Below are 121,896 nucleotides of genomic sequence, written 5' to 3'. Positions count from 1 at the left end.
CTGGTCACCTGAAACAATCTGTGCAGACCTCTCCCCTTTCACCAATTCCCTACCTCCTTCTAAATTCGCATCTTAAAACCTGACTTTGTAGCCTGCCTTCAACCTCTCAGTTTCTGTCTCTCCTGGTTATTGGTCTTATGACTGAATGCTTTAATATTTTCACCATGCAAGGTCTTTATGTCACTATTTCATGTAATTTATACCTGTGAGCTAGAGCCTTTCCCATCTCGCTTTCAAGCACAGGTCATACACAGACTGCATGGAGTCCAAAATGATCCCCACCCCCTTACTGCTTTGGGGGTTTGGCTTTATTAACAATGATATAAGCAATAAGAAAATAAAGCTCAGCTATTTCCAAGGCTTCTCCCTCATGACTGCTCAGCCAGCATCTTAGATGGCCTCTCCCCAGCAAACCATTTTTATCTCCCTTTTACACAAGTGAACTAATAAGCCACCTACCTCAGTGAGTCAGCAGAACCCACTTAACCCTTTCCCAGAAGGGTCAAAACTCACTATCAGGATGGTTTGGCTCAGGCTTGTTACAGAACCATATTCTGCCCCTTGGTCTTCAGTAATTTATTTGTGCAACAGACCTAGATCAGTGTTTAAATCAAAATGCTACCCAAACTGTAGACTGTGCTCTACAGTGCAAAATGAAACCAATTACTGTATCATATAATACTAATCTTTTACAGTGTAAGATGCCCCCTACAGTACTGCAGAAAACAGCAGCCAGGCATAGTAGGAAGACGGAGATTTTTCCAAGGGAACCAGCCTTTGATAAAAAGTAAACTCAGTGTCAGAAGGTATTGCACACTTCCACTTTGATCCATTGAAACTTAAGACCTTGAAGTGAATTAGAAGCCTTATAGAATCTCTGGATGCCTGAAACACAAACAAGACCATGTTTACTTATGTCTTCAAAAATGTAATCTGAGTTTACTCAAAAAAACACAAAAAAACCCAACCCCTCAGCAAAAAAAGAACCCTCACAAGTAAAATACGTTCTTTCTCCTACCCTTGTTATTGTTCAATCACCTGATTTTGAGACTCCATTCACCTGACAATAAGTAGCTATCATTTACCCTCATCCTGGCTATCAGAAAGAGTCATCTTTATCTTCAGAGAAGCAGGGATAATATCTAATCAGTGAGTTATAGTTGAGAGTTTTAGGAAAATTGGCAGCTGCATTTTGTTATCAGTAACCATTATTTAGATAGCATTGCTGATGAGCGTGGTATCATACAGACAAGGACAAAGACCAGGCCCTCACCCTGTGGAGCTTACTGTCTATATTACACAATTAAAACAGAGAATGGTACTAGCATAATAGTAATAGTGGGCTTTAAGCATCGCAGTGGAAGGGAGAAGAGATGCAAGAAAGGCAAAACTTTCTGTGAGAGAGCAATACCACATCATCCCTCCATTGTTGTTTTATACTCAGCTCTGCCAGAGGGTTTTGTTGTTTCAAAATACAGCCTGTACAGAGGAGGGAACAGATAATTCCAGAGTAGAAATCAGGAGAAACTGGCCAAGGTGTTTATGAGAGAGGTGAAGGACGTGGACTGGTGACAGAATTGGGTGTGTCAAAGATGAAGGGTCACACAACCCACACAAGTGATGTTGTGTCAGGCCTGGCAGGTCATGTCACATAAGCTCACAAGGTTCTGCAGGGCATGGAAAGACCTAAGGCTCTTAACTTGATGTACTCAACGTGGAAACTATGCTCCTTCTACCCACTCTGTAAAGTGAGCTCTGTACCTCATGATACAAGCAACATGTTTAATGTAACAAACCAGCTAAACCTACCATCTCCTAAAAATGAGCTTCCAAGTACCACATTTGACAAATGCAACAATTTGTCCTTAGGTGCATGGTGCATTCTGCCAGTGCTTTAGTTCTATGTCATTTTATTATGGGGTCAGTTTGTGTATCATTCTTTTAAGGCAATCATGTTGAAAATTTATACAGGACAATCTGACTATAGACATAAAACCCCAGACTTAGCTGAGCTGCATACATAAATCAAACTGAAGTCAGTACTTCAGAAACCCAGGCTAACCTGACACTAATCCTAGCCCTAACTCCATCTCTTTAACTACATCAGAACATAATTTTTAAACAGCATTTATATTACTGCATTTTTCTTTTGTTGACCCAAAAATAGCAGGAACCAGCCATACTGGAGCAGAGAAGAGTCCATCTAATAGAAAACAATGGTACCACAGGAATACATTCATTACCTCATTGAACTTCCGAAAAAAAAAAAAAAAAGTGGCGTCTTCTTTTTTCTAACATTCAACTTTGCTTCTCCTACTTAGTGAAGCAAAACAGTACATGTATTCCCCTGAACTGTCTCATTTCTGTAGACATCCACGAGATTGGTGCAGAAAATGGAGCCTACCTGGCAGTATCTTCTCAGTGGTATAAAGTAAAACTGATTAAGAGAGAAACATTCTTCAAGTTCCTCGAAAAGGCTGTTGGCTTCTTCCATTTATGATCAAAAAGATCCTAGAAAAAATATGTCCACTCTTTAACAAGACGAGGAAATTGAAATGACCAAAATGGGATGTGATTGGTCTTTTTACTTGAGGTGCTTTTGCTACTGAAACATCATCTGTCTCCTAACGGCTTCTAACATTGTGCTCCTACCTACATTGATCATTTCACACTAGCATCTTCTTTCTGACAAACCACAAACACTTTCAAAACTTGACCCCTTACCTTTATCGCTTTTGATTAAGAATAGAACTATCTGCAGGAAATGCCCTACAACCCACAAAAGATTATCAGAAATATAATGATGAGTGATTCAGAGACTCTGTGGCTCTGCTTGTGTTTCTGTAATCTCATCTTGGTCACTCTTCCCTTCGCCGCCGAAGCTTTGCTGTAGTTTCTTCTAGTCGGCTTCTCCAAGCAGCAATAATGGCATCATCATCCATCTCTTCTTCCTCTTCTTTACGCATGGTTCGCCTGTACTGTGAGAACTGTCTAGATGCAAATCTTTCTTCACTTTGTTCCACTTTTGCCTCCTTCTTTCCATTCTCTTCAGACTTTGAAAAGCTCTGCCTGAACTTTCTCTTAGCTCCAAATTCTGACATGTCTGACCTGGCTTCTTCTTCACATGCCTCCACATGATATCTAACTCGACTCTGTGTAGATGGTTCAGGGGATTCAGAGTCAAAGGATGGTTCAAGTGTTTGTCTGAAAACATGCAGCTCTGGGCAATTTTCTCTGGAACTTGTTGTCTCACTGACCGTTGACCTGGAGAACTTATACATATTCTTGTCCTCTTTTGCAGAAGCAGAGGAAAATCTTGACATGGTTCTCAGTGAATCTCCTTTTGACTCGTAGGAAGAAGAGCTGTCCAGCTCTTCTCTTTGGGATCTGGAGATTCTGTAACTGGATGTTTCAGAATCCATCTCTCTAACTGTGGATGATCTGCTATATTTCTCTCTAGCCTTCTTGCTTTGATCATAAAATGATGATGGTTCTCCTTCTGCTTTCAGGCCGCTGAGCCACTTGGTAATATCAGTCTCTATCTCTGACTTCTGACCTGTGTTTGCAGGTTGACTGAACAGATCAAAGATTCTCTCAGTTCCTTCAAGATGTGCTTGCAAGGGGCGCCTGTGGCTGTTTGTTGCAGTCTCTCTGTCATCTTCTATTTCCTTGTCCTCTCCTTTGGTTGTCTTTTTTTTAAATGAAGTGCTCCGTTTATTGTCTCTGATCACCTTTTCAGTTTGGTAATCTGTCAATTTCTCTCTCATTTCCATTTGCATCTCCTTCTCCTTCCTCCTGATTTTCTTTAAGTCAACCTCATCAGCAAAGAGGCTGTACAGTGGCTTGCTTGTCTGTGTTATCTTCATGTTTGAATCAGTCCCTTCTGTCCTTGCATTTGCTGAGGTATTGCAAGACAGAACAGACTGAGACTCAGCCTTGTGCATGTCCTGCTGGCGAAGCTGAGAGGTAGCAAGAGATGAACTACTTCGAGCACAAAGAGGATAAACTTTGTCACCATCTACATGCCTGCCAAGGTCTCCTGACATTATGGAGGCCATTGCAGATGATGGACGGGACAGCATCATGATCTCATTTTGCTTCTGAGCAATGGTTTCACTGACCACGTTAGCGATCCAGTTCTGAATGCTTGCCATGGATACTGTGTCACCTGGGCTGACTGGGAGGTTGGGAAGGGGTATACTTGGCATCTGAGGCTGCATTGCCCCTGTATTGCTCCTGGTCTGTGATAAAGATGAATGATTCGTCTGCATGCTCAGTGCAGAAGCTGCATCCTCGGCACCGCCTGCAGAAGGTTCTGAGGCCCAGAAAGCTGACAGTGGGATACTCCCACTCATTGTACTGTCTGTCTCCCAACTACACATGGACTGGCTTTCTGCTAAAGTCTTCTTTGTACGTTCAAGGAGCTCTACACGCCTCTGCTTCTTTTTAGCTGATGCAGAATCCTCACTTTTGGCAAATTCCACAAATTCCTCCTTGCTTTCACTGCCCACCTTCTTCTGGAGCTTCATTTTCCAAGCTTGGTAGGCAGTCAGGTTAATATCTGTCAAACTCTTTCCTTCTGTCCCCTCCCCACGTGCCTGGCTGCCATCTTCTGCTGGAGATGGTGCACCAGATGGTGATGGTTCTAAGTCCTTCTTGTGAAAGCCAAACTGAATCCTCTTGATCTTCCACCTTTCCAGAGGAGTCAATTTGTCTTTCTTCTTTTGGCAGAAATTGTAAAAGGAGCTACTGTCTGAAAGCACACTCTCCTCATCCACATCCCTCTCCTCATCCACATCCCTCTCCTCTCCTGTTTCTGGGGGTTGTCTCTCGCCACAGTTTTTATTCTTAGAATGATACCTTCGAGCAGCTTCCTTCTCAATCTTCAGAAGCCTCTGGTTCCACATGTCCCAGGTGCTCTCTGAAGACACAGAGCCTGTGCGTCTCCTCCTCATCCTGCTTAAGCTACTGGCTTCCAGCTGTTGTCTTAGGGTTCGGATCTCGAAACTGCTCACACTCTCATTGTGGAATTCACCTGGTGGGTAAGGTCTTCCTCCCATGCAGGCATCTCCATACTCCTCTTTAGGTGGACCCTCAATTTGATATTTCTCATTTCTGCACTGCCAGTCATGGATCCTCTGTTCCACATCCTCTTCAGATTGTTCCCCTTCCTGATCCAGAAGCTTTGGTGATGTTCTTCTACCATGGTTAACTCCTGGTTCCTTTGTAGGCAGGCCTTGTTTCTTCTTCCATTCCTCATAAAAATGTTCCTCTTCCTCCTCACTGATGAGGGTGGAGTGTTTGGAAACCCAGCTAGTTTTTTCCACTGATGAAGAGCTCATCAAACTACCCAGCAGGCTGGTGGTGTCCTCTTCTTCTACTGTGATTGAGTGGGCTTTGGCTCCCATGATGCTTTCTGGGTCCACAGCTCCAGACGGCTGGGAAGAAGTCCCTGCATTGACAACAGGACTTTGGCTAGGAGTGACTTCTTCACTTCCAGTATGCTCCAGCTCTCGCTCCTCCAACAACTGCTCATTGAGATCCCTTAGCTGTTTCAGAAAGCCATCGTTGGGGTAAATGGCACGCTTCTTTCTCAGAGTCATCAGAGCCTCCAGAACAGTCATGTGGTGGTAAATCATCAGGTAAGCAGCCACCAGCACAGCTGAGCGACTGATCCCCATTTCACTGTTGACAAGGATTTTGCCTACAGATATTGAATAGAGAAGCAATTAGCTATTTCCAATAACATAGAGAAGTTGCCCTGATATATATCACAAAAGGATTCTCTGAATAGTGTTAAAAATTATGTGCTATATGTTTCAGTAACTGAAAGCAGTACTAAATATTTGTTAGCTTTATCTTAATAAAATCTAGATATGTACGAATAAAAAGCACATTAGTTTTAAAAGTTGTGGGCAGACACATTTTAAAACAAATAATATTTGTATTTTCACCTACACACTTCACTTCCCCAAATAATCAGAAAGCTGTTAATACATATTAGAAAGGCAAGTGACACACTATTCTTGACTTGCTGGCTGATATGGGGTCAGATGTTTAAGCCTTCCATGCTTCAGTTTCCCCATACATAAAAAAGGAGATACCAGCATTAGCCTCCAAGAAGGTACTAGGAGGATACTCATATAACTTAATTTTTTTTTACAGCACATTATAGGACTGAAATACAATTTAATATTATTTTTATTATATTTTTTCCAGAATCCACATCTGCTGTTTTGCAAGGTACATTCAAAGATTTGCATATAGACTGGCTGGAGGCCAGAGTCATAGTGTATCTCAGCACAGGAGAACCAAGCAACTAGCAGAAGAGAACAGATCTTGACTCTGACAAACTGGTTGATACAGCTGCTTCAAACTACTAGTAACCACTGTTCTGCAGACAGTGACTGCAAGGGATAGAGCCAAAGCTGAGGATATGCTTTATTTCACAGCATTTACACAAGAACCACCTCTTTCAGAAAACTAAGCTTTGGCACAGAATTATTTTTTAAAGTTACTTTTATAGCAAATTACAGCTAAAGAAAAGCTTGTAAATATGAAGAGAGGGTAAATGAGGATTTGCTATCTTGCAAATAACTGAAATTACTGTTTCTACATGTATGATAAAATCCAGTTTAATTAAACTGTTTGCACTGGAACTTAATGAAGCCAGCTTAAACACCACTTTTCTGCCTGCTGCTATGTTGATGCAAGTATTTACCTAGTGAATCTATTTCTACAATCCCAAAATGTCTTTTACACTTATCTTAGTATCAAGAGTCTCAGTTGCCTTCCGAGTGTTTTAAACAGCCAGTGAAGTCTATCTAAATGCTCACCAAAAGGCGGAGACCTCATTCCTCTGCTTTCTTTCAAAGCTTCTCTGTCTCCTTTCCTGTGTCAGCTCAGGTACTCACTGGCCCCTTAAATGAGGCAGTTCAGCAGACCAAGGGAAACCCATCTCTTCCCTGCTTGCTAGTTTAGTAAGTTGAAGGGTCAATGAATACCAGCAGCAGTAAGCACCTGTACTATGCCAAGTGTAGCAATGGGAGTTATGAGGAACATTGATGCTCCTCCATATGCCTCCTCATGGTGCTTGGTGAGCTATTAAAATTGGCTCAACTTTTCTTGTGTACTAACAAAACTTCTCACTTTTCTTCCTGTCACTTCTACTAGGAGGTAATCTGTTGTGTCTTTACAAAAATTACATGCAGTGAATATATATATGAAGAGTATCAGTGATATCACTGATTATGGTGTTCATTTTCATATTGAATTCCATAAATATATTTCTAACTGTCCACTGAAACTGCAAAAAAATTGATCAGTATGTACTGGAGGTCCACAGAATAACAACTGCCATGAAAGAGGAGTCCAGCAAATTATACAGTAGCCTGGGTGTACACCCAGGTGTTCAACCCAGCTGTTTGGATTGTTCTAGTAAATCAGCCTGTTCTTTTGCATCCTGGCAAAAGTGAAACTCGCAGTGTACAATATATATCAATATATAGTATTACATAATATTGATATCTTAAATATATATATTGGAGCAGGGCTTCACCACTTTGCAATAGATACTTTTAAAGCAGCTGAGGGAGGTGCCTTACAGCCAGTTTGAGTCTGAAGACATTGGGCTTGCAGCAAGAACAGTCAGGCTGCCTCCTCTCACTAGTTTTCCCCCTCCTGTTTGGATTGGGGCATGGCAGAAACAGGCAAGAAATGTTCACTGTAAATGGATACAGAGAATGAAGTATCTGCCTTCTACCCAACTACAAATGTAGCATCAGCTGTTCATTGTAATAACGCTTCCACCCATTAATTCCCAAGCACTATGGAACCACTGCAATCTCCTCTTACCCCTGTAAGTCAGCAGTGCTTCATCAAGGAACTCTGCAGCTGGGCGGAAGTGTTTGGAGATATCTATGTCTGGAAAATCATCCACTTCGATGCCCAGGTACTGGATATTCAGACCGTTGTAGAAAGCTGGGCCTGTGTATACACCTGTACCATGAGCTGCATTCAAGACATGTGTAATCCCCAGTCTCTTCAAACGGCTTTTGTTCACTGCAACACTTCTTCAGAAAGGAAAAAAAGATGTTAGATATCAGTGCTCCTATTTCAGGTAGGAGAGAAAGTGTCTGTTACAGGTCTACAGAGCTCCCTGTCTGTACATACACTGTATCTAACATGTGGCTCCACTCAGACCTTAATGTCCTTTGAGAGTTCTACAGGTATTTCGTTTCAATATTCACTGGGAAAAGAAAATGAGAAACCTGCACTCACCACTAGAGCTGCATGTGCAGTTTCCAGTCCAGCTTGATTTTAAACTCATCCTGCCATCCTAAATTCAGGCTGATTACTTATTTCTCAATTTTTATCACTCCATAATTGTTGCTTTACCCTATATTCACTAATTCTATCTGGTCACTTGCACAGGTATCTCAGACAGCTGAGCCACAGTACAGAAGACCTAACCATTTCCACTCAATATTTGATATGACGTTTCTTTTTTAACTCTTTTACATAATAAAGACATAATCAGAACAGTGTAATTTGTGCCCATTTGCCTTTTCCTCTCCAAAATTGTTGAAGCATCAAAACAGGGAAGTTGCTGACTCTAATCCAGAAGTACTTACTTTTCAGCACAGAGATCTTTGTGAGTATATTCTGAAAACCACTTTGGAGCTCTCTGGGGATGAAAGGTATTAGATGCATGTAATACATGTTACGCCTTCAATGGTTCAATCTAACCCTTCACTGGAATCTCATGCATCTTGATGACAAAAGCTGACACTCACTTTTCTGCTATGAAGACATTAGGCCAGACTTCATCCACAGCATCCCTGGGGGTCTCCAGCCGGTCCTTCACAAGTGCCCTCTGCAAATCCATCACACATGGTGTGTTAAACAAGCTGGTGTCATCAATCTTTTCCTTAACTCGGTTGTACAGATCTTCCACCATCAGCTGCCGTGCAGACTCTAACATCCTGGGAGACGCTGAGTCTACATTGGCATCTTTTGTCTTCAGTTCTGGAATAAACTGACATTGTAACTAAAAGCATGTAAAACCCATGCAAACATGTGACCTATCATTCTTTGTTCTTTCTTTGTCAATTCTTTGTGGATTGCTTTTTTTTCCCAGTAACATCACACCATCCTGTCTGCAGTGTCTGCATTATGTGCTCATCTAGAAGCCTTAAGGTAGTAATGGGAAGAGCATATTGCACTGTCGTCTCAGTACACAGACCCACACTAGCCAAAGGCCTGGGAATTGAGGGCTCACTCATTCTAGCTCCAGAAGAATGCAGTCTACAGCTTCCTGAGGAGGGGAAGTGGAGAAGGAGGTGCTGAGCTCTTCTACCTGCTATCCAGTGATAAGACATGTAGGAATGGTTCAAAGCTGTGCCAGGGGAGGTTCAGACTGGACATTAGGGAGCATTTCTTTACAGTGGTCGAACATTGGAACAGGCTTCCTAAAGAGGTGATCAATGGCCCATCCCCATCAGTGTTTAACAGGCCTTTGGACAATGCCCTTAGTAATATGCTTGAGCTTTTGGTCACCCTAAAATGGTCAGGCAGCTGGACTAGATGATCACTGTAGGTCCCTCCCAACTGAAATATTCTATTCTGTTCTATTCCATTTGTTACAGAGCAACTAGCAAACTGTATTCATCGCTGTGAAAGATGATTCTGCCACAGATTCAGTTCACTTCAAAGGAAGTCACCAAAGCTTTCTGTAAATTGTCATTTCTTTGTGGTTTCCATCTCTGTCTCAGGTGGGGCTTTTTTATCATTTAAGACCTCTGTTTGACAAAGGCAGAACAAGTGCAACTCAAGTTTCTACTACTTACATATTTCTTTTACTCTGTCTCCTCTTACCTTCATTGATTATCTGTTTGGCAGCCACAGCAGATGACAGATGGATTGGCTCCATGAAGATGCTCTCTGTATCAGCATCCGACATCACTGAATACCTGCCAACCAACCAAACTGCCTATTAGGCAAATGCCCTCCACTGGGATCCCATCTCCTGACTTCAGCCCTTTTCACCCATTCCAGAACAGAGCAGAAGGAACTGGTAGAAGGAAGCCCCAGCTTTTCTACCAACCCTCAACCCCTGCTCTCCAGTGTGGCACTACAGTCTTCAAATATGCTGTGGTATCCACTGTTTGCAGGATGCAGACAGGTCCCATGTGGAAAAGCTGCAGTGGGCTGGGAGTGGAAGAGAATAGACTGGTGGAGGAGTTTTTGGGTAGAGAAGATCAGTGTCTGCTTTGGGAGTGGGACAGGGAAGGATCACAAGGAATAGTCTCACAAGTAGCTCTCACTTAAGACAGACATAAACATTGTCCTAACTAGAATTTATTGAACAATTCAAAACAGATTATGCTAGAATACTCTTATTTTTTTTTCCTGTCAGTTAATTACTGGGAAGCATCCTTTGAGTTATCGCAAGCTGCAATACAAGTATTAAGATTGAAGCCTGGGAATCTCTCCCTCAGTACTCATTGAACACTTTGTAGCATGAATCTATGGACAGTCTTTCCACTCACACAGCATTGTCTAACTGCAGCTTAGTAAACAAATATGAAGCCCACAAACACCTTTGACAGCAGTTCTCTGACACAGTGTGATTTATATATGTTTTTGTTAAGCTAAAAAGGGCCACAAAACCAAATGTATTTCCAACTGGGTCCACCTGTACAGTCCAAGCAAATGTTTCCTTATTTAGACTACCTTAACAAAATGTTTTACAGAGCTTTTTCCCTGATGCACACCCTCTAGGTTTCCTTCCAAATAGCACAGATCATCAGGACAAGTTTGTAGCCACCACAGAAGCTAGTTGGCAATGCAGGCTTTCAGTACTTGCAACACACTGTGTGGTTTTGTTTAATTAAAGCAAGAGAGGGAGGAGGATTAACGTGCAGTCAGGGTGCAGGAAGTGTCTGGAGAGCTCAATTGCCTTCATTCTCCAGAATCAGAATGGAGGGCACAGGCATGGAAAACCACTTAATGGGCTCATCTAGGTCATTTAGTTGGGTTCCAACACTTGTCAGCTGTGACTGAAAGTAATCCTTTTCCAGCCCTTCAAAGGAGTTCTTGAGATGAGCAAAGGGAGTCTCAGTCTCATTTACAGGAGCTGACACAAATTTGCAGCTATTCCCTGCCTTCAATTCCTTTTCCTGGAAAGGTTGCCTCCAAGCTTAATAAAAAGATAGCAGTTGGTAATAATCTGCCACTACAGCCTCAACAGATTTTACCTGTAGCTTCCTCAAGCATCCATGAAACACACTGGTGCATAACTGCTCAAGCCTGGATGCAAGTGCCTCATTCTGGTTGGGAAGGACCTTACCATTTTCATCATTGCTCTTGACATTGACAGAAGACAAAAAGGAGAAAAAAAAAGAAGCGAAGGAAAAGGAAGGGAAGGCAAGGGAAGGCAAAGGAATACACAGGAGAGATGCTTCTGTTCACTTTGAGTGACCGATGAGCAGTAGGAGAGTGATTTACCAAGTTCAATACATGATTTTACTGTATGTGAGTTCAGTGAACAATTTTAAACCACATTTAGTTAAATTAAATAAGCATTCTGTCTTCATTTTTCTGCAGTGCAGGTAATGGGAAACATTTCATAACCTCCTACTTGTTGAGGGCCACTGGGATGGGTTCTTTTCAGTCCCCACTCCCTGCCTTCAGCTTAAAGCAGAAGTGTACAGAAAGCCCTGCAGAGCATTTTGCTTTAGGATAAAGAGTACAAATGGATGTAATTTTTCCCTATTTTAGGAGAAAACACACCTAATCATGCTTGTTTTGCTTGAGGTAACCCAATTTTTGCTTGCACTGTGACAGCCTTCTGTTTAGTCCCTGAAGCCTGTAGCTAAGGATGATTCTGAAGCATCCCAAATCCAAAGACCCTCAGTCTTTTAGGGGCTGGGAAAGGCTAATATCAACATAAAAAAAATCCACAGGTCCTTAAAATAGAAAGACAGAGCTGAATTTGGGAAGAGAAATTCCAGCATGGGGGTGGATGTAAGAGGATGAGACACGGAAGAACAACAATACCACCCCGTAGTAATGCTTTCTGCAATTTACCCACCCTCTGTGCGCATACACTTTTAGCAGAATGGATGAAGTAGTGCAGGAGTCCTGTCTCTGAATTCCCTCTCCCTGCTGGCATGCTAACCCACACCCCAGAAAAAGGGAAGCTCTGGGATCCATGCTTTATCCTAGTGTGGGTGCAGAGAAGAGGTGGTAGAAGAGGCGTGAAGGCAAGCTGATCTATTACTGTGCTACCAGGAGGCCATGGCAGTGCCTGTGGCAAAGCATACTCACCGGCTGGGTGAGGGGCTGCGGAGGTAGTGGGCCTGCACGGCTTTCACGTCTGGTCCCTCATCCTCCTCACTGGGCACCACTTGCTCGCTGTCTGAATCTCTGCTGCTGGCCATGGCAGCTGTGAAAGGATCTGCTGCAAGGGGAGCATGGCAGTAGGGAGCGCATTAGAGAGGAGGCCAATCTGGGTGGCTGTGGCGGGGGGGGTATGGCAGAAGGGGCTCCCACATCTTGCTTCTACAACCCTGTGAGGGGCCCTTGCCACAGGGCAGCCACACTGGCCTCTCTGCCAGGGTGCCTGCCATTCCTGAAGCCTTGTGCAGCTCCCTGGCTGCTGCCCAGCGAGCACCCATGTCCTTGCCTGTGAGTAAGTGTGCAGGAAGGCCAGGAAGGAAGGGGTGGCAGAGAAGAAACTCTATCCCCTCCCTGGCTGGCTCAGCCGTGCATGGTGGCTGGAAGGAGCTGTACACAGCCAGAGCTGGACTGGAAGGAGCATCAGGGGCAAGAAACATGAGACCTCACCTCCCCAAAATGAAACACTCCTGAAAACTCAAGGCCAAAGGTACTTGAAACCTTGAGACTTTGTCCTTGTAATCCTTTGTGTGCAATCTGCTGTGCCTGCCCTGGGCATGGGAGACCAAGGGGTCCACAGCTCGGTTAGGAGCTTGAAAACCCAGCAGCCAATGTTCCCTGAGTCTGAGCAGGGAACTACTGTCCTGCTGTGCCATGATTGCTGCTGGCGGCTCCAAAGGGCTGAGCAGCCGGCCTCAGGAGGGAGAACCGCAGCCATGTGCCACCAGTGGGTGAGGAGCAGCTGCTGGTCATGGGGCAGTGTGAGGAGGGGGAGCAAAGAAAGGGCACTTACCCCTGTGCCGGGGGTCCCTGCTGGAGGTACGGAGATGAAGTCCAGTGAAGAGGGCAGGAAACCTGGCAGGGGACAGTACTGGGGGGAGAGAAATCAGCCCTCCACTCTCGCTCTTTCTGTGGCTTCTTCATCAAGGGGCAGGACAAGTGTCAGCACCAAACCTTTATCAGCTTTCTAAATATAGTGCTATCCTAACACTGGCTGCTGGATTGCACAGGGAAAGAATTCAGTGCCTCATAGATGGCAGCTGGTCAAGCACTTAACTCCCTCCCTGCTGTGGGCTGGATCCTCTGACTTTTCCCAGTTGCAGGAGGAGAGCAGAGAAGAGCCCAGAGCCAGTGAGGCTGAACCTCTGCCTGCAGGGAGCATCCAGGCAAGCAGGATCCCACCACGCGCAAAGTGAAAAGCTGGTATGACCTCTGATGTCCTTGGGAAACACATTGAAGAATGAGTCATTCCAGGCTTACCAGAAGCAGACTACCTGGACTTCTGCAAGGGTTTTGATATCATTCCCCACAACATTCTTGCCTCTAATTCGGAGACAGTTGGATTTGATGGATGGACTATTCAATGGCTAATGAATTGGCTGGATGGCTGCATCCAGTTACAGTCAACAGCTCAGTATCCAAGTACTGTTCAGTACTTGGAGATCAGTAACAAGTGGTGTCCCTCAAGCTTCTGTACTTGGGCCAGTACTGTTCAATATATTTATTAATGACATAGACAGTGGGACTGTGTGCACCCTCGGAAATTTTGTGGATGACACCAAGCTTAGTGATGCAGTTGATTTGGTAGAGGGAAGGGATGCCATCCAGCCTAACATGGACAGGCTTGAGAAGTGGACCCATGTGAGCCTCATGAGGTTCAACACGGCCAAGTGCAAGGTCCTGCACCTGTGTCAGGGTAATCCCCAACAGCAGTGCAGTTTGGGGGATGAAGGGATTGAGAGCAGCCCTGCAGAGGACTGAGGATACTGTTGCATGAAAAACTGGATGTGAACCAGCAACATGCTTTGCAGCCCAGAAAGCCTGGGCAGCATCAAAACGAGTGTGACCAGCAGGTCGAGAGAGGTGATTCTCCCCCTCTACTCTGCTCCTGTGAGATCTCACCTGCAGCACTGCATCCAGCTCTGGAGCCCCCAGTACAAGACATCAACCTGTCAGAGAAGGCCCAGGGGAGGGACACGAAAATTGTGAGAGGGCTGGAGCACCTCTCCTATAGAGAAAGGCTGAGAGAGTTGGGGTTCCTCAGCCTGGAGAAGAGAAGGCTCTGGGGAGACCTTATTGCATCTCTTCAGTACTTAAATACTATAAAAAAGATGGAGAAACACTTTTTACCAGGGCCTGCAGTGACAGAGTAGATTTAGATTAGATGTAAAGAAGAAATCCTCTACTATGAGGATGGTGAGACACTGAACAGGTTGCCCACAGAAGGCTGCAGGTGCTCCATCACTGAGGTGTTCCAGGTCAGGCTGGAAGAGGTTTTGAGCAACCTGATCTAGTGAAAAATGTCCATGCTTGTGGCAGGGGGGTTAGACTGGGTGATCTTGAAAGGTCCCTTCTGACCCAAACCATTCTGTGGTTTTATGATTGTACGGTCAGCTGAATTTTGTTCTTGCAAGAGCTAGGACTGAGGTACACTGTGTCTTCTTCAATTTTCAAAGAAGAAACCTTCAGTTCCCATCTCTTGACTTTCTAGCAAAGCTCATGAGCCAGGCTGGTCTGAGGCAGACCAGATGAAAACCCAACTGCTATTTACCTGTACTGAGAGCTCCAGTTCTAAGTCATGCAATGACATCCCACTGTTGATTCCTTTTGCAAACAAACAAGCAAACAAGAAAGGAAGTGGAAAAGAAAACTGACCTGTACTACAGATACTCTTGATGCTGAATCATGCTGCGTAAGGCCTGCATACCTCCCTTCCATCAGACATGAGTTCTGCATCCCCACATGGGGATGGGGCTACAACTGTAGGGATGCCACATCATGGCAGGGAAGAGCTGTGAAACAGGCACTCAAGTCTTTGTGTTCTTATGTCCTAGACTGGTGCTAATACAGTTACTGGGGTGAGCAAGTAGGAACAAGAGAAAGAAGTATATTGAATCTCAGGTGTCATGTAAAGGGAAGAAATGGATTACTGATTACAGGTTTGAAGACATCCTAATAATTTTATGCACCAAGAGACCTGTCTCCCCTGGGCAATGCTTTTTATCTGCTTCTGCAATGCAGTGCCATGTATGTTCTTATCAATTACTGCTAATTGAGGCAGAAAGTGATCTAAAGATACTTGCGAATGGACTCCCTTATTATCAGAGAATAATCTGCATTGCTGGTATTTAAACAGGTTACTAAACTCAGACCTGCTTTAGGTATTTGAGGAATGCACTGTTTTCAGCTTAACTCTGCACGTTCTCTCTGTTGTGGGTTTTTACTGGCAAGTTAAGGAAACACGCTAAACACTGTGTATTTCCACAAGCAGTGGGATTAAAAAGCCTGGTTTCCAATGGACATATGTTCCACAGTCCAGACGCCCAAGTGTGATAAACACCCCTCATGGAGCCACAGCTCTGGCCCCTGTGCTTTCTCACTATATCGCATTTCCCTACCTGCCTGGCTGTGCAAAATATGAGACAGACCATGGTCAGGTGCACTGGCTGCACAACCACGGGTTCTTGGAATGGAAAACAATAACCAATGCCTAAGAGGTACCATTAATTTAGATTTCTATTTTATCCCAACTGATCGGGATTGCTGATTTTTATGAGTCTGAAAGGAACTTCCCATCTTTAAGACTATGATCTGTCTGTCAAATTTAGCTGAAATCGGTCAACTGGGTTTTGAAGTTATTGTGAAGAGAGGGAAGAGATATTGTATAAATGACAATGAAAGTCTTATTTCTGTGAAAAGGATAACAGCAAGCTTACCAAGTTGGTACAGAGTCTACCAGGGACTGTAAACCAAGCTTTTTTGGTGAACATTCAAAACTGTTATGTAGAGAATAACAGAGGGAAGCATGGGCAGATGGTGTACAGTGATGGCAATTCTGTCACTATCTCTGTTCATCAGATTCAGCTAAAATATTAAACAAGCAAAATTGAAAGACTGAAACTTAAAGATCCCACAGCCTCCCTAGGGAGAGGAGAGATACCTAGTCCAACCCTCTGCCAAGGTAGGGCCACCTAGAGCAGGTTTCACAGGAAAGCATCCAGGCAAGCTTTGAACGCCTCCAGAGAGGGAGACTCCACAACCCTCCTTGGCAGCCTGTTCCAGTTCTCTACCACCCTCAAAGTGAAGATGTTGAGATGAAACTTCTTGTGCTTTAGTTTATGGCCATTGCTCCTCATCCTGTCACTGGGCACCACTGAAAAGAGTCTGGCACCGTCCTCCTGGCACCTGCCTTTGAGATATTTATATGCATTGATGAGATCCCCTCTCAGTCTCCTCTTCTCCAGACTGACCAGGCCCAGCTCCCACAACCTCTCCTCATAAGGGAGATGCTCCAGACCTCTGATCATCCTTGTGGCCCTCCGCTGGACCCTCTCCAGTGTCTCCTTGTCTTTCTTGTACTGAGGAGCCCAGAAATGGACACAGTACTCCAGATGGTGTCTCACAAGGGTTGAGTAGATGGGGAGAATCACCTCCCTCGACCTGTTGGACACATTTCTCCCAGTGCACCCCAGGATACTATTTGCCCTCCTGGCCACAAGAGCATACTGCTAGCTCATAGTCAACTGATCATCCACCAATACTCCCAGGTCCTTCTCAGCTGAACTGCTCTCTAGTAGGTCAGCCCCCAGCCTGTACTGGTATTTGGGGGCTCCTCCTCCCCAAATGGAGGACCCTACACTTGCCTTGTAATGTAGTGTATCAAAGATGTACACATACAGCAGGAAGGATTCTTTTCCTTTGAAAGATTGCCAAGGAATACAGTTTCTGTACTCATACATGCTTTAATTTGCTTTGTGATAACAGTTTGTTTGAAGAGAACTGAGGTTATGTGTCGAACACAGGAGCATAGATAGTCCTTTCTATCACAGGGATTTGATTTCCAGTCACTTTTAAGTTTTATTGTCTTGGAGGTGTTTTGAACAACTGCCACACAGATGAAAAGGCAGTCTTTAGCATGGCTTCTGACAGGTTTACCGTGCCAAGTATGGGGTCAGCACAAGATCAAGATCTACATCCACTTTCTTGGACTACACACAGAAAACCACTGTAGCCACACACTTTTGAGGTAGCCTTGTTCTAATATCAATACCAAATTCATCAGTATTATCACTGCATTATGAGTATGGTTAAACCCATCCAAGATGCCTAAAATGATTGCTCACACCCTAAAAGTGACTTTGTCTCTCAAACGGCTAGAAATAGAGCATAGATGACTATCCCAGATGGAGACAGCCCTTGCTGCCTATTGGCAGTGAAGACTTTAAAAGACATGCTAGCCTGATGCACTAAATTAAATGTAATGTCAGATATTTGCCTGAGCTGCCATCAGTCCCCCTTTTACTCTTCAGTCAATTATACTAGTAGTTACTTGTGCTTTCCAAGTGTCCATCCAGAACACGTGAGCAGTGGCTAGACTTGCACTGCACATACCTCAGTGGGTATATAGTGGGTACACAGTGGGTATATGCATGCTATGAGCATCAGGTTTATCTATCTTCTTCACTGGAAAGGTAGACAGGACTTTTGGTACCTGTGGCTGTTCTGCAAGCCACATGGTAGACAAAGGAACCTGGCTGAGCTGCATCTCACTTATGTTTAGATAACCCATTAGTCAGCAAATTATCATAAATTATACATTCTTACCAGTATTACAGTAAGTGGAATTAGACACCTCAGTCCCTTAAAGCCTGGATGCGGGAAGCTGCCTGCACTGAGAAACAGTTCAATACCTTTGTAACTCTGGCCCTAGGCTCCCTTAATAATTTTTTAAGGTGAATGAGGCTTATCCTCTGGCAGTTACATATCATCACCGGCATGACTTCAGTTGTTGTATTGTACACTCCCAGTCACCCCACCCTTCAGTTTGCCTTTTCTCTTTATGCACCTGCATGTTAGGATAAACTGGGAAAGGCAGTTTAATTGGGGAAGAAAGTTCACAATCAGGGAAGGAGTTCACAAGTCTGCTCTCTGCCTCTAGACAGAGAGCAGCAACTGATGTCAAAGCCTACTGGTCATCTGGCTTGTCTTTCCGGTTGTGAGGGGGGGTGGCAGACCACAGAAGCAACACTTTATAAGAGACTGAGGAAAAGAACTTGTGAAGCAGCCATTCAGCTAAAGTCAATTACTTACTCCAGTCACCTAGAGCTTACAAGGAAGAACACCTTGAGGGGAAACAAAGGAAAGACAAGAACAGCAATGAAAACACTTTGGCTGTTTGTTTTCAGTGCAGGTGAGTACTAATTTGGTTGTGTCCTCAAGGGCTGGGTAGAAGGAAACAGCACTACAATGAAGTGTTCTAATGGACTTCATGTGCTTCTTTTTCTGTTTAGTAAAAGTTACTTCATGTTTATGATCAAACAGGGTTGTTTACTGTCTCTGAGCATCCAGACTCACAGGCATTTTCTAAAGCTGCAAGACAGTGTTAGGAACAGGAAAAGAATGCCACTCTTCATGAGGTGGGAAAGTATCTTATAAAAAACAGTTTTAATGTTTTTTGTTAAATATGGGAACTTCCTCAGCTGGGAGTAGAAAAGCCCTTGAGTTTTATTATTTTATAACTAAATCTGCATGTACCATACATTTCCATAGCCTAAACCCTGTTGTTTATATGTACTCTGATACAACTTGCAATCTCTGTATATTATTCATGTCAAGGGGATGCACAACAATCCCTACTTACACATATAAATCAGCCAGCTTGTCCTTGATCACATACTTGCCTTTTCTCATCCTGTGTTGCAGAGCCCGCGGACTCAGTTCCACTGCTTCTTAACCTGTTTTGTCTTCTCATACCTATGCTCCTATACCTTCTTCCAGGCTTCAAAGCTACATGTATGGAAATAGCTTGGGTTTTTTAACCAAAATCCTGAAAACCTCACTTCAGTAAGAGCCACAAGAAGGAAATTCACAAAGTTTAACACAATTAGAAAAAGTGGATGTGCTCCATAAGCAACAAATGTTACTTTGCTCATGATTTGATGATCAATATGTAAACTGTGTAACACCACTGGTGGTCATTCTCCTTTTTAATTATTCTCCCCTTTCATGCTATCCAAAATACAGATGGGAAACTTTTCAGAGCAGAAACGTGTATGTTGGGTGAAGCTCTTCTTGGCTGTTTGGGCAGGACTAAAATGGTAATAATTCAGTGTTAAAATACTAGCCTGTAAAAAATTTTGAAGGTAGATTCCTGCACTGCACTGGAGAAACAGCACAGGACATGGCAGCACAGGCTGAGAAGCCAGAGCTGCCCTGAATTGGCTGCATCAGGGTCTCTGCACAGGCTGACTTCTGCTGATCAGCCTTTGACTGCAGTTGTGAACTCCTTGCTCTTCATGGACATTGTTAATCAAACAAAATTTTACTGCAAATTTCGCATTTAAGATGTTTCCCCTCTCCCACTTCAGAATTGAATTTCAGCTAAATGCTGAGATTAAGTATTGAGGAATTAAAAGTCAAAGCATTTCCTTGTAAAAACATCTCCACGTTTCCTACTTTTCTCACTTGCTCAATCTACAAAGACAAATGAGCAATAATAATTTTGCTTGATCAGAATATCTTTCTTGTTAGTGAACAAAATATCCTTCTCATTGTTTCCAGTTTATTATTTGCCCTTTGCACTAATTACACTTCGTAAGAAAAGCATAAGGAGACAGGTCACTTTAATTTTCTTCTTCCTTTGTACAAGTATAAATGTTTGAGCAGAGGGAGATAAAAGCTTTCTCAATTTCTCACAATGTTATAAACGTACTAACTGATAATCTAAGGCTCAAATGTAGGTGATGCCATCCCTCTAGTACTACACAGGCTATTCGTCCTCTCTCCTCTCCTGAAATTTTTTCAGAATTGGCCTGCCCCTTCCTTCAGCCAATAGATTCTGTTTCCTGTCAGAAAACAAACCAAAACCTCCCATACAACCAACCCCTGCAGAATAAACCCCTATTTTTGGACAAGCTGACTTTGGAGGCTTTGTGAGGAAGTGAAATGTAGTGAGAAGGAGAAAGGAGGAAATTGGTGTGAGTAAATGGCATCCCAGACTGCAACCGTGCAGCTTCCCCAAAGCCAGAAGGAGCCTTAATGAGGGAGGAGTGTGAGCCATAAAGATTTTGTGGGTGAAAAACAGATCATCAGAAGTCAGGCACTGGGGTGACAGCAACAGATTAATAAGCGGTCTCACGTGTATGGGCTGCATCTGTTGTATGTGGTGTTCAGTTCAGCTGCTCCCTGACTCTCCACTGAAGACATGTTTGGAAAAAAACAAAGGCCTCATTTATGGTAGGATTTGACTCACCCAGCTGGAAGAAGGAAGAGCACTTGTGAGGTGGAAACCTTAGGGTTGGGCCATCTTTTCTCTGCCTCTGAGTTAGTAACTGGTCAGTAAACCCCAGCCTGGTGGAACCAGTTTCTGAGTGACAGAAAGGTCAGGGAATGGTTTTCGCTCCATCTCCTAGTACAGGCAGTAATGCTTTTCAGCTAAATGCAGGAAAATGTTTCTATCCAGTCCTGACAGGTTAGAAAGCTTTCTAATTCAAAGGCATGATGAGAACATCGACAGTTAGAAAGAGCCCTGGGGCTACGCAAACATGGGTGCTGCACTGGATGCTACAGAGCAGTGAAAGACCTGGGAGTGGCTGCAATAAAACCATATTAGCAATACTTTGCCCTGCTGGTTTCCTTCTCATAGCTGTCAGCAGCTGTAAACAAATTAATCCCAGAGAGAACAGAAACCACTACCACCATGGCATAGAGGAAGAGACTAAAACACATGTATAACTAATGAAACGTGCAAGACCACAGGATAACTCAGTTATGGCACAGGGAATACAGAAAAATGGGAACTTTGGCTAAAAGCAGATCCTCATGCCAATCCCACGTTACCCTTTGTAATTACCTGCGTTGCTACCAGCAGTGACAACAAGACCTTTTGGGTCCCTACACTGTTGTTTTCTAATGGACACTACTGTTCACTACTGATCCTGATTGCAGTCAAGGATCTGGTAATGCCCAACTTGCTTACTTGTCTAATGCATGTGGCTGTGGTATTTTCTTGTAAAAAAAAAAAAGTAATAAAAAAATGTATTCACAATCAGTTTGCAGCTCAAGGTGAAATCCAGACATTCTCTGCTCTCACCCTTACACACTACATTTCCTCATGGATCTAATCTGGAGACAGATGTGGCAGAATGAGGATGCAAAGCCTGCTAGATGGCAACTTTCCAGTCCAGTCCTCTCTGGGGAACACTGACTCAGCCTGGTTCTCTCAGAAGCATGCTTACTTGAGAGCATACAACTCTGCCCTCCTCCACTTTCTGCCTTACTGGAACATGTTTGTCTTTACCACAGCCGTGCCTCTGAGCAGCACTCTCTTTCCTTTGTCCCTGCACTCCCTTTACCTAGTTTCAGACTTATTTTTTTTCAAATGATTCAGTTTTGTGATGAAAAATGAAAACAAACCAAAGCACAACAACCAACCATACATACACACATAACAAAAACTGCGGGGAGAAAGCAGGTGGTTTTAAATGTAGGTTCCCACAGGCATGAACATCATCTAGGGCACAGGCAGAGGTAAACCTCCAGCTGAATTCTGAGAATACCTAAGGCCTGCCACTAGTTAATGTTTAGGTGTGATGAATTAATGCATCAAGTCAAACACAATACAGCATACAAGAAACACCTGCTCTGCCTGTGCACTGCATACTTCACCAGGGCACAAATGGATTTCTCTGTTATTCAAGTCTCAGCTGTTCCTGTGCTCTACAGTTCTGGAGAAAGGTGACTACTCCCCTACTCGTTTTTAAAAACTGGTGGCTGTTCTTCTGTTTCTTTCAAGCTCTCATTACTTTTCTAGGTTTTTCTCTTTTCAGGGCATTACATGAACAGGGCTTGATCCCTTAGCAGAAAACATCACTTGTCTATGGACTTGGACTGAGGCAAGTTCTTTGACAGTTTTCCTGATCCCTGAAATTCAACAATACAAATTTGTTAGTTTAGCCTGAATCCTTAAGACTGCCTGATACACTTGTATTATCTGTTTATCTGTCTCTGTACATTTAGAACTGTCAAAGGATATCAGACACACTGAAAGAGGACTCAGGAAAAAAAAAAAAAAACCAATCAAACAAAACATCTTTATAAACTCCATGGCAAAGTATGTCCAGGTAAAGAAGAGGAGAGAAAGGAATGCGAAGTAGTTTAGCTCTTACCCACTCTGTGGAGCAGCTTCCTACAGTCAATCAGCCCCAGCCAACATCACCTCAGTGGGAAATGTCATAGCTGACAGAGGGGATGTGGTGTTATTGTGGCATGTAACAAAAACAAAGAGACAAAATGTGGAATCCAGACACCATTAATTTTGCTGAGTGCAGCATTTATTTTCTTCCCAGTTCTGGTGACTGCACATGCCCTCACTGTGGAAGCACCTGCCAAGGAAACACAAGTGGCACGAGGGAACAATGTTACTCTCCGCTGCCAGTTTAAAACCGAGGCTTCCATTGACTCAGGAGACATTGTCGTCTGGAGAAAACTCAATAGTGTGGTAAACTATGATAGTGTGGTAAACTGCATAAAGAAACATGATAGGGCACAGAGGAGGGGTGGCTGGGAGGGGAGATGGAAGCAGGACTCAGGGTGGGCATGTGTGTTGGGAACAGAAAAAAAAGATTCCTTCAAGACTCTCCTTCATCTCAGAACTACGCAAACAGAAACTCTGATCCTAGAGGCAATATATCCATCCACCGAGTTAGATAGTAGACTCACACACAAGAAACTAAGACTGTTAATTTCCCCTCCTTCTCTCTCAGGATGATGTTGTCACTAGGTATTTTGATGGACTTGTCCAGTATGGCAAGGGCTACGAAAACCGCATACAGTTCAGTGGTGACGTAAATGCAGGGGACGTGAGTTATCACCATCAGCACAGTGACCATGGCAGACAATGGCACGTATGTGTGCAGCGTGCGGCTGAGGAATGACCCCCCCCGACAGATCACAACCTTGGCTCTTTTTGTCCTTGGTAAGCATGATGGAGGCAACACCACATCTGTTAGACAGAACTATCCTTCACTTTCCCAGAAGTCCTCATCCACAATTCTTTGGTCTTTTCCCACTACTATGGAAATAGGTTGGAAGGCTTGGAGCATCCAAATCCCTTAGATACCTGACTGCAGAAAATAGGCTTTAGAGTTGTACAGTTCACTTTTCTAGCAACCCTTGTCTCATTACAGGGCATTTCTTATTCCCTCTATGGCTTGTCACACTCCAGTTATCAAAGGATGAGTTACCCAACACTATTGGACATACCCCAACTAGCATCTTACAATACCTTCTTGGATGATTACTGCCAAGAAGAGAGAAACAAATTAGATACACGTTCACTCCAGTTCCTTTGAAAAGAAGGTGGCAGGTGCAATACCAAACTCTGCTTAGCAAGAAGAAAACACACAAGCGCAGGAGATGGGTTGAAACCAAAAAATACTTCTGATTAATAAAATTAATTCTTTTTTTCTTTCTTAAGTTGCACCATCCAAGCCAGAATGCAAGGTTTTGGGGACAGCAGAATATGGACAGACAATCAATCTGACCTGCAATTCTCGTGAGGGCTCCCCAAAGCCCAGATATACCTGGCAAAGCTTCAACGAACAAAAAGAGCCCCGTGAACTACAAACAACAGAAGGTATGAGAAATTCAAACACATCACCTGTCTGAGCTATTTGTAGATCAGGGCTGGAAAGATTTTGAAATGTAAATACAAAAACAAACTTAAGGATCTTTTTTTTGGAAGTTCTCTGACCAGGATTTTGAAAAGTTGTCCTTTTGATGTAAGACACACAAGTTACTTAGCAGGGAGAAAGGACTGTCACCTGAAGTAACGATGGTCAGTAAGGTTTTCACTTCAGCTCTCATCTGGTGAGAAAGCTGGCTCACGCTGGAAGCAGCCAGACATAATTCCTTCTCAGTTGCTGATTGTAAGAGCATAACATGAGGAATAACACTGAGGTTTCTAACTGGTGTCTTTGTATCTCAGCTTGCTTGACAATGACCAGGTTACTTTCTGAGATGAAGGCAAACAAAAGTTGGCTCTGGAAGAGAAAGTAGCTTTCAGAGATGACTCCTCACATAGAGGAAAGTGGTGTGAGAATCAGTTACACCATTCCTGCTTTGAGCATGAGAGAGATTTCTGGCTTAGGACTGTCACAAAGGCCCAAATATTTAATTTGCTTTCATTTTAAATCAGAATCTGGGGAAAAAAAAAAAGAAAAAAAGCCCAAAACTGACTTTCCATGACAGGACCTATGGTAGAACTATTCACACAGAAATAAGGGTTTAATTCTCTTTGAACTGTAGTAGTGATAGAGGACTAAGATTTATTCCTTTAAACAACTTTGTTTCTTCCTGGTATGTTCAGCACCAGAAAGACTAAGTACCTGAGCCTACCCTTCCAGGTATAACTTACTGTAACATCACTATGTAAACTAAACATGATCATATTCAACTGTCTGTTAAAGATTCTTGCTTAAATTATGCAAAAGACCAACCACCACCAGGGACACAAGCCTAATTCGACTGGCCACTAAGTGGTGCCAATGCATCATGCACAGCCCGGGACACACCAGGATTTGTGGTTTGTAGCAGCAGCTGCTTTCCTGCTTCTGCTGACATCCCGTTCTTTCCTGGGACAGGGGTTTCTTCCATTTCCACCTCATTTTGCTCACCAGAGCACCGATGTCCAATTAGTGTGCCAACTATCCCCTTCTGCCCCAAGCTGGCTGGACACCCTACTGTCACGACAAGCAATTGCTTGCTTGCTGTGCTAAGCAAGTCCCAGTGCTCCAGAGTGTGCAGAAGGCCCTGAGGAGCCACTCCAAAGCTGGTAGTATCCGACCCACATTTTTTCCCAATTTGACTCACAAGTCAATTACTTTTGATTTAATATGGGAGAATTTACAGTCCAGTTACAGGCTGCTGCTCTGAAAGCTATAAACCTCATACTGCACCCACAAAACAAAAGGCAAGCAAACACAGACCGTATTTAGAGACTAAAATAACTAATTCATCATGCAGTCCATTACTTGTTGCTTTGCATGCTCTTTAACTATCTGGTGCTAGGTGCCAGCAGTGACTACAGAGAATCCCAGTCCCACAAGCTGGCTGGAAAGAAGGGAGACTACAAGGAAAACAAAACAGGAAAGTCACCAAAAAGTATTCAGAGCCTTTTGCTTTTAGAGCTTTTATCAAGTTGATCACAACATAAAAGCATGTACTACACAGACAAATGTCAGCTGGAGATGTAACAAACACAAACTGACTGCTTGAGCAGACAGAGCTAAGCTTTAGCATGTGGTTCTGAGCTGTTAGGTTGGACAGAAAGCATCAGTATCACAGCAATCTCATGTCATTGGGTTTCTTTTCCTTCATTTACTTTTACAGCCTTCATGGACTCTCCCAGACCAGAAAACTATTTCACTGCTAAATAATTCAGATCTACAGTCCCAAGAGTTGGAGGACTGAAGAGCTTTTTATTCTTTTACAAGTTAATTCATCAGATAGCCAGCTCTCAAAGCCAGATGCTGGTTTGGGCCATCATATATTTCTCAGCAAACTCCAATGCAAAAGAGCTTCCACTTTCATACCTCTTCACCCTCCACCTACAACTTTCTTTCTAAAACGAATGTTTGAATGCCACACATTCCCTGTAATCAGCTCAAAACAGCACACTTCTGTTTGTCCTCCCACAAATCACACTAAAACCTAGCGATGAGCATGGCAGCCCTGAGCAAGAGAGAGCAATCCATCAGCTTTAATAACCTCTCATCACTCCAACTACCCTAGGCTGGAATTGAAGGGCTGCTGTCCCCTACTTCCTTCACTTAATTCTTCTCTTTTTTTGGACTGGATTTGTGTTTCACAACAGGGGAACAAGTAACTCTGAAGAACATCTCGGCGGATACCTCTGGCTTTTACATCTGCACTTCAACAAACAGTGTGGGAAAGGAGTTTTGCAACACGACAGTCAGTGTAATGCCACGTAAGAGACAGACTTGCTTACTGGAAGAGTGGTAGCAGAGAATGGATCCTAGCTAAATGCCTAAAGATTAATGGAGGCAATGCAATCAGAAGTATGAAATTCTCCTTTCTCTCTCTGAAAAAAAGCACACTTTTTTACTTTTAAGTCAGATTGTCTGCATTGTTTTACTAATAGAGCACTCACTAACTCTAGGGTTAGTTCACAAATGACAAAAAAATGTGGAGGGTGAGACAGGACTGAGCCCCAAGAATCTGAAACTAAACTGTACCAACTGTATCAAGTACAGCAGTTGTTCAGATCCAGGGGCTCCTCCATGTCACTATTTAATTAATTGCTTCTGCAGAATTAACCAGCTACCTAGTACAGAATGAATTCCAGTTGCTGTAGTCAAACAAACATGGCCTCTCTCAGTGTGAATCTGGTAGTGAGATCTGACCTCTGGTGGTGTGATTCGAAGTCCAACGATTATGCTGATTGCTTTGATATTGTTCTCAGTGCAAAGCACTAATCCTTTTCTTTCTGTCTAGCATCCATGAACATAGCTCTCTATGCTGGCATCATTGGTGGAGCTGTTGCTGCAGTTACAGTTATTAGTATTTTAGTCTACTGCTGCTGCTGTCAGACAGAGAAGGAAAAGGACTACGAGATGACGTAAGTACCTTTCTCTAGAAAAACGCATGTGAGCTATGAAGGATTCAGGTTCTCCCTCCACCCTCAACATATAGAGTAGAAAGCACAGGAGGAAGAAAGAAATCAAGGAAAGCATGCACTGCTTTCTCCTTTCAGTTTCTACCTTAGTAGCTCCCAGCTCTTCTCTTAGAATATGTCCACTGTTACCAGACATCTTTGTGGCCTCTGGGGTACAACCAAAACATTCAAACCTTGGAACTGAATTACCAAGCCAAATTCAGTCAAGCATGCACAGCTACTTGATAAGTAAAGCCCAGACTGTTTCTCATTTCGCTGAGCCCCTACAGCTGTCTCTGTCCTTGCTAGCCTCATACAGAACCAAGGTGATCCGTATTCAGAATTATCACTCCAAGACCGAAACCTTTTGTTTATTCTCATGATGGAAACAGCCCATTGGAAGTGGGGTAAGAAAAGATACACCAGTCACTCTTTCTCTACATACATGTTATTAAAAGAACCCAGCAGTTCACACACCTCTTGCATCACCAGTGAGACTTAATTTCTGGAGTTCAGTTTGGTACACTTCCAGGTCAGCTTGGGGCAGTCTAAAACCCTTCTAAACACAAAACCTCTTCAGCGACATTTCTAGCTGATTTAAATTAACATCTCTACCCCTCAATGATATTTTAGGGAGCAAGAAGATAAAAGTGAACACTTCAAGGAGACACCTGCAAAGCACCTGAGAGCAGAGGGTGATGTTGAAGATGAATGAAGAAAGAAGCAGGAAGCCAGTGCCACCTTCAGGCTTTACTGAGGCACAGACACCACTGCAGAGGAGAAACCAATCCCTCTTTTTTACCGCAAGATTTTCGGAATAATAAGGTGAAAGCTGATGGCTCTGCCTTCCAAGCTCTGGAAGAGAATATTCTTGTCTCCCTGGAAAGAAGTGACTACATATAGTGAGTACATAACCTCATAGCAGAAAATGCATTTGAGGCACGGTTTTATCCAGTCATCTAAAAATAACAGGCCTTTTAGACTTCCTACTCCCTCAAAAAAGAAGCCAGTCAGGTCTATTTGGAGAACAGAGTTACTGCTGTATCCCCAGCTCCACAGCTTTCAAGGTCACCAACAGCAAGTCATCAAGGAAAAGTGGTCTTGTTCGTGGTTTTACACGTGCCACAGCTTAAAGCTTTGTCCAGTACAGAAATTGTTTTATGCAGACTGAAGCAAGCCGATTTTGAAGGACATTTTATTGAATGTGTTCTCTGCATATATTATTCATGCACATATAAATAAAAATAAGGAAACCATTCACAGATGACCAATGAAAGTCTCCTATTTGGAACAACAATACACACTATTGGAATGGATAAGGTAATAATTTAGATGAATTTGTTATTTATCATTTCCTCCTGACTGTTGCATGGGCAAGTCAGTAATAATCCATTGATGCCACTTCTGAAAAAATGACAGTGTGAGAACATGTACATGGCAAACAGATCTTCAATAAGGGGGGGGGGGGAAAACACGACACACTGAGAAAAAGTACCATTTCATTCAAAATTGTAACAATTTAATCAGAAGCACTGTATGCGCAAATGTTGAGAGAACTCCCATCAGTAGTTTATCATCTTTGGAACAGAATGGACTGTCTCTGTCCACAAGACTGGCAATATGGTATTAGAACAGTATTGGAGCTGTTTGAGCTTTTTTTGTTTATTTGGTTTTAGGGTTGGTTTTTTTTTTTGTTTTTTTGTTTTTTTTAGGACATGTTCAATAAATAACTTACACGACAATATTTATTCTTTCAAAGGTCTCTACTGCATTGTCTTGGAATCACAGAATGGTCAGAGTTAGAAAGGGCCTTAAAGCTCATCCAGCTCCAATCCCCTACCATGGGCAGGGACTCCTTCCGCTAGAGCAGGTTACTCCAAGCCCTGTCCAACCTGGCCTTGAACACTGCCAGGGATGGGGCAGCCACAGCTTCCCTGGGCACCCTGTGCCAGCACCTCACCACCTTCACACAGAATTTCTTCCTTATGTCTAAATCTCTTCTAATTTAAAGACATTCCCCCTTGTCCTGTCACTATATGCCCTTGTGAAACATCTCTCTCCTGCATTCCTGTAGGTACTGTAAGGCTGCTACTTCTTCAAATTCAGGAGTTTAAGAAAATTCCTGCAATGCCTCCCCCATACCCTTTACCCCCAAAGTCATTGCTTTTAAGTCTGTAAGAAAACTCTAACTTTCAAGCAGAACCAGCAATTCTCCTACACATAGGCAGCACTTTCTAGATTCTGAACTATGAAAATCAGACTACCAGAACTGTTATTCTGGCTTCTTTTCTGTCTGCTTCTGTTTTACTTGGTATTTAAAAAGACAGTTATTCATTTCAACTATTAACAACTTCAAAAACGAACAACCACAGTTCTTTACAAAGTACAAACAAGCCCAAAACTCTCAGGCAATGAATAAGCTGAAATATAACTCAGCAAGACATTCTAAGGACCTATTTCCATGCTTAGTTTGGATGCATGACAGAACGCTGCAAAAATGGATGACTAAAAAAAAACAACACCCCCCCCCCCAAAAAAAAAAACTCTAAAGGCAGATAAACAAAGTGCAAAGCTCTGAAACAGAGCTGATACTTTATTCTCATTTGTAACAAGCAAGGATAGTACAAATTATCTGATTTGCATTATAACAAGTTTTTACTGTGAAACAAAACCTATTTCTTTTCTAAATGTTACAGGTATTTGTCAGCACTCTGCAGTCCCTCACAAACACCTGCACCCTGGGGCTGAAGAGGTCTTCTGGTGAGGGGTAACAGTGTGCATTCAGATCTTAACTGGAAAGCTGGAAAGGACTTAATTACCAGAAGTATTTATGGTCAGAAACTGGCTCTGGCCTCTAAACCATTTTAACACCACATTACCTATCCCATTCACGTTTAGAGCATGTGAAGCTCAGTTGCCGCTTGTTCAGCTAAAGTCTTGAAATAACATTTACACACTGGCTATTTTAAACAGAAGAAAGATACAGGTTCGCTAATCTGCATTAAGTTACCTGAAGAAACCAGACACAAAAATACAGAAGAGGTAACACAATGACCCCTAAATCCATTAATTCAATTCTCTGTAAGCAGGTTCTACAACAACTAGCAGGGAAAAAGCAAAAGGCAAATTTGACAACCATTAAAGCAGAACTACTTATATTCTGCAACACTGAGCTCGGTTTTACACTGCAAAATACAGTAAGTGATAGCACAGAGATGGCTGAGATATTTCAGTGCTGCTTATAATCTCTCCCCCCTTTTGTTTTCAATAAGACTAACATTTTGGAAGTTTTGTATTTATCAGAATGATACATGTGTTTTTCCTGAACCAATTTGTTAAACTCAGTCAGCCAGAAATACACATTCAAATTCCTATCTTTCTCCAAGGTTTTCCTGGGACTGAATTAATTACTTGTGTGTCTTTTGAAGCAGGAATAACTCCAAGAGCCTGTAGTATATCCACAGCTTTAAACAAAATTAAAGCAGCACTAAAGTATTTAGGGGAAGATGGGAAAAGCTAGCAATACTCAATACCAAAGAACAAATGTATATATACCCAACTTCAATACTCACTTCCTCAAAAGGCAAGAAGCAGGGAGAAAATGAATGACCAGGCAAAAAAGTAAATTCCTACTTTACCTTCTACACAGCCTATATTAAACCACTGTTATGTTTAATTTTCACAGTGTTTCCAGTATCCCTCTTCTCCTTCACATACCCAAAACCACATTTCAAGAGGACTCACTCCATGATTTTTCCAAGGAGCAGTGGAGCTGAGGAGCTCCACTGAGCTATGGTTTCCTAGATCATCCTTTTGACAGGTGTGTGCAGTATTTGCCTTCCTTTGCTAGGCTTTTCTGTGCTTTCTGGGATTCTTCAATGGTATCAGGCAGCTTTCTCAGTATCCTCAGATGCAGTCCATCTGGCTCTTTGTACTTGTATGGATCTAAAACTCCCAACTGATTCCTGACTTGCTCTTCATCCACTGCTGGTGTTCTCTTCCCTGAACCCTTCCTGAGCATAGAGAACTGAGAGACCTTATTAAAAAAGGCTGAAAAGAGGTTTGAGCACTTCAGCCTTATCCATGGTACTACAGCTATGTTACTAAATCAGTCACACAATTCAGCAACAAGACTTTTTCCTGTTCAGTCTTTCACTGCTAACAAGTCACAGAAGCTCTTCTTGTTGACCTTGATGCCTTGCAAGCATCAATTCCAGGTGAGCTTTGGCTCTCCAACTACCATCCCTACAGGCTGGCCAGTGTTTGTGCATTTTTCCTTTGTAGCCCACACCTGCTTCTGCCTCCCTTCCCTGCTACTAGACTACTGCATATAACTAGAGAGCAGCCATGAGTTCCCTGTATAGACAAGAAAGTCACTCAATGCATCTACCTGCATTCCTGGCCTTCCCTTGCATTTGGAAGATGCTGTTCTTTATTAACTCCTTTACTCTTCAGAGCTGTATGAAATCCCCCAGGATTCCACCCCTACCCATATCCTGCATAACCCCCAAGGTCTGCTCTCATTGCCTTCCTCTCTCTCATCAGAATTTTGAGAAGTATTTCCAGTATAGAGACACACAAAAGCTGGCACTGCTACTGCTTATTTCAAGATTCAGTGCACAGTTCAGAATTGATCAGACAGACAAGAGTTAACTACCTCACAATCCCTGTTGCTAGAGTAACAGCACTACTTTTCTATTTATTTGTATCATCTGTTCCAGGAGAGACACCAAGGCAGGCTTCTGTCTGATGAAGTTCACAGTACAATGAGCAAACTGTTAAGATTAATTCGGGATGCGTTGGGATGCAAGGGGAACTTGGAACTTCCGTGTCCTCCATTTCACCTGTTCACTAGGGAACAAAGGGGACTGTTTAAGAATGGTAGAGAAGCTTGTGGGAGCTCCAAAGACAGAACCAATGAAAAGTGAGGGAACAGAAATAATACAGGCTTAGACTAATTGAAGTGTTTGCCCATTTCTTCTTTTTACTGAATCATTGCAATAAAAATTAATTGACAGCTCATTCTGTGGTTGATAAGGATGATAATCCTATCAACCATATCCCTGTCAAGGTTTAAGAATCCCACAGAAAACATCAAGAGGGTGGAAACTAGATAACAAAACTTGCTACTCCCCTGCCCTACTACAGTACATTTATTCTGCCAAAGGGAAAGACATTGTTAAAACCTTTGCAGTCAGCTGCATGTACCTCCATCTATCAACCAGAAATTAAAAACTCAGTTTCACACATATACTTGAGTCACTGAACTTTGGGAAAATATCTGAAATTCTTGCTAAGGGGAAGGATTAGCATTTTTTTAATTTAAACTAACAGGTCAAAAGCACAGTCCTTCTGTGTTAAATATGCAGGGTTTTCAAAAGAGATCAGGACCAGAAAACTACAGCTATTTTGCAAAGAAATCCAGACAGGGCTTCCTTGAATCTGATATTCAGCACACCACCATCTGACTGTGATGGCTCAAGACAGAGTCCCTGAAATGGGAGCAAGTTTTCTATGTGCAATATGGCTCAGCATGGACCTCACTCCAGGTAGCTGGCAAAGAACACATCCAGTGAAACTAATACCAACTGTGCCATTTGCTAGAGGATCACAGCACTGCCTTCTCCAGTTTGACATGTACCTGAACAGCAAAACCCACCACCTGATACTTAACAGACCCTCCACCCAGAAAATCCCCAAACTATTGCCTACCTTCTATCTTTTAAGATTTTGATGACTAGCATATTGCTAAAGACATAGTAAAGATTTGTCTTGCTTTAGACATAAACTCTGGTAACTTAAAATGCAGATCCTGAAACTGACACAAGCATTGAGGTCACAGACCTCAGTAGTACAAAGACTTCCTTTCCCACACATCAGGAAGGCAGCAAGAAGGACTTCTGTGCACGCATCTTAATGAGAATGGGGAGCTGGTCATAAGGGACAAAAAGGCAGCCAAGGGTCTGAATGCCTTCTTTGCCTTGGTCTTTACTGGTAAGATCAGCTTTCCAAAACAAATTTCAAAATTAAAGACATCAAATTCAGCTATTACTGTATCTACAGTATATGTATATATATTTAGGAGAACATTCCTGCTACAGCAGAATTCTCATAACATTCTTAGCTTGAGCAGAGGTTAATAGGAACTTCTGCATACCTAGCTTCTACAGTTCACTGAAAGGTGGACAAGCCATAAATGCACACCAGTCAAATTCATAGTTTCTACTACACAGGAACAGTAGCTGCTGCTTACTCCAGATGAACATGCTCTATTTTCCAGAATCAGTTACACACTCTTCAAATAGAATGTAAAAGAGTATGTTGCTACAGGTTAATATCCTGATGTCATAGACCACATCAGCAACGTTATCACAGTTCATTGTGTTTTCATGACCCTTAGACAACTATTCTCCCAGCCAAAGCTTTTATAGTAGAGAATAGTAACACACAATTCAACAATATGACTACTATCCATGTAACAAGAACAAAAATACATATTAATTTTGTAATGTGTATGCAAACCCAGGATGACTTTTACCATTGACTGTCGGGACTGAGTGAGCTACCCTAATAAGAGGGCACAAAGTCAGGTCTGACAATCTGTTAAATGTCTCCTTTACCAAAACAACTCCTTAGTTCAATTACCTGCGACACCTATATGCAGAGTACTAAGTTGCTGTTACTTTTTACCATGTGAAAGTTATATGTTTAAAGCTCCTAGGCTGCATCACTCAAACTCACCTCAAGAGCCACTGTGCCTTCACTTGGTTTTACTTCCCCTTGAGAATTTCGTCACGCAAGTGGAGAGAATTCTATTCCAATTTCAACCCATCATTTATGCCTTACCAGTACTATTCCTTGCACTTAAGAAGTGTGCTAAGGTTGTAAGTCATCATCTTTCCCTCACCTTTACTTTTCCATTAAAGGAGAGAAGCATTACTGCATTGTGCTTCCTAGGCAGAATTTATTTTTCAGGAAATCAGAGATTCAAACTGCAAGACCATCAGGGAAGCAAAGCTCCAAAATAAATGATTTTTTCATCATCCAGCAACAATTGTTAGGAATCCCTCTCAATATATACAGAACAATAGTATTAAATGAGTTACATCAAGTTAGTGTACTCATTATATAGATTTTACAGTTTTCACTACCAGAAACACCACAGGTTTTTGTTTACTAGGGCAAGACAGTTACTGCCCTAGTTAACAGCTCACTGCCTACCTGTAAGACTACCTGTAATTAGGTCTTCCATAGCTTATGTACTATTTTAAGATACTGGTGATGAGGTATAAACATGCCATGGAACTCTATCTCCGTATTTCTCCATTTCTGCTCAGATTCTTCATCTCAGTCTTGAAGATAAACAACATCTTATAATAATAAATGCTCTTTGGCTTGTGTACTCTAAATATGAACAATAATGAATTCTCATCTTCATAAGAACTGAAACACGAAACTTTTACTGCAACACCAACTTCTGGAAAGAATTCAAATACACAGTTCTGTATGTTCTGAAGTATCAATGCAGCAAGAACTGTCAATTAAGAAACTTAAAATTTTAACAACTCTATTCCAATGTAGAGAAGCCCTTACCACTACTAAACAGACATTATAACTTGTTACAACATCCCCAGATGCTTAATTGACACATCGCAGGCTTAGACACTTATTGTCCTGTACCTGGTGGAATTTAGGAGGTAGAACAGAAGAATTCAAGAAAATTTAGTGATACAGGCAAACTTAGGTAAGAGGCATGAAAATAGTTCAGTGATCCTGCAATACTGGAAGAAGGGCATTAACTGGCCTCACAGCAATTGGCCTTTTTAAAACATACTGATCAGCATGCTCAAACTTATTCATAAATGTGCTGACCTCTTATTTTGAGTGTGTTGTGTTTGGGTTTGGCTTTTTCACACACACCCTCTCCCCCCCCATTATGCAGAAGAATGAGCTACCTAATCTTCAGTTTCAGTTCCTACAAGGAATGCAATAGCTATCTTCTCACAGTTAGTTGCTATGGAAACAGTATTCACAACTGGACCTCTGTTGGAACAAAATGTAGAAACAACTGAAAAAAAAAAAAAATAAGCTCTTGTTTCTGACAATCAGTTGCTTAAAGACACAGACCAAGAACAAGGCTCAGACAACAGACAACTTTTTGGGAACTAGGTCAACACTTATATCTCCATAAAATGAAACAACTAACTTCTCAAGGATACTTCAGTCTCCCAGTTTTTATGTGCCCTCAATCTATGACTGGTATCTACTCAGCATGACTAAACTTGTGAAATTGTATCTGCAGATTCATATACCTGCTGGAATTTGATATTCCATTCAAAAATACCCGGAACACCTAAACTTGTCTTCAGTCTCTTAAGTTTGAGGGACATATATTATTTTAAAACAAAAATCTGATGCAAAAGAAAAAAAAATCCATATTGTACTTGCTCCTGATGTATATAACCTGAGCCTCCAAAAGAACATTAGTAAATGGATTTGCCAGCATGTTTCTTCCATGGCATTTCATAGCAAGTCTTTCTGCCTTGAATGGCAACTCAATTTTTTTGTGGCTAGAACTGACAGATTACAGCAAACCTTTAAGACTGTTACACCTTTTAATTCCCCTATTGCAGCCCTTCCTACCTTCAATGCTGCCCCCCCCCCCCCCGCCACCATCACTTCTTGGGGAAGAAACTGTTATGAAGTTATGTCTTCCACATGCAGGAGAGGGCAAGGAGGTTATGAAAAAAATAAAGCACTTGTTTAAAATCACACAGACCACTAAGAATTCTTCTAATCCACTGATACTGACTAATCAATCTTGAACTCCATCCAGTAAGAAATAGAACAAGTATGGCATATATTTTTAAAGAGAAGATACAACTATCAGGTCCCTTCAAAGTAAGTCTTCCTAGATAATGAGATTTTTGTTGTCTTTAAATCTGGTCAATAATTTTACCATTCTAACAACAACTTGAACTGTCAAAGTTTGCATGTAAGATGAAACACTGAAAACTAGAAAAAACTTGTTATCTTAGGAAAACAAGGAAAAGTAAAATTTACAGCTGTCCCGGACGCAAAAAAGACCTTCAGTTACTGAAAGGCTTGGTTAGATCAGATGCACTTTTCAGCAGTCGAGTAATTCCTCTTCCTCGCATGGTGCTTGTTTCATAAAAGGAACAGGTCTTCACACCACATGGAGAATCACCTATTAAATTAAATACAGTTTGTAAATCAAATCAACCTTCAAAGCTTGCATAAGTCAATGGACTAGAACTTCATACGCTGTGGAGCTGAACCTATTCAGCAGCTCTAATATGAAAAGTCAGAGACAGAGATTGTGTCCTCTATGTACACCAAGACCATAAGAAATCATGATTTTCAGTTGCAACAAGTCTGAGTTTGAATTTGAATTAAATTATCTGACACTACAGTGTCTATTTCATATGCAAAGGAATAAGCTACAAGCTTAGAGTTGCTACAGTTATTTGTCTTGCAAACTGGATTCTGTCCCTCTGAAGATTAGCTATGAACTACCCAGATTAACTGAGCTCATGTGCCTTCCATTAAGGAAATTTCATCTCTAAAAACAAGACTTTAAATGAGTAGTCTTGATAAACTAAGTTATAGTGGAATACTTGCAACAAATATTAGCTGAGCCTTCACATATAATTATTTGAGAGCAAGGAGAGCATTTTAAAGATGGCCCTGCCTCAAAGCACCTAGGCATATAAGAATGGATATCATATAGCAGAAAAATAAGGGGGTATGAATCAGAGAGCAACATTTACAGGAAAATTACATTTTGAGAGACCTTTTTGACCCTAAGATTGTGTCCAATAAGAAAAAGGTAACTCTTTCTGTCCTCAGAAATTCAGTGAAAGGCATATTCACGAACAAATGCAGCTTATGCAGGTGTTTAAGCTTTACGTCACTTACAGGTAACACCTAACCCCAGAAACTTGAAAAAGCATCAACTGGATTAAGTTTAAATACCTCTTTCCCCTTACAAATGTGAACGTATCAAACTCACAATTAGAAGGGACAAACTCTTGATGCCGACTTGGAGAAACAAAATGTCTGTCACATGCAGGACCCCCAGCCTTCATATTCTGTATGAAGAAATAAACATTCAAAATAATCTATGCACCTTTTAAAATGCAGCATAAGCAACTATCCATGAAACCTACCAATTACAGTCAAAACTCACAAGTACTGACCCAGCTAGTGATTATTTTTATTTCATTAGTCTTACCAATATATGTCATGAAGCATCCAAAGAGAAAACAGCTAAGCTAAAACTGGCAAATCTGAACACTTAAGTAAGAATAAAACAGGCTGTCAGTTTAAAGAATCTGACCTGAAAACGTCCAGCATCCAGTATCACCATCTTGGTATTTGTGCTTTCACCATTATCAAGGTCTTGAAGAGGCAGGTGAGCTGCTGTCAGTGAGACTCCATATGCACTAGCTAAAGATTTACTGATGCAGTAACTTTATGGAGGAAAAAAAAAAGAAGAGTTTAGCTAAGAGGGCTCTAATGCTCATGTACAGAAGTACAGCATTTTTAATTCTTTAGCTGGCAAACAAAGCAACCCAAGACGCAGAGAGCAGGAGCTAAGCAGTTACCCTGCATCCTTGCAAGGCCACTAGCCTATTCTACAGCTACACATGAAATTAAAACAATTGCTTCCTCACACTATCAAATGCAGTAAATTATAAGGGTGAAAAGCAATATTCTTTTCGCAAGACATAGCACTACATAAGAGGCTTCTGAATGAAAGACTATTCATTATCATCTCCCTCAAACTCCTGCAGAGTGTGGTCTTAAATTGCATTTCCTTGTGTCCCAACTATTTACTTCCCCTTTTCTCACACCTGAAAAATTTCAGAACCTTACATATTCATGTTATATGTAAGGCAGTATAAAAATTCCCAAAGTAGAGATATACTAGAAAATACTGGGAATGTCTCACCAAATACAGGTATAATAAACCTCTACAGAAATTCAATGAATTCTAATGTAATTGACACTTCTCTCAACTCTCCAATATTAAGTGAATGTCCTGGGTTCATCAGTAGCAGTCATTTTTCTCCTTCTTAGTAGCTGGTGCAATGCTGTATTTTTGACTTTCAGCCTGGGAACAGCGCGGATTACACCAATGTTTTTAGTTGCTGCATAGTAATGTTTACTCTGACCAAGGACTTTTGAGTCTCATGATCTGCCAGGGAGGAGGGGAAGCTGGGAGGAAGCAGAGACAGGACACCTGACCCAAACTAAACAAAGAGGTATTCCATACCACAGCACATCGTGCCCACTATATAAACTGGGGGCAGTTACTCAAAAGGGTTAGATCGCTGCTCAGGTTGGGCTGGGTATCGGTCGGTGGGTGGCAAGTGGTTGTATTCTCCTGTTATTTCCCTTATTATTATTCCTGGTGGTAGCAGTAGTGGTTTGTGTTATACCTTAGTTACGGGACTGTTCTTATCTCAACCCATGGGAGTTACATTCTTTCAATGCTCCTCCCCATCCCTCCAGAGCTGGGGGGGAGGAAGGGAGGGGAGTGAGAGAGCGGCTATGTGGCTGGGCTTAAACCACGACAGTGGAGGTAGTGAAAAGATGACAAGAGTGATGGATTAGTATCACAGAAGTTATATTACAGCTAAGTGCCAAGACGCACAGCATATTGCTAAGCCACATAAACAACAGGTAAAGTTAGAACAAAATCTTGAGAGTGAAGGGAATAAATGAAACTCAAGATCTAGAACTAGAGTGCTCCAGTCAGAGAAGCCAGAGCCAAAGAAGTGCCTCTATAGCAAAATAAAAGGTCATCATAATGGAGATAACTCCTTAGCAATACTTACACGATCTTCTTACAGGATGCCAAAGCACAGCAGAGTATGTCATTCTCTTCATGCCACTTGCACCTACGTGAAATGAAGTTCAGGCTTATTTCAGAAGGATCGGTATTTTAAATCAACATGAATAGCTGAGTCTGGTCAGAAGAAACGGGAACAAATATGTAAGATTTTTGTCTCAGTGACCTTATAGTACCCTTTACAATTTCACAGAGGACCACTACTCAACAAGGAAGCTCTATGTGGTTTATGAAGAGTTAAAAGGCATGCAGAAAGGCAACCTGCTTCATGCTGAGGTGGGAGGAAAGAGAACCCTGTAAGACAAAAGGGATTTAAAGGTAGTAATTTAAAGTTTCACATTAATGTGAAACCGTTCCTTTTAGTATAAGCACTTCACTTTCCTCTCCAAATGTGTGTTTTAAAATACATTTTCCTACTCTTGAGGTTTCCCTCCAACGTGAAGATACTCACGGAAATGGAAAACTACCTGTCTGTAAAAAGACAGTGTTACAACAATTATCCCAATGGATCTTAAAATCCACACTGTAAGGAGACTTCAAACATTAGCATTTTCTTATTTTAATGATCAACTAAATTTTAAGATCAAATTGTTGGTTCTTACAGTAGCAGAGGAAAAGTTAAAGCATATTTCCAAGCCAACTGTGTCATGACTAAACACAGCCCAAGCTACATCCACCACAAGCTACATACCACTTGGCTGTACAATACAGAAGAATCTAAAGGCAGCAAGAGCTTTACTGTCCAAACTAAAAAAAAAAAAAACCACCAAAAAACCCAAAACCCAAAAAAACCCCACCAAAACAAAAAAAGCAACACCACAAACAAACAAACAAACAAAAAACAACCCACCAAAAGCAAAACAAGAAAACACACCCACAGAAAGAAATCCTACAAAGTAAATACAATTCCAGATACGTAACAAAGAACACTCATTCTGAAAGAAAAAAGACAAGATTGAACACTTAGGTTTGAGAACTTGATTTGTACCACTAGCAAATATACCTTGTCCCTCATCACAGCAGCAGCATGAGGCATTTGATATATAGTAACAGCCTGGAGGTCCCATCCAAGTTACACTTCTAAGAGTCTCAATCTTAATCACTTTTATGATTTCCAGTTAACCACTATAATATATTTTATTCCCATTTTGACCCCCTCCTTTAAATTAAGGCTCAGAGTCAGCACTAGAAAGCACTTTACACTTCTTTTGGGAAAGAATATTCATTTCCACTTGTACTCATAACGTAACCTCATCAATGTTTACAAATATGTAAAGGGTAGGTGTCAGGATGATGGAGCTAGGCTTTTTTCAGTGATATCCAGTGATAGGACAAGGGGCAATGGGTGTAAACTGGAGCATAGGAAGTTCCACGTTAACATCAGGAAGAACTTCTTTACTGTAAGAGTGACAGAGCACTGGAACAGGTTGCCCAGGGGGGTTGTGGAGTCTCCTACACTGGAGATATTCAAGGCCCACCTGGACAAGTTCCTGTGTGATGTACTGTAGGTTACCCTGCTCTTGCAGGGGGGTTGGACTAGATGATCTTTTTAGGTCCCTTCCAACCCTTGGGATTCTGTGATTCTGTGATTCTGTAACAAGGATTCAGAAGCTTGCAGAACATTCCATCCAGCCTTGCAGCTTACAAGCTGTACCGCAGGGCACCAGGACACACCAGGCTAGTACATGCTTTCACAAAGAAGAACACAACATACCTGGTATTACTGGAGAAATCCCACAGGAAGGCATCCAGTTCTCTACACACCCAAGTCTTGGATGGCTCCTTTTGGTATTTCTTCTGGTACAGCTCTATTACCAGGTCCTCTACATCAAGGAGCTCCAGGTGGCTCTCAATGCCTATAGCTCAGAGAACACCCACATCAGGAGAACAGAAGTCAATGAAGATAGAGTGGAAGGTGTCCCTGCCCATGGCATGGGGTTGGAACTAGATCATCTTTAAGGTCCCTTCCAACCCAAACCATTCTGTGATTCTATGAATATTCTTCTTAGCTCACTTTTCAGTCTGTCCCTGTTCATTGTCCAGCCTCTTACCAAAGCATCAAAGATCTAGTAAAGCTTAAGTCATCCCACCAGTGGTTTTACTAAAACCTGGCTTCTTAGCAAAGTGGGCCATCTTATATTCCCACAATTTCCCTCCACCTCAATAATAATGTTATCCTGCTTGCAGGCTAGCCCTCCTCAGAAGCTGTTAGCTTTGCCATGTGTTTCTACCTGCTCACCTTCACAATAATCTCACTGCCTCTAGTGCTCCTTTAAGTGGCTGAGCAAGAAAAGAGTGTATATATTCTCTAGATGTGTTCATTTAGCCAGTAAGCTGCTCATGCTGCCATTTTACTATCACTGATGGGGAGGAAAAGAAGAGGAAGCAGCACACAACACAGTTCTAGCTACCAGTACCAGCTTCTATGAAACCTTTAAGACCAAGATTTTCGACGAATACAGCTGTCCATGAGTATATAATCTTTCTTTGGGGAGAAGGATAGAAGAGGGAGGCCAAAAATGATCAATTTCCCACCTGTCATGCTAGCCATTCGATTGAGACACCAGCTAATTCGGAACCTGTCATTAGACTAGAAGAAAGAAAATTTCAGCCACATTGAAGAAGTACAGTATATAATTGACATCTGCAAGACTTATGTCTGAAAAGGTCACCTCCAAAAAAAAAAATGTCTGTGGGACTGAATGTACACTCTTCCTGAAAATCACCTTGAAGAGGAACCAAATACCACAGAGGCTTTCCAACCAAACCCTAGGAGAAATTCTGGAAATTAAAGATTAACCCATAATACATTCCTTAAGTGCTCTAATTTTATTTTTTATGTGTATTTCTTCAGAGCTCCCTATACTTATGGATGGAGCTCAAGATCTTGACACTCCCTGCCTTTTTAAGGATATTAGGCTTAAATAGAATCAAAAGATAATATAGCTACTATGAAGCTTAAAACAGCTCCAAGTCCTAGCATTTAATTTTGTTCATTGACAAATTAAACTTGAGCAAAAATTAACATGTATGGTATTCTCACGGGGAAAGACAAAGACATCCCTTAAAAAAAAAGTAGTACTGTCTTGACTATTATTCAGCACAATCAATTTAGTTTTGATCTTAAAAGCCCCTAACCCAAGTCAGAACAATGTTAGAGACCAAGTGAAATGCTGATCAGTAGACCAGAGCCAGAAGTGCAGGCTGAAAATAAGAAGGCAGAAAATTAGGTCTTTGCTTTATGGAATTGGGAAACTTTGGAAAAAGAGTATCCTTTCCCAGTCATGGGCACACTGACTAGGCTTTAGAGGGGTATCTTCTTAGTCATCCAACAAAAGTGAAATTACAGGTTTTGATTTAAAGCATCTTACTTTGACCTTGACCATACCCTGCAGTAAAAGCGAGGCCAAACACCTCTGGCTGACTGGACAAACTCAAGAAGTTCCCATAAGACAACCGCATAACAAGTACGTGGAAGATGAAATCCAGATATAGGGATCTTGTGAGTGGCATCACCTGGGTAGGACAAGAAAAAAAATTACAAGAAGTCTTGCTTCCTTAAATGATCAGAGCTCCCCCCCACTTTGTATCTTTTTATATACATACATGTATACAGAAAAGCACACCTCCTGTGCCCTACAGGCAGGGTCTCAGATTAAGCTATTAAAATCTGCTTCTTTCAGCAGAAGACTGGCGGGTGTGGTCTGTGAGCAAACGCACACACTTACCCCTTTTAAAAGTCCATTATCTGAGTGTTTGATATAGGAAAACATGGGCCAAGTTTGTTCCCTTTATACACAACAGGAGGAAATGTCCTAATAAAACAAACTGGAATCTATGAACACTGAAGAGTCACAAGGGAAAGAAGGCAGGCCAAGCCAGACAGAACAAAGTTACAAATACTTTTGACTTTGTCAATACATGTAGAGCTGCAAAACACAAGTTCTACATACAAACAAGTATCTTTGAGTTAACCAATTATGAATTGGCACTTCATGCTGAAGATACACACACACACTATCAAAGAAAGGATGCTCTACTCAGATAGTCTTGAAAGCTTTTGAAGCCATACAAGGTTGTCCCATTTAAGAACACACTGCAGTTACTATTGAATTAAAATAGCAAGACAGAATACAAGCAACTGCCATTGAACCACTTTGGGGGTGTGCTCTGCCATTTGTGGGTACAAGAAACATAAAAGCTGAGTGTGATAAGCTGCTCTGTTACTCCATTCTCTTTGAAACTTGCCAAGTTCCCAGCAGGAGAAACTGCAGGCTCAGAAGACATCTGGATACAGATGAGGTAAGCTGAGTCTAAGCCTGTACACCTCTGCATACCATTCTTTTTCTCCAGCGATACTCACTAGCAGCCTGGCAGTGGTACCGAAACCCACGGGGTGGTACTTCTGCAAAAGAGCAGGAGAGATGGAAAAAACAACCATCATCCAACATCCACTATAAGAGATCCTTAACTCCGAGCTAGGCACCTTAGTTTCATGTACAGAAAGGAACAATTTAACCTTCTCTTATGGCCTTGTGCAAGTGCCACAACTATTTTTGAAAAAAGTTCTTTTCAATTATATGCATTAAAAAAAACAAGTATATTGTATAGCATGTGTGTTTAGGTCAAATCAAGACAAACATCTGAATGTTCTCCTGCATTTATTTGACACTTTTTGAAGCTTCCTGCATTCCTGACACTTAAGTCCATCTCTTCAGGAACAATCAGCACAGCTCTGATATTTTAAGAAGTCCAACCACTTACAATCAAAGAAAAAAGCCTATCTTAATACCAGAAATCTAATATGGGCAGTAGTAACTGACATTAGAAAAACCTCCCTCTCACCCCAAAGCAACATGAACTACGTCTTGTCTCCCTTCCTTGGGGCTCACCTGGCTCTATGAAGTGATGGAAATCAGAAATTATGCCATCCTGCAGGCAGTACTTGACGCACCCAATCTCACAAGGCAGGAAGCGCTGTTCACAGTGGGATGGCAGCTTGCCATGGCTGTAAATGTTCAGGAAGTAGAAAATGTCTACAAGTACAGCTGAAAGGGAAAAAAATAAATCCAAAAGAGCCACCAAAAGTTACAGCAAGCCATCCTGGCCACACCTCATCCAGCAACCGTTTCAGTGTGCTTTCTTACACGAGTGTATGAAGGAGGGTAATGACCAAGTAAAACACACAGCTCTTCCTCTGTATTGCAGGCAAGGTAACTAATACTTATGCAAGAGTCAGGCATCTTGATAGCTCTGGTATATCTTCCATAGATGCTCATGTGTGTAGAGACAGGGTCAGAATAAAAATTAAAATAAATAAAAGCACTTAAAATTAGACCCCAAACCCACAAGAACATTGAGAGGCCTGGAATCCAACTATATTCATGACAAGACTCTTCACCCTTTAGGAAAATAAGGTGGGGGAGGCAGAACCAAACCAAAAACCAACCCAATCAGAAACTACAAAGCAGCTTCACAAGCCCAATTCAGTAACTTACACAAGTCAAATGAGCTGATAATATTCTGGGGTAGGAGGAGATAAGAAACCTGCCAATTAAAAATATTGCTCCTCCTCTGCCTCAAAAGCTCCCAAAGGCAGTAGCAAGAACACCCAAGGCAAATGTTAATAAATTTATTGTTTACTAATTTAAAGAGCATCCAACTATGAAAAATATTTCACAATACACCTTAATCTTTCTCTTTATGAGCATCACCTAGCATTCTCACTGAAATTTAAGGTAGCTATTTAATCCTTATGCTTAAACTCTCATCAAAAAATTCTACATTTCTGTCCTGAGTTCAGCAGTACCAGTCATTTTTATCCTTCTTAGTGCTGTATTTTCTACTTTAGCCTGGGAACAGTACTGATAACACACTGATGTTTTTAGTTGTTGCTAAGTAGTGCTTACTCTGATCAAGGACTTTTCAGTCTGATGCTCTGCCAGTGAGGAGGGGCACAAGAAGCCAGGAGGAAGCAGAGACAGGACACCTGACTCAAACTAGCCAAAGGGGTATTCCACACCACAGCACATCATGCCCAGTATAGAAACTGAGGGGAGTCAACCAGAAGGCCCAGATTACTGGTTGGGTCAGGCTGCGTATCACTCAGTGGGTGCTGAGCAATTGTATTCTCTCCCTTTGTTATTTCCCTTATTATTATTGGTGGTAATGGTTTTGTATTATACTTTGGTTACCGTACTGTTCTTACCTCAACATGTGGGATTTACATTCCTGAGATTCTCCTTCCCATCCCTCTGGGAGTGGGAGGAAGAAGTGGGGGGAGTGAGCAAGTGGCTATGTGGTTCTGAGTTACTAGCTGCATTTAAACCATGACAACTTCCTACTGAATAATAGAGATCTGTAACCGATTTTACATAGAAACAATGCTGTATAGCTGCCCGACTTTATGCCACTGAACACCAGCTAGCCTAAGCTTGAACGCTGGCACTCTCTTACATGGGTCTTAAACTTCACAAGCTGAAGGGTCATTGGAAAGATAGCTCTCCTACCTGAGCCTGAACTGCTTTCCTTGTGAAAAAACCTCATAGCTACAGGGGAACCATACAGGACTTTTACAGAAAAATATTAAGGAGCAGCATCATAAAATGCATCTTGGTTACCCTTTATCATTATACCTCTCATTCAGTTTTAAAGATCAATTGTGCCAGCTCAAGCCATGACCAACCCGATCAAATCCGCATCACAGTGACAGGGGAGCATGACCTCTGGCAGGGAAGCTGCTAACAGGTACTACACTTTTTATGGAGCTCTTTCATGCCCCTCCATAACCATGACAACAGGAATACAGTTCATAGACTTCTTAACCACACAGCAGATACAGCTTATACGAACTGGCTGTATGACTTACCTTGTAAGCATTAGCATTTATCATTTTCCGGATTAATGGAACATTAATTGAGGAAGACTACAGATATGTTCATTACTCAATTCTAATTAAAACATCCATTTGAAAGGAGGGTAACAGATAAAAACGGTTTCATTTTCAAGAGTTCTTTCAATATGGAAGCAAGCCAGGATGTTATAAAAGCACTGACAAAGTACATATCCGCTCTTCTAGTCTCCCAAAGAGGCCAGGTCATGATTTTATTTAATACCTCTACCATACAAATTTTGAACTTTGATATCTAACAACTCTTCACCCTTTAATACAGTTACAAGTATAGGTACAGGTTGTACAACAGGTACAACTTGGATTAGGCTTTGTAAGTAACAAACTTCTATTAGGAGTTGAAGAATTACCTTTTTCTTAAAAGCCTTTAAATAATTGTAAAGAAACTATTAGTGGCTATACTCCCATCAAGCTAAAAAACAGAGGCTAGAATTATTTCACGAGTGGGAGCTGGAGCAGGGACAGACAACATTTATTTGCACTGACTTCCCTTGATACTACAAAATGCCTTTTTACAACAGTAGACCATTAGTTTAAAACAAACAGCTGACACAGATGGTTACTGGCAAAATGTAAACAGCCTTTGTATATGTACCATTGAGAGTATCTACAAAGAGCAACCTTTAATTTATCAGGATTAACTGCTTTAAGATTACTATACCCTGATCATTCTTCCAAGACATAACAGAGGCATCTGGAAAAGTCACACAGGGCATCTTTGCGGTGGGAGAAGCAGGAACTGGAAGAGCCAGATTACATGTCTGAAAAAGATTGAAAAATTAATAATAAATAATCAAGACTCCTGGCACCCCATAAAGTCCTTCACTTCCGTGTATTAGAGAAAAATATAACATCCACTAACAGCTGTGATTAAGTGGAACATTCTGCAGTTTATATATAAGCTGTAGACTAGGAAAGCAAGATTTCTCATCTAACAAAAACTGAGATACGTGTCTTAGTACCTCAGTCAACTCACTACAGCTGGAAAGAAAAATGTAATTCCGGGGGAGGGGCAGGGGGGAAGAGAGATTTTGTTGGTTCAATCACTTGTCACAGGCAAGGGACTTTTCAAATTACAATTTCAAAATTTTTTCCGTAAGGTTTATAAAAAACTTTGGCACATGAAAGATGTCTTTGCTAGGAATCAAATCAATAGAAAGCTGATAAAACCTGGAAGTCATCTGATTGCTCCAGCACAGAACAAAGGGCACATATGCCCATGATACATGCAAATCCACATATGAACAATCAGCTTTTAAGAGGACATGAACAGATATGTGGCAGGCACAGAGAATTCAGTTCAACTTAAACAGGGGAAGTTTAGATTGGATATAAGGAGGAAATTCTTTCCTGTTAGGGTCATGAGACACTGGAATGGGTTGCCCAGGGAGGCTGTGAGTGCTCCATCCCTGGCAGTGTTCAAGGCCAGGTTGGATGAAGCCTTGTGTTGGATGGTTTAGTGAGAGGTGTCCCTGTCCATGGCAGGGGGGTTGGAACTAGATGATCTTGAGGTCCTTTCCAACCCTAACCATTCTATGATTCTATGATTCTATGATCACATATAATCTTACACATGCACACTTCCCTATTTCCACTGAACAGCAGTAAGGATGACGGTCTTTTTTTTGGTAAAGTAATTACTCCTTTCCATGATCATAGCTTCCTAAAATGCTGCAACTTGTGGAAGGAAATACAGAAGCCTCCATTTATGACTTAGTTGTCATTTCATCTCCCATGTATGAAAATGGAGCTTCATTAATTACATACCCCTAGCACGCTAAGTCACATAGCAGTAGTCATGTTTTAAACAGCTCTTTTCCATCCAGACAGGCCCCCAAAATCTGAAAACATTGCTTAAACATCTCCCATCTAGTCTAGAACAATTGACTAATCCAGATTTACTAGTTACTCCAAATGACAATTATCCTGTCATGCTTTTAGCATCATATAAGCGTTTTAAAGCCCCAAACTTTGCCATCACCAGTAATTCATGATTAGTATTAAGCAACATGGGAGGAAGAAGTAATTGCAATATTTACTCAATTGTGCTCTCTGTTTTGACACACAAGGTTTTAGACTGCCAACCAAGACTGGAATAGAGTGAGGTTTCTGACACTTCACATAGTTCAAACCCACATACCTTTTAAGGACAGTAAATAGCAGAAAGGCTCTGTTTATTACTCTCTCTCACCACAACCTAACATCTTAACCTGTTACTTCTACATTGTAGGACTTTGTCCTCCACCATAGTCTTACTATTCTCTTCATAATCAAGCCAACTTTAAAATAATGGAAAGGTATAATCAATCTTTTTGTGCATAGCAACATTTCACTGACCTCATCCACCACAGAGCCAATCAAGAATGCCAAATCTGCTCACGTGGTTTCAGACTGTCAGACAAGAACAGCCTAAATTAAGGACATCCATGAAGCAAAAGCAACACGAACCTATGACCAGAGTCATATTGATTTACAGTATTCCAAATCAGTTAAGAAACCCCGACATTGCAGGTCAGCCACTGCAAAGTATCACAAAACATAAAACTAAGTTGTTAGAGAACTACATTTTACTTGATAAAAAAGCCCAAAGGAACAAGCTGTGCTTGTTTAAAATACTTTAGAATATCCCAACCTTCAATTCAAACCAGAACATTTTTCTGCATAACCTTCATAGTGGCATGGACTACCACAGCACCCATAATCTCGAGAGACTGAAGGCTATGGAGAACAGGTCTTCCATAGCATCATACCTGACCAAACCCCAACCCCACTCACTCCCCCTCTTATTTAGCTACATTGCAGGGTGTTCCTTTCTCAGCATTTACCTTTTTCACTGTCTTCTGAGAGCACTTCTTTCCACTCAATTTACGAGCCTTCTCTGCATATGCCATCTTTTCTTCCTTAGTCAGCATCTTTAAGGGAAACAAATTGATAAAAAAGGTTTCTACTGTTGCCTTCTAGCAGTCCCACAAACAAACAAACAAAAAAAAAAATTCCATGCAAGAAATTAATTGTGCATTTCCAAAGGGCATTATCAATACTTGACAAGAATTACTAACACTGACCCAAGCAGTGGCAAGTAGTAGCTTTCTCTCTGACAAAGCCATAAGCTTTGGTTTGAAACACCTAGCAAGCATTTGCCTTTGCAGCATTTTCAGGTGAGGGCAAACTAGCACTCCTCCACCACAAACAAGACATCTTCTTAAACGCTTCATTCCACCAGGGATGCCAGTATGTCCTGTACACAACACAGGGCTGTGCTTCCCCCCACACCCCTGCAGCTGAGGGGAGGACAGCTAAGTTTACCTCCAAGAAAGGCAATTTTGACCCCCACACAACCTACACAGTAGCACCATCACAGAGCTCCATCTTATGTGACGGGTGCTGCTTCTGCACCAGCAAGAGGCAGATGAACTACTACTTAACCCACAGTCCCCGCGCACCACACCCGGGGCAGAACCCCTCTGCAGGCCTTTCATTGCTCTCGTTGCCATCAAGCCGCATTAACTCGAGGCCGTTCCCCTCACCGCCCAAGCCTGGGAGCAATAGGGGATGGCGTCGCTGACACAGGTCACGGGCAGCCTACGCCGCTGCAGCTCGGGCAGCTGTTCGCTCACGAAGCAGCAGTATGGGCTGACAAAGCCCTTACGGCGTGGCATGGCGGCGGCTGCGTAGCCTCGGAGCTCGCCACGCCACTGGTAACTCGCAGTCTGCCTTCTTCCAGGGGGGCTCCGAAGCAAGCGCCGCCAGGGAGGAGCAGCCCTGCGCCCGCCCTCAGCTTTTGGCGGCAAAGGAAGGGAAACTGCTGCATGGAATTCTTCCCGCCCGGCCCTGGGGGCTCCGCCGTCACCTGAAGGTGATGAGGAGGAGGGCGTGGCGGGGTTGCTTGTTTGGGTTTTGGTGTTGGGTTTTTGTCGTTGTTGGTTTTGGGTGTGCTTGTTTTCTTATTTTTCCCTTTTAAATGCTATTTGGGTGCTGAAGGATGAGAAATACCTAATGGGAGCTTGCACCAAGTTCTCACAGACATACACAATGCAGGGTCCCCAACTTCACAAAATGGCAGTATACTGATTTTTCAAAGTAAAAGGGTCACACCCCTCAATATTCTCTCAATCTGAATAATGCTATGTATTAAATTTAGTAAAATCCTTACAAACAGTGACTAAATTAATTTATGCAGATAGATATAGTAATAAAATCACAGACTGGTTTGCGTTGGAAGGGACCTTAAAGCTCACCTAGTTTCAGCCGAAAGGAGGTAGCTGTTGTTCAAGCTTGTATCTTTGGCTAAGCTGATTATGTCTGTTACTGCTGGAACTGCTCGTAAGGTTAGATCAGATTCCTCTTGCATCTTACTTGCAGCTGGTTCCTCTGAGGGTTAAAAACGCTGGCACTGCTTTATGGAGGCTATTCTGTCTTCTAACAGTAAAACAGTTCGGTTTATGTTTGTGAACCACTGACTGAATTTGCCATTAAACATAAAGGAGAGATCAATGGCACAGCTACAGGCTGGGCAAAGAAGAGATTCAGAGCGGCCCTGTGGAGAAGGACTTGGGGGTGTTGGTCAATGAGAAAATGAACATGAGCCGGCGGCAGTGTGCGCTCACAGCCCAGAAAGCCAACCGTATCCTGGGCTGCATCAAAAGGAGTGTGACCAGCAGGTCGAAGGAGGTGATCCTGCCCCTCTACTCTGCTCTTGTGAGACCTCACCTGGAGTATTGTGTGCAGTTCTGGTGTCCTCAACATAAAAAGGACATGGAATTGTTGGAACAAGTCCAGAGGAGGGCCACGAGGATGATCAGGGGACTGGAGCACCTCCTGTATGAAGACAGGCTGAGGAAGTTGGGGCTGTTCAGCCTGGAGAAGAGAAGGCTGCGTGGGGACCTAATAGCAGCCTTCCGGTATCTGAAGAGGGCCTATAAGGATGCTGGGGAGGGACTTTTTGTCAGGGACTGTAGTGACAGGACAAGGGGTAACGGGTTAAAACTTAAACAGGGGAAGTTTAGATTGGATATAAGGAGGAAGTTCTTTACTGTAATTGTGGTGAGGCACTGGAATGGGTTGCCCAGGGAAGTTGTGAATGCTCCATCCTCGGCGTTGTTCAAGGCCAGGTTGGACAAAGCTTTGGGTGGGATGGGTTAGTGTGAGGTGTCCCTTCCCATGGCATGGGGGCTGGAACTAGATGATCTTAAGATCATTTCCAACCCTAACTATTCTATGATTCTATGATTCTGTGACATTGTTGAAAATGTATAAAATCGTAATGTAAACTCAATGAGAACAGGGAAGGATTTTTAAAGTCACTTGTGAAAAAGCATTCATATTCTGGTCCAGTTCCTAATACATTAATTCTAAATCTCTTGAGGAGACACTGCAAGAAATAACTTTTATCATGTCAGCACAAACGTCTGCTCAGAGTCTAGTTTTTCAGGCAGAAAGTCCAGTATTTACTCTTACATTTCTCTACGAGTTGTTGCTAGGAGTGCATCTGTGCACATTTGTTTTACTTTCCTTCACATCATGTTCTCTCCTTTGCAGCTTTGAGACCCACCCTTCAGCAGCCATTCCTTTTAAAGAAATTCCTCTAATGTGTTCATCAACTGTTTGAAAAACATAAGGCTCTAGTAATAACTCTCCTGGGTCTAGAGGTGTGGTTGGAAAATAAAATTCATAAGCAGCAGAGAGAGAAGGGATGTTTCTAGTGGGATGGGGGGCAGAGAGAAAACAGGGAACAGACCATCTTCAGATCACCATGCATTCTTCCCCAGGGCCCTCAGGAGAGCCCAGCACCTCTGAAGGAACTTCTGTTTTAACTCTTTGATTCTCTGCTTCTCAACTTAGGTGGGAAAGTACCATTTATACCAATCTGTAAATAACTTTTGTAACACTGGGGTCATTCCAGCAGATAAAAGCAGTATTTATATATTATTTTATTTCTTTTTTTTTTTTTTTTAAAGGCAATTAAGTTATTTGATATGTCAACACTTAACTCCTAGGTACCTGGCCTTGGTGGAAAACAAAGACATGGCTGTGATAACCCAGATGTATGTGAGCCTTAAACTGGGTGCTTGTTAGACATCTATGTTCTCAGGACTATCTGAGCATGCAAAGAAGGAAAATTTTAAGAGTGTAGTCAATTCTGACAGTACATGTGAGTTTTCAGTCTCAAGCTGCTGCTGAATGAAGGTTTTTTAAATTGCAGTTCTAAATGTTAGGTACCATTTTTCAAAGTCTTGTTTTGGATCTGGCCTGAAGTAGGATGACCTGGGTAAGTACAGACTTTTCAGACTGACAGGAATCCCAGGCAAAAGAATAGAATCACTGATACAGGAGTTGCTTCAATAATGAATTAATGTAATGAATGCCAGTCAACATGGGTTTGCAGAAAATAGATTCTGCCACATTTGTTTGTAATTGCATAAGAAAGATACTAAGTGTGGTTACTAAAGGTAATGCATTCAGACACATGAGGCATGTGACTTGACACACAATACTGAATCAAGGAATTGCAACTATACAGAGACCATTCAGTCCCCAGTTAAAAGATTAGCTTAGGATGTCTCAAAATGTAATTTTAAATGAGGAATTGTAACAGCGCCTGGGATGCTCTTTCCAGATCTGGTGTTTTGCTCAAGAATATAGAAAAATAACAAGTCTGTTAAACTTCCAGAGAGAATGCTAAGGGTGTTTTGATCATAACCTGTTTTTAACCCTGTTCAGAAATGCCTTAAGAAGGCCCCTCCATCTAGCTTAACAGTACTAGAAGATGAAGTTAGTTGAAAGCAGGGGCAGGGTGAGGTCCCTTCCAACCCGAAGTATTCTGTGATTCTAGTTCTAACAGATACGCTGTAGTTCAAAAGGAATGTAGTGTGGCAAAGTGATGTGGCCTATTTTATTAAGAAAGCTGGATATGACAATAACAAATACCCAGTTTGTGAATTCCAGCTCCCTGAAGGTATTTGTGCTGCCCACAGTTTCTCTACAGCCAAACCCATAGAAGATTTAACAACTCATCTCCTTGGTTATCTGTAGATACGCAGTTTGTCTTATTCCTGTTCTTTGTATTTTTGCTTATGGTGACACACAGAAGAGCTGGGATAATTTACTTATGATATGCTTATACGATAACTTCACAAAACATTATTGCTGATGTGCACTTAGTGTTTTACTTAAATTTCAGGTTCTCTCTAAAGTATAGCAAAGGGACTCCGTGATTTTTGGTGTATGAAAAAGAATCAAGAGCAGCACAGGAAATTATACAGAGGAGTGAACACTATAGAAAGATGGTGGGGGGATTTTTTGTTTGATTGGTTGGTTTGTTTTGTTTTCCGATGCTAAATTTATATTACAGAACTCAAGGTTCATTGGAATGAGAAAGTAAAATTTCTCCATTAAGTATTCTAAACATTTGGTACAAACGCCATGGTTAAGTTAAGAACAAAAGCAGTTTATGTATCCGTATCACTCACTCCTGACATTAATGGTAAGTAAAAGCTCTGTATTATTGGGCTATCGAATGTAGCCAGGCAGCTCAGAAAAAATAACATGCCCAGAGAGTGCATATATTTCAGCAATGTCTTCCTGTGAATCTATCAATGGTTAATAAGAGATTTCAGTGTAACAAAGTAAACAAGGAAAAGTTTTAGTTAGTAGCTATTCTGAAGAGTAGCTTAAAAGCTACTGTAATATGCTGGTCTTCAGTACTAAATCAAAAGAGCAGTGTCTAATGGCTGAATCTAGTATGATATCCCAGAAAGCTGTTGAAATCACTGTTTCTATGGAAATTTCTACAAGGGAAATCTGGGGGGCTGAATGGATGTGCAAAAGTAGGCATGAAGAGAAGTATCTTAATGGAGTGTAGAAGGTTTTCAGGGATGTTGCTGAGATGGGTCATTCAGAGTGAGGTGTTGGTGTAAATTATTCCAGCTGGTAATTTAAAAAGCTGATTCTGCTTATCATGATAAGGTCATTTCCTTATCAACAGAGGAAATGACCACAAAAGACCCATGCTAGTGGATGAAAGGAAGGAGTGAAGTAGTAGACAAGAGTCAGCAGCTGCTACAGCATGAACAAAAAGTGAGTTTGTGCCCATATTGTTCAGCTGAATTTGTTCATGAACCCATTGCTTAGAGGGGAACTGATCCAGATAGAGCCACAGTATCACTTATATCAAACAGTGCTGTAGTGTGGTATGTTTCCAATTCAGTCTGGGGATAAATTATGCAGGACAGGCACAGGAAATTTGGCTGTTTGGGTTATAAAGTGACTGAGGGAGACAAAGGTTGAAGTCTACCAGTAGGCTGTTTTCAAGGGACAGTGAATCCCTGCTGGGCTGTGGCTTGAAGCAATCTGGCTAATTGCACAGAAATTTACTCACCCTTTTAAGGTGAAACTGGGCTAACTGCAGCCCTCCTAACTAGTGAAAAGGAAAGACAACATCCCAGCATTAACTATTAAGCCAGCTCAGATGTTGCAATACTCAGATCAAAGGTCTACAGAGATCTGGAACATCTATTCAGGGCTCAGGCATCCATCATATCTGCATATATACAAATGACAGATCACATTAAGTGAAAAAGAACCATACAGTGAGTTTGAGTATGAAAATTTCAAAGCAGCTATAAATCCAATGTTACAGGCAAAACAATGGTGCTTCCTTCTATTTAAAATCTTTCCTTCCTTTGTTGTGAGTCAAAAGTTTAGCAAAACTGATGTATGCCAGATTTATTTGCAGAAGCTGGAGTAGAGTAAAAAAAACAACCAGACCATGCTAGGAGTAGGTAACAATAGTGACGCACAAGAGATTGCACTGCTCCCAGTCAGATCATATCAACATCAGCACTGTCGCAGGAAACTCTGGATCAGGTCCTGGCCAATTAAACTGCAGAAGGTCAAGGCACCGGGATTTCACTTGAAGTTTTGAGGGTTATCAGGAAAAATAGTTATGGGAAAGAGAGAAAAATAGCTTTGTGTTCACCTTTCAGGAGTCAGTCCATACAAATCTTCATGTATTATAGCCTATAGATCTGTAACAGTGATGAGGCATGCCCTCAGCTGATGCAAAGGATCCCAGCTCCATCCGAGTTGTGTTTCTGGAAGTTGAAGCTGTGGCCCTAACATGAGTTTCTGCTGTGTTTTCCACCTGCAAGTATGCACAAAGGCAGTGGGGTATCAGATCACTATGTGCTGAAGGAGATCAGCTCTCTGTGCTGTTGTGTATGTACATTCTTTTAGCATAACAGGGTCTTGGTTCTTAATAGTGGCTTTTTGCCAGTGCTGCAAAACAGTTAAATTCGTCACGTATTAGGTCATAGGAATACGAGGACACTGATTGGGGTGTAGGGTTTTGTTTTCCTTTTTTTTTTTTTTCCCCAAAGCAATGTTGAATAAAAACAAACTTCTACGTGAAAAGTATTTGAAAATTACATTGAGTAGCACTGAATAAAACACTTAAACCCAGACTTGCTGCCTAGGGATTATCTCCTTGCTTAATTCCACTTTAACACTATTAACAGAGGGACTGCAACTGTTCAAAACCAAGTAAAATGTTTTAACACATCTTTTATCATAGCAAACATGCTGTTTTGCTTTTTCACTCAGAAATTATTGATCTATTTTTATTCACACTTTGGAAATAAGCTTATCTTGCCTGTAGAGAGGTTCAATCTGAAAGGCAAAATTATGAGGGATCTACACACAGTCAGAAAATATTGGCTAGAATGCCAGTGGCTTGTTCAGTTTTACTTCCAGCACCCCTGTGCACCCTGCCTTCAGCAGTGGGACACAACTCTGGGGCCCAGCTTTGCATTAAAACCCCAGAATCATAGAATAGTTAGGGTTGGAAGGATGTCAAGGTTGTTTATGTTCTTTGGCAGATTCCAGATGCGAAGCTGAAGACTACTCCCACCTCTCAAGGGGCTCACTGATGCCTGCAGAATCCAAACACCAGCCAAGTGCCTGAAAAGAAAATGCCAGAAGATGAACAACATGCAAAGGAAGCTGTGCTGGATGCTCTGAATGGTGGGTGCCATGCTGGAAGGTGCTTCTCTGGTGCTGAGCCACCGAAGAGCATGTTGCTATTTAGCCAGCTCTAGGCCTATGGACAATTCCACTGATTTATTTTGCTTTCATAGGAAGTTTAGAGGTTTTAAGTATAGTATGTGTGTATACGTGTGTCCACTGTGGCCAGAACCATTTCATTTCACTGCCACATCCATCTCTTTAAAGTGATCTTCTTCAGCTGTATTTCTTGTTGGCCGTGCCCTTCCTCCAAAAATACTTCCACCCCCTTCCAGTGTCATGGTGGCATGAAAATTTAACACCCCACAACTTGGCTGTCCATCGTTAACAGCCAGAATATCTCCTTCTCATCTAAAATTATATCATCATAAATGGGTTGCGTTAGAATCATAGCATCATAGAATCGGTTCAGTTGGAAAGGACCTTAAGATCATCTAGTTCCAGCCCTCCTGCCACAGGCAAGGACACTGTCCACTACACCAGGTTGCTCAAAGCCGAATCTTAATCTAAAATTACAGTAATTAGTTGCATCAGTGCCCATGCTGAAAGTGGAAACCCCAGGGAAAATTCCGAATTCGAAGAGTCTACATTCATTTCCCAAGGCATACATTTGTTAAATTCGGGGAGGACAGATGATCGCAGTGGACATTTCCCAGAGTTCACTAGTGAAGTTGTAAACCGGAACGGGGCAGGAGCGAGGGGCTTGAAGTAGTTGCAGAGAAACGTTCCGATGTGACCGCAAGCCGAGGCGAGCTCCGGCCGCCCCCCGGCAGCACCTGGCAATCGCAACGCGCCTTTGCCAGGGGAAGCGCGCCAGGGAAGCAGTTTCGGGAAGCCGCCCCCCGCCCGCCCGAGCCCCACCGTCGCGCTGTCCCCGCCTGGCGCGGCGCCCGGACAGCGGCGGGGCCGGCCTTGACAAGTGCCCCCTCCCTCCCCCCCGTCGCCGCAGGGGCCAGGAGCAAGGGGGGAAGCGCAGGCACACAACACGAGCGCTCCCTGCGAGCCTGATCGGCTCTGGGGGGAGGTGGCTGCGGGCGCGCCGGCCGGGGCCGCCCCCTGGGCCTCTCCCACCGCCCCTCGGCATGGTCGTGCCCGCCCTTCCGCGCCCCCGCCCCGCGCCTGCCGCCCGCCCGCGCCGCCTGGGCCAGCGGGAAGATGGATGGGCACGTCCTAGGCTGGATCGTCCTCCTCTGGCTCGCAGGTAGGGCCGGGGGCTGCCGGCCGCGGGTGTCCCGGTGCCCCGACGTACCTTGTGCTGTGCCTTGCCCAGCGGGCTCTACGTTTTCCTCTAGGATGAGAACGGGAGGTTTGGGGATGTGCCACGGCAGACTGTGGAGGGAGCCGCCCGGGGGGCTTTTCGGGGGCGTCCCGCCGTGCAGTTTGCGGGCACTTCTCGGAGAGCGCTGGATTCACTGGGGACGGGGGAGGCACCCGGCGCCTCCTGCCCGGGCGGAGAACAGGTCCGCGGGGCACCGGCGCTGCTGCCCGCGGGGGGCGGTTGGGCCAGTGTTTACCGCGGAGCTAAGGGACGGAGGAGCGCTCAGTGGCTGGGAAGGTGGGAGCCAGCCCGGGGAGGCAGCAGGAGAGCAGGGGGAGGCCGGAGCGTCCTTGGCTGCGGTGCAGGGGCGATGGCGACAGCCCTCGGCTCCCACGCCGGGCCGGGAACAATTGAAGGAACTTCTCCTTTCCCGGTGTCCTGGACGAGCACTCCGTCTAACGCAGGTGTGAGAAGAGGGGGCTGCCGGGGGGGCAGAAGCCGGCTGTGCCAGTGATGGTGTAGTATGCACAGCATAGGCCTTTGACCGCAGGACGGGACTGCCGCTCCATAGCGCAGCTTGCCGGCCACCTCCTGCCCGGCTGACTCCCTAAGAGGTACGGCAGTCCCTTCCTAAGCAAGGAGGAGGGGAGAGGGAACAAGCTGAAAAGGGGCTGGATCTAAAAACTGGATTAACAAGGAAAAGAGAGAGTAGGGTTTACGGCAGAGTAAGAGCGGCAGGGCAGGCGGGAATCAGGGAGAAATAGGATCTGCTTACTCCTGTGAGCTGGTGCAGCATCCAGGCACAGGCAGAAGCACTCCTTAGGAAAAGCTGCAGCAGGCTGGTTTTAGGCAGGCAGGTTACAGGCTAAAAGAAGCAGCAGACACACTTGAATTAAGTGGCATTTATTTCCCACTGCCACCAGTGTATCCTACAAAACCAAAACCAAACAACCCCAAAGAAAAAGAAAACCCCCCTCAGCCTTTTCCCTCTTCCTATTCAGATTTAGGATTCACAAGCAGTAAATTCGGCTTTTAGTCATAACACCTCACTCCCACCACCCACCTACCACTTTCCTTGCTTTTGCACTCTGAGTCATCTTCAACACCAGTGCCTGCCTACTGCTCCCTTCCAGGGTTTCATGGCCTCATTTGGGGCTTTGGCATCTCCCAGCTCATTCTTCTTCCTTGCCTCTCTCCCTGCCTCCTGCCCTGCCATTTGGCTGCTTCCAAACGTATCCGACTTCACTGAGTTGGTCTGTAGTCCAGCCCATCCACAGCTACCACTCTTTTCCTGCTAGCCATAGTGGTATGCTGATAAATAACATAGGGGGACTGGTAGGAGGAGTACAGGGTAGAGATAGATTTGACATTACATTCCTCCCTCTTTTTAAAGAGGTTCATTATCTGGACATGTCAGGACTTTTCCATCAAGCTGAAAGGCTACGCTGTTGACACCTTTCTCCCTCCATTAAAAGTAGTTAATTACTGGCAGCTACCGCTGTTTGAAGCATGCAAGAAAGAGGTACCGCTGCAGTAGGAAAACCTTCCAGTTTCCTCTAGTCCTGGGCTTTGAGACAGGTCTGCCTGCTGCTGGTGCTGTCAGCCGCAGGCAGGCAGAGGCTTCTGGCAGGCAACAGGTTAGCAGCAGCCGTGTGCTGAGAGATGGAGGCAGCCAATAGCCGCTTGCTGCCCTCCAGCCTCTCGCCGCTGCCGCCCAGCGATGGAGCCCGCGCTGCTGTCCTCTTCCATGGCTGGGAGAAAGCAAACAAGTGAAGGTGTGTGTGTGAGCGTCTACGTGTGTGCACAGAAAAGGGTAGAGAGGCTAGCAAATATGGATTCAAGGTTTTCCTCTCCCCAGTGGCTGTGCGAAGGAATGAAAGGTCCGCAGCAAGGTAAGGAGCCCTAATCCAGCCGGAGTGGTACACTCCACTCTGGGAAAGAAAAGTGGGGGTTGGGAAGTGCAGGGGCCAGGGTAAGACACAGAGTAGAAAATGGGGAGGAAGCAGGGAAACAAAAGGCAGCAAGAAAGAGGCTCTCTCCTCCTTCTCTCCCCTCCTCCCTCCTTGGGGTGGACTGAGAAATGTCTAACAACCACTCACAGTTCCTTTCCTCCCAGCATGAATTCTCAGTCCTTTGTTTGTCCTTAATTTTTGGCTCCTGCATTTATCTTTTGTTTGGTTTTGTGCATTGTGACTTCTTACTGGAATTTCAAAAAAATGTGAGGTACAGTGGTTTTGGTTTGGCTTCTAATCCTCCTGCCCTGCTTTCCCACGTGCCTAAAGCTGGTGCTTGAGTAACAACAGCAAAGGGATGGTCACCCTTTATTCCTTCCTGTGGAATGACATGGGTTTAAGTATGTGTGGGACTGTGTTCTCATTCTAGAAAAAGAAGGTACAATTTGCCAAGTATCCTTAAACTCCTGTATAAAGCTTGTTCTTGTAAATCACCAACTGCAACTTGATTCTGGAATGAATCCTCTCCCCGTATTTACCATTATTCATATGATTGCTGCAATTCCTAATGATTTAAAACTAGAGAGAAGTGAAGACTGAACTCCAGTTTTACCTACAGAACAAGCAGAGCACTTTTTTTTTTTTTTTCTGGTTCATGACTCAGGATAAGCTTGGAAAGATGACCCTTAGAAGACTGTCCACATTAAAATGTGATTTTCTCTTCCTGTTAAGCAGTTTTGCATCAATGCAATGGTATACTACAAAGGTGGGTAGATTTACCTCTGCTTTCCCAGCCACAGTTTAGGAGAGCAGGCAGAGGGGGCATGTTGGAGCACAGTTGTGCTTTGCTGTTTCCTGGCCAGCAGAACAGACTTCTTGGGAAGACAGGGAAACGGATGGACTGTTTTATCTGCCTTGAGTTTAAGTGTTCATTTGACTTCCTTGACTGGCTGCACACAGCATGTAACTGGGAAGAAATCTCATACTTTTTTTACTTTTTATTCCTTTGAGATCACCTTGAGCAGGACTGCCAGCAGTGGAAATCCCAGTGCTATCCCAAAGACAGGCTTGGTACTACAAGGCTTGGAGAGACTCTTCCCATTTCTTTCCCAGAAGTTAGTGGTGACCGGTTGCTGAGTAACAGTTAGATGCTAGGTTGCTAAGAGCACAAGTCTGATAGGAACCAAACCAAGGCATCCTATTAATTTCCCATAAGCCACTCAACATAATCTGGTGGTGATGGCTTTTGTTGATAAATTGCATAGATTGGATTTAGTCCAGCCTGAGTAGGCAAGAATCTGTACAATACAATCTCAAGTGATCCCACAGTTTTAATTTATGCACAGTAGCCAAGGTGCAGAAAAGAAAGTTACAGCATCTCCTTGCTCGGCAGTTTTTGTTTGGGTAAGTGATACAAATGACCCTAGGAGCACTACCTGTTACCAATGAATGTATGCTTTTCTGCCAGAGCCCTTAGGTATAGTCTAGGAGTAGTTTTCCAGAGGTGCATGACTGGGGGCACAAGGACTTCCATTCTTTGTGCACAACTGCCACTCCTGTCGAGAAAGTTGCATAAAATTGGGGAGTGTAATTTTTGTGGTTTCACAGCATCAGCTTTAGTGGCTCAGGCAAGTGGTAGAATGAGCCAAGTAATAGCAAAGAAAGAGAGAGGATGTATCAACAGATGTGGACACCTATGCTGATCTGAAGAGTAATGTGTGCTGCCTTCTCTTGGACTCAAATCTTACATACTAGAAGGATGCAGTCTGAGACTTGTTACACTGAACCATAGCGTTTGGCCTTGGTATTATTTACAGGGATTAGTGCTTCTGATCAACCCTGTTCTAACTACATCATCTTTAAAGGTTCCTTCCACCCCAAACAATTCCATGATTCTTGATTCTATTCAAAAAGGCTAACTTAAGGCTAGGTTTTGAAGCTAAATCTTCCTAGGATTCATCTAGCCTCAGGGAGGCTTCTCCAGGGGGCAACTGAAAAGCAAGAGCCTAAGTTATCACCTCTCAGTTGCCTTGTCTCTTTTGCTTGTGGAAGACAATTATGAAGATCAGGCTCACAAGACTCAAATGTGCCCGTACCAATATCCCCTCTATAATCACTTCCTGGAATTGTCTTTAATCACCCCTAGGATATATTAGTGATAGCTTGCGTGTAATGTTGATTGCATAGTTTGAATGCATAATCTGAGGACAGTTCATGAAAAGAATCAGAGGAAGGAGACAAATATACTTTGCCAATGAGAAACAGACAAACCCCATGCAGTTATGTTTCTGAAGTGTGATTATTTTTAAGTTCTTTCTCTGGGAGTGTATACACATGCACAGATACACAAACCGGTTGATCCTTTTATTCTTTGAGAGGAAGTATATCTGTTGTTTTTAAGATGCACTTGATTAATATTTGCAGACCTTTCTCTGGGGATTTAGGAGAACAGAATAAAGGTAATCGAAATTCTTACGTATTTATGAGACTACTCTCATGATTAGAGTTAGATTTTTCTTGTGAAAGTTCAAACATCATGAAATTCACGATGAACAAGTTGCTTCTCTGAAGTGCAGGAAGTACATTTCCATGATGCTTTTGAAATAAGGTCTTATCTTGCTCTGGCTCCATTAGTCAAAACAGCACAGCACAATTCAGTTTCTTTTTAGTCCTTCTCGTATTAAACTAGACAAAAAAATACCATGGTTGTAAATCCACCATCTTGTCTTCAGGGAGCTGAATATCCTGGTGGCCCTTTTGATGGATGATGTTACAGCAGTGACGTACTACATGAATGGATTCTGACACAATTTTTTGACAGAGGAAATAACAGGTGTATAATTTCCCAATTCAGCCATAATGATATATAATTTGACTTAGAGTTTCCACTGCTCCAGTCTCTCAATCTGAGGCACTGTGTTGCTCCTAAAATACTATTTCTGGAAAGAAATCTGAAAATAATACTTCAAATGTTAATAAAGAGCTTGGGATAGAATATAGAAGATGCCAGATAATTCACTGCACATTTCCCAACTGATTTTGGGTAGAAAAAGAGTTTCTGTGTTTCCCCAGCTGCTTTGCTTTTTCTTGAAATAGATATGGGGGTGGGTGGGGAGAGTTAGATGAGAATTTGCTAAAGCTCAGTTAATCATTTAGTAAAGCAGTCCCTGGCTTGCCAAACTCATAAATCTCATTAAGAGGGAAGGAGGGCTGTGGTGCATTTTTAGCTGAAAGCACTGTGTTTAGTAAGCAGCATACTTTGTTCACAAGGGAAAGATTTAAATATTCACTGTGTCAACTCTTTTGTCCCTGAAGCTGCAGTAACGTGATGAGTCACTTGATCAGCTCACATCACAAGCTGGCTTTGGCCACAGACTGCATGGGGTCAGGCACAGAGTTGCCAGATGGAGGTCTCACCTGGACCCATTTGTTTTTCAAGGTGCTTGTCTTGTGTCTTGCATTCAGATACAACCTGGGAAGCACAGGTCTCTGGAGAGGAAAGAATAAGACAACATCACTACTTGGTTCACCTTGGGAAGCAAATGGTGACATTTTCTTAGTGCCATGTAGCCCCCATGTTTCTGCCCCTCTAGTTCCTGGGAAAAGGAGTTATTTCTCTGCCTGTTCCTTGAGAAAGTGGAGGAGCTGCCTAATGCTACTGCCTCTCCTGTGGGAGCATCTTGTTGGGACCTCAGCTGTGTTTTGTGGTACTCTGGAGAACACCCACACTTAACGGTGTTTGGATTCAGGTCCAGGCACTTCTGGCAGAAGTAATAACATCTCCTGTGCTGCTTTCACATGGCATAAGTACGATGTGCATAGTGTAATGCATCCCTGTGCAAACACCATAGCACCGTTCAGCACTGTAAGCCTTCACACAGCAGTCCTCAGGGTCAAATCCTACCTAGATCACTAAGTCTTTGTTAGTATCAGTGACTGTCTTGCCTCTCTGAAATGTGCTTTCCACTAGTTTCTTTCCATACTGTGTTTTTATCCCCTGACTTCATTGTGATTTATGGTTTGGACACTGATAATTTGTTGAAATGAATATTCATTCTTGGTCCAGCCTCTTCACTTTCCTGTGATTTTGACTTCTGATCATGAATCTCTTTCTTGCTTTTGCTTTTCAGGTCTGTGGCTGTCTCCAGCTTGATCTTGTCCCTTCATGCTGGCTGTTAACACCATTGATACATTTATGGCTCTCTCTCTGCTTTAAGCTCCAGGGCTTGAGTCTACATCTTTTTTTTTTTTCCCATCCCAAAGATATCTCCTGTCATATCATTTTCTTTTGCCAACTTCCATCTCGTTTTCATTCCTGCTTTCTGGAGCGGGTGGTTTATTTTTGCTGACTCTATTTCCTCTCCTCTCCTCATTTCTTAATCTGCAGCCTGGCTCCAGCCCTTCAGAGACAGCCCCTCCAGGGCCCTTCGTCAGCTTCTTCCAGCTGAACATAAGCTTCTTGGTTAAACATGACATTCCATGATTGTCACCCTGCCTATCCATCTGCTTCCTATACTTAACCTGATACTTTATCCTTCTTTCTCTGCTTTTGCCCTTCTCTGCTACTGCTTCCCAACATCAGGAAGCTTTTCTTTGTCCTGTCTTTTGATTCCTCCCTTAGCTTCCCCTAAAGTCCATCAGTCCCTCTTCATGTTGCATGAACACATTCTTCTGCTTTATTCTCTTGAATGTTTCCTTGTGTCTTGTCCCCTTTTTCACTGTGCACTGCTCTGGGCCTTGGGGTGTGTGGTAATTGCATGTAGGGAGCTGCCATAATGATTTCCTGTACTGAAACTGGATCCCATTTCTCCTATGAACCTCCACCATCAGGCACTGCTGCCCCTCAGCTGCAGAAAATGCCTCTGATTACAGACTTCCTCTTAGCTGCTCTCTCCTTGCCCCTGAGCTGGGCTGTTTCACAGGCCTGCACATCCCTGCTTGGGGAAGTGTCAGGATGTATTCCAGCATGTGTGAGTGCTCTCAGTCATTGTTGTGCAGCACAAGGAGAACGGAAGCAATGCAGGGCATGCATGCAAGGTTTCGGCCATTCCTCTGTGGGTGGATGAAGTACCTCATTCTCCCGAGGGCTCTATGCTGTCATTGCTCTTGGCTTTTCCCTAAGCTACCCAAGGATGCAGGAGCATTCCCATGTGTCTTCTCCAAGGCTTGAATACGTCAGCTCTGGGCAGCAGCTCTCCTGTAGCTGGTAGATAAAGACTGGGTGTTGAGATCCATCTCCTCCCTGGGAATGTGAAAAACTTCAGTGTTTGGGCCATTTTTCTCTGCGTATCCCACATGGAGCAGTTTCTCTCAGTGCTATATGCCAGGCCCGGCAGGAGCTGTGCAATTCTGGATCCACTCCTTCATGCACCTCTAGATTTTGGCAGAGTGAACACCACCAGCTGGGCGCCAGTGCACCATGGGCTGGGCCAGGCACTGCATGCTGCCTGACTTTCAGAGAGGAGGTGTGATGCCACCAGAGTTGTGAGCGGGGTAACTTATTCTGCATTGGGATTGCTGTGAACTCAGGATCTAGCCCCTTGGCAGATCTGCTGTAGAAGCAAAGTGTGGCCATCCCTAAAATACCTCTTCCTTGTGTGTGTACCTGCCACAGAAGCCATGAGTCGTCATGCCACTGTGATAGGGTATCTACAGAGCATAAGGATATTACATTTGAGCATTTACGCCCATCATGCTGTATTTTTCCCTGTGGCTGTAGGCTATGAAAAAAGCAAACTTCTGCTGCCAACACCCATGCTTATGTACATTGAGGAGTTATTGCACCCTAGCACCTGAAACAGATGGATAGTTTAATTTTATGTACATGGGGAAAATGGTGCTACGATAAAATGCAGTAGCTTCCTCTTCAGGTAATTCCAAGGCATATGACACTCATGTTTTTGTCTTTTAGCTGAAGTGGAAGGCTTGCAGGTTACCATGCCTGAGAAGAAGAAGGTGGCCATGTTGTTTCAGCCTGCTCTGCTTCGCTGCCATTTCTCCACTTCTTCTACCCAACCAGCTGTCGTGCAGTGGAGGTTTAAATCTTACTGCCAGGACCGAGTGGGAGAAGCTTTGGGGATGGCGACTTCTGGTTTACAAACAATGAGCAAGAGGAACCTGGACTGGGATCCCTACTTGGACTGTGTGGACAGCAGGAGGACAGTCCGAGTTGTGGCTTCCAAACAAGGATCTGCTGTGACTATAGGGGACTTCTATAAGGAAAGAGACATCAGCATTGTCCATGGTAACTCTTCCACGCCAGTGATGCTTGTTGGGGGTTAGAATGGACCCTTGGGAATTTGGGATACTGGAAGCTGGCAGTAAAATTGTTCAATTCACTCCCTTAGAAAAGCCTGCTGGATGTCAGACATTTAGGGTATAGCCAACCAACCGTAGACCCAAAGTTCATTTCCTTTGGTGCATCCCTTCATATGACTTCATGTAGCTCTCCAGCCCTCACACGGTATTCTTTTCCCTTTGAAGAACAGGTTTTTATTTCTGGCTTCTGCATATTGCTCTCTGCATAGATTTTACTTAACAAAGGGGCACCAGCAAGAAAGGTATAGATTCAATCTCCATGCACTAGGTTTCTCTTCCTTGCAAACTTCACTGATTTTTTTAACCAGTTCCGAAATACCAAAGTTATTCTACATCTCATGTTTGCTCAACTCTGGACTTCACTAGCTTATGCTGTCATGAACCTAAACCCATACATCCTTCAGCAGTGTGAAAAGAAGAGTTTTCATGGGGTGAAGTCAGGTTGGGTGGTCATGTGGGGTGCAGGGTCCTTTAAACATTTGGTCTTTAAGGATGTGTCGGAAACCTTGTCCCTCAAAAGCACAAGGCTTCTGCTTGGCTCAGGAGACCATCAAGCCAAAAGTAGAGGCTCCCTTGTGTGCAGAGCGTGTGATCAGCCTCAGCAAGTGGGAGTGTTTTCCTTTGTCTCTGTGTAACCTCTTCAGCAGATGACTGAAGTGCTGTGGAGGAGATATTGTCTAAGCACTTCTTGCATGGCAAGAATACTGTTGGACCCCCCAAGCTCAAGTATCAGGAAGGACAGAGAGTGACACTGGTTACCCCTTATGCTCTTTGGACTTGCACAGTGAGCTGTCTCTTGTGTCATTACCTGTCTTCTCACTTTCAACCACAGAGCCTGTTTTTTTTCCTGAGTACTGGGATATTCTGGAAAAAGTTAACCCCCCTTGTTAGTAAGGAAATGAAATGGATTTGTGACACAGAGACGGACCCGGTGCTTTCAACACTTCACTCTTCCCATAGGTGTTGTAAGGAAAGCCTGACTTTTCTTTTTTGTCTTTCAGATGCAGACCTTCAGATTGGGAAGTTGATGTGGGGAGACAGTGGGCTCTATTACTGCCTTATTATCACACCGGATGATGTGGAGGGCAAGAATGAAGAATCGGTGGAGCTGCTTGTGCTTGGTAAGCCTTCTTGTCGGGTTGCTTTTTCAGCACACAGGTGATAATATCTTTCTTTCTGCACTCTTGCTCTCTTTACATATCTGTCCACCATATTACTCTGGGTGTAAGATCTATGTAAAACAGTACTTTCACCATTGCCTTGCACCCTGTGCAGTCATTCACACCTAGGCAAAGAGGGTGGCAAATGCTACCAAACCAGAATAGTAATGTTTACACCCACATTGCTAAGACATTACAGTGGCATAAATGACTACAGCAAAGTGCAGGGCTGTGGAAAATCAGAACCCTTGTTCTTAAGCCATAAAACAATAAACTTGCAGCAAAGTGAGCACTTGAGTCAGAGTCTCTTAAAAATAGACACCCAAAAGATATCAAATTGTACGCTTTTTGCAGTCTTTTAACATTTCCTTTGCCCACTCTGCTGACCTGTGAGGATGTCAAGAAGCGCCGTGTTTTATCTGCTTGAGTGTGTCAATTTGGGGATTTTTGTCTCTCCATAATTATACTTGCTCAATTAGAGGTGCAGTTTCACAGCCACCTTAATCAGGTCTAAGCTGGTGCTGCCATTAAAAGTTCCTGTTCTCCCTGCAGCATGCTTGGCTCCGTTTCTATTAAGCTCCCTTGAGCAGTATGGTGAGCAGGATCAGTTTCTTTCCTGTTCACAGGGTTAGCTTTTAGTGATAGCTTCCACAGTTCATCTCACTGTAAAGGTCAGAAAAGCACCCATTCCCATTAGGGCAGAAAAGAGGAGTGGAATGGGCCTTTCGGGGACATTGGTTGACACTGCCGTGAGCCAGCTTTAGTACTTTGCTCCTAGACTGCCCCAGGAGAGTAAGATGAGTTTTTCCTAACTTACCTTAAGACCTGCTGACACCAATGTTTGCTTGCATGGTTCTTGGGTCTACAGATTCTGTCGATCTGTGAAGGAAAAAGCTTGGGTCATTAGTGTGTAGGTGATACGTAAAGGCATACTACAGAACATGTCTGTCAAGTGCCCTTACTCTCCTGGCTAGGGTCAGAGTTTAATTGGCATTTATGCTTGGAGCTGTAGTTGTCATCTCAAAGTAAACCAGATGGAATAGGTGAGTGACTATGACAGTACCATCATCACCCATTACTCCTTCAGATGTCAGTCAAGCTATGGACAACTGGAGAATGGATCCCTCCAGAAAAGTGTCACAACCTTGTCTAAATCCACAGTGTGACTGTGTATCATATGCTAGCTAATAACAGGCCCAAGACTGAACTGTGTTAGTTCAGGTGAGGTTCTGTCTGGCAGCTGTAGCTGTTCCATAGCATCTCCAGAGGAGCTGTCTGTGAATGTGCGGTGATGGCTGCTGAATTTTGTCCCTTCTTCACCTTCCTGTACAGGATTTGGTGTCTTCCTCTTCTGTGTGTCTACAACTCTGCTCAGATACCAGTGATGAAATAATGCCATGGTAACAGGAAGAATCTGTTTTTCAGTGTGTACAGAAGACCGTGTTGGGGGGAAAATAAAGATATCCTCTCCTTTCCTTGATGATGTCACTGGCCCCAGTTTGCTATAGTTACAGTGGGAGGAAACACGTAGCTTAGGCTGTAGCTTGAGCACATCTCCTTTTCTGTTCAGCGTGTGGGTCTGATCCTGTGCTTTGTGCAGCACTCTCCTAAGTCTGGCAGCAGCATGAAAGCATACTTTGTTCTGCCTTACGCTGCTTGGTGCAGCGTGTGTGTCTTTCTTTTCCTGGGTAGTGTGTGTGGAGGCAACATTGCAGCTTTCACAGTGATTCCAGGTTACCTACCCATTTTCATCCCTTCATCCCTCCCTTCCTGTTCCCACCTTAATCTTTCCTGTTTCCCTTTTCCTTTTGTTCTTATTTTTTTTTCCTTTTCATTTACCTCTCCCCATTGATGGTTAATGGAGGAAGCAGCCAGTGGTGAAAATACCATTTCTTAACATTCTAGCATCTTCTAGGACATTTTTTATTCCATCCAACTGCTTTGAGGGAGGCAGTGAGTACAGATGAAGATTGGAGCAATTCCACAGTCCTAAGGGACTTGAGGTAAAAGGGTTTTGTTTGATGTTTTGCTGTTTGCTGCTCTTTGGGTGAACCCAGACTCCCTGTTAGAGCAGTTGGAGCAGTGGAAGGACAGTGTCTGCAAAATATACTGCAAGATACACTACAATTCCCACAGCACTTTGTTGTTTGTTCCCTGCTGACAGTAGTCTTTCAAATATAATTGACATTGCTTGTTTTGGAGCTACTGCATGATTTAAGCATAAATTAGAACATTGAATAGAGCAGAGGTTCATGCTATCAATGGGGGAAGACAGGAAAATCAGAACAGAAAAGGAAATAGGAAGGCATCCCTTCTAGTGGTTTCATATTAATTCCAAGTTGAAAGGTGTGTTTAGGTTAGAAAAGGTCCTGTTGGACAGGGCCGTTTAGTATCATGTATTAGAAACCTTGAAAGGTCTGAGAAGCAAAAATGGTAGATACCTAATAGCATCAACAAATTAGTGGAAATTTGCTTACCTGGAAGTGGAGGATCTTGCTTTATACAGTGAATTACACTGTTAAAATTGATCAAAAGTTGCTTTATTCACAACTTGAGGCAAAATCTAAAACACAAAAAAAATTACAGTATTCTTTTTCCCTGAGGGAAGCAATCACAGAGATTATCCTTCACTTAAGTCGGCCTGGGTCACGATGGCATTGCATGTTGAGTTTTGTCACCTGGATATGAGGTGCTGACACACAAGGCAGTTGGACAACGTCAGAGAATCCCATGTGCTGTCCTCATTTCAGGCCTATTTTAGAAAAGCATATAAGCATTTATTTATATCCATTTGTGCACAGCAAGGCTGATAGGATTTATAAGGCATACCTGATGTTAAGCATGTGCTTATGTGTTTTGCTGAAAAGACCGTTCAGTAGGTTTTGCTTAGTCAGGGATTTTAACCCTCTCTAATGGAATCAGTGAAGGCAAGGGGGGAGGGGTGGTAACCTCTGTGCCTCAGAAGCACAGAAGGAGGTTGGCTGGTAGTGAGTAAGGAAAAAAAAACTAAAAACTGTTATCACACTTTTATAAAATAGTTGTATTTTAGTGGTATTTGGAATCTCCAAACAGGGTCTAGCATGACTGATAAGAACTCTGCTTCTGCTGCAGCAGGACTAGACTAGTACAGAGCTTGACAATTCCACAGCCAAGAGTCAAGTGATGCTCAATTGAATCAAAAAGGCTGAATCTTATTTTTAAGTAAGTCTGCATTTCCATCTTAGTAGCTAGCAGCTGTGTGTCCTGCTTCTTGAAACACAGTGCTATTAATCAAATTGTTTTCACAGCCTCTGTGTTACTGCTTTTTATCTGAGAATGTCAGTGAGCTTCAGTAAAATTGTTCATTGCAGCCTTTGTTGAAGGGAACTGCAAGGGTACCAGTGCAGTGGATGCTGTGTGCCTGGAATAACCTCAGAATCAGAAGTACGGGTCAGTGGATACCCCATCCTAGCTTAATGTGACCCAGCTCACATCAGGAAGCAGACTATCTTACTTGCATGGGATTGTATGTAACCCAGTAAGCCTTCCTGAGGGACAGAATGTACTAATCAGGTGAGGGTCCTGTGAAAGCAGCTATACTGCTCCTTCCCAAGCTGGTACAGCTACAGGGCAGTGGCTGTTAGGATTAGGTAGGCACAGCTGACTATCCTGAAATGCATAGGTCCGTGCAGGGTTGGCATTATGAGATTTTACACGGTTTAGACATGCTTCATGAAACAGGCTTCATTCCCAAGGACATGTCAAATTCCTGGAAGAGGCAGGAAACTGATCTGCTAATCCCAGTTGTTGGTTTGATAACTTTGGTTAGGGATCCACGTGCTTTGCTAGAGGGCTATTGCCTGCTTGTTTTTTCCATCCAATTTGCAGCTAATACTACATAAGTTATATATTAGTGAAATATTGTTTGATAATCTTTTAGAAGCTTCAGCTTCTGTCTTTGTTAGGCTTTAAATAACAGCAGTTAGCACTTGAGGCTTTTATTAATTTCTGAAGTCAGCTAGCCCTTAACCTTGGTAAACTCACATCTTTGGTAGTTTGGTTTACCAGCCAATATCCACAGAGGCTAAACCCAAGATCTATTAAGTCTAACACCCATACGTAGGAAAGAATGTAGATACATACACATATTGCATATTGCACAGTAATTAATGTACTAATAGAGACGTGTGTTGGCTTTCAGAGAGGATAAGTCTCTATTGGGATGTGTGTGTATGGTGTGCAATGCTAATAAGGCTCTTACTCAGCAAAGTGACTCAATAGCTGGCATAAAAATAGCCAGATTTGGAGTCTCTTGTGTGCCAGGAGAGTCTGTATTGTAAAAGTTGATGTGGTTTCGGAGACGGAAAAGTCCTTGGCAGAATTTTCCCTCACAAGAGGTTGGTTTTAGGATTTTGCTCTGTTTTACTGAAACGCTGCCAGTATCATCTGAGCCAGTACTTGGTCACAGCAGTTGGCAGGGATATCAGTGCTGTTGGCCATGTGTTGGGGGTGAGAGGAACAGATCTGGACCAGCAAGGTGTCTGTAAGCAACTTCACACTGGGGGCTCTCCAACCTTGGGCTGTGCCTTTGTCACCAAGGGCAGGTAGTGCCAGCAAGTGACGGAAGTGGCATGGAGCCCTCCACTTAAAAATCCAGGAAAGGCTTTTGTGCCCTCCCAGCCGCAACCTGCAATCCTGTCCTCACTGGGCACTGCTGCCGTGCCCAGGGCCACTGTGCTGCTGGCTTCGTAGTCCAGGCCCAATCCCCCTTGTCCTAGGCCAGCCTATTCCTAGTTATTTATTTCACACCATTTAGGAGTGCTACTTGTTGCCAAGGTTTTTGACCCCTCTTTTCCTCCTTATTTGACAGCAGCAGCCGCATGCTGCTCACAAAGGAGACTGGCATGATTAAAAGACCTCCATTACCAAGGTAGCCATGGCAACAGCCTCCTCGGAGGTCTTTGTTGCCTGCTAAAACTTTGATCTCCAAGAGGGGCTGCTGCTGTTTCTCCCTCCAATTGAAGAGAAGGATGGAAAGAAAGGATAAAGTTTACTCCAAGCAGAGGGAACACAGAGGAACTCATTGCAGAGCCATGCTCTCCCAGTAAATCTCACAGCAGCTTCTGTGAAAAAGTATCTGATTTACAAGGGCCACACTTCCTCTGCTGTGCTCTCCAGCCTCCCCTCAGGGCAGTGTCCTGTGCTGGGGCCTGTTGCTGTGGCACAGCTGGCTAATTTTTCCACCAGTGAGGAAGAAATAGTTCCCTTTATAGCTGCTGCCTCCTGAGGTCCCAGTGCTGCTGGTAGGGCTGTGGAGGCATCCCTGGGTAGCGAACCCAATTTAGCAGTTACTGCCATATTAACCCAATATTTATCCCATTTATGCAATTGCCAGTGTTCACCATATTCCTATATTTGCCTAGTTGCTGTGTTCCTGACTGCACCTGTGGCACCTTTATTCATGCCATCATTTTTTTTTCAGCTGCACCACTTACTTAGCCTAATTATTTTTATGTCTCTTCTCTGCAGACTTTCTGCTAATTGTCTGCTTGACTCCAGGTCCTCCCTTCATTTGCTGCTATTTGCTTCTCACTCTCTCACCCACCCGCCTCCTGTCCTCAGTTGCCTTTTCTGTATCCCTGCACCTGCTGATGGTGCTCTGCACCCCCATAGCTTTTCCTTTCCCATTTCTCCTCCAGCCCTCTGCTGCTGCTCTCTGCTAGGGCAGACCGAGGGCTCGCAGTCTCCCTTGAACTTCAAGGCTGGCCAGGGCCTGGGGTGTGCTTTGGGTGCCCAGTGAGAGGTCACTGTGGATGGGTAAAGCCCCAGAGTGGCATGGTAGGAATAGAAATGGGAACATGTCCCATATCCATGATGGAATGAGGAAAAGCCCCTAGTGCTAACAGAGCTGCCCGGGACAGCTCTGGTAAATGGTGCCATTGTCTATTCTGTCTTTCTGCTGGGGGGTGTGACAGCTCTCACAGAGGAAATGTAGCCCTTGCAGGTGGGAGCACAGAGCTGCAGCCTGTGCCCACCCATGTCTTGGGGTGCCTGCAGTCCTCTTTCTCAGGTGGGCAGGGCCGCTGTGCTGAGGTGGTGTGGTGAGGTGGTCTCTTGGCAGGACATTTTCCTAACTTGTTTTCTCCCACCAAATGCTGTCTAGCCTCAGCCCTCCACTTTAAAGTTTCCTTAAGAAAAAATAAAACAACCAAAAGAAAAGTCTGGTGAGCTTAATGCCCATGTAGGGAGCAGCCTGAGTATAGAGAGCCACTGGTAGGATGCTGGCCATGGGCACTGGTGGCGTTTCAGCTGTGGCTCCAAGAGGAGGCCTTGCTCACTGAAACCTTGCCCTCTGCCGCAGCTTCAGGCACTGTGTGACCCACCATGGTGCCATGCTCTGCTCCACTCCACTGGCCACTGCCTGGCTTTGGGGTGTGCCATGCCCAGGATGGGCTTGCACAGGGCAGCAGCAACTCGTCTCCCCCAGAGCTGTCCTGCCCCTGCACCTGCTGTGGGCAGACTGGGTGCTTTTGCTGCACTTGTTGCTGGCAGCAGCAGCGGCAGGAAGGTTGCCTTCAATGAGTGTCACTGTTGGGAAGCCTCCTGTTGCTGTGACAGCCACAGGGTAGCTGTGGCACAGTGTATGCAGCCTGTTGGCTTTACCTGCTAAGGGTGTGGGGAAGGGTTAGTGAATTAATTGGGGCCAGGATGGGGAGGGGGAGAGCTGGGGTTTGTTGAAAGCTGCTGGGGGCTCACCAGTGCAGGGGCAGGCCTTGTGCTTGCTGGCTGTTGGCTGGGCTAGTCAAGGTGGCAGAGTACAGGCTGAGCCATTCTGGGGTTTATTCTTGCCAAAGGCCCTCCTGGGCTTTGTGCATCCCCTGCAAGTGGATCTGGGCCCCCCAGTGTTGTGTGAGCCCCTCTGATGGGGCAGGGGGAGCAAATTCCCCAAGCAGATACACAGCAGAGCTGAGTGAGGCTGCACAAGCTGGGAAATACTTGGCTGTTCTAAGGTACCACAGAGGAGCTACTTTGGATGTCTTTGTAATGAGTTACCAAGTTCTCAAGCACTGTTATTTTTGAGGGATGCTTCTTCGCCCTTGAACATGGGGTTCCTAAGATCCAGCACTAGCAAGGACTGAAGCTTTTTGGGTAAGTTCAAAATAAAGCAGGCACGTAATTGGACTCATGAGATAGAGCTTCTGCTCTTTATAGGTGTTACTCCTTTACCTCTCGTACCACAAATCCCAGCCCTAAATTAGCTATATACCTCTAGCTATTTATCCACTGGCATCTGCCTTCAGGAGGGAGCTGCATGTGAGTTTGTGCGGAGATAATAACACATTGGAGTCAAACTGTGTGCCTTGTGTCTGCATGAGTGTGGTTCATGTGTACATTGTTCACATGTACACAGAGGCCTATGAAGAATTGCATGCTTGTTTGTGCATGCTTGGAAAGTAAGAAATGTATTTAATGTATGCATGGAATATTTAAATCTAGGATTCTGTGACACAAGGCATACATTTGGTGCATGTGTTTGGAGCCCGCTTGTGGCACCTGAGACTTTAGCCACGTGTGTACGTGCTATATCTTGAGGGCAGAAAGCATACGTAAGCATTTTCCCAAGCTGGTTGTGAGCAGTTTGGACACTTGATGTTTCCAGAAAATGGACTGCAAAGAATGTCATGAAACTCTTCAAATATATAGATAAAAAAGTTGTAGTAGACTGATGGCAAGAGTTGTCCTTCAAAGTAGTAAATGAGGAACAATTATCTCAAGGATCACCATTGTATCTTTTGCTAAGGCTTTGGGAGCACCTCATCATGATGGTGTTACTGTGAGAACTGCACAGATTCGATGAGTTGCAATCAGTTGCAGAGCACTCCTTGCATTCAGAGCATGTTTATTGTGGTTCCAGTGGACATCCTTGTGGATTTTTGATCTCTACAGAAGCTCTGCTGAAGCACTGAGTTAAAAAAAGACAGTAGGAATTTGATTATAGTATGCTTCAAGGACAGACTATATGCCAAGGAGCTTGGGATCCAGTTCATCATTGTGTCTGAGTCCTGCTTAGTGCAGGACCTGGAGGGCATGTGGGGAGGTTAAAGGTAGTGCTTGACCACTTTTGCACTGGCTTACCCTTAGCTGCTTCTGTTATGTTATATCCACAATGCATGTCTCTCCTAAAAGCGCAGTTCTACCTTTTGCATATCTTTATAAAAACCTAGCATGATTCTGATGCTCTGTGTGCTGTATATATATGCGCATTGGCTGTTCTGCTGATACACTCCTGAACACTGTGCAGGACATTTGCTGTATGTTAGAAATATCCCAGACATACAGTGCCAAAAGAAACAGGCACCAAGCTGCCTTTGGGCTTGCATTTTGTTTATGTTCAGTTACAGATTAGATTTTTTTTTTTCCTTTTGCAAAGCAATTCCACAAATTTTTACATGGATCCTTCCCTGGTTGGTTTTGCTTCACTTGTGGCGTGGTTTAAGCCAAGCCAGTAACTCAGCACCACGCAGCAGTAAAGCCAATACACAGCATGGCGCCAGCTACTAGGAAGGGGGAGAATAACTGTTACAGCTGAACCCAGGACAGCGTGAGAGTTAACCTTATATCACACAATCTCACCAGGTTGCTTGTGCATCTTGAAATCAGTAGCACATACTCACAGTCGTGCTTCAAGACCCCTTTCCTGGAGGTGTTTTCTGCAGTTGCAGGGCCCTGTGGGGAGAGCACCACCCACAGGTGTTGTATGCATGTGGCTGACTTGTCAAGAGCCTTGGGATAAAAGATGTCTCACACCCATCCAAACTGCATCAGTTCACTTTAAAAGTAAACTAAATCCTTTAGTTTGAGGGCTGTTGTGCATTTCCAGGAACTTTTTGCATGTGTAGAACGTAACTCCAGAAAGATGTTACTGTGTAATCGCACTGAGACCCCCCTCTTGTCATTTTGTGCCTAGGTCAGAGAAGCTCTGTTCAAGATTCTTTTTCCCCAGCTCTGCTGATAAAGATAAAATGCAAGAACACAGAAATGGCAGAAACGAGGCATCAAGCAGGGTGACATCTGTGGTTGATAGGATGCACACTTAACAAAGTGCAAGTGGGCTGATGAGGAAGGGGACTGGAGGCTAAGACAGGGGCTGGGGAGTGTGTATTTCTTACAGTAACCTATCTCCTTGTTCTCCTCCTTCTGTCTTTTCTAGGCAGGACAGGGCTGCTTGCTGATCTCTTGCCCAGTTTTGCTGTGGAGATTATGCCAGGTATTCAATCATTTCACCCTTCAATCACCCAGTCCTCTGTCATCTTAAATGTTTATCCCTCTGCAGCATATTTATGTGGTGTACATTTCACTCTTACATGTGTTTTATCTGGGGAGAAAAAGATAAAAGCTTATTGCTTACTGAGAAGGTGTGTTGGGTTTAGATCTGAAGGAGCTGATGCTGGCACTTGGGGGAGGAATGTCCATGCTGTGATCCAACATACAGAGATAGCTGATGTCATGCCAGGATCAGTGTGAGAGCAGAAATGCCAGGGCAGTTGAAGAGAGGTTTTATATCAAGCTCTCTGCTCTCCCCTGCTAGCACAAGGGTAATGCTGCTCCAGTCTGCAAGGTCTCGGCAGCCTTGTGTGCCTGTGTGGTTTTGTACGTGAGCTGCTCCTGTGCAGTGGTACCTTGTGTTCCCCAGACCCTATCCTGTGGGCACTGTTACACCACAGATGGTGGCGCAGAAGGTGTAGAAATAGAGCAACCCATCAGTGGCATAGCCCCTCTTGTGCTGCATGGCCACAGCATCATCTAGGTAACACTAAGTGGTTGGACCAGCCATGAAAGCTCTGTGGCCATGATAAATCCCTTGCTAGCCAAACTAACGAGAGCCACCAGTTCTGGTACTCTTTGTAGAGGAAACAGTGATTTTGCTTAAAAGGGAAATGATGTCCTTGAAGGGGAAAAGCTGTGAGAACATTTAGCCCTTGAGTCATCAGATCATCCCCTGCCAGTGCCCAGAGAGTGCTTCTTTCACAGGTTTGTGCAAAAATGCAACTCCACATAAATGCGTGAAGCTATTTTCAAGTCTTTCCCAAGATGCAAATGCAGAGAAAGCAGACACTCACCCACCTCCAGTATAACCCAAAGCTCCCTGGAATTTCAGCATGGCAGGAGAGGGATTGGTCTTTCTAGCATAGGCATAAGTTGATTATCTGTTGCCTAATACTTTTTTCTTTTTTTTTTCTTCCTCCACTATTTATTGAATGGGTAAAAAATTCATGCTATTGGCCAGGTAGCTTTCTGGTACTCTCACTGCATGGGTATAGACAACAAGAAAGTGGAAAAGGCAGCAGCAAAACAGCGGGGACACTTAGCATTACAGCTTTATCATCATCTGAATCTCAGGATTACACAGTTGTTTCTGGAGCTGGTTGGATCTCAGTTTCGTGCATGAAGAAGGAGCCAGCAGGCTCTTTTGCTGTTTTCTTAACCTCGCCAGAGAAGCCAATGGTCTAAGTTCCTGTGAAGTGAAATCCTTCCTGATTCATAGGTCCTTATGAGTGGGACATTTGATTTCAAACATACACTGCAGTGCTGAGCAAGTATCTTGAAATGCTCAGTGTATGTACTATCCTGACCTTTTGTACTCCTAGAATGTTTTCAGAGAGATCACAGTTACACTTACAATGGAATTGATGTTTGTGTTTTTAACTCTGCCAAGCTTTCATCCTTTATGGAGTGGTTGTGAACTGTTCACTAACAGTTCTGGAGATCTGATGTCTGAGCTTCATTGCATAGCTGTGGCTGGCCACTTCTGTCATGCGGTACTATTTCACCACCTTCCTTGTATCAGTGATGGTTGTAGAGAACAAGATGAGAACGTGAGAAAAGAAAAAGCCAATGAGCTGTTGCCCTGCTCAGATTGGTATATATTAGGAAGTGCAGTACAGAATAATACGGCTTGCTATCTTGATCACTGTCCTGAGTATCATTAAATTTATCCTTTCCATAAGCTTAGCAAGCTTAAGGGTAGTTTGGGTTTGGCATTGGATCACTTGCTTTGTGCTTCCTGTAGTTTCCACCTACGTTACTTGTAGTCTGTTTATGCCCATTTATGTAAGACCTTTAATACCTGGTTTTCTTCCTGGTGTTCATCCTCCTAGCATATTAACAGGCATCAGCTACATCTGCTCTCAGCCCTCATTTTAATAGACTAACACAGCAAGCTTCAGCTCTCCTGCTGCAAGGCAGGCTATCAAGTCACTTCATCTTCTCAAATCCCTGCTTTGCATCAGCTCCAACCTGATTTCATCTTTTCTTGTCCAAAGAGCTGTACAATAACATCAGTAACTTCTGATGAAGTTACACGGAGGCCTTGTATGAGGGCATTAGTATTTCCTTAATGCTCCTGGAAATCCTCCTCTGATGGGTGTAGGAGTACATTTGCTGTTTCTGTGGCTGTATTGCCTAAGTGGTTACAACTGTCCTATGATAGACACTGGGTAACTTCTCTTGGTTTTTATTGTTTCCAACTAAGAAAACCCTGTTCAGAACACAAATTGTTCTTAATCTTTGAACATGTGACCTTGAAAGTATTGCTGGATAACTTCAGATTCAGTATATTGCTGCATTTCATGTTTCTTATTTGTAGGCCTAAGGACAGCTGTCTCTTTCTGTAACATATCCCAGTCTTCATCTTTAATGACAATGCTTCGCTACCACTTACCCTCAAGATACATGGATACATTCTTATTTTCTGTGCAGTCATTCATGAAGATATTAAGATAGCACCTAGAACCGTCATTTGAGGAACTGTATAAGTAATCCCCTCTCAGCTTTTACTTTTCCATTCATGAATGCTTCCCTCCAGCCATTTCCTTATTCATTAGCTGAACTTTTCTCAATATATAGTACTTTCACCCAATAAAATTAGTCCACAAGGTCCAAAATTATCTGTAAGTTTAAATGAAATTCAGCCAAAAAAGAAATAAAATATTCAAAATATATGAAACATTTCACTTTATTTCTGAAGTATTTTGATTTGTGAATGCCAGATCTCTCACTGTCATTTTTTAAAGGGAATTTTAAGTTCTAGATTTAAAATGGCATTTAAAAAGGGGAGTTGTTTGTAACAGAGTTAAGGAAAACTCCAACAAAGCAAAGAATTTTACTTTCATTCATACAGAATGCTGTGGATTAATCAAAATTGACAGGTATTATTTTTGCATTTTACTAAGAACTGGAAAACGAATCTGGTTTGATTGTTCCAAGTGAAACATTCTTGCTTGGCTTTTCAGCTTAGCGATGCAGGTGAGAGGTGCATTATTCTTCCAGCCTGATTCTGTACTCACATTGTAATCTTTGTATCAATACCTCTTCATCTAATGATAACGTACCAGGAGACCCCTTAGTGAATGATAGATGTCTGTTTAGTATCAGTGGTCTGCTGCTTTCTTCCCACTGGGGTGGGTATGGGGATAAACCCTACCTCAGTGCAGGGCAGCCCCACTACTTCTTTCTTTGCTTTCTCACCATCTTTCCATGGTTGGTTTCTAACTTGGGTACACCTGGAGTTTTCCCTACCAGCCGTCTGACTTTTAGATAGGTTGGTGCATTTCTCTAATGAGTTTAAACCAACTCCGGGCCTCCTGTATGTTGCAAGTCTTGAAGTTCTTTTGCCGGGATGTGTTCATCAACCATTTCCCTAATCCACGGAATTCCCACATGGCAGTAGGCACAGCTCTGTGCATGCCATCTCCTGCCAAGTGTGGCGGGCAGCCATGTGCAGGGCTGGGAGCTGCCCCAGCAGCCTCATCTGCTCCCACTACAGCTGCTGCCCGTTCCCATTCAACCCCATCCTCTTTTATGCGAACTGCCTCTTCTGTAGTATCACTCGTTGAGTGTTTTTCAGCTGCTCCCTTTTGGGGCCTGGCAGATAACATCTGAGACTTCAGCAGGGGATAGAAAACATGGTTGTTAGGTTTGCTGGCTGGCTGCAGCACCTGAATAGGATGTTCATTTGGCACATTGAAAAGAATAATTGCCTGCGTGAGCCCAGTTGTGAAGGGGCAGGCATGGCTCATTTACTGGCCTTATTTATAGTGTGCTTTGCACCAGCGTTTGTCCCATTAAAACTAGGATGTGGGTAAGGAACAAACGCACAAGCAGGGCATGAACATGGCAAGGAAGAATGAGGCTTTGATGAGATCCAAACACTAATGGATCTTGTCCATTAGTGTTTGTAGTGTTTTAGTAATGAAGCATATCCTGCAGCATTTCTACAGGTCTGCTGTGGGGTGAAGGGTTTCTGTGCTGCGGAAGAGCAGAGCTCCTGCCTCCCAGCCAGCCAGAGACATTGCAAGGGGCCATTCTGTAGCTCCATTTCTCACTATAGTGTGCCATTTCTGCTTTGGCACAGAGGAGGATGTAGTCCTCCTCCCACAGGGAGCCAGCTTCTGTTATTCACCTATCTGTTTTGCACCTATGCTCTCCCCCGCCAGGATGTTGCTGGCATTCCCTTTCACGGCAATGTGCAATTTTGTAAGTATCTCTGTTTCTCCCCTTATTTTCCAGAGTGGGTCTTTGTGGGCCTGGTGATCCTGGGGGCATTCCTGTTCTTCCTCCTGGTGGGGATCTGCTGGTGCCAGTGCTGCCCACACAGCTGCTGCTGTTACGTCCGCTGCCCCTGCTGTCCCGAGTCCTGCTGCTGTCCCCGGGCCTGTGAGTGACCCTGTCCAAGCCTGGTGCAAATCTTCTCCTGTGCTACTTCTGCTCCCTGGCAGAACAGGAGGAGAATCTGCTCAATATTACTTCCTTTGCCCTGAGCACTTTGCTTGACTAAAGAACTAGTTCTTAGGGAGAGAAGCATCCGACCTATTGCTTAATTGTTGAGTGCTCAAAGTTAATTGCAAATGTAATTCCCCAAGCCCTCTCTGCCTTGCCCGCTGTGCCTGTTTCTCCAAAGTGTCATGCTCCCCTTCCAGAGTTGTTGTGTCAGTGAATGTTGCGGGTCAGAGCTAGAAGCATCCTGGGAGGTTTCTTCACAGCAATGCAAAGCAGCTGCCCTCTACAGCAGTGCAAAATCCAGATGACCCAGCAAGGTTTCTGGTCAGGCTCAGGCAGATCTGTCAAGTTTCATGAGCCTCATCCCTGTTGCTTGAGTCATCAGTTGTTTTTAAAGCTGAACTGCCACTAAGTCATGGCAGTGGTGATGCCAGCTCTAATACCCTGAACTTCTTTCTGTTGCTGGGCATCTTGCAGGGCTCATCTGACCTGCTGTGTGCATTTTTTAAACTCCCCTCAGTGCGTTTTGAGGCTTAGAGAGGTTCAGATTGGTCCTTGTCATTTCATGTGTCCAATTGTCTCCTGCTGCACTGTCACCAGTGTTGGTGATGTGCAGGTTTCAGCCATATGCTGTGTGGGTCTGTGGTAGGCCAGTGTGGTGCTGACTACTCTTTCTTTTTCAGTGTATGTAGCAGGCAAAGCAGCAAAAGCTGGGTACCCTCCTCCAGTCTCTTCCATGCCAGGTGCATACTACATCCCCAGTGTTCCTGTGACTGGTGTCCCGTCTCCTGCTGTGCTGATGGATAAGTCACACCCTCCTCCCTTAGCCCCAGGTGACACCAGTGGAGGAAGCCAAAATGGTAATTTGCACAACATTCAATCCTTTTACTGGGATTGGGGCTGGGAGAGGGAGGAATGATTGTCATTGATAGAGTGGTGTGAACAGGAGAAACGCGGAGAAATTGCATTTTAATTCTGGCTGTCATAATGACATCTGCATCTCTTAGGGCCACATGGTCCAACTTTTCTAATGCCATCAGCACAGTGTCAGTTTGTGGGTGCCTAATTAGGTCAGCAGGGAACGGGAGGCTCAAGTTCATGACTGGAACCCCTCTTATTACTACTGCAAACATTTACTTGTGGAGGACAGAAAACAGTTTCAGGGGAGCAGAGGCAGTGGCTGTTTTCTCCTTAGAGATCATGCTTTGCAGGCTGCTTTCTTTTGGTAAGCTGTTCTTTCTACTCTGCTTGCCCTCTGGCAGCGTATCCTGCTGCAGTGTGTTCTACTGTCCCCATGGCATTTTGGGCACAGGGATGTCCTCCCTAACTGTTTCTGCCTATTTGCACTGGATCCCCTCCCCTGTCTTACAGAAGTCAGTGGGTCACTTTTTGTTCAGCCCTTGTATTTAGAAAATAGGAGTGATAAAGGGCTTCTAACTAGAAAGGAGTTGTGGATCAATGTCAGACATAGAGTGTAAGTATGATGACTGTCTTGGTGAGGGTCACTTCTCATTGAGGAAAACTAGGGTAGCTCTTTAGCCACATGCTATTTTTTTAATGCTAGTATTTCAGGATCAGAGTGTCTGTCTAAATTCAAACATGCTGCAGCAGAAAGTGACTCTCACCAATGTAGTCACCATACTGACACAGTATGTTTGCCATTCATCCAGCCACGTTTGGTTTCAAAGCACTACAGTAATTATAGTTTGTTAAATTTTCTCATGACAGTGTGATATGACACTTCTGAAAAGACAAAATCAAGTAGCATAATCAAATAATTAAGCTTTTGGAGCAACCTTGTGTCTTATATATACAGTATATGAACCTTCTGGAATTGCAAATAATATTTTCATTTAACAGTCATACTTTCACCCCCCCCCCCCAACTTGAAATCAAAACAGAGCTGTGGAATGGAGCATTTTGAAATAGGAAATAAGGCAATCACTAGTACAAAGCACAGCATATCTAACTCAAAAACCTTTGTCAGAAGATGATAAATGACAGCCCAGCGCTTTTTTTTTCCTCCTGTGAAAAATGTCACTGCATGTAGGGCGTGGGGTTGGCCATGGAACGCCAGGGATTTTTTAAGAGTCGTATCACAGCCCCAGTCTTGTCTGTGCTGTACATTACTAGCAGAGCACAAATGCAGAATAAGAAACTGGATATGTTTGATAACCAAATGGAATGGCTCTCAGCATCCCGTTCCCATTACACAGATAGATGCATTTATTATATAGTCCACATCAGCTGGCTGGGCTTAATCACTCATCTCAGGACCTGACAAGAAATACTATGTATTGCAAAGAAAACCAGTATTATAAAGCTTTATCTCTTGTGGCAAGACATCAGATGTTCTTCAGCTTTTTAGTTTTAATTAATAGTTTTTGAAATATTATGGACAAACGCTTCTGGATCATGCACCTATTGTTTTAAGGTGTTCCTTGAGCTGTGGAGCTAAGGAACCTGTGGACCCTTCTTAAGGTCCTTTACAACGCCAGAATATCCCCTAATTACAGGCTGTAGGAGAGAAAGCATTATGTGGCTTTTCCAAGCTATCTATTTGCTAGTTGGCCAGACAGGAAACTAAACAAAACAGGTAATGAGTGGGTTTATAATAAAAGCCTTTTCTCAGGAAGAGCACTAATTATGGTTTCTGTGTCCCCCACCCAGCCAATGTAGGTCTGATCTGAAATTTGGCATCTTTGACACTTCAACCTTTCTGTCAAGTTTATTTAAAAAAACGGGATCAGAAGTGCTGGAGGACAGAGACTGGATGATTCTCCAATGCTGGCTGCCAGGCTACAAAGGACAGCCTTTGCCCTAGATAGTTTCTGTGCTTACAAATAACCCCTTTGAGGTGATATAGTGAACAAACATAGGAATGAGGATATTTAGAAGATTTGTCTAGGGTTACATAAAACCCATGTGACAAAGCTCCAGTGAAGCCTAGGAACTCTATCCTAAATTTAGGGCTGAACAGGATAAAAAGAACCAAAAACTTTCATCTTTCTTTAGAAGAATGTTGGCAACACATACGCTCTGTCTATTTTAAATGCAGTAGCTACCTGAAGACTCTTGTGTAGATTCCTCAAAACATGCACACAGGGAAGCTTTTGATCCAAGAGGTGGACTCCAGACCTTACTTATGGAAAGTGTATAAGGATGAGACATCATTTACTTCCTAATCACGCTTGTCTGAAAAAAATAGCAATGCTGTCCTTTCTGGGGAGGGAAGCAGCTCACAGTTTTGGCTGACTTGATTCCACCCACAGAAGAATAAAGAAAGTGTCTAGTTAAACACAAATTAAACATTAGAAATTTGTGAAGTGTTCAGGAGAAGAAAATATGGTCTAACAGGGAAAAATGTTCCATTCCCTTTGACTTCAGTGAATAGTTCTGGACAAGTGGTTAATGTCTCTGCATCTTTATTCCCTTATAATTAAGATGGGCCTAAAAATATTCAGACCTTATTAAAGGGTTCTGACGATTTACAGATGAAGAAGGATGTGTGGAGGAAGCAATAATATCTTTGGTTCTCACATAAAGGAGTAATAAAGAGATTTGGGAAGTTGAACATTCAGCTGTGGAAAGTAAATAAACGTGGACACAAAATAATCCTTCATCTGTTATGGAAAATAATTTTTATGAACTGTTCATGGTCATCTTTGCGGATTTAAATTCAGTTAATTTCTAGATGCTTACAGAATTAACCAATAAATTTACTTGCCCTTGATACACAGCTGCAATAGCAAATCAAGCATGAAGCTAGCATGAAACCTAGCTAATTAGAGAAGTCTCCATCAGTTCCAGGAGCTATAGATGCTGCCCCAGTAGTTATCTGGCACAGCCTCAGCATGAGTAGTGGCTCTGGGGAGACAGAGTTTGGAAGCTGCCTGTTCAAGTTCCCAAAAGGTTGTTAGTAGGTCAGAGTAATTTCCAGCTGATGCTTATTTGTACCCCTGGGTATAAATGAGGTGACAGCCTAGGTGAGCTCCTAGTAGACACATTAGAAGAAAGGATATTGGGAGACTCCCTTCCTAGCAAGGTACCAGACAGGTCAGAAATGACGGTGAGGTGCTGTTGCTTGCACAGTGCAGCCGGAGTCATCACTTGTGAGGCTAGTCAGTCCAGCCCCTCTTCATAGCAGCAACCTCACTCCCAAGAGATGTGATGGTCTTCCACTTTGGAAGGCAGAGGCAGGGCTCCTTGTGTTCTGTAAATCACTGCGTGCATTTGCAGTCATTGTGTGCACACATTCGTGGGGATAATAAAACATAGCAAAACTTAGACTGCTGTCAGCTAAGCTGTCTGGAGACACGTTGAAAGCAGGACCCCGATAGACCCATATTATGTTTTAACATCTAATACCTTTCCCAAATACACATAGACATAGACAAGGTAATATTTCAGGATGTAGTTACTTACCTTACATGTGCACAATCAAAACCCACAGTAATGAAGTTTCCTCCTGAAGCAATTTGTGGGATTATTTACAGGAATCATTCCATCCATTTCATGGCACAGCCATTTCTGAAGCAGGGCATGGTTATTGAATAGCACACAGACACATGCACAGCAGTTTCATACAGAAGGTGCCTAAAAATACCTCTGCCAAGTACTTGTTCAGCCCACACAGTGCATACTATGCAACGTACCATCAAACCCATATGTTAGTAGCTTAAAGTATTGGAGTGTGGGATAAAACAGAAAAAACAGGCTGGTTCAAAACCACCATCCAAGTATTTAAATCGTGCCACAAGAGAAGCACTCGTGCAACACTGCAGTATTCACACAAGGGAACATTATAACCCTATGCAAGGCAGACGGGCTCCATTTTGTAGTGCTAAGTGGATTGTCCTCAGACAGTTTTTTAATGAGGCTGAATTTGAGGCTTGTAGTACTGGTTTGTACTTAGACCTGTGTTTCTGTCAGTCTTGAAATAGCCTCAGGCTGAGATTTTTCTTAAATAATCTGCTATAAAAACCTTATTTTCTGTGCTTGCTGACTGTAGACCTGCCTTGACATAGTCAGGCTCTTTATAGGATTAGAAGGCAAGGTGTGCATAGAGCCAGCCTGCTGGAGTAAGAAAGACCTGCTGTGGCTCCAGGTGCGTAGGAGCTTCTTTTCTACACTCAGGAATGTGGGAAAACCAAAAGAGCTGCCCAGACTTCCCTGCAAATGGAGTAATCTCAGGGGTCAAGAACTTAATGTATATGTAAAACGTACCTTTTCTATAAAATCAAGCATGTGAAGAACACCAGAGTAGGCAGCTTCAGTTACCCAGTGGTCTGGTTGGCCCCATCATTAAGTTCAGTATACATCTTAAAGCACTGTGATGTACTTTGTGGGACTTCCTGTATTCTCCTTCTGTATTCTCTGGAGCTTCTCCTATGACATGCTCTTCAGCCTGCGTGAGCAGAATTCATAGGGATGGGAGGAGTGGTCTGCCGAGTGACAGGTCCCAAATGCTCAGCCACCTGCTTCCCCTGCAGACTGAGACCTTACAGTTGCTGCGTAGAGGAAGCCTCATCTCTGGGACTGCTTCTCCCATACCATGACGAATCCTTTCTGCAGTGCTGAGGAAGGGGGAAATGAGTGCTTTTCTTTCTGCCATCCTCTGTGGGGGGTGGAATCACTCTGTGGCAGTGACACCACTTGATGCATTTGGTTGTACAGATTGGGCATTTCCAAATCATTTTTGCTGTTACTGCAAGCTTTATAAATGATCCAGCTGCTTACAGCTACACATCCCACGTTACAGACAGATTTCTTCTGAAGCAAAGACTGACTCAGTCTGTTTTGGAAGACACAGCCTACCTGCCTGCAGGCATGAGCCCAACTGTAGAAGCAATATTGTCAGAAAGTCTCCTTGGACTTAAATGTGTTTTCCACTAATGCTTTTCTTTATTCTCTAGCAGTGTGCAAAGGGTACAGGATCCAGGCTGACAAGGAAAGGGACTCCATGAAGGTGCTTTACTATGTGGAGAAAGAACTGGCTCAGTTTGACCCAGCTAGGAGAACTATGCGAGAACGATGTGAGGAACAAGCATGGTTTGATTATTTGTTTTTCTCACCGATCTGAAAAAGTCTGCATAGTCATAGTTATAAGTTCACTGGCTTTGCCTTAGAGCCATTCTGTAGGATATGATGTCTAGGATATGGTACTTGGGGCCGTTGAATAGATGCCTGAATAGATTTCAGGCATCTACAAGTCCAGTATCTGAAGGGGGGATATAGGGATGCTGGGGATGGACTATTCATTAGGGACTGTAGTGACAAGGACAAGGGGTAACAGGTTAAAACTGAAACAGAGGAAGTTTAGATTGGATATAAGGAAGAAATTCTTTACTGTTAGGGTGGTGAGGCACTGGAATGGGTTGCCCAGGGAAGTTGTGAATGCTCCATCCCTGGCAGTGTTCAAGGCCAGGTTGGATAGAGCCTTGTGTGGCATGGTTTAGTGAGAGGTGTCCCTGCCCATGGCAGGGGGCTTGGAACTAGATGATTTTAAGGTCTTTTCCAACCCTAACTATTGTATGATTCTATGGTTCTGTGTTCTGATTTTAAAGATTTGCTGCTTACCCAATCATTACAGAACAAATAAGGTGGGAGATACCAAGATTCTCATGAAAATTGTGCACGTGGATAATGAAACTTTTGGATCTTCAACATCTGCAATGCCTTTTACATCCTGTGGTGTGCTAATAGCTGGGATATTGTCTTCACAGTTTCTATATCCCTTACAGTGGCTGACTGTAAATTCCCAATATGACAAAATAAGAGACAGATGATTTTGTTAAAAGCATCTTTTCGTGGGCTGCAATAACCACAGTGTGGTTTGGAGGATGCAGAAAGGTAGTTTGGAGTGGCTGTTGGCCTGCAGAAGGAGCAGGCACTACAAGAAAGATCCGAGAAACTAGGGGTTCATCAGATTTTGTGACACTGGTCAACAGAAGGTCAGAGGTGGCACACACATCAGTACTACAGCTTGGTGGTCAGACAGCTGCTGGTGAAGGGCAGGAGGGTGGTGAATAGGGACATGATACAAACTCAGAACTTCTGTGTGGAGCTCCTCGCTGTCTTCTGATAGCCTTTTGAAAGCTTTATTTCCCTAAAGAATGGCTGAGGCTGCACTGAATGGGTGTCAGAATACAAACCCAAGTGAGGATCTTTCCACATTAGGAGGCAGAGGTACAGTGGTAGGACAAGGTGTGTACATGAGGAGGGTTTGCAGTGCTGATTGTTATCCTCTAGCTGTTCCGCTGGAGGAACAGGCTGGGAGCTCAGTTCCCCCAGCAGCATCCGACTCATGCAGAGCTAACCCACATTAGGCACTGGTAGCAGCTCATTTAAAACACGCGTGAGATCCTGCAAATCAATGAAATTGTGTTAAGGAATGACACTACATCAGAGCTCTGGACAGATTAGGCATAATTAACAAATTATATGTACTTCTAAAACAGTCACTGCTGAGCACACTGTATTCTCCACCCACAAGATCTACTATAAAAAGGCCTCTCCAGATTGGTATGTCAGGCCTGCAGATGTCAATGTGCTTGACAGGGTACAGACTGACAGTGATTCAGACAGTCTCTTACTTTTTTGTTCATCTTTTTTTGAGGGGGTTGGTTTTCTTTTAGCTGGGCAAATCAGGCCAAATCCAGAGCCAGCCTTTTTCATACCAGGAAAGGAAGAGGTGGCACAACTGCAGTGATGATATCCACCAAGCTCAGTGCCCACCTCATGAGGCGGCACAGCTTTCATGTATTCGTGAAGCAGGGCTAAGGAGGGATTTCTACATGAAGGCTGGACTGTTACCTGGAACACAGCCATCTTATGTGATGTGTGATGATCTTAGAATATCCCACCTGGCTGCCAGCTACCAATTTAGAAGCCCTGTAGGTCTAACAGCAGTTCTATGCCCAAACTGAGCTGCAGGAATCTTGGGCAGGACCAGTCAAGGGTTTGGAGGTGGGCCTGGGATTCCATTTTGATTTCTTTCTAACAGAGGGCAGCTCAGCTTCTTTCTGAAAAAGCTGCATTTGGGCTTACCACAGCGTTCCTGTCCTGTCCTCCCCTCCCTTCTCGCACATGTTGTCAGGTAATACCTATCTCACTTATTTTCTGTAACATCCCCTACAGATAACAACACCATCTCTGAACTCAGCTCTTTGCATGAAGAGGACCTGAACTTCCGTAAGCCCTACTGTCAGTCACGAAGGAAACCTCTGCCTCCTGCCGGGGACCTGGATGGTGATGCTGAATACTGGGCTGGAGTGATGGATGGGGGCAGCACGTCCAGATCACAGGCTGTCTCTGATTACAGAGATGAGCGGGACACTTTCTGGCACAGGTGAGGAGCATCATGTTGGGAAGCAGCTATATCTGGCTAAGTAGAAAGGAGAAGTGACAGATGGACCGATAGCTCTTCTCAATTTCCTGCTGCTCTGGTTCTGCTCAGCAGGACAGAGGGTTAGAGAGAAACATGAAATCTGGAGATGTCACTAGATGAGGTCAGAATGAATCTGATTCCCACAAGGCAGCTGAAGCCTACCCAGCTGGGCAAAGCTAGGTACCAACCCCATTCCAGTGGGATGTAAAAGTGAGATCAGTAGAAAACCAAACAACCCTTCCCAAAAATGTTTTCTTGAGATTTGTACCTGATCCTTCCAGCACTTTCTAGTGCTGATGCGCTGACTGGGAGTCACACCCTGGTGCTTTGGTGCAGCAGGACCTGTATGCCAGGCCTGAAAGACTGGCACTCTGAGGCCTAGAAGAGATACCACATCCTTCCCTCACATACCAGCAGCCCAGTCTCCTGAACAAAGTGTCAGGGATTTCCTTCCCTAAGTACTGGACTATTTTGCTAGTCCGGTTTCTTTAAACCTGCTTCAGAATCACTCTGCCGTGAGCTTCTGTAGCTGGGCTCTTGGGTTTTCCCAGCAGAACATACACCTACAAGCTTTGGGGCCAAGGAGAAACAAGTCCAGTCCTACATATTGGAGGACAAGAAGGTGCACTCTGGGGTTAATCTTGGGTAACATTAGACATGTACAGTCTGAGCTATCTGCACCAAGCTGCTTTGACAGTCAGCAGAGAGAAGCAGGGATTTTGAGGATGTGATGCATCTCTTCCTACAGAAGATGATGAAAACAGGTCAGATGATTCATGCTCCAGGAATGCCTGTTTCTCTCCATTGCCTGTGAAGGCAGCTGATGAGATGAGGGCAGCTGATGAGATGAGCGTGGCTGAATCCTGCCCTCTAACACTATCTCTTCCCTCCTCCAGCCAGCAGAGATCCAAGTCTGAGATGTTGTCCCGTAAGAGTTTCTCTGTGGGAGTGCCAGCTGTCTCCATGGATGAGCTGGCAGCCTTTGCAGAGTCCTACAGCCAGCGGATGCGGCGAGCAGACAGCCAGGAAACACGGCGCTTCGAGCACTCGGAGTCGCATGGCGGCCGCAGTGGAGGGCTGCCCCACCAGGATGGCTCCATCGAAGAGTACTACACCAAACGCAGCAGAGGGAACCGGGAGCCGCTGACAGACTCGGATCAGGGCTGGTCATACAGCCCACCCCGGAGACGGGCCCACGAGGAGAAGCACCTGCCCAGGCTGGTGAGCCGGACGCCCGGAGGTAGCCAGAAATACGATCACTCTTACCTCAGCAGCATGTTGGAGAGGAAATCTCGGAGCTACGATGAGAGCGGTGACCGTAGCGAAACTCCCTCGAAGCTGAGCTCGCAGCCCAGCCAGAGAGGAGGGGGAACATACTATGCCTGGTCACCACCCTCTACCTACAAAGCTGAGAAATCGCAGCAGCAGCCACAGCAGCCGCCATCATCGCCTGAGCAGGAGGATGAGGAGGACACCCTGCCCCCGTACAGTGAGAGGGAGCTGAGCCGAGGCCCTTCGTATAGGGCCAGGGAGCAGGCCTACCTCAACGCCTCTGACAAGAAGAGGAAAAAGGACCCCAAGAAAACAGTGAGGCCATGTCTGGTGCTCCTGATCCAAATAGGCTGAGCAGGGAGCCACCAGGCAGGAGTCACTAATCAGAGTTTATGAGCGAGGGGGTTCTGTAGTCTGAGTGTGGGGAATCCCAGTTGAGGGGTGTCACTGTGGGAAGCGGGCTGTCACTATGAGTGTAGGAGCCCTACACAGGACTTTGTGATGGAGGGGAGAGCCAGATTGCCTGGGTATGGGGAGGTAAGGGATGTTTTTGGCATCTAAGGCCTGGTGATCCAAGGAAGTGGAAGTTCATCTAGTGTTTAGGAGAATCATGGTAGGGAGGGGGACTTACCTGGGGCTTACAGAAATCACAGGGCATTGCTTTGGCCTTGATCCTTATTAAGGAGGAGTTGAGAGCCTCTGTTCTGGACTGGGACAGGGGTAATAGCAAGGCATAGTGTAAGAGACCTTGTCTTTCTGAAAGGGATGAGATGGCAGACTCCTGTGGGTGCATACCCATGGGCATCCGTAGGGGCCATGCTTGCTGAAGGCGTTCCTCGCTCAGGATACCAGCAGGACATCCTGGCATAGCCCACGCTAGTGAGGACTGATGAGTTCATGGGTTTTGGGGAAGGGAAGCTGCCCAAAGTCTGCTTCATGAGTGAGACCTTGTCGCTAGAGCAGCTTGGCTGTTAGGCCTCAGCTTAAGTGACATGTGTGAGAGAGGAAAAGGGTGTGAGAGGACAAAGCTGTTGCTCTTTTGTTGTGTCTCTGTCAAAGCTACGTCTGTCTCTTTGTGTTCCATGGGTGCTTTCCTCCTGACTTTAATCTTCTGTTTTTTCTCTCAGAACGATTTCCCAACAAGGATGTCCCTTGTGGTTTGAAGTTGTTGTGGACATGTCATGTTGATGGGCTGGATACTATGAGGTGACTGCAATGGGAAAGAGAGAGAGCAACAAGCAAGACAAGCCTCCTGTGAACCTGTGCAGCCATTGGCCATGGACTCTGTTTCTATTGTTTGTCTCATCGGGGAGTAGAGGCTTTCACAAGAGACAGACTCCCATGAACAGTACTCGGTCTCTGTGAGTCTGCCAGGGATATGAGGCCAGGGCTGTCTTTGGCACTGTGTTTTCCAGTGTACTCCATTTTGTGCTGGAAGGCAGCCACATTCCCACTGTCCCTGCAGCCCTGAACTACAAGTGAGGCTGCCTGCGTGCCTCTTGCCCTGTCCTGTGTGCAGAGAGAAGCCTTTTCACTTAGCTCTTGCTCTCTCTGTCTCCTCAGTTCTCTGTTTGGATCAAACTTGTCCCCATACTTGCAGTTAGAGCCTTTTCTGTATCATCCCCATGCCGGGAGGAAGCTTTGTTCTTACAGCTGCAGGCCGCCTCCAGCTTGTCTATATCATGAAAGAGAATGTACATCCTTCCAGACACTATAGAAAAGGACTGGTGAGATGTTACTTTGGCAGGGGCCAAACAGAGAGAGAGACAATTGTGGGCTGGTTAGTTCAATATATTTAGTTCCGTTCATTGTGTGATGAAAGTTGCAGGTGAGATTGATGTATTATTTTGAAAGTGGATCAAAGTAGCTTTTATTGTGAGAGCATGATGTGTTTTCTCCCCCACCCCCAACTTTGTTTTGTTTTTATCCTGTTACATTTCTTTGCAGTCAAGCTATGACCTGTAGAGCTTCAGGCTAGAATATCTACTCCACCATACCATAAGCGGTGCTCCAGCCTTGCTGGCACTCTGCTTCCAGCACCACCGGACATCTCTGCATCGCAAGCTTTTGTTCTAAAGGATCTTTTTGTTTTAAAGAAGCAAAAAGGAGAAAGTCTCAGAGGGCAGCTGTCTCCATTCTGTCCTACCAGTATTACTCTTTTCTGGTCATTGTTCCCAGACACTGAGAAGAGTAGTAACAGCAATGAAAAAAGAACTAACACTGTGGATGAACACACGCTTTAAAAGTACACCTTTTTCACTTACAGCCATTTCATTTACCTCAGTTGTGACTGAGATGTTAGTGGCTGTTGTCTCAGGAACAGCTTAATTTCGAAGTGAAGTACTTCAAACTGGAAGTTCTGATTTACATTCAGTATACTGCAGCCATTTCATTAAATTTTAGCTGCTAACATCATAACGTGAAGGAAGATGATGGGAATATTTTAAGGTCCAGTATCTTGATCCCTGTTATATCTAGAAACAACTTAGTGCCCTACTGTGTTACAGACATTGTCAGCCAAGAAATGCCATTTCTGTTCTTACTGTGGACATCTGGTGAGCTGTCTGGCCTCAGGTGCTCATTCTGGCAACACTGGTTTGAACACAAGATTTACTAACATCACTGCAATTCTCTATTAATTTCTGTATTACTCTGTTGCTAGATGAGTTCACCAGGAACAGTCAGGGGAAAGGAAGACTAATCTTCATAGAGTTGATGACAGTGCAGTCTTCATGCTAGAAAGTGCAGTGATGAAAAACTGGCTTGCTTGTCCTGTGCTCCTCTTTACATCCAGTTACAGTGATGTAATTGTGATGTAATTGTGCATCCAATTACAGTGATCACTGTAATTTTGGAAATCCTAGTCCTGGGACTTACAGGCCACAGGACTAGAAGTCCCCTCTAAATATAGATAGCTGCTGTATGGTCTCCCCAGAGCTGCCTTCTCTCCAGGCTGGACAAGCCCAACTCTCTCAACAGACCCAACTCCTGTCTCCATAGGAGAGGTGCTCCAGCCCTCTGATCGATTTATTCACATCCACTGGACCTGCTCAGGCGGGTCCGTGTCTGCCTTGTGTTGAGGACACCAGAACTGCACACAGTACTGCAGGTGGGGTCTCACAAGAGCAGAGTAGAAGGGGTGATTGGCCTCCCTCTACCTGCTGGTCACAGTCCTTTTGATGCAGCCCAGGACATGGTTGACTTTCTGGGCTGCAAGTGCATATTGCCAGTTCATGTCCAATTTTCATCTACTGGTACCCACAAGTCCTTCTCCATAGCGCTCCTCTCAATCCCTTCATCCCCCAGACTGCACTGATAGCGGGGGTTGCCCTGACCGAAGTGCAGGATACTGTACCTGTCCTTGTTGAACCTCATGAGGTTCACATGGGCTCATTCCTCAAGGCTGTCAGGCTTCCTCTGAATGGCATCCCTTCCCTGCACTGAATCAGCTGCACTGCTCAGTGGGGTGTCACTTGTAGACTTGCTGAGGGTGCACTTGGCTCCACTGTCAGTCATTAACAGAGACTGAACAGTACCAGTCTTAATACAGGTCCCCCTTAAGGGACCTTGCCGTTAACGGCAACTCTCTGGGTGTGGCTGTTCAGCCAATTCCTAATCCATCAAATAATCCATTCATCAAACCCATCTTTCTCCAGTTTACAGACAAGGATATTGTGTGGGACTGTGCCAAAGGCATTACAGAATTCAAGCTAGATGACATCAGTTGTTCTTTCCTTATCCACCATTGCAGTCACTCCATTGTAGAAGGCCTCCAGATAGTCAGGCACTATTTGTCCTTTGTGAAGGACCGTCTCTGATTGCCTCCCTGCCACCCACATGCCTTGACAAAGCTCCCAGGAGGATCTATTCTATGATTGTACTGGACATGGAGGTGAAGCTGATTAGTCTGTAGATTCCAGGGTCCTCCATTCTGTCCTTTTTAAAAACGGGTGTGAAGTTTTCCTTTTTCCAGGCACCGTGGGCATGACCGCTTAAGAATGGCTTAGCAACTACATTTGCCAGTACATGCCAGATATATCTATTTGTATGTTGTCTGGAGGGACTAAATTTAAGTATTTCATCTTTTCTCATCTTTGATACGTGTTCGTAGGAAAATCCCAGCACAGTTAAAAAGAAGTGGTTGCCATCTGAGGTCTCCATGGCCTACATGGCTCCTCTGTAGCCTACAGAGCTACACTACACACTATTAAATTAAACACTTCATCCCAGACATATGATGATACTAGCAGCAAGAAACGATGGTGTTTTGTTAGTCTGAAAACCTTGGGAACCCTATGCCATGATTTTCAAAGGAGCTTAGCGTGGTATCTTTTCCATCAGACATCCAGCAGACCCAGGAGACATTTTACACAGAAATTTGAAAGTGCATCTGCAACAATGACTGTGTCAGTAAGGGGCCAGAATGGTGATTTAACAGTCTCTAAATACCTGTATCTTTTAAATCACGCTGAAAGCCAGAGCATCACAATCTCCTCATTTCAGTTATGTCTGTCCCTTATCTCAGTCACTGTAGTTTATTTGATCAAGCCCTCAGGAATGAGTTGTGTTTATTAAAAATACAAGCTTTCTCAGTTTTTTGAATCAGTTGTTTGCTCAGTGCTGGTACTTTAGGACATTGTGTACGCTATGCTTTAGAAGTTGCCATTTATGTATTTAGCTTATAAATAAGTTGTTGGCAAGGTAATTCTCTTCAGAAAACTATTTTAGTTGTAGAACCAAGTGTTTATAAGAACTTTCTGACATTTCCTTTAAATCCAAGTACATGGAAAAGTATTGAAGATTTTGTGATGAGTTTTACCAGGTGGTGAAAATTTCAGCCTCAAAAAAAAAAAAAATAAAAAGAAGAGCAGGTCTTAATTCCCTGAAGTCAGATGTGGGCAGCACCCATGAGCTGGCTGCACCTCGCTCTAACATCACGGATTTCTTATCTCTCTGTGCAAATCTGAAGGACTTTTCAGTTACTGATAGTGTCCCCTCAGGCCATCTTTATTTTTCTCATTAGAAGTGCATCTGCAGCAGCACTGAATGGACCAAATAAAAAAGCGAGGGCTGAGGTAGAGCGGGGCTTCCAGCTCTATAGCTACGCAACCCTAATGAGCTGTGTGACTTGCAGCGGAGGGGAGCCAGAGGGCCGGAGGCTGACGGAGAGCCTGCGAGGAGCCTCTTGTTTCAGACAAGAAGTGATGGTTTGTGCCTGTGCCATGTGGTTCAGAACATCTGCAGTAGTGCTGGCCCTAGAAGATAATGAGCCTGGTTATTATGGTGACTCAAATGATAAATTTTCCAGTGATAAATTTTTATTGCTGGCCTAAAATCAAACTCCTTTTCATACAGGATATGGATATCTGGGTCATGTCAAGGACATAAATGGTTTTGTGGCCTTAAAATGAAGCATCGCAACAGTGACTTGCTACTAAGACAACTGAGATGATGAGTGAATCCCATAAAGAAGAAAAAAAGGAGCCCTTAGAGCAACAGCAGGATGAAGCATCAGCCCTAAATTTGGCTGTGCTGTCAAAAGTGGGATCTGGCCTACTGAAAAAGTTTTGCCATAATAGAATGGGAAGATAAATACCAATAGTAATGACTCCCCAGCAATCCCATTATTCCTTTGAAGTACATTGTAAAAATTCCAGTGTGTGGCTTCAGTGGAAAATTAACAAAACTATGAATCCTTCAAAATATTGAGAAACTGCAGCATCTATCATCTGAGACAGCCAGCCAGAATTATTCAGGCCCTTGTGCTGGCGTACTGTAAGCGTTGCAGCCTTCATTAGAACAATTAGGTCAGCGAGGGCCACCTCCCCTTCCCCACAGCCAGCACTGGCAGCAGTGGGTGCTAAAATTCCTTGGCTCCTGCCCTAATGTCTGGATCTCCCCTTGTAGCTCACTGAATTGGGGTTTTCATTCTGGATTGTGACTTTGGGTGCCTGTTGCCCATGGATCAGCAGTTGCACACCTATTTCCTGACCTTTTACAACCACCCCCTTCTAAATGGGCAATACCAGTTCACCTGCAACATAAGGTAAATGGTTTTGCAATCACCAAAGAGGTTTTCATATGCTGATCCTCTCTAGAGCTACCTAAAACTGGCCAGAGAAATTTGTGGGAGGGAGTAGCAAAGAAAGTATCGGGCATTGTAACTGGCCTTTGCAGGGAGGAGAGAAGGGTCATTGGAGCATTTTTCCTCAGGGGGTTTCAGTATGGTTAACCACACACGGATGCCACCACTGGGCTGTGACCAGCTTCCTCTGCCAACAGAGTGATCTGATGCTGCACGGAAGAGCTGTGCTTGGTCAAGTTGCCAGTTTTCTCCTACAGTTCCAGGTTACCTTCAGCAAAGTAACTGCCTACTCTCCGCATGCTTGAAGAGGACTCTTGTCTCTTTTGCACCAAGGTCCATACCAAAGCTGCTCCCCTGACTGAAGAGAGGCAGGACAGCCTCTGTATCTGTACAAATACAGATCCCTGAGGTGGAGCCATCAAATAACATTTTGGAAGCCAAACCTTGCCACAGACTGTTACAGGTAGATAAACACAACACCACAGTGTTTATCATGCTCCGGCTATTCTGAAAATAGCTTTAATGTCATGGAGATTGTTTTGCTGAGAAACCGCTTGGAGCTATGTTTCTTCAGGGAGCTTTCACACAAAGATAAGGGTGAGGATTTGTTCTGTGTTGCTAGGTACAGGGTTTGGGACACATGGAGAAGCTAAAGGGGCTTTAGCTCACTTCTTGAATGTTTTGAGGAGCAAAGAAACCTTTGCAATAAGCTGTGTGCTGCAGATGTGACCCCATGACACTCCGGAAAACTCTGTGATACAGCATCTCCATGGTAGTGTACTGGCAATTCCTGCTTTGTACAGCAGCTGTGACATTGAAACCACCTTCATTGTCACTTGGGGCTCCTAAAGTCCCTTTCCCATTGCCTTGCAAGATCAGAAGAGAGATCCATTACATAAGGTGACAAAGCTATCATTTTGATATGATCTTAAAAACGCTAGCTGGATTACCAGCATTAGAAAAGTAAAAATCTTAAGAATAAAGTTAGCTAATACTAAAGGAACGCATCTGCCATGATTCCCATATGAATTCTCTTCTGACCTTTATAGTTGCTTTTTGACATCCACACCTGCCTGCATAGAGGCCTTTATAGTTGCTTTTTGACATCCACACCTGCCTGCATAGAGGCCTTTGACAGGAAAGACTTTTCCCTCCCTTTCTGCCTATCATTTATTGTCATGCTTGTAATCCCTCTCCATCCCCCTGTTCTCCTTGGCTGTTGCAAATTAACCTTCGGTGTTGCACCCAGGGGTTCTGGGCAATTCAGATGTAGAGTGAGTGGTGTTTTGTAAAAAGACATTTTTACCCCCTATAAAAGCAGAAATTAGAGAATACACAAAATGATCCCCCAAGCCTTCTGGATATTCTCTGAAGCCCAATAGGGGTGTTACTGGAAACATTTTCAAAATTAAAGCTGAACATAATTTCAAAACAAATAAGTATTGTTCTCAAGCCCAGGGCCACTGCAGTCAGAGCTCTGAAGTGCTAACAGGAGCAAATGCATTCATTTTTCATTGTCCTTAGTGACAGCAGCAGCAGAGACAAACAGCATTTCATGAGTCATAGAAAGCAAGCACATGGAATGCCAGGATGCTGCTACATTGGAGTTTGAAAGTATAAACCAAAAGTTGGCAAGCTCATTTGAGAAGCGTTGTTCAGTTCAATGAAATGGCAAGGTTTTAATGTGTAATGCCTGGTGATGGCATTATCCACCATGTCTCTCTACCACACCTGTGCTCACTTCACAGAGAGAAAATACATCTTTTATTCTGCAAAGCCTCTACTGCTTTTGAGAACAATGCATCCTCTGTGCCCCAAGCACCAAAATGAACTTGGAGGTGAAAGAAGCCTATCATGCACTCCTGTCCCAGGCTGTCTGCAGAGCACCAATGCTGTCCTGATGGTGCATCCCAACAGGGTCACCTTCAGTTCTGTTTGTACAAGCCACACAGCCCGGAGACTCGAGCTGGCAGCGTGGTTTCCACTGCTGCTGCCTTTTTGTAGACCCTGTTTGAAAGCCCTGGCCTAGGGTATAGTCCTCTTGCTGTTTATCAGTGAGCTCTGGGGTTCTTTTTCCTGCTGCTGTTGCTTACCTGCAACAGTCATTTCCACCCATTATGCACTGAGTGACTAGTTTTCTTTGCTGTACTTAGTTGTTATTTTACTTAGATTGTCCTTCTCTCCTGTAATGAATTATTTTCAAGGGGGAGGGGGGAGGACATAACAATACCCTGTATAATGAAAATACAACACTTTTATACCTTTTTGGGACACATCCTCAAACCCCATTACCAAGCATTATACATTTGCCATGCTTGCAGTTTCAAAGTTGTTGTTTTTGAGATGTCACCATGGAGAATAAAAGCAGGAAAACTACTGCCAATCTGCCTTTTTATTACCCTGCAGGCAAATAAGTTGTCCACTTTTTGCTAAGAAATGAGTGGTTTTCAACCCTTTTTTGATTAATGTATGATAAACCAAACATTTTCTAGTGGAGCAGCAGACCCCTGCATGAATTTCATACCAAGCTCACAGGGTAACATATACAAGCATGTTCTGCCCAGCCTCCTTTCATACAAGAAACCTCTGTAAGTACTCCATGAAGCCACACTACTTCACAGAAAGGATAAACTGATTTTGAAGACCTAAAAACTTTTTCCTTGTGGATTTTATTGGGAAACAATCTTTTCCTACAGACATGTTTTTTCTTTTGGCAGTCTGACCCTTTCATTATTATGTCTGCTGAGCTCTGGACCAGTGTTTTTCGTCTCTCATAAACAAGCAACTTCATTTAGATCCTGTCTCCATGTTGTAAATAATGCATGTGGGCTCTCACACTGTTTGCAGATGTACTCTGAAAGGCATTTACATGTTTAAACCCGTATTTGCCAGGCATTATCCAGCCAGGTGCAGAAGAGCCACAGGCAGCTCCCCACTCTGTTTCCCAGGGCATGTCATGCCTCGGCTCCTCAGCTTCCTCCCCGTGGAAAGGGAAGCAACGCAGGGTCACCTGTTTCCTACAGGAATGCTGGTCAAGCCTCAGCAAGCACAGCACTGCTCCAAATTTCTCAGGGATGCATCAGAACTTACTCGAATGTTCTGGCTATGCACTGAACTATTGCCTCAGCTTTATACCCGTGGTAAATATGGACACAGACATGAACGTTAACGAGAGAAAGCCCGTGCCCCACCCCCCCACCCCTAAACGCAAGTGATACCCGTGTGCCCTTAGGTACAAACGAGAGGACTGGGGAGCCTCAGGGGTCGGTGTTGGGACCAGTCTTGTTCAACATCTTTGTCGGTGACATGGACAGTAGGATTGAGTGCGCCCTCAGCAAGTTTGCCGATGACACCAAGCTGTGTGGTTTGGTTGATAAGCTGAAGGGAAGGAATGCCATCCTGAGGGACCTTGACATGCTCGTGAGGTGGGCTGATGCCAGCCTTATGCAGTTTAACCATGCCAAGTCCTACAAATGGGTCGGAGCAATCCCAGGCACAGCTACAGGTTGGGCAGAGAAGAGATTCAGAGCAGCCCTGCAGAGAAGGACCTGGGGGTGTTGGTTAAAGAGAAACTGAACATGAGCTGGCTTACAGTAAAGAATCCCAAGGGTTGGAAGGGACCTAAAAAGTGGGTACCCTGGAGACAGAGGATATAAAGAAGGCAGAGGTGCTGAATGCCTTCTTTGCCTCTGTCTTTACTCCTGCAGACTGTCCCCGAGGGCCCCGGATTTCTATAGCCCCAGAAGGAGTCAGGACAAAGGAGGAGTTTGCTTTGGTAGATGAGGATTGGGTTAGGGATCAGCTATGCAAACTGGATATCTGTAAATCGATGGGTCCGGATGGAATGCACCCATGGGTGCTGAGGGAGCTGGCGGAGGTCATTGCTAGGCCACTTTCCATCATCTTTGGTAAGTCGTGGGAAACGGGCGAGGTGCCTGAGGATTGGCGGATGGCAAAGGTCACACCAATCTATAAGAAGGGCAACTTCTTATACAACTGTATCACCCGTGCCAGTCAGCCCCTTGATTCGTACCCACAGACATTCCACTTGCTCCTCATCCGACCCCGGACAGAACTCAATACATTCTAGTTGCTCTCTCACGTAAAGAGCAACTCCACCACCTCGCTTTGCTGACCTATCTTTCCTAAAAAGGACATAGCCATCCATGACCACATTCCAGTCATGTGAACTGTCCCACCATGTCTCTGTAATCGCCACTAGATCATAACCTTTAGCCCGCACACAGACTTCTAACTCCTCCTGTTTATTCCCCATGCTGCGTGCATTGGTGTACAGGCATTTCAGGGAGCCAGTCCTAGTACCCTTTTTCCCCTGCGGGACAGGGTCTAAAAAGCTATCCTTTCCCACAAGTGAAACAAGAGATTGATAGTCCTCCTTAGCCCGCCATCCTTCAATCCCTAGCATGTTCCTCTTGGGCTTGTCCCCAACAGGCCCAGTTAAATCCCCTCCCCCCTTCATAACTAGTTTAAAGCCCTGTCAATAAGCCCTGCTAACTCCTGCCCCAAAACCCTTTTTTTTCTCTGGGACTGGTGTATCCCGCCTGTCACCAGCAAACCAGGTGTCCCATACAGCAGCCCGTGACTGAAAAACCCAAACCCCTGCCTTTGGCACCAGTCACGTAGCCATACATTAACCTGCAGAGTCTTCTTATATATCCCTTCACCCTCGCTTGCAACAGGTATGGAGGCAAACACCACTTGCACTCCAGACCCTTTAACCAGCCGTCCCAGGGCCCTGTAGTCTCTCTTCATTGCCCTTATGTTCCTCGTAATAATTTCGTCACTGCCAACCTGAAAAACCAGCAGTGGGTAGTAGTCAGACGGCTGCACCAGTTCAGAGAGCTTCTTTTTAACATCTCTAATCCGAGCCCCAGGCAGGCAGCAGACCTCCCTGTGGGGTGGATCCGGTCGACAAATGGGCCCTTCTGTTCCCCTCAGAAGGGAGTCACCCACCACAATTACTCTTCTTTTCTTCTTGGTTGGGGAAGTTCTGAGGTATGTGGGCGAGTGACTAGCCCTGGGTGACTCACTAGATAGATTTGCCTCACCATCTCCATTCACCTGGCCCTGAATTTCCAAGACCTCGTACCTGTTATTCAAGGGCAACTGGGAGGGAGGAAGGGATTGTGAGGGTTTTCGCTTACCTCTCCGAGGAGGAACCTCCCTCCATCCATCCTTGTCCATTAAGCTCTCTCCTTCTGTCTGATGGTAGGAGGGAAGGGGATCCATATCTTGTTGAACCACTTCCCTCTGCCCTTGCCTTAGGGTGTGGTTCCACCAATCTATTTCACTTTCACACTCTCTAATGGCTCTCAACCTTTCTACCTCCTCCCTCAGTTCAGCCACCTGCCTGAGCAGGTCATTTATTTGCTCACAGCGAACACAAGCAGTGTCACTGGCTCCCTCCAATACAAGTGCCAGGCTCAGGCATTCGCTGCAGCCAGAGACCTGCACAGCTGCATGTCTGCAGGAAGGCTCAGTCTGGATACCCACATTAGTACTCACGACAGCTTTCGATCGTGTTGTAACCATGATCTATCTGGTCAATCAATCCGTCTACATCCCTCAGCACTCCTTCCCCCTCCTGTACTCCAGGCGAGTCCTCTCGATGAGGCGGTTGGAACGCTTCCCTGCCCGCTCCCCTGCCCGCTCGCCTGCCCGCGCGAACTGCCGCGCAAACTGCCTCGACCCTCTGCCTCGACGCTCTCTGTTTGCCGGCTAACTGCCTCGACCCTCTGCCTCGACGCTCTCTGTTTGCCGGCTCTGGTCGCCGCGCTCCCTGGGAAGGTTTTTTAGCCACTCCCAGCTGGTGCCACTCCTCCTGGCTCCGCCCCCTGTGAGTCAGCCCCTCGCGGGAGCTGAGCTTCCGAGTCCTGGGCAAGTCCTGTTGAGGACTTGAGGCTCCCTCCTCAGTGGCTCTTGTCGCTCTGAGGTGAGGCTCCTGGACGCTGATCTCTCCCCTCTCCACTCCGGTGTTGCAGGCACCCTCTCTCAAGCTACTCACCTCAGCTTCAATGTATGCTCACAGCCCAGAAGGCCAATCATGTCCTGGGCTGCATCAGAAGAAGCGTGACCAGCAGGTTGAAGGAGATGATCCTGCCCCTCTACTCTGCTCTTTAGAGATCGTACCTGCAGTACTGTGTTCAGCTCTGAGGCCCACAACACAAGAGAGATGTGGACCTGCTCAAGTGAGGAAGGCCATGGAGGTGGCCACAGGGCTGGAACACGTCTCTTGTGTGATAAGCGGATTGACTCCACAACTTGTTAAAGTTGTAAAGTAGGTATGCTTTTTTATTCAGCGCTGAGGTGCATGGGGATAGCTCCTCCAAAGTATGCACACCCAGGGTCGTTTTTCCCTTTACATTTATTCTCTTAAGGTATACATATGCATTAGATTACTGATACACCTATACATATTTAGTATCTATCCCCACTTCATGAGCTAGAAGGTCCTTTGCGCCTGCGCAGTGCCCCCCTCTGGTCATGGGCAGGGGTCTCAAGATGAAGTAAATGAGTCTTCCTCCTGTGAGTAGGGGTCTACAAGATGAAGTAAAGGAGTCTTCCTCTTCTTAAACTTTTCACCTTTTAATCTTCACGCATAGCCTTAGGGTTTGGTCGGTGTCCCAGCCATAAACCATCTGCTTCTCCCCCTAATCAACAGACTCAGGCGTCTGCTTTTCCTTATCAATAGTTGCTTATCAATAGAACCAGGCCTCTGCTTCTCCCCTTACCAGTAGTTTGTGCCTTTGTTTTGCTTAGTAGGTATGATAGGTGTTTACAACAGACAATACTTTTTTTTTAAGCAAGCAAATTCCTCTAACCCCCTTATACACTCCCCTGTACATTAGTCGGACCTCCCTGTATTACCCCCCTTGTACATTGGTTAACCCTGTATCAATCCCCTTTTCTATAAAGTGGTAAATTCTTTTACTCGACAAGTTCCTCTTTCAACCAACTCCTGCGGAAGATATCTCTCAGCACCTTACCATGTGTATTTGATAGAGAAGTCAAAATCATTGTGTTGTAACATTCGCCAGTTCCAAACAAATTATTCAATAGACAATACGAAACTCATACTAACTAACATTCTTAACAGTCATGATTTCATTATCATTATCTATCCTCGCAAAAGCACAAGCGGTTCTTGAGCACACACATATATACAATATATACAAGTACAATATATATACAAGTACAGTCCTTTGAGTAATGTCTGCATGGATTTCAAAATGACAAATGCCTTGTTCTGTATCAAGGCATATGTCCTTAGCATCAAATGCGTTTCTTCTCAGGCTTTCATAGTTCTAGTTGGAAAGGCTTCTGGACAATCTGAAAAGGTATCCGTTAAAACCAACAAATATCTATAGCCCCCTTTTCTTGGCAGTTCTGTAAAGTCGATCTGCCACTGTTGTCGGTCTGTTGCCCCTCCCAATTTGACCCGTTTTGGGTTTAGGATTACTTTTGGGGTTTGTTTGGAGGCAGAGATCACACTGGTGAGTTACCTGTTGAATAGCAGCATACAGATTTCTAGCCATAATTTTGCTTATCAAATATTTATACAAGGCATCCACTCCCCAGTGTGTTTTTGATGTTGTCCTGGGTTCAGCAGTAGCAGTTATTTTTCTCCTTCTTGGTAGCTGGTGCAGTGCTGTATTTTGACTTTTGGCCTGGGAACAGCACTGATAACACTGATGTTTTTAGTTATCGCTCAAATGTTTTAGTCTGGCCAAGGACTTTCTGAGCCTCATGCTCTGCCAGGGAGGAGGGGAGGCTGGGAGGAAGCAGAGACAGGACACCTGACCCAAACTAGCCAAAGAGGTATTCCATACCACAGCATGTCATGCCCAGGATGTAACAGGGAGTTACCCAGAAGGGCTTGGACTGCAGGTTTGGATGAGGTATGGGTCAGTGCTCAGTCAGGTGGGGTGGGGCAAGTTATTGGTTGGCTGGTGTTGAGGTGTTCTGTTCTTTCCCCTTGTTATTTCCTTTATCATTACTGTTATTGGTGGTAGCAGTAGTGATGTGTGTTATACCTTAGTTACTAAACTGTTCTTATCTCAACCCGTGGGAGTTGCATTCTTTTTGATTCTCCTCTCCATCCCTCTGGGAGTCGAGGGAGGGAAAGAAGCGGGGGAGTGAGTGGATGAGCTGGGTGACTTTGTTTAAACCACAACAGATGTTCGTTCTTTACTAAGGACCATAACAAAGATGAGGAAACAATTATCTTCCCCTGTGGTGTACTAGCCCACCCTTCCTCATTAAATATTCCATCTTGATCTATAATAAATTCCTGATCTTCCTTATTATAGTTTGGCTTACCTTCCAGAGAAATTTTCCCATCAGGAATTAAAGCTCCTTCAATTGTTATCTCACCTTTCGCCGCTTCTTTTGCCTCTCTGTCCGCCAGCTCATTTCCTTCCTCTAATTCTGAGCTCACCTTCTGGTGTGCCTTGATGTACATAATTGCCGCCTTCTCAGGTAGTTGGACCGCTTCCAGCAGTCTCAATATTTCTTGTGCATGTTTAATGTTTTTTCCTTGTGAATTCAACAGTCCTCTCCTTCCAAATGGCACCATGTGCATGCACAACTCCGAATGCATATCATGAGTCTGTATAGACATTTATGCTTTTTCCTTTTGCCAGTTCCAGAGCTCTAGTCAGAGCAATCAGTTCCACCTTCTGTGCAGAGGTGTTTATGGGTAATGGTCCAGATTCTATTACCTAACTGCATATCCAGCATGCCGTTTTCCACTGATGGCATAGCTGCTTCCATCAGTAAACCAGGTTTCCACGTCGTCTAAAGGGGTATCTTTCAGATCCGGACGACTGGAATATGTGGCCTCAATAGTCTCCAGGCAATCGTGGTGTACTGGTTCTCCTTTGTTTCTGCTGAGGAAAGAAGCTGGGTTGACAATGTTAGTTACCACTATCTCTACATCATCTTGCTCCACCATGATGGCTTGATATTTCAGAAACCTTTGTGGGGAAAGCCAGTGCCCGCCTTTCACTTTCAGCACTGCAGACACTGTATGGGACACCAGCATAGTAATTTTCTGGCCCAAGGTGAATCTTGGACGTTTAGTACAACTGCTGCAACGGCCCTGAGGCATCCAGGCCATCCTTCAGCTGCAGAGTCCAATTGCTTAACTGCTCATCGGTACAGGCCCAAGTATTGTGCTTGTATCCCTAAGGCAATTCCTTGTTTCTCATGGGAGAAAAGAAAGAATGGTTTTACTCACGTCCTAAGGCTGGTGCCGACTTCAAGGCGTTTTTTAAATCGGTGGAAGGATGGTGTAGAAGCCTCTATATGCACTACAGCAAGAATCTTCAGTGGACAAAGGAAGCCACTTGAGCCTGTCATACCATCCAGGCCACACAGGCCTCTTCTGTCTGGGTAGCTATTAGGATGTCGTCTATGTACTGCAATAACTTCCCTTCTTCCGGTGGGGTTTCCCAGGACTCTTAAGTCTTTTGAAAGTTGTTCTCCAAACAGGGTGGGACTGTTCTTAAATCCCTGAGGCAACACTGTCCAGGTGAGCTGGATTTTGCACCCACTCTTAGGGTTTTCCCATTCAAATGCAAAGATTCTCTGGCTGGCTTCATGGAGAGGGAGGCAAAAGAAAGCATCCTTCAAATCTAGAACGGTAAACCAAGTTAGCTCTGATGTTAAGCATGTTAGCAAAGTGTATGAATTTGCTACTACAGGGTAAGGATCCTCAGTTATTTTGTTAACAGTCTGTAAGTCCTGTACCACCCAGTATGACCCATCAGGTTTACTAACAGGTAAAATAGGGGTGTTAAAATCAGATTGGCACTCTTTTAGCAGTCCTAGCTGTAGGAAATTTTCAGTCATTGGGCAAATTCCTTCCCTACCTTCCCTTTTCAGGGGGTATTGTTTAATCCTGACTGGCTGTTTTCCCTCCTTGAGCTTAATCTGTATCGGGGGTGCATTTTTGGCCCTTCCAGGTATGTTTGTAGCCCATACCCCTGGGAATACCTGATCCAGTATATCTTCAATCTGATTTCTCCCTTGACATGATTAGTGATCAAAACTAAGCTTCAACATCTCTATATATTGTTGGTTGTTTACTTTTAAAGTGATCTTGCCTCCTTTGAAAGTAATTGTTGCTCCCAAGTGTTCTAACAAATCTCTCCCCAAAAGAGCTTTTGTGGAGTTAGGCATATACAAAAACTTATGGATGCCCCATTATTTTCCCAAATGATATTTTAATAGTTTATTTAAGCCTTTTCCCCTTGGCCAGTCGCCCCTTTTACCATAATATAATCTCCCCTTATCAGTAGTTTGTGCCTTTGTTTTGCTTAGTAGGCATGATAGGTGTTTACAACAGACAATACTTTTGTTTAAGCAAGCGAATTCTTCTAACCCCCTTACACACTCCCCTGTACATTAGTCGGACCCCCCTGTATTAGCCCCCTTGTACACTGGTTAACCCTGTATCATGTGAAGACAGGCTGAGAGAGCTGGGCTTGTTCAGCCTGAAGAAGAGAAGGCTCTGAGGAGACCTTATTGCAGCTTTTCCAGTACCTAAAGGGGCCTCTATGTAATCTGGAGAGGGGCTTTTTACAGCAGCATGTAGTGACAGGAGAAGGGGGAATGGCTTTAAACTGAAAGAGGGGAGATTTAGATCAGACATTAGGAAGGAATTTTTCCCTGCGAGGGTGGTGAGGCGCTGGCACAGGGTGCCCTGACAGTGTTCAAGGCCAGGTTGGATGGGGCTTGGAGCAACCTGGTCTAGTTGAAACTAGGTTATATTTAATGTCCCTTCCAACCCAAACCATTCTGTGATTTTATGCTTAATCCTTTTCTTCCCATGTGTGATGGCACTCAGTGTCTCTTTCGGCCTCTTCATTCCTTCTTCTTCCCACAACTCCCTCCACAGTGAAGAAATCTCCAAACCTACAAGAAGAAGGAAGGGTGCGCATACCTTGAAGTCAAATGGGTGTGGGAAGACATGACATCAGAAATACTGGGTGGTCACCCAGTTCCCTGGGAAGTCGCTTCTGGTTGGGGAAATGTTTATGCTAGCAAGATAGAAGCCAGGGGCGCCCCTCAGCTCCCACAGTAATTTTTGGTTGCCTCTCGTTACAGGTAAGGGTATTCTGTGTCCAAACCCAGTTGGCCCAGAGCTCTTGGCTATAGATACAGGTCTATCATTTCTGAATTAGAGAAAAGAGCCTGAAAAAAATTGCCTTAAGTAAGTGGCACAGGACCACTTATTGCAGGAGGTGTAGTGCTTTCAGTTAGTCCTCACTGCGGATAGAAATTCTTTCTGGTTATACTTCAAGTATGTTTGCATCAGCCCCTTTAGAGTTGGTGATTTTTGTGTCCCGGCTATCACATTTTCTCTTTGAGAAGCAGATTAGTCAGCACACTTGTCTCTGAATAGGTACTCCAGGGTGGTGGGAGTTTCGGCTCAAACTTGATGCATTTTACACTCAACAGCCTGCTAAATTATTAATTTATTTAAAGTTCCCTGCTTCCTGGCAAAGCCAGAATGTGTGTTTCTACAGGCCTCAGTCCTGCTCACCTTGGAACTGCAAGTTTTGGCAGGAACTTAAACATACTGTAAGGAGGAGATCAGGTAAAACTGTAGCATAGTAAGCTGAAAGCTTTATCTCTTATAGATACACTGCTGTGCTCTATGTAAGGACCACTGCATCTATGTGTCATCATTAAATTTATGTACAATCACAGAAAAGACACTTGTCCATACAAGTGGACCTCCAACTGGAGGATGTGGATTTAAAGCCAAAGGAGAACTGCCCCGAGTCTGATGACACTATGGGATTGCACTCTGTTGGGGAGGGCATAGCCCAGCACAGCTTGGAGCTGCTGGCTGTGGGGAGCAGCATTGTCAGTGTTACCAATAAGGAGAACTGGAACCCCTCTCTCATCTTCAGGTCAGTAAGATTCTGCAAGAATGGTGAGGTTGCTAAAATGTAGGCTACCTTAGGTATGTAAGCTCTTCTTGCATTTCTTTTTCAAGTTTTTGGCAATCTTAGACTTGAAAGGGTAAGCCTACACAGTAAAAGTCTGAGGCATACCTGCCTAAAATGCAGGTCCTACAAATCTTTATGCATGGACTGAGCCGCTGCCACAAAACGTGTGCAGAGATGTGCAGGCCTGGTACCTGCAACATTTTTCTTCAGAACTCGAAGCCCCAGCACCTCCAGCTGAAACTATCAGCACAGAAAAATTGTCAGGACTTCTGAGAAAGTAAAACCATTCAAATAAAAAAGTCACGGTACGCTCACATCCTGGAGCAGCCTGGCAGTCAGAACACACCGACACACTTCGGAACCTGTATCTCTGCTGAACTGAGTTGCTGAGACCAGGAGAGCACCTGGTCCCACACGCAAACAGGGCTTTACCTGACAACCAGCAACAGAACTTGTGTGGGTAGCAGAATTGGAGCCTAAGGTATGTTTCAGGTAGCACCAGCGGAGTGAGATGTTGTTTGTTGGTGGTGGTGTGTTTTGTTGGTTTATTTTTTTTTTTAATAATAGAAATACACATTTATATATAGTCATTTTCATCTTCAAATGTCAGGAGAGATCTGAGGCTTCCTTCTGTTCACTAGGCTGATGCCTGAGTGGAAAATTTCACTGCCCAGTTTCAGTGATATGCAACTTACGCTGGTTCTTATGAATAGTTGTAGAAGGCAAGTTACTGCCACAGCGCTCAATAATCAGGAGGTCTCCATGGACAGCCTGTCATCCTGAGACATGCTTCTTAATTAAGCAAATAGGCTGCATTGTAGCTGAAACAATTCCTAACTGTCCCAACTTTCCTCATCAGATCACTGAGTCTGGAGTTACAAAGTCCCCAACGACAAGGGGTTTTGAAGGATTTCAAATTAATTCCAAGTCTAAAAGTTCAATGCTCAAGCATGTGCAGCATGCATTTCAAAATGCGTTTGAAGAGCAGTAGCCGAGTTTTGTACTACTGCAAAGACCTCTGAAAGGAAGAGAATGGGTAGTGTCCCAGTATTTCTGGAAAGACCAGAGATCCACCCACTTCTGGATGTGGCACAACTTTACTTGCAGACAAATTGATTCAGAAGCAGCCCTTGCAGCTGATCTTAACTGATTTCCTGTTTGAGTACTTCAATGACACTGATTTATGGGAAAACCACAAAGAAGCCATGGTCAAAATATTGGGCAAACTGTTTAAGCTAATGAGGGAGGACACTGTTTTTTGTGAAGCAGCTGGTAGTGAGAGCCTGGAGGAGAAAAGGAAAACAGCTGCCTGGAGATAAGAACTGCATTCAACCACAGGAGCAAAGTGCAGGGGACACGCTGGTGTGCTTCTGCATGTGAAATGTCAAGACGGAAATGGTGTATGAGTATTGCTCATCTCACTCAGCTGACTGGTACCCTTAGGTTATGCCTACACTAGTGCATAATATAAGCCCCAGGGATTTAACCTGGGTGCTCGGTCCCTGATCTGCAAAACATATTAGCATACTATATTCTATAGTAAAATCATTTGCAACAGCCCGCATTCAGTAAGCCTGATTGCTCCTGAAGGACAACCAGTTGAACAATGCTGGTCACCAATACCAGCAAGAGCTATGTGTCTACTGGGCTGCTTGTGAGGCTGTGGCCTAGATTGGATGAATGCAGCTTAAAATGAACTCTCCAAAGCCTGCCATTTAAAAAAAGTAGATCATCTTAAAGATCTGACCTAGGGCACAGCTGTGTCAACAGTTACTTAGCACAGTTGTATTAATTCAGGCTCTAGGGGAGAAGGTGGGAGTAGAGTGAGAGCAAATGACTTAAACCAGATCTGCCAATGGAGCATGAAGCTGTGCCCTCTATGACAGCAGCTGGTGGCTAAGCGACATATGGATGTATCCACATTACTCAGCCAGTCATTCCAGTCACATTCCTTCTGTTCACAGCTTGCTTGAAGGAATCTTGTGCTCTTTGCGCTGGTGTTCTCTTTGCCCTTAGTGATATCCCCCATCTGGGAGCTCACCTCCATGTGAAAGCTCACTGTTAGCATTAGGCCTATCTGGGATGCCAAAAACAAGAACTCCACAGCACAACAGATTTGATCACTTCATTTTCTTGCCTAAAGCATACTGTAATTTCTTCTGCTTGGCTCTGTGGGTGGAACAGGCATTTCAGCATACACTGCCACATTCATTACACAAAGTTCTTCCGTGCTAGATATATTAACATCTTTGCTATTACTGCCAGCCCTCTCCTCCCCCATAGCAAGCGGTTGCCTGAGAGAGGGTTTCTTTTAACGACAGACTCCCAGTAGTAGTATTCTCCTTCTCCAAGTGAAGATCTCTTCAGAGGTCAGTTCCTTCTGCTTTCTCAGAATCCTGCCTTCCCCAGATTTCTTAGAAAGTCATTATTTGAAGATGTTGAAACCACTAGCAAAAATATCACCTGAATTCTAGAAATCAGTGTCATAATTACATCCTCATAATCAGTAACAACACAAAACCATAGCATTTGAGTTAAAAAGTTCTATGCAGGAAAAAATGTTTAACATTTAATATAAAATCAAAGTTTGACATAGCTTATTTTTCAAATGTCATCCTTCTTCTGCTCATCAACTGACAATTAGACCACCACAATTAAACAAGTAATCCTAAATACTTTTAGAAGCCTTATAAAGAACATTCATAAAGTGCCACCCACAAAAGCACCTAAACAAGAATCTGAGAGAAATACCCATAAGGATGTTAATTTATTTAATTACTGCTGAGGAGTAAGCTGTCATTTGTAGAACTGTCAATTTAACAACCATACAACCCAGCAAAAATACTGCTCCACAGATGACATCCCAAGAAAGCACATGTATGCTGAGGCACGCAGCAGTCTTGTGGGGCTCTAAAATAAATAGGTACTAATGTCACCCAAACCCAAGACCACTGACAAGTGGGAAATGCAGATTCTAAAGGGAGTGATCATCCCAGGCTGTGGCCTTACCATGTGGTAAAACCCAGGCAGCTTCTACAGCAAACCTCGTACAGCAAACAGGTACAGATTTTAGCTCTTTTTTACTGGGATAAAAACCATTCCCTGCTAGAAGTAACAGAGAAAGACACTGGTCCTATGTTCTCTTCTCTGGCCTTGAATATACCGTACCATATAAGCACCCTTCCTCTCCCTATCCCCAAAAGAGGGGCTCAGAACAACCACTGCACCACAGTGAACATAGCGTGTTTTGCAGCAGCCTCCCTCTGCTCAACTGCCCAGAGAGCTCTCAGAGCTACCCAGAACACAAGCGGACAAGGCTCTGAGGGCTCCCTTCAGCAAAACTCATGTCCCATATGAGGTGTCCAGGGAGCAGCTGTGCATCTTCCCAACACCAGGTAGCTGCCTGTGGTCCACAAAGCCTTCTCCACTCCACCAGCTAGTCTGTGTGGTGCTTCTGGTGGCGCACCAGCTGGGGTTGGAAGCGAAAACTCTCCCCACACTGGGTGCAGCGGTACGGCTGCTCCCCAGTGTGGATACGGGTATGCTTGATGAGGTTGGAGTTGCCACTGAAGCCCCGGCCACACTGGCTGCATTTGTAAGGCTTCTCACCAGTGTGGGTACGAGTGTGGTTAATGAGGTCAGAGCTCTGCCCAAAATGTTTGCCACACTGCCCACAGGCGTAAGGCCGGATGCCGTCATGGGTTCGCTGGTGCTGAAGGAGGTGGGAGTGTTGGCTGAAGCTTTTCCCACAGGCTGGGCACTTGTAGGGCCGCTCACCTGTGTGCATGCGCTGGTGCTTGATGCAGGTGGAGCTGTCGCTGAAGATCTTGCCACACTCACTGCACATGTAGGGCTTGAGCCCGGTGTGGATGCGCTGGTGCTTGAGGAGGTTAGAGCTCTGGCTGAAGCTCTTCCCACACTCAGCACAGGTGTAGGGTTTCTGGCCCGTGTGGACCCGCTGGTGCTGGATGAGATGGGAGCTCTGGCTGAAGCCCTTGCCACACTCCCCGCACAGGAAGGGGCGCTCCCCAGTGTGCATTCGCTGGTGCTGGATGAGATGGATGCTCCGACTGAAGCCCTTGCCACACTCAGAACAGATGGTGGGTAGCCCTGCACACGGAGTGCGCTGTGAGGCTGCTGATGTCCTTCTGTCCTGTCTTCTTACCAGGCTGATATTAGAACAAGGCGGCTTAGTCACCCTTTCTTCCTCACAGCCACCTTGCTGAGCCTCTGAGGAATCATGCCGACTTCCATGGCTCTTCCCCAACTGTTCCTCTCCTCCTCTGGATTCCGCTGCCAACACATCCTGCAGATCTGTGCTTGCAAGGTGATCTGGAAGAGGACCTGGCTCATCATCTGGAAAAAAAAGTATAACTGTAACTGTGATTCTTGGTGGGGAGTGGCACAGCAGAGAACGGGCAAGCTGTTACCCTAGGAAGCCTGATCTGCACTGTGTAGGAGGAGCAGTAAAAGGAAGACTGACATGCCACAAATAGCAGATCCAAAGGCTATGCTACAGGTGTCTCCTTGCCCCCAAGAAATCTTCACATCTTGTCTTCCTAATACTCCGTCTTCCTATACATACTCTTAACAGCAGGCTGTCAAAGGCTGTCTGCCTGCCCTGAGGGGAAAAGAGGTCTCAATATCAGCTGCATAAAATAAAACGGCTGCTGAAGCAATTCAAAAAGCATTTTGCTTGCTCTGTCTTTATAATCTTATCTAACTTATTCCTCACCCATGTGTGTCTCCTCTGAGGCCTCATGATCTTGTTCTTCTCCTTGGTCCATCTGTGCAGCTACATCATGTTCAGCAACCAGGAATCCTTACAAAAGCAAACAGAAGTAATCTTAGTTGAATATTCAGCAAGAGCTTTTCATGTGTCTGAAAATCTACTGCCCCTGCTGAATATCGAGAGCAAGCAGAGTGGTTGCCTGAAAGAATGAAGTCAACTGAGCAACAACATTTATGGACATTATGTACGCTACTGAGGTACCCGGAGTTAGACTTGCCTTAGAGGAGATTTAAGGTTGCCTCTCTTATCATAAGCGTTAGGACATAGACCAGACATGCTGGACTCGGAACTGGTTGACAGCAATGCTAGATTCCAGTGTGAGCAACGAGCAAAACTGAGCCAAGCCATACTTACAGTTCTTTAATGACAGCCAAAAGACTCATTACTCTCGTAAGATAATTTTAAATGGAAATTTTAAAATTTCTTTAGTCACCAGAACCTGATTTTCTTACTTGCTACCTCATCTCTTTCTCCTCTTTCAAGACTCTCAGGCTGAGGCAGCAAAACCCAACAAAACATGATGGCAATATGATGTCTTGTCTACTCTAGCTGGATTCTGTTGGTTCCCAGCCTGGCATCCCTACTGAGCTCCAGCAACCGCCATGATTGCAGCTGTTGGGCAGGGTGCTCTTACAAACACTGTCAGCACAAACACTGTCAGCACCAAAGATGAGAACTTTTCCTTCAGGATTTCCTATTTTAAGGCCAAAGCCAGACAAACAGTAAGCAACAGCAGTTAGTATCAAGAGGACAGGCATTAGCAGTTGCTGCAAGAAAAAAAAAATGCAGAAGAACAGAGAAAACAGTCACTTTATATTAAGAAGTAGGAATCAAAGATGGCAGGGAAAGGATACCATGTGGGTGTATCTAGGACCAGAGGCTGATGGCAGCACGGCTAAAGCTGAGATCACTTATGGGAATATTTTCAAAGCATTAAAGACACTGCTTTCCCCCACCCCTTTTAATCTTTATAGGTTCTTAGTTTGCATCAATTCAAAAGCACACCCCCTGAACTCTGCTTCAAGCTACCAATCTCTCTGGACAACTGGTATCTCTGAACAGCTAGTCAGGCTCCAGACGGGATGGACTAACTGGACAGATGGCCACTGGTGCAAACCAACACTGCAGACTGATGGGTACCTGCTTCTGGACCATTCCATTCTTCACCAACAGCTACTTTACAAGAGGTAGTGGGTGATAAGGGATTAGATAGTGCCAGAATCAAGGAGACAACTCAGATGAAGGGAACAGTTTGAGACCTTGGATGCCTACAATTACAAAACCACCACTCTTGAAGTCTTTTATTCTATGTAGCAAAGCTGGACAGAAAGAAGGGGAGCAAGCAAAAGAGAAACACTGCAATCTTGAACTGCAGACCCATAAAGCAAAAAAAAAAAAAAAAAAAGGAAAAAAACCAGACAGACAAAAATGAAGCCTTAGCAAAAGAAGAGAGGCCTTCTTAAAACCTTATTAAAAGTTAACAATCTAAGTCCCTACTGTAAATATCTGCTGAATGCTGAAGTGGACCACCCCTACAGATGGATCATTTCCAGCAGTTCCAAGCCAATATATGAAGGGAGGTTGCTTTCTACAGCCCTACAGCTCTCAGGACTTTGCCACTATTGAGACTCCTTGCTGCAATGGCCTGGCACTACAAGCCAGACCAAGCCGTTTTATGTGATATGTACCAAGACAGCCCTACTCCAAAGCTGGAGGAATCAAAACCATGTCCACACACAGACTTTCCCTCCAGGCAGCTGGCCTCAAACAGCAGAGCTTCCCTCCAAAAGCTGTCAGCAAACCTGAACTTTGGGAGCCCAAAGCCCTCAGCATTTCAACATCTAACAAACACCCAACAGCTGCCACCCAGAGAAACACGTAAGCAAGCAGCCAAGGTAGAAAAGGTTCCTTTGTGACCCTGGAAAGATTTCCAGGGCTTGGGTTGCTGCTATGCTCAGGTTTGCAACAGCAGCTCAGCAGAAAGCTGATAACCCCAAATACAATTAACAGGCTGGTCTGGAGCAAGGAAATTTTGTCCTTTCCCACGATCAGAGTCATGTCCCTGTGAAAGGAAGGGACAAACCTTATCAACAGAGGGAACGTTCTTCTTTCAGGGATTTCATCCCTTACTAGCAGGAGCATATCCCTGGGTGTACTGCGTTACTGCTTAAATGTGGGAACCAAGATGGGAAGAACGTCTGTGTACGTGGGTGTGTGGGACTCCTGCAGGCACCATCCACAGATTTACTAAAACAGGATCAGAAGGATATCTAATCTGGGCCTCCAGCAAGGGAATTGCAAATCCCCTGTGCTGTTCCTGCAGCCGTGGCTTTAGTACTGCAATAGTATTATCTAGATTTTGTAGCTGGCTCCTATAATTTATGTTCTTTACCTTAGCTACTTATTGTCTTTTGTGACCACTCAGCTCTACATTCCTCCCATAGCTGTACCAAGCTGTGGAGGTTATGGGACTCATCCTAGTGCAGATATCCATACTTTCAGCTTCTCATGCTCCTGCAGTGCCCCCGGTGGCTACACACTCTAGGCATCCTCACTCCATGCATGACAGCAGAAACCTGCAATCCAGAACAAGGTGTTCAGATCTTTCTCTTCCCAGCTATTACCTGGGGTAGATAATGCCTGCAGTAAAAAGCAAAAGGTGAAGATATTATCACACACAACAGTTACTTATGTAGCTGCATGCGTTTCTTTTGGGTTTGACGAAAGCCCCCTTCCCTGTACCATCAGATGTACTCATAACCTGCAGTGCTTGCATGTGCCTGCTCAGCCCTGAGCATAGCCAGGGGTGCTGAAGCATACAGGGGAGGGCCTCTGTGGGGTGCACTGCTGGGGCACCCCCAGCGGTGTGTGGGGAGCAAGAGTGGTGTAGCTTTTGGGGAACAAGGCAGTGGCAGGGGTGTAAAGCTTCCTGTCTGTAACAGCCATAAGAAGCACTGGTTGGAAAATGGGGAGGGACCGGCGTTTGCTCGCGGGCAGGACGATGGAGAGGGGGAGCTGCATAACAGGTAAGGGAAGCGAGCAGACAAGGGTGGCCACTACATCAGAGCCCCCCGAGACAGGGGCGAGCCGGCCCTCCCCTTTTTCGAGCTGCATTTTTGCTCCTCCTTTGGGTATCTCCTTCGTGCGCAGGGCCAAACACAAAGACTCTGACGCGAGCCTCACGCCCGGCTCCCGGTGCGGCTGGCCTCCCGCGGGAGCTGCGCGGCACAGCCCCGCGTGTGCTGAGGCACCCCATCCCGGCTCCCTGGTGCCGCCCCGTCCCCCAGCGCAGCGGTTGTCGGGAGACCCGGCCCGGCCCGGCCCGGCCCCGCCGTGCCGTGCCTACCTGCAGCCACCCGCTCCCGCCCCGCCGTGAGCCGGCAGCGACTTCCTGCTCCGCGGGCAAAGGGCGCTTCCTGGGCCGGCCGGGCGGGGCCGGGACTGAGGAGGCAGCCGCAGCCCGCGCGGCACTGCTCTCTGCTCGGGGCGGGGAGAGCTGCTCTGCTGCGGGCCGCTCGTCGGGACGTCCCGCTCCAGATTCCTTGTGGAAGCGAGGCCTGGCAGGAGGAAGCGTGGCTTACTCGCTGTTACAGCCGGCCCGAGGCCCGATACCCAGTGGCTCACAGCAGGCCGTTGTCAAGAGGTGGATTCTGGCCCACCGCAGGGTTTTCAAACAGCGCAGTTGTTCTGTGGTCCCTATTTAGGGTAACCTAGATCAGGTGGCCAGGTTGGAGGGGGCTTTAATCAACCTGGTCTAGTGGAAGGTGTTTCTGCCTGTGGCAGGGGTTGGAACTCGCTGATATTTTAAGGTTCTTTCTAACCCAAACCATTCTGTGATTTTTGTATTTGCAGTAAGGTTCTTTGACATCACATTGTCACGGTTAACATATAGGGCAGAAGGAAAGCAGATGAAGTGGGATGCGTAGGACTTGTCTTTGGTAGGAAACGGGGCCCAGAGCAGCTCCATGTGAGGACATCATGCTGTCTTTGCAAGATGGGAGAGGAGATAGGAAGTCACTTTGTTTTGGAATTACTGCCTCATTTGGAGTTTCCCTAGGGGAAACATATGTACCTGGTGCTTTACAACCTGGTGCCTGTTCTTAATTTCTCGATGTAATTCATACCTGGAGGGAAGGAGGTAGATGAGTACATGTGTTTTCATGAAACATGGTAGGAAATGTGAGACCTCAGGTGTGTAAATGAGTTCTTTCCTCACTGATGTTAGAGAAGTTCTCCCTATGCAGTAGGGGACTTGGATGTTTGCTGTTTTCTCGTCATGATGACATCTGTGTTTTCCTGCCACCTTACCAGGGAACCGATGGGAGTGGGTTTGAACACAGAGAAGCCGTGTGGTTACAGACACAGGGAGGAGACAGCAGATAATGCTGCACAAGGCCTCTGATCCCAAGCAGCTTTTCACCTTGTCCCCTGTGTCCCAGCTGATAGATGCACTGCCTTTTTGGGTGGTGTTTTTCCATGCCACCACTTACTCCAGGGTGATAATATAAGTTACACAGCCTATCTAGGAGCTAAAACACCCAAACATAGTATGTGCTTAGCAGTGGTACAAAACAGGCTGGTTGTGAGATGAGGGCACAGAAAGGAGTGGGTTTCCAGGAACCTGGAAATCTTTCCTACTAACAAAGTGGAAAAATACCCTCAGAGCCACCTGATTCCCTTTCCACTTAAAGCCATTGTTAGCAAGGCACAAGTGATTAGCATTAGACAGAAACCTTAGTGACTGTCCTAAAGGGAATGGGAATTGCAGTAAGAGAAGTGAAGGGGGTTTGGTGTGTGATGCTGAGGCTTTGTTTGTTAAGATTTAAGCATCAACTGGCATTAAAGACTTACTCTGTTGGAGCACTGATGACTGCTACACGCTCATTACATTGGCAGTCTGTAATTTCACTGGCTGTGGACAGACGGAGAAATGGTCTTCCACAAAGTAAGATGGGCATGAAAGGGAAGACAGAGCTCCATCAGTTTATGAAACAGCACAACCGAGAGGCACATTGCTGTGTCCTTGTCATGCCTGTAGCAGACAGCATTTTCTTAGAAGTGTGGTGGGTTAAAGATCAGTATGTTCACAACCAAAGAACAAATGTATGCAGAAGACTGAAAGAGGAAAGTAACTCTCGTTGCTGGATCTCCATCCTTGCAGGTTTTTGAAGAGTGGTGAGGCAAAGCCATGGGTGACCTGATCTGCTGCTGCAATAGTCATTCTCTGAGGAGGAGGCTGGACTCCAGAGGCCTCTTCCAATCAGCATCTCTGTGATTGTGTGACCAAGATGTGGGTAATTGCGGTTACCCTGCGTGTAGCACCCTGCAGACAATTCTGTAGCTGAAAGCTGGTAATCTGGGAGAAATCTTCAGAAAAGGGTTTGGCTATCTTAAAAAGGCACAAAGCAACAAAGTGCACAAAATGGGTCATGTGACCCTATTTCAGGAAAAAGGGAAAGAAGCAAAATGTGTCTGGGTTGATAACAATGGTAAGCCAACTGGATCACTATTCAAATACAACTGACTGAATCTAGATAGATATTATCAACAAAGTTCTTGCATTTCAAAATAGCTGCATTAATTCAGAAACACTACCATGTCAGGCCTTGGCTCCAGTTTTTTAATACTTAAGAGCAATCTCAGTATTTGATGACTCTGAACTTCACCTAGCTGAAGTTTTTGTTTTGACAAAGCCAATGTATCAGTTTTAAAATGTTCTGTGCTTTTAGTGTTAAAATTATTTTGTCTTTAGAAAAGCCCACAAAGCTTAACTTTCAGCTTTACAGGTATTTTGGTACTTTTGTGCCAAAAGGAATGCCGTGCCTACCCAACAGCCTTTACAGTAATTCATTTACACTCAGCAGAAGCGCCACCTGAATGGAAGGAAGTTTACTCCAGTTGAAAGATTGTGGCTGCCCGCTGAAGATTGTTTCTTAAACTTCTGTATTGATCGACCATTGATCGCTTGCACTGAAAAGCTTTTGGTGCAGAGTGACAGATGAATCACTCCTATGTACAGCACTGACATGCCACACTGCTGCTAAAAGAGATATAAACAGAGAACAGTTTGCTGTCTTACTGTTTTTCAAACCCATTTGACAGGAAACTCTGTTCCAAGTATTTCAGCTCCATCAACACAGTTTTCTGTAGCCTAGATAAGATTGCTTGTTTGCACTGCACAGTTAAGTGCAGTGCTTTCCAAGAAGATACTGACAGCCCTTGGTTTTAATGTGAGGTATTGAAACACTTCCCCACCCCTCCCCCCAATAGTTTCTGATACGGGAATTACAGAATCATAGCGGCTGAAGGTGGAAGGCACTCCAGGATATCGTCTAGTCCAACCCCCTGCTCAAGCAGGGTCAGCCACAGCAGGCTGACTGGGACCATGAATAGTCAGGTTCTGAGTATATCCATGTCTCCATTATATTTCAGGGGGAAAAAAAAAAAAAAGTGAAAGAAGGCAAACTAACATCAGATTGATTGAAAAACTGGAAAGCAAGCAGTTGCTGTATCAACGCTAAAATGCAACTGCCCCAATCTAGGCATGTTCTTATGGGAAAAACAAGCAAACTGCTTAGCAACATCACTCTGTTATGTTCCATTTTTTAGTAGTTCAGGGCAACTTCATTGTGTTTCAAGGATTCTGCAGACTGCTATATGTGCCAGTTCTCAGGGAGCATTCCAGCTTAAGTTATTCATGTTGGTGTTGATTCGGAGAAAACTCCAGGAACAAACTTGCCAACAAAGTTTTCAAGCTGACAAGCAGGTATTCTTTATTGTGGCACCGGCAGACATGGGGGATAGCTCCTCCTAATGTGTGTCTCTCTATTGCTACACAGGCCATCCCTATATAGTCCCTGGGCATACATACATTACGTCATTTTCCAGAAAGTTCCCCGCATGCGTACAGAATTGTGGTGGTGGTCTCCGAGGGTCGTTTACTTCTTCCAACAATCTTCATCACTTCTGGCAGCCTTTGGAGCACGCGCAGTAGATGCTCAAACCAGTTTAATTGGTTCTTTAGCACAGGAGACATAATAATTCTTCTGTCCTCCTACTTACCAGTTAGTTTAACTGTAGCCCATCCTGGACACCTGCCATTCCCAGATACTCCTTATCCCTGTGTCCTGTTCCTCTAGACTGTTTTTCTTAAAACTCTGTCAACTATAACAATTTATCTTGTACAAGAATGCTCAGTGTGTTCTCTAGCTGCACTCTATTTTTTTCTTCTATGTATCATGCACTTTAGTAATTTTCCATTGCTACTGTTACAAAGCCATCAAACTTAACATTACTTAAAACTGATTCTAAAGGTTGATATATTCCATTTTGTGATTTTCTGTCCCCCTTGTTTCAGTGTCTCATTAGTAACTGCTGCTTTGAGCTTCTTGCATTCAATCAAGTCTGTGAGCAGCCTTAAAGATGGATGCTGAAAGCAGAGCTTTCTGCCAGGATACTCAAGAATACCTGACTGGGACTAAAACAGCCATCAGAGCTATTGCAAACACATGACCAAGTTGTGTGGCTAATGGCTCTTGAGGTGTCCTTTATACTACAAACTTGGAAATTCTCTGTTATTCCCAGATACAGGGGTCAGAGGGGTCATCAGTTACTACTTGTCCTTCAATTACAGATCTATTAAAGGAAGACTAAGCAAAAGAGCACAGAACTGGCCACAGCCATGAAATGGTGGCTCAAAGGGTCAAGTGAGTCCTTGGCACCACTCTCTCAGCACAGAGAAGCATCTGCCTGCCACCATCTTGTGAAAGGCATTCTCCTTTTCTGTGGTATGAGTAAACAGGCTGCACAGGGAAGTTAAAAGGTTTAGACTGTTTAACTAGCAAACTATTTAAATCATACGTGTTTTCTAGATTTTGCTCTCATATACTTGGGGAATAAGATGTTTGTGTACTGAAGAGGTCCGTCTTTGCCCACGTTTTCCCTCAGGCAGTTGATGGTGTTGAATTACTTCATTTTAGGTGATGGCTGATCCAGAAATTGAGCTATATTGATGTGGTTATTTGATTAAATGTGCATTTTAACAGCCTTATCAGGTTAACTGTGTTATGCAAAGTAACAGTGAGCAGCTTCCAGTCACATTGCAGCTTCATTTCAATTGGAACCGATTGGTTTATGAGTTCTAAGTGAAACTGTTTGGGAAGTTGCATGCACATGCTTTATCTGCCCAGAAGTAATGGTGATCCAGAAGTTGAGCTGTACTGATGTGGTGCAAGTCAACATCTTTCCACTTTGAACCCAGGATAAATCTATAGTGTTCTGGGTTCAGCAGTAGCAGTTATTTTTCTCCTTCTTGGTAGCTGGTGCAGTGCTGTATTTTGACTTTTGGCCTGGGAACAGCACTGATAACACTGATGTTTTTAGTTATCGCTCAAATGTTTTAGTCTGGCCAAGGACTTTCTGAGCCTCATGCTCTGCCAGGGAGGAGGGGAGGCTGGGAGGAAGCAGAGACAGGACACCTGACCCAAACTAGCCAAAGAGGTATTCCATACCACAGCATGTCATGCCCAGGATGTAACAGGAAGTTACCCAGAAGGGCTTGGACTGCAGGGTTGGACGAGGTATGAGTCGGTGCTCGGTTGGGTGGGGTTGGGCGAGTTATTGGTTGGCTGGTGTTGAGGTGTTGTATTCTTTTCCATTGTTATTTCCTTTATCATTATTGTTGGTGGTAGCAGTAGTGATGTGTGTTATACCTTAGTTACTAAACTGTTCTTATCTCAACCCGTGGGAGTTGCATTCTTTTCAGTTCTCCTCTCTGTCCCTCCGGGTGTAGGGGGAGGGCAAGAAGTGGGGGGAGTGAGTGAACGACTGCGTGATTTATGGCTGACTTTGTTTAAACTATGACATATAGCTAAACCATGAAGTACCACTATTCAGCAAGCCTTGCTGCTGTTTGGGGCTGTGTAAAGACTCAGCCACTTACTACCTACTAAACATGCTGCATAACAAGGACCATCACCGGTTAGGTGTGGCAGGCAGGAAGAGGGCCTGTGCCATCACTGGTGGGTATGCAGTAGGTCAAATGAATGATG

The 121,896-nt window shown here is 44.3% G+C and overlaps 5 protein-coding genes and 1 long non-coding RNA gene across 22 annotated transcripts; 2 read left to right on the top strand and 4 right to left on the bottom strand.

Annotated features, from left to right (window-relative positions):
• Positions 1 to 881: 881 nt before the first annotated feature.
• STYXL2 (serine/threonine/tyrosine interacting like 2) lies at positions 882 to 13,259 on the bottom strand. Its single transcript, XM_065676455.1, has 6 exons — positions 13,193 to 13,259; positions 12,331 to 12,463; positions 9,877 to 9,971; positions 8,796 to 9,027; positions 7,855 to 8,072; positions 882 to 5,704 (listed from the first exon to the last, which is right to left on the bottom strand). The coding sequence occupies exons 2-6, from the start codon at positions 12,441 to 12,443 to the stop codon at positions 2,859 to 2,861; spliced, it is 3,504 nt and encodes a 1,167-aa protein (XP_065532527.1). The 5' UTR covers positions 12,444 to 12,463; positions 13,193 to 13,259; the 3' UTR covers positions 882 to 2,858.
• Positions 13,260 to 18,555: 5,296 nt separating this feature from the next.
• On the top strand, positions 18,556 to 27,852 carry GPA33 (glycoprotein A33). Its single transcript, XM_065675665.1, is given in 8 exon segments — positions 18,556 to 18,589; positions 22,746 to 22,897; positions 23,163 to 23,264; positions 23,266 to 23,374; positions 23,876 to 24,034; positions 26,273 to 26,386; positions 26,914 to 27,037; positions 27,707 to 27,852. Coding segments are annotated over 8 exon segments (876 nt in total). The 3' UTR covers positions 27,789 to 27,852.
• A 5,270-nt stretch (positions 27,853 to 33,122) lies between these two features.
• MAEL (maelstrom spermatogenic transposon silencer) lies at positions 33,123 to 49,701 on the bottom strand. 3 transcript variants are annotated; one of them, XM_065676452.1, is made up of 12 exons: positions 49,511 to 49,701; positions 48,687 to 48,773; positions 46,523 to 46,622; positions 43,844 to 43,999; positions 43,315 to 43,356; positions 42,340 to 42,467; positions 41,487 to 41,541; positions 40,666 to 40,807; positions 38,938 to 39,000; positions 37,434 to 37,566; positions 37,107 to 37,185; positions 33,123 to 36,281 (listed from the first exon to the last, which is right to left on the bottom strand). In XM_065676452.1, the coding sequence occupies exons 1-12, from the start codon at positions 49,670 to 49,672 to the stop codon at positions 36,163 to 36,165; spliced, it is 1,266 nt and encodes a 421-aa protein (XP_065532524.1). In that variant the 5' UTR covers positions 49,673 to 49,701; the 3' UTR covers positions 33,123 to 36,162. The 3 variants fall into 3 exon arrangements, with proteins under 3 accessions (XP_065532524.1, XP_065532525.1, XP_065532526.1); XM_065676453.1 differs by having other exon boundaries at positions 49,389 to 49,601; XM_065676454.1 differs by lacking the exon at positions 49,511 to 49,701 and adding an exon at positions 49,168 to 49,252.
• Positions 49,702 to 55,270: 5,569 nt separating this feature from the next.
• Positions 55,271 to 57,743, bottom strand: LOC136013110 (uncharacterized). Its single transcript, XR_010612148.1, has 2 exons — positions 57,131 to 57,743; positions 55,271 to 55,818 (listed from the first exon to the last, which is right to left on the bottom strand). It is a non-coding gene; the product is annotated as an uncharacterized LOC136013110 (long non-coding RNA).
• ILDR2 (immunoglobulin like domain containing receptor 2) lies at positions 56,826 to 98,456 on the top strand. 11 transcript variants are annotated; one of them, XM_065676445.1, is made up of 11 exons: positions 57,028 to 57,082; positions 61,824 to 61,924; positions 65,003 to 65,335; positions 66,411 to 66,530; positions 75,760 to 75,816; positions 80,118 to 80,264; positions 81,011 to 81,187; positions 86,243 to 86,362; positions 88,467 to 88,677; positions 89,613 to 90,303; positions 91,116 to 98,456. In XM_065676445.1, exons 3-11 carry the CDS (start codon positions 65,029 to 65,031, stop codon positions 91,149 to 91,151), a joined length of 1,866 nt encoding a protein of 621 aa, XP_065532517.1. In that variant the 5' UTR covers positions 57,028 to 57,082; positions 61,824 to 61,924; positions 65,003 to 65,028; the 3' UTR covers positions 91,152 to 98,456. The 11 variants fall into 11 exon arrangements, with proteins under 11 accessions (XP_065532514.1, XP_065532518.1, XP_065532511.1 ...); XM_065676442.1 differs by lacking the exon at positions 61,824 to 61,924 and having other exon boundaries at positions 56,826 to 57,082; positions 86,246 to 86,362; XM_065676441.1 differs by lacking the exon at positions 61,824 to 61,924 and having other exon boundaries at positions 56,827 to 57,082.
• A 12,126-nt stretch (positions 98,457 to 110,582) lies between these two features.
• On the bottom strand, positions 110,583 to 116,491 carry LOC136013107 (zinc finger protein 572-like). 5 transcript variants are annotated; one of them, XM_065676436.1, is made up of 4 exons: positions 116,193 to 116,491; positions 115,343 to 115,486; positions 112,790 to 112,876; positions 110,583 to 112,410 (listed from the first exon to the last, which is right to left on the bottom strand). In XM_065676436.1, exons 3-4 carry the CDS (start codon positions 112,839 to 112,841, stop codon positions 111,491 to 111,493), a joined length of 972 nt encoding a protein of 323 aa, XP_065532508.1. In that variant the 5' UTR covers positions 112,842 to 112,876; positions 115,343 to 115,486; positions 116,193 to 116,491; the 3' UTR covers positions 110,583 to 111,490. The 5 variants fall into 5 exon arrangements, with proteins under 5 accessions (XP_065532508.1, XP_065532510.1, XP_065532506.1 ...); XM_065676438.1 differs by having other exon boundaries at positions 115,471 to 115,486; XM_065676434.1 differs by having other exon boundaries at positions 115,239 to 115,486; positions 116,193 to 116,490.
• Between the last annotated feature and the right edge of the window lie 5,405 nt (positions 116,492 to 121,896).

This window comes from Lathamus discolor, chromosome 4 (assembly GCF_037157495.1).
Source record: "Lathamus discolor isolate bLatDis1 chromosome 4, bLatDis1.hap1, whole genome shotgun sequence".
Classification (NCBI taxonomy): domain Eukaryota; kingdom Metazoa; phylum Chordata; class Aves; order Psittaciformes; family Psittacidae; genus Lathamus; species Lathamus discolor.
The sequence above is the reverse complement of the archived record's forward strand: the minus strand, read 5'-3'. Positions and strand labels throughout refer to the sequence as shown.

What these genes read in the sequence shown, in the direction of transcription:
- STYXL2 (XM_065676455.1), bottom strand. Translation starts at nt 12,443, where the DNA reads ATGGCCAGCAGCAGAGATTCAGACAGCGAGCAAGTGGTGCCCAGTGAG. An exon ending in CGCAGCCCCTCACCCAGCCG is followed by an intron (nt 9,972 to 12,330) that starts GTGAGTATGCTT and finishes GTTGGTTGGCAG; the next exon opens with GTATTCAGTGATGTCGGATG. An exon ending in CAAACAGATAATCAATGAAG is followed by an intron (nt 9,028 to 9,876) that starts GTAAGAGGAGAC and finishes AGTTTATTCCAG; the next exon opens with AACTGAAGACAAAAGATGCC.
- MAEL (XM_065676452.1), bottom strand. Translation starts at nt 49,672, where the DNA reads ATGCAGCAGTTTCCCTTCCTTTGCCGCCAAAAGCTGAGGGCGGGCGCA. An exon ending in CCATCACTTCATAGAGCCAG is followed by an intron (nt 43,357 to 43,843) that starts GTGAGCCCCAAG and finishes GCTCTTTTGCAG; the next exon opens with AAGTACCACCCCGTGGGTTT. An exon ending in GGCCTCGCTTTTACTGCAGG is followed by an intron (nt 41,542 to 42,339) that starts GTATGGTCAAGG and finishes TCTTTCTTCTAG; the next exon opens with TCTAATGACAGGTTCCGAAT.
- ILDR2 (XM_065676450.1), top strand. Translation starts at nt 58,860, where the DNA reads ATGGAGCCCGCGCTGCTGTCCTCTTCCATGGCTGGGAGAAAGCAAACA. An exon ending in TGCTGTGGAGATTATGCCAG is followed by an intron (nt 75,817 to 80,117) that starts GTATTCAATCAT and finishes CTTATTTTCCAG; the next exon opens with AGTGGGTCTTTGTGGGCCTG. An exon ending in GAGAACTATGCGAGAACGAT is followed by an intron (nt 86,363 to 88,466) that starts GTGAGGAACAAG and finishes CATCCCCTACAG; the next exon opens with ATAACAACACCATCTCTGAA.
- LOC136013107 (XM_065676436.1), bottom strand. Translation starts at nt 112,841, where the DNA reads ATGGACCAAGGAGAAGAACAAGATCATGAGGCCTCAGAGGAGACACAC. An exon ending in CTCAGAGGAGACACACATGG is followed by an intron (nt 112,411 to 112,789) that starts GTGAGGAATAAG and finishes TTTTTTTTCCAG; the next exon opens with ATGATGAGCCAGGTCCTCTT.